Source organism: Pezoporus flaviventris, unplaced genomic scaffold (assembly GCF_033815535.1).
Source record: "Pezoporus flaviventris isolate CSIRO_AGI_PZ_B2104156 unplaced genomic scaffold, CSIRO_AGI_Pfla_v1 ptg000035l, whole genome shotgun sequence".
NCBI classification, from domain to species: domain Eukaryota; kingdom Metazoa; phylum Chordata; class Aves; order Psittaciformes; family Psittacidae; genus Pezoporus; species Pezoporus flaviventris.
The window spans coordinates 12,270,870-12,414,082 of NW_026892583.1; the positions used below are offsets into that span (position 1 = coordinate 12,270,870).

A 143,213-nucleotide genomic window follows, 5' to 3' on the forward strand; every position below is an offset into this window, starting at 1 on the left:
AGTAGGAATGAAAACAGTGAAAAAATATCTGCCTGGCTATGATAAAACAAAAAAAAAAAGAGGGTCTACATGTCCTTCTAGTGTTGGTCAGACCCCTGGGTCATGCCTGGGGAAGAAGGGGGAGTCAAATCTCATGAATTAATAGATTTCTGCTTACAGAGAAAAATGTAAATGCACTCTCTAAAGCATTTGTACCGACATAAAGTGTGTCTGTAATCCTGGCCTTTGAAACCGGTGGTAGTTATTCAGTAATATAAAGGCTGTTGTGAGCCTGCCCTACCATATTACAGAAAAGTACTTTGTCACTGGCACCCTAAAAGTTTCAGTTTCTGCATGACAAAGATATAAAACGACTTGCAGGACAATTAAAGAACAGTTTGTCCTGAACATATTATTACCAGACATTCTTCCACATTTCGATATTTGCCTTTAAATTGCTACCTCCCCCATCAATATAATTGTAATTAGTCATGGTTAACATTTGTCTTTGGATGCTTTTTCCAAGTTAAATACAAAGAAAGAAAAATACTGCAAAGAAGAAAGCCACAAGTCGGACAAAGAGCCTTGCCCCCAGCCTGCTTTCACACACAGACTGTGCACTTTGCTGCTAAAATTACATTTTACCATCCCCAACGGGTGCGGAGAACAATGACCCCTCTCATTACCATAGTGGCAATGGCTGGTGGAGGATTGTGACATATCTTTTTCTTCTCCCCAGTGAACATTAGCCAATAACAGCAGAAACCTGCCAATGAGTTGAGTTTTTTGAAGCTCACTTGGTCACCGCAGAGCCAAGTGGTTGCCTTCTGGATAGAAGGCAGCCACGTGCACCCAGCTGGTATTCAGCCAGTGTTTATACCCTCAAACACCAGTTCCTTCAAGCAACCCAATTAACTTCTGAGCGGGTTGCAACTTCAGCTTCTTTTACCAACCCTGTACATACTGGCTGGAGCATGTGAAAAGACCTTCCCTAAATTCCCTTAATATCTTTCTTGGGTTTGGCTCATGCCCTTTCGGGATTTTTTTGCCAGCTGTTTCAAAATGTTCCTTCAGCACCAGCTTCTCCAGTCCCCAGAATATGATGTACGCTTTTTCAGTCGTGTCAACCCCTAATTGTGCTCTTTTTTTAATAAATGCAAACCTAATTTTCTAACTTCTCCACTTAGATCTAATCCATAAGGCTGTTTATTATCCTAGTTACCCTTTTCTATACCTTTTTCATTTGTATTCAAAAGCCTTTCTATAATCTGTCTCAATTCTCCAGGTATGGCCTCTCCGCTCTTTTGTACAATCCCATAATGATTTCCACGGATGTGTTTTAGTCTTCTATCGATAGGTCTCAGGATGCTATTTGCCTTCCTTAACTACTCCCACAGCGGGAATCGCTGCTTTTAATATTCTAAACACTGACAACTTCAATCCTTTTCCTCCCCAGCATCTCGTGTAACCCCATTCAGGGCATTAAACTGTATTATCTGTGTACTGCCACGCCTGAACATGGACCTGTGAGGCAGCCAGAGCATGGCGAGGTGGCTGTAGCCTGTGCCCATGGGTGGGCCTTGCACCCCACACAGCACCCACCCTGCTGGCACTGGCTCCAGCAGCTGAAAAGGAGCTGCTCACCTGGCCGAGAGCAGGCAAAAGGCACTGAGCCCAGCTGGGAGCATCGTGGTTAAAATATATTTCACCACATTGCGTGGGCTGGGGCAATGCCAGGCACAGCTACAGGTTGGGCAGAGAAGAGATTCAGAGCAGCCCTGTGGAGAAGGACTTGGGGGTGTTGGTCGATGAGAAAATGAACATGAGCCGGCTTCAGAATGTGCTTGCAACCCAGAAAGCCAACCGTATCCTGGGCTGCATCAAAAGGAGCGTGACCAGCAGGTCGAAGGAGGTGATCCTGCCCCTCTACTCTGCTCTTGGGATACCTCACTTGGTGTATTGTGTGCAGTTCTGGTGTCCTCAGCATAAAAAGGACATGGAACTGCTGGAACAAGTCCAGAGGAGGGCCACGAGGATGATCAGGGGACTGGAGCACCTCCTGTATGAAGACAGGCTGAGAAAGTTGGGGCTGTTCAGCCTGGAGAAGAGAAGGCTGCCTGGAGACCTCATAGCAGCCTTCCAGTATCTGAATGGGGGCCTATAGGGATGCTGGAGAGGGACTCTTCGTCAGGCACTGCAATGATAGGACAAGGGGTAACGGGTTCAAACTTAAACAGGGGAAGATTACATTGGTTATAAGGAAGAAGTTCTTTACTGTAAGGGTGGTGAGGCACTGGAATGGATTGCCCAGGGAAGTTGTGAATGCTCCATCCCTGGCAGTGTTCAAGCCCAGGTTGGACAGAGCCTTGGGTGACATGGCTTAGTGTGCAGTGTCCCTGCCCATGGCAGGGGGTGGAACTAGATGATCTTAAGGTCCTTTCCAACCTTAACTATTCTACGCTTCTATGATTCTATATCTTCATAAGTGATCTGGATGATGGGATCAAATGATGAACCCTGGATGAAGTTTGCAGATGATACCGACCTCAGTGGGAAATGGATGCTTTGGAAGGGAGAGTCACCCCGCAAGACAACCTAGGCAGGCTGGAAGAGTGGGCTAACAAGAACCTTATGAAGTTCAACAAGGACAAGTGTAAGTCTTGCACCCGGGTAAACACAATCCAAGACTGCAGCACTGGCTGGGATCTACCCAGCTGGGGAGCAGCTCTGTGGAAAGGTAACTGGGCGTCCGCTGGACAACAAACTCAGTAGGCAGGCACAGTGTGCAGCTGTGGCAAAGAAATCTAGGAGGATGCTGGGTTACATCAACAAGGACATCACCAGCAGAGATAAAGATGTCATTGTCCCATCTACTCAGTGCTTGTCAGGCCACACCTGGAATACTGTGTTCAGTTTTGGTCCCCACTATATAAAAAAGTGAGGACTGGCTGGAGAAAGTCCAGAGGACCACACAGATGATCCAAGGACTGGGAAGCCGTGTGAGAGGGCTGGGTTTGTTCAGCCTGGAGAAAAGAAGGCTCACAGGAGACCTCATCCCCAGGTCCCGCTGGGGAGACTACCTCGGACAGGCGGGGAAACCCGCTCCCCGCTCCCCCGCCGCTCCGCGGTGGTTTCGCCCCGCCCCACCCCACCCCGCGCAGTGGTCCCGCCCGGACGCGGTACCGAGGGGTGCACTCCTCCGTCCCGCCCTCTTCGGCTGTACCAACTACTCACAGCGGAGGGAGTGGAGGGACGGGGGGGGTCGTGCTGAATCGCCCCATCGAGCCCACGGCCTCACGTGTTCCCTATCCGAGCGCCGTTGTGGCGGGTGCTCCCGGGAAGCAGCCCGGGGGGCGCGGGAAGGCGAGCGGGGCGGGGCTGCTCCCCCCGCGGGTGGGTGGAATGGCACGGCCCGCCAGTCCCGCGCGGCCGAACCCGGAAGGCTCTGCGGCGCACATGGGCGCGGGGGCCGGTGTTGGGGCGGGCGGTGCAGCCGCCGGTGCGCTGGGCGCTGCCGTGGCGGCTCTCTACATGGCCACGCTGCCGCCTGCCCTGCCCGGCGGGGATGCGGGTAACGTACCCAGCGGGGAGGTGGCGCCAGGGGGACCCTCACCCCCGTAGGGGCTGGTGCATCGCGGTCACGCTTCGTATGTATGGGAGGGCTGAGCTCTTAGGGGCTAGCGCATCGCTGTTAACACATAGGGTTGGGGTCATCCCGTAGGGTTTTTCCCCATGGGGGCTGCTGTGTCGTTGTCACCCCGTAGGATTGCTCATCCCATAAGGTTGCACGTCCTGATAGGCACTGGTCAGTTGCAGTCACTCTGTGGGGTGCTCACCTCGTGAGGGCTGGTGCATTATGGGCACCCTATAGCGGAGGGCGAAGCCCTAGGGGCTGGGGCATTGCTACTTCCCTCATGGAGTGCGCCTCCCACCGAGACTGGTGCATCGCAGTCACACTTCGGGGGACACATCGTGGGAGACTGGTGCCCTCTGGCCACCCTATGTGGCCTCTCCCCCGCCGTTTGCTTTGCAGCAAATAGTTTGATGAATTTGAGCTTTACAGCAAATGGGTTAGAGTCAGGGCCCTGGCCACAGCTGGTGGTGTCAGAAGGCATGTGTGGCATCCTGCCAGATGTGTATCACTGCTCAGGCTGCAGCTTTCTCTTTTTAATGGAGTAGGTACCTGGTACACTTTTGTTTCGTATCCCAGAAGAGCACTGAGTGGGTCTGGTTTAACTCTTGCTTCTCAGCCAGCGCTGATTTCAGACCCAAGCTGCACATAAAATTCCATATAAATAAGTGGGCTTTTAATGGCTGCATGTATTTTACAGCTCTGGCACGTGTGGAGAGAGATCCCATATTTTAAAAGCAACTCTTTAAAATCTGCTGTTAGTTTTTGTTTAGAGCTACATGAAAGATACTACTACTTGGTAAGCATAGAGTGGTTTTGTCTACCTGGGTTTAAGGCAGTGTGTATTCAGCGTAGCTCTTTAAACACATGTAAAGTTGAGCAGTGATTCAATTGGGGGTTATTTGATTTAAAAGTAACAGGACAGAGCTGTGTTTGCATTACACCAAGCTTGTCCTGGTTAGTTGGCTCTTGAAGATGCAGCCTTGTCCATTTTCCCGGTTCCCGTGTTTGGATCAGAGGGACCCTGTTGTCAGAGCTGTGTTAAAAGAATTTATTTTTAAAGCTTTTCTCCACAGAGCTTGTGTCCCCTGTTCCACATGAGGTGTGCAAGCACAATTGCTTAGGCTGGCTAGTATGCACCCCAATGGCTTTTATTTCAGCTCCTGAGTTTGTAAAAGGGCTGGCTTTCCTCCTGCTTTTATGGGTTAATTTGCAGTGATGAATATATTTACAGTTAGTCCCATTTTATTTTTTAAAGTACTCTGATGGGAAAGAGAATGAATGTACAGGGTGTGAGTGCTCTGAACTGTTTGTGCTGTGTGAAACCTGGTTTTTAATTGTCCTTGAGCTTGGGTTTTGCCTCCAGGATGCAAATAACCGTTAGCACCCTTTACAAAGTGAGATGTGGGTTCTCCTTATGAAGTGATGAATCAATGCAGGGTTTGTTCCTTGCTTGATGTGAGTTGTACTGGTAGATACAGTGAGCAGCCAAGCAGGGCAGGCATGGGTTCACCCTGCTTTCCCTAGTTTATTGTGGTTATTTTATCTCATTTTGGAGGCAGGACAAGGATGCTCTTTCCCTAATTTCCAAAGGCATCCTGATTCTTCCTCACACAGCAGCAGTGTGTATAGAAAGCAATGTGCAGCTTGCTTCACCCCTCTGTTAATAACTTTTGTCAGAGGTATCAAGGACACAAACTAGATGTGTGCTGCAAATGGGCACAGCAGAGAGATGCCGTGGGAGTGCCCAGACTGGGGACTGGATGCTTTAGCAGGCTTCCAGAAACTCATGTTATTGGGAATTACATTAAAGGAAATTTATCAGGACGGTGTCCCCCACTTAGCCCCATGAGCTCACTGTCTCTCCTTATTTGTGTTTGGTTTTTTTTGGCTCCACATTTTCTCCTAATTCAGCTGCCTGAGTTGTATGTCTTTACTGGAGCTGAACAGACAGGCTCGTCCCCACTGTCCTCTTGTGCTTGTCCCAGCCAGCAGCCACCCTGTTGCATTGTGTTTAGGCTTTTTTGGTTTATTCCCCTGGTTTCTCATGGTCCATGGGATGCTCCAGCGCTGCTGCCTGGCTGGAGTCCCCTGGAAGTTGTCTGCACAGCCCTGCTCAAGGCGATTAACTTGCCTGTGCCTGAGCACAGAGCTCAGACTTTCACCTTCAAAAGCACTGAAGCTACTTGTGTGAGTAAAGAGGTGCTTAAGGATTTGGTCTATCAGCTTTCAGGCAGGGAGCCTATTATTTTGTTTTATTTTTAAGCTATCTGTATACTTTTTAATTGTTCCTGAAGTTTGCAGTAATCCAAAAGTGTAAAGGCAATAGGTATTTTCATTGGCAGCTTTCTCATCTTACTTAGTGTTGTAACAAAGAAATGAGAGAATGAATTCTAGTTCAGAAACATCTGCAGGTGTTTAAACAGCTTATAAAGGGATCAAATAAAAAAAAAAACCTAAATTTTCTCTCTGATGTTTTAGACATCAGCTGCCAAACTTGATGGGGTTAAATCAGTTTTCAGGCAGTGTTGGGCCTGTTGAACACCTTTATTGTGGAATCAAGCTGCACAGTCTGAAACATATTTACACCAAGATTATGCAGGAATAAACTCTTCAATTTGAGCCAGCATGTAGAGATGCTGACAGTCATTTTCTGTTGCAAGAAATACACTGAAATCAAATTTGTGGATGCTGTAGTCTTCCTCTGTGTGTTTTGTTGTAGAATCACAGAATGGTTTGGGTTGGACGGGACTGTAAAGACCATCCAGTTCCTGCCATGGGCAAAGACACCTTCCACTAGACCAGGTTGCTCCAAGCTCCATCCAGCCTGGCCTTGAACACTGCCAGGGATGGGGCAGCCACAGCTTCTCTTGGGCAATTTAATAATTTAATTTATTTTTGTCATTTAATAATAGCACTATGTACTTACATAGCCTGTGGAGGCTGTAAGTGATACCCAGGTATGTGGGTGGGATATAGAGAATTAACCTTATCTGAAGTGGTGGGTGTTGAGTTCCTCTTGGTTTTCCCAGTGGAATTCAGCAGGCTTACAGTCTGGGAGCTTATTTTTGCAGGCTTTCTTACTTTTTTCCCCTTAATTCTTGGGAGGCAAAATTGTGCTGTTGGCTTTCAAAACCTGGCAATGGCATCCACCGGTATTCCTTTTTTCCTGCAGCTTTCTGGTTGGTGCGTGTCTATGTTGCTTTGGAGTTGTTCTTGCCTGTGATATGAACCAATATCATAGCAACATGCATGAACCTGAACTTACTCTTTAGCCATTTTAGGTGTATATGCAGCTATATTTCAGGAGGACTTAAATGAAGGTGAAGCCATGCCTGGCTTGGGAACAGCATCCCCACAATGCAGTGACATTCACCATGAGGTGCTCACAGAGCAGTGCATGCTGGCATGCCAGGAAATCCCAACAATGCCGAGTTTAGGGTTTCCTTTACTAGCGTCATCTTTTGCTGTGTGCAGGGGGATTGATGGCTTCCCAACCTCACCGTGCCCTAGGAACATTGGAGCTACTGAACACTAAAAGGGTCAGTTAGGGAGGGATGTTTTTCCCGTTGCATCCACTTTTTCAGGGCCATCTTGCAGGAGGTTGAAAGTTTCCACAAATAAAGTAGCAATAAAAATAGGTGTCATTTGGAAGTGTGGTAAAATCCACATCTGAAAGGCTTTTGTGCAGAAGGCTGCAGGGCATTGTGCGGGGCACTAGCTGTAATTTGCCAACAGCAGTAGTAGGTTGACTTGCATCTTCTTTCTAAAATATACTGTTTGCTGTAATGCCAAGATTTAAAGCTGCCATTTGTACAGTCCTCCTTTTCATTCGATGGTAATGACATAATAATGTGTAGAAATGTAAAGTATTTTTAATTTAGCATTTAAAGCCAAGGCACCCTTCACTTTGTATATTTACCATCTAACAATGGGACAGAGCTACCACAACCTTGGCACTTACAAAATTGGCAGGACCAGTGAGGGCAGGCTCTGCAAAATAGTATGATGAAATGTGAGGGAAGAAGCAAAACCAGCAGTAATTTTTAACTTTTTTTCCTTTTGGCTCATCCCTGAATGTGTTGTGCTTATTGAATATATTTTGTATATGCTGTTCAGGAGTGTTGCAAAATGCTTCAGTGTCAAGTGCTCTAAAAATGCCAAGTATTATTAACTGTTATGCTATCATAGGTCTTTTTGTAGGAATTATCTGGCCTGCTATAAAATACAAACAAAATGCAGAACCTCAGTGGTGTTTCTAATGGGAGCAGCTGCTGGATGCAGCAGCTACTGACAGGTAAAAGAGTAACTTGTGAAGCAGAAGCTGCAAGAATTGCTTTTAGCATCAAGGGAGAGCAGCGTTCCCAAATACACAGATGCAGATTTGCGCAATCAATGATGACATTTTCCCTCTTTGAAACTATAAGCTGTGGGGGTTTTCTTAAGCATTGCAAACCGTAGTGCTTGAAAGTTACTGAGTCAATTGGTTTTAAATTAAAAATACGCACAAATGTCTGCCTTTTGAGTATCTCAGGCCATTCTTTACCCAAGCTTACCTATACATTCACTTATCTGTTCATGAAAGTCTCGCGAAAACATACAAAAGATATTTTGTGCAATGACATCAGAGGGAGAAAATATTCTTAGAAAATTTCATGCTGTTAAATCTCTACAGATTTACAGTTTTATCCAGTCAAATTAATGCAAAACCCCAATGCAAGCATTTGGATTTTGAAAACTTTGGAGGAGTGTCATTTCCTAATAGTAATTATTGGTTTTACATTATTTTTTCACAGGGGAGCTGATCACAGCCGCATATGAGCTTGGAGTAAGTATTAGTTTTATTGTTTAATCAATGCTCTCATTAACAGTTTTAGGAATTAAGGAAGTTTAATTAAGCATGGAGTAAAGTAGATTAATTTATTTTCAAACCACAGTTTTTACTAACTTATAAGTACAGCACGCGACAATTTACTGCAAGTTTTAAATCCAATTAAACTAAATTATAAAGCAAAGGCTTTACTGTATATACAGTAGCTGGCTTATTATCAACCCAAATTTTGTATAAGCTGGGGAGAATAAAATAAATCGGGTTAACAATTTTAATAAGTTTTATTATTTAATAAACTTTATTATGGTGCATGATCCCTTTAGGCAAGACCTTAGGACTGTCAGCGCGGTGGTAATCCGATAGCAGTGTGGTCTTTCAACTTGCTAACCAATAAAATAGTTGAGAAGCTGCTTTTTTTTCTAAAAAAAAAAAAGAAAAAAACAGAAAAAAAAAAAGAAGAAAAAAAACAGCTGCCTTTTGAATGACCCTAATATACTGTGAACCCAAACAAGGAGCCCTTTAAGGCATGCTAATGAAACGTGGCACCTCCTTTTCTCGCTTCCTCATTATTATGGGTGAGGCGTGGAGCCAAATCCACTAAGGAAAAATACTTGTGGAGTAAAATTGGTACAAGAGGATGGGTCAGGGAGAGACAACACTTGGAGATCCCTGGCTCCTGCCGCTGGACCCCAGTGTGCTGCTCTCCTTTTGATTTTGTGGCATTTCACCCCTTTTCAACCCTTTATCTATCTGTCCATAGGTCGCCCACCCTCCCGGCTACCCCCTGTTCACGCTGCTAGCCAAGCTGGCAATGGGGCTGCTGCCTGTCGGCTCCTCTGCCTTCCGAGTCAATCTCCTCTGCAGCTTGTTGGGAGCAGCTGCCGCTTCTTTGCTTTTTTACACGGTTTTCAGGTAAAGTCATTGAGGATGTTTATTCGTTGGTGTGATGCTGGCAGGGTGCTTCCCAGTTGGCTCGGGATGTTTCCAAAGGCTCCCTGTGTTCCCCTCTGGCCTTTGGACTAGCATTTCCCCTCCTCCCTTTCCAGCTGCAATTGGTTCCTCTGATCAACCGAACGGCAGTTTAATCTGAATCTGACCTTCTTTCCTGCACAAAAGGTCCCTCTTTCTTTTCTTTCTGTTAAATAATAATAATAGAAATAATAAAAAGTGCGCCTTTTCCCTTACACAGACATGACAGGTTGTTCAGGCTCATTATCACAAATCACCACTCGGTTTAACTAACCAGAACTAATGAAGTTTGTCGTTCTCGAAAGATGCAGATGGTCTGTTTAAATTAACAGGATGAGCTTCACCTATCGGGATACCATGAACTTGGTTTAATTGCAGCTCCTGGCGGAGGTGGATGGGCAGTTGCCTGCCAGTGGTACCCAAGGACCAGGGAGACCATCAGTGCCAGCCGCTTTCCTCCGGCGTAGGTGCAGTGTAGTAGGGGACTGGCCAGAGCCCATCTGTATTCTCTGGACCTCTAACCTTGGGAGGAAAGGGAACAATCGGGATGTGCACGTGGTTGGGGGTTTTGTTAACCCTGCTCGTCTTTGATGTGCAAGTTCTGGCTGCTCTTAACCTCAGCCTGACCCATATTTGAGAGGATTATTGCAACCCGCACAAACAATTTCTGATGTTCTTTTGCAGGGAAAATAGTGCACATTTTGAAGCAGCAAACGGTGAAATCTCATGTTGTCAGGGTGCTTTGGGATGAGACGGGACGCTTCCTTACTGAGATTATTTTGACAAGCCCTTTTCTCCCCCCGTTTCCAGAGCTGCATCACCCCTTGGGGAAACCTCCCCAGAGAGTGAGAGCAACCTGGAAATAAAAGCAGGAACAAATTGGGGGGGCAGATCCTGCACAGCCGAAGAACCCTGAGCTCACTCAGTCTTTCGTTTGCAGTGTGCATTTGTCTGGGTGCATCTTTCTCTACTGAAGAGAAGTTGCTTTTTGCACATCTCCTTTCATGTAGCACTGCATCAGCTCCAAAGCACACCTATTGGAATTACTTAATTCCTTGGTATTCCTATAGGCATTTAAAGTGGTTGCTTTTACTGTTGGGTAATACATGTAATTAAGTCAGTGTTATTTAATTTAATATCCTGTATTTTACAGTGTATTTGGGGGGCAGGAAGTGGCGCTGCCCTCCCATGCACAGTGCCAGGCGCAGCTTTGGATCACGACTCCTTTTGATTATATTAAAAACTCCCGCAAGGAGTTGCTAAAGGTTTTGAATATTTGGTTCTGATTATTTATTTTTTTAATGACAGTTATTCATGTTATTACAGTTACTGTGAAGATCTGCCCTGCTCTTTAGTTTTAGCTGCAGTGTGTTCCTTATGTGCTCATTTTGTGCCTGTGAAATTAAGCAGTCGTCGCGTTAGAGAAACAAGAATACAGGAGAGAAATGGTGGGCTAAATTGGGGAATTATTTTTACACTTCCAGAGGTTCAGGGTTTTTTTTTTTGTTATTTTTTAATTGGATTTGAAAGATGTGGCTTCCGTCAAATTTGAAACGTGCACGAAAGAGCGGAAAACTGGGAGCTGAGAGATGATAGAAACTATTATGACTTACAGAAAATTATAGATAGAAGGTACTGACAGGATCAGTCTAGCAGCGATTTATTTTTTTTTTTAATTAATTGTAAGGTATTGGGGGCCAGTTTTATTTCTAAATTACAATGTTACATTTTTTCTTTTATGTGCTTAAAATTGATATATTTTTTATGACACTTCATGCAGAAAAAAAATATTTTCTTTCTATTACCATCTACTTGAAAAAAAAATCTCTCCGAAAGTCCTTACTGGCACCATCTGTGCGAAAGCTGCAACTATCTGAAAACGACATGTTTCGGTTTTAACCGGGCTTGTGCGTACTCGCAAAGGATCTAAACTGGTCTGTGAAATCTCCCCCACATTTTTGTGTTTTAATTAAAATTTAGCTGATGGGATGACTCTTGTGAGGTACCAAAGGAAAAATGGAAAAATAAGCACCTGCTCCTCTTGCCATATGGAATGTGGATGCTAATATGAAAATATGTAGATGTTAGGAATACAAATAATTGATGAAGTACACATCCTTTGGGAGCAACACGGTTCAAGTGGCAAATCTTTCTCTTCAAACAATAGCCACCCTTCAGCCGGGAGGAAGCCATCTCTATGGTAATGGGGCTGACGCTGCCCTATTGATCTAGTGGAAGAAGACATTGTACAATGTCAGTTAGGTTGTTACAATTTCATTTGTCGTCTGACCTGAACTTAACCTCTAAAACCTTTCTTTTCTCCCCACCAGCCAGGCAGGGTTGCTGTTTACCCTGGGCATCCCAGCATCCCCGTACAGTAAATCTCTCCCCTTTTTTTTCCCCCTGTTGACTCTTTTTGTTTAAGAGGCATTTCCTGAGTTTATTCCTTGGGAGGACAGAACAATTTCTTTGCTGCGTAAGGAAAGTCGCAGTTTCCTCCAAGGCTGGGTGGTGTTTGGGATGTTATGGCGTGTGTGAGATTAGGATCAAGTTTATTCCTTAAACAGATTTCTTCTCTGCCAGGTGATGGCTGGTGGGATGCTCTGTATAGGCACTGCTGGAATTGATAGGAAGCAACCCCAGCATCTTGTTTGTTTATTAATTTTATTATATTATTAATTTCATTATATTATTTTTTTAAGCCTGGATTGTGCTTCTTAAAACAAAGTTATGTCTAATGGCATTGATGCAAAAAGCCCTTTTATCAGTAATCCAGACTGTCGCTGAACGAGCAGTTTACTCCTTTGAATTAGTTCTCAAATATGGGGTTTTTCCACCCCCTCCGCACAGTCTTAATAAATTGCTTGTAATTATCATAAAATGGCATTTACAAAGAGTTTTCTTGGACTGCTTGTAACTGAGGCAAATAATTCATCTTTGCTTTGAAAGAGGGGAAAGCTGCTTTTATGTTTTTAGGACACAGCAAGTGCAGCTATAGGATTGTTTCTTTAAACAACTATTTATTTGTTTTACTGTGGGAGGCAAAGCATAGCAAGTTTACAAAGTAAACCAATTATCTTCTTGTAATATGATTGCCAAGGTGTCATTTTCTGCACAGATGATGCATTCTTTGCATTCTCTGTTGCAAAGAGAACTAGGATGCTTTCCCCAGCTTTAATGTGTTGTTTTTTTTTCTGAATGTATACCTTTCGTAGCTTGGCTGTTCTGCTGTATCTAAATACACAAAGCTAATTTATTGCAGGGGCAGTAGTGGAATAGGTGGTGTCGTTGCCCATACTTGTAGTAAGTTTTTGCCAGCTTTATTCTGGCTGAGTTGCACATGGGGTTTTGAGAGGGAGGAAATTGTTGCATTAAATTAAGCTGTTCACACCCCTTCGGTTGCTGTTCTGGGTATCCTGTGGAGTTTTGGACTAATATATGTATATTTATATATGTATATACTCCCTGTCCCCCCAGACCTTCCAAACAACACTCTGTGGATGTATGTGAAAACTGGAGCCAACTCTTCTCCCAGTGCCAACAAAAGCAAGTGTTAAGTGCGTTGTATAACGAAATCATTAAAATGACTTCATCATTTTGAAGTCATCGGAATGTTTTGGAAACGGCAATTGACCATTCTGATGGCTCTGAAGTTTCTTGCTCCAGTGATGTGTGTCCTGGAGTTCTCATGGGAAGGTCCCTGGGAAGGACCAGGCATGTTGGGGCACCGGGAGTATGTGTCACCTTCATGGCCATCCCCAGAGGGTCTGATGCCTGCAGCAGGTGGGGGAGTATTCCGTATCCTGTGTGGTTCGTGGGTTTGTTGGAACAGGAGCCATCCCCAAACAGTTTGGCTCCTTTTTTTGGGTGGCGGTTTGGGGAAGATGGAGGGATGAGAGAGGAGCGCTCCTGCCTGGCATGATGGTGCCCACTCGACTGTAGCGGGAAATTCAAAATCAGGCTTTGGGGAAGGAGGAATATCCTTACAGGGCATATTTGGATTTTTCCAGATTACAGGTTATCACCTCTGTAGCAATGTGAAGATCTTGTCTGTTTCAGAAGCAGCTGTGCTTAGTAACAAGTAGTTACGAAGTTTTAGGAGGAAGAGAAGAAAGGAAGGTACTCAAGTGTTAATGTCCTTTTAGAAGAATATCTACCATCTCTGGCTAATTGATCATATGGAGTTTATATTTTTTTCCCCTTGTCCCCATAATAAACTGACACTGAGTTCAGTCTGTTTGAAGACATTACCAAATCTGTTAATTTGCATTTTGCTCTAAAGGAGGCACATTAGGCTGCAGTAACTCTTCGTTTTGAAGGGGGGGAAAGCAGGGCAAAAAAACTCCCTTTTTTTTTTTTTTAAAGACTGAAGAGTCTTTTCTGACAGCTAGTCAGAGTTAGAATTAGTTCAAGGAAATGTTAATAATGCACTGCCTGGCTTAATCCCTTTGATATCACCAGGTATCCTCCTGTTCATGGGTTAATTGCTTTAAAAGCGGAGGCAATATTCTGAGCGGTGGGCCGCTTCACCTTTTCACAGCTGTTACCATTGAGTGACAACTAAATCCCATGTGTAAGATGAGGAAGAGCTCAATCTCCAATTGGGAGAAAATTTATGTAAACCGCAATCCCTTCAGAATGTGCGGAAGTCACAGACTTTCTTGATTTACTCTGCTTTTCCCAGAAAGCTCCATTGTTCCCTTCCCTAAGTCCCATCAACCCTTTGTAGCAGAATATCACAGCGGCGGCAGATAGCTTGAAATATATAAATGCTATCATAGCTCTGATTAATAGTGGCGCTTATGAGTCAAGTCTGATAACGGAGCAGCTCTCCACTCAATTTCAGATACCGCTAATGGAATCTGTCTCCTGCAATTGTAATGTGAGAAGGGCTAATTTGCCATGGAGCTTGGAGCTGTCACCAGCCGGGGATTGGGGGGTCAGATGGGAGCTGCCAGGTTTTTGCCCTGCAGCTTGTATCTCTCGCTTTGAATAGCGCAGCCCCCTGCCTGCCAGGGAGCTGATAGGCCGCCGGGGGGTTTATGCCACTCTGTACAATAGCGAAGGGCTGCATGGGCTGACTTGGTAATTGTGAAGCCAGCTCATTTTTATTTTATTTTATATTTTATTCTATTTTTTCTTTTTTTTTTTTTTTTTTCTCCTGCAGCTGCATAATTTCTAATAAGGGGTTTTAACAAATGTCAGATTAGGAAAAGTTTCTGCAATTACAAAAAAAAAAAAAAACTTATAAAACATTTAAATAGCTAAAGTCAGTTCCTACTGAGGGTTGGGGTTTTTTGGCTGCTGGAAGTAGGCACTGGTTATTACAGGCACCCGGGATAAAGGCGTACCTATTTTCTAAGGATTGTGAATCGAATAATGGGTCTAACTAATATATCCTTTCTGCTTGCAATGACACAGGGAGAGAAGTTCTCATTTTTTAATGGCTGGAAGCACAGTTTTTACAACTCACCATTTAGAAAGGTGTGAGTACGCAGTGATACCTATTACAGCAGCACAGCAGTTTATGCATTTTATCAATCTGTCATGAGTTGTTCCTCTCGTTGAACTGCTTTGGAATAGCTTGACAGGGAGGCATTGAACTTAATTACCAGACTTTATTGGGAAGAGGCTGTGGCAGGCAGGCTCCGCTCTGATGTGGCGGTGGTGGGAATCCAGGAGCGTGCAAGGTTTGAGGTTGGGAAGGCCTGTTCCTCATCCTCCTGCTGAGCCCTCACAAGGGGGCTCTTCCCATCTCTGGTGTCCAGACCTGCTAAGGTCCCCAGTGCCATCCCAGGGCACCTTGCTGCAGGTGCAGCTTGATTCTCGCAGCAAGAGGACACAAGAGGTGGCATGCAGGTTGCCTTCTGCACATCTTGGTGACATTCACAGGCCCGTATTTACCAGTGGGACAGGCAGGGACTCAATAGTGTCCTACAGAGGTGGTGTTCTTACTGGACATGTCCATTCCAGCAGGACATATGCAAGTGGGTGCAACCAGCTCCCCTTAGCCAAAATCCTCACTAGTTCATGACTTCTTAACTAGGCTGAACCATCCCCTCTTGAAGTAACGGTGTTTTATTAAAATAACTAAAAGGTGAAAAAGGTGAATAAGTCGTGTCAGTCCCTAGTTGGATGTGAGAGTGTATCAAGCAGAAACGACATTTGGTGCATGTGGTGAGCGGTGAGGATGCTGCCTGCTCACTCCCACCCCAAGGCATTGCGGGTCCATGGGAATGCTGAAGTTGTGTGATACTGAAGTCCTCTTTGACATGAAGGTCCTGCCCATTTGCTTGGTTTCTATTCTTTCCTTACAGCCTTGAAGACTCAACTGGGACCAGTGAGCCAAGCTATGCTCTCCTACCTCCTCCTCCAGCTCTGGGAGCGGAGGCTGCATGCAGGGCTTCAGTGGCTATTCAGCTGTAGGTCCTTGAGAAAGAATAAAATCTTGTTTGCTGGTCCTCATAGTACCTGTACCGTGTCAGGCTCTTCAGCACTGACAGTAAGAGAACCCCCCTTTTGTCTATTGAGTATGAATAAGAGGCAGGCAAACCTAGAGGAATGGAGGTTTTGGGGGATAATTGTTATTACTTAGGTCCTAAACTCATGTTTGGATTTTTGTGTTTTATTTTTTAAATAGTTACTCTATTTTGCCATCAATCCACATACACATACACTTAAAATTTATCTGTAGAAAGCTGTTCAGTCTTCTGAGTCCCATTCTTTTTAAGTGTACATCAAAAATCTGGTGTTTTTTATAGATCAAGTAAGTGAAACCTCTTAAGCTAAATTCAAAGTGTTGTATCTTTAATGCACTAGTCTGTTACACCATGAAATAAAAATACATTGAAGGAATATATCTTTGCTACTGCAAAGTGAAGTCCCAGCATGGCAGAAGCAGAAGTTGTTGGTTATGTCCCTGGAGCCTGTGCACGTGTACAGGGAACTGCCAACATCAGGGTCATTATCTGCAGGTGCAGGGAGAGACTTAAATTGAAAGACTCCATTAGTTAGTATATTAGAGGAGATTTTAAATAGCAGGAGAGTTTTTTCTTATTCCACTGACGAAAAATAAAAGATGTGAGTCTGAGATCAGCTACCGGTAAAGTTTTTGAGAGAACAGAAGGCGGAAATAACCAGCTTATTTCACTAGGTACAGATAGGTTTTCCAGTGTTTAATACATCAGCTTCAAATATAAAACGTTCCAGTTATCTTACTACTTTATGAATCCAGTGTGTCAAATATTGCGTTTAATGAAAACATCCTAACTAAATTCCTATTTCAAGCCATTTTTAGCTTTATACCAAGAATTTAATAAGTTTTTGCAAATTATTAAATATAAAAAGCCTGCCATGATTTTCTAAATGAAAAGTAAAATTGCTGATCAAGTTATTTGTTAAATACATATAGAGATAACCTGTGCTCTGGGTAACAGATAGTTTTACCAGACTTAAGGAGAAGATAAATTCTAGATCGCAAACTGATGTGTTTTAGTGATTTAGTGTGGTTTAGTGTCCCTGCCATTGGCAGGGGGGTTGGAACTAGATGATCTTAAGGTCCTTTCCAACCCTAACTATTCTATGATTGCCAGCAATGATAAGCTAAAAACTGTAATTGCAAAACCGGATTAAAATACCTAATTTCAGTTTTCCTGATTATTCCTGTAAACTCTTAATGAAAACCTGCAGCTAAAATATTTCTGATTAAGGCAAGTTTCAACTGCTTGTGTCTTTGGAGCTCAGGCCCAGCCACACATTTTTCTACTTGGGCGTCTGAAAAGGAAAACAAAATAATATTATTTTATATTTTTTCTAGTCTTTTCCTGTTATGTTTAGGGATGCCATGGGAAAATATTCCTCACACAGGACTGTGTGGCCTCTCCTTTGCTGACTGTTTCTATCCCTTCTGAGTGCGTTTTAAGATGATGGGAATTTCTGCTTGTGAACATAGGTTGGCTGACCGATAATAAGGGATCTTCTTTCCACTTGTTTTGTCTTGATAAGGCTTCCACATGCTTTGAGCAGATCTTGTCCCAAACTAATGATTTTGCAAACAAGCTGTTCCCTTGGTTTGTATTTTAAGATAAACAAGCCTGCAAGGCAGCTTTTATTCAAGCTCAGTGCTTCAGTCCTTCTCGAAGTGGGCCTGCTGGTGGTAACTGTAATACCCTGGGAGAAGTTAGGAAGACTTTCCCATTGTTGCATTGGCTGCAATTATTTTGTTCTTTCATGGGCTGATTTCTGCATCCTGAAGCTGTTCCGAGGGCAGGGTACTACTTTGAATGCTTTCTTCTAGGTGACCCTATTTTCCCAGGATCCTCCCTCCACCAGACAAAGCCTTACAGCAGGGTTTTGCCAACCTTTTGGTCTTTGTAAAGCCTCTGTTTTTGAGGAAGTCACTGCAGGGTAACTTTGTGCCTACACTGTATAGACAGATGAACACTGGATGGTTATTACCACGGCCATGGCTTCATTGTTGGCAACCCCTTGATCCTCTTGTTCCAGTCATCTGCTGTTTCTCATACCAGTTCCAAGACTGAAGGGAGCATGCTATCCTTCCTGCTCCCCAGAAGCAATGGAATAAAGCCCTCCTAGATGTTGTAGTGTAGATGAAGTGTTGTAGGAGGCTAACCTCTGTTGTCCATGCCTGAGTTGCTTTGTCATCTCCTTGGACTGTGTATGTTTGGGGCCATCTTGATGCTAAGGCAAGAGAGTTGCAGCACAGTGTGACTGCTGGAGAAGTCCAAGAGGCTGCCAGATACCAGAGTTCAGTAGTGCATGGAGATCCTCATGTCAATCAAAATGAGCAGTATAACTATGTTAGCACAGCTGCAAGGCAGGGTTGATTTAATTTAGCCACAGCATGACACTGACGTAGTTGCATAGGTTTCATTTCTTCTTGTCCTACCAGTGTTACTTTGCACTGTGAGTTGTTGCATTGGATGAACCTGATGGATGTGGGTGGTTTTTTTGCCAGCTGATCTTCATCCTTATCTGGATATACCTTCTCTGATCACTTCAAAGAGTGTTTCTTTCTGAACCAGCAAACTCATAAACTCATCATTTCCATTGCTGGTAGCAGAATCTGCAAAAATCTCTTGGTCTCCGGCTTGTATTTCCCAAAGCTACTGTCTTGATATTCTTCAAGAATGCAACACATTTCCATGTGTTTTTTTAACATCTAGGATACTTGTTGGAGCTTTATGCCGCAGCATGCTTTAACAAAGTAAGCTTAGCAGCCTGGCTTTCCCTCAAGTTTCACAGGAAACTAAAGGCAATGCCAGCTCTGTTGACAAACAGATCTGTGGACTGTTCTTAGTGCTGGATCCTGACCCTGCACTGCTTGGTGAGTGGAGGTGTCCTCTGTCGCACATAGCTGGGATAAGGCTTTAAGCTTTGGGTTTAGTAGCTTTTGCTTAAGCCTTATTTCATAGAACTTGAATCGCAGGTTTGAGACATTTTTGTTGAGGGGATGGGATTTCTTTCATCTTACTTGAACCTTAATGATATGCTGCGGTCTTTTCTGGGAAAGACAAGGAGAACTGGTAAATGATTGGGATGTTTGCCTAAAACACTGATTTTCATCTGAAGGTTTTAGGGAAGGTTGTTTTACCTTTTTTTACCTTATTTCCTTGCAAGAATTTCAAAGGGATTTACAAAGTTGTTTCTTTATAACTAAAAGTTCATGCTGTCTAAAAGGGTTTAGTCAAAACTTGGGGATGTTGTGTAGTGGGGTTTGTGTGTCAGGGGATCCCTTGGTTTTTAAATACACATGGCCGTGCTGCCCTTTCCTGCTTTTTTTCGTTTAGGAGCAGAAACCACTTCTGACTTAATTCCTGCAAACTCCATTGCATCTTTCCTTTTTCCTGTTCAGGTGCCACATCTTTCTCATAACAGAGAGAAGGAGAGCACAACCAGAGCCCTTGAGGCCGAGAACCTTGCCAGACAGGTCATACGTGTCCCATCTCTCCCTTGGAGGATACGGACTCCCGGCTGGCTTGGTGGCAAAAGCAGTGGAGCAGTATTCATGCCTGCAAATGCCTTTTCTATAGGCAATTATGTGGGTTTTGAAACATTATATTAATGCAGTGAGGGTCAGGTCTTACCGTGGAGAATTTTGTGCCAAATATCTGGACCTATGTTGAACCACAGTGAAGTTTAGAAGTTGGAAGAGTCCCCCATGGTGCCATGCATCAGTGAGCACAATGGTAGATTCTAGTGGTTTGCCTGATTTCCTACAGAAGAGGTTCCACATCACCTTTCTTCAAAAGCTTATAGGGTACTTTGCAGACACAGATTCGGTCTGAAACAGTTCCACCTTCTGTCAGTTGGGAATTTTCAGACTTATTTTCTCCTTCCACTGATTTTTCAAGACACCTTCCTACCATCTAGATGCTGAAGCTCTGTGTCATTCCGTGCTTGTCTCACTCTGGCCTTGGACACCTGAGGGTTTTCTTTTTTTCCAGTGTTAACTGAACAGCATTACTTCTTGCCCTCTAGCTACCTTCTCCTCCAACTGCACATCTCAAAATTCTTTACAAAGAAGATGAAAATCCTTAGTCCCATTTTGCAGATGCCTGGGGCAGCAGCAGTGGTGTGGCTTGCCCCAGACTGTCTGATATCAGTGGCAGAAGGATGAATAGAGACATAGTCTTCCTGAGTCCTTATGCCAGTCCCCTTCTCCCCATGGACCCTGCGTCCCATTTTTAATGGATTAAAAATTCCAGTTCTGACTGTGCAAGTCCTTTTTTTGACATCTACAGAAATAGTTTGGTTGTACTGAGGTCATTTTAGGAAGGTGGAAAGAAAGTATAACCAGTGAGAGGAGCCCTTGCTGGAGAGTGCTCTGCAAGCAGCTCCCTCATCTCTGTAGGGCCTAAAGGTTTTGTTTCTTTGGTTGCTGTTTATCTCAGAGTTACGTAAGGAATCCAATAAGTACGTCCTATGTGAACATCCACTCTCTGATCCCTAATGGGCAGAACAATGCACCTGGGGACTTTGTCTGTGCTAGAGGATATGGCCAGTATTTAGAAGCAAATGACACATGTAGCTTGATGAAGTTGGCTGGTTTATAATTTTCAGTTTAAACCTGCTGGAAATGTTAGGTCTGAATGGAAGTGTGTGCCTGAATACTAGAACTAGAAAAAAATATCCAATTTGCAGTAGAGCCCAGCTTAGTCTTAGAGTTGGATAGTGAATTTCTGGAGAGGAGCTTTGACCATAGCCACAGCTATTTCTGTCTTCGGATAACGCTTAATTGAGCTGGTTTTGGTGCCCTACGAGGCATCTTTTCAGGGTGACTTCCTGAAGGGGAGACCTTCCAAACAGGCAGAGCCAGTATTCAGAATGGGCATAATAGGTTTCCTGAGCTAAGTCCCACCTTGTGGGCTCCCTGCGCCAGCTGCAGCATCCAGCCAAGTTTGGCAAGTGGCTCTGGGGGGTGTGTGTGCCATAATCCCATCCAGGGGTCACAGAGGTGCCCAGCTTTCATATCCGTCCCAATGGCAGAAGCTTCACCTGTTCCTCTGCTCCCTCCTGCTTGCTGGAGCTGACACCCATTTTCCCTGTGCATGACCCCGGCAGGCACCTCTCCCTGCTGGGACTGTAGGTATCACAATCCTCACCCACCCCTGAGACACTAAATACCCCCGTAGGACAGCTCTGCTAATGCTGTCCATCATGAATAGCTCTAATCCATTCTTTATTCATCGCCTTGATGAATTTAAGGCTGCACCCTTGCTGGCATTTCCTCCAGCAGAGAGTATCCCATTATAGGCGTGACTCCCTGGCTCGGCATACCATGACCCTCTGGGCCATCTCTCATCGAGGTTTCTGAACCAAATTCAAAGTTTTCGTGGCATTTGTGGAGGAAGCTGACTCTTTAGTGTTGGGTAGCTTACAAATAGAGAGGTTGGCTAATGCCCCCTCTTCCTAATTGCAATTCTTTGCAAAGAAATTATTAGGAAGATATTAACCATATAATGTTTTGGCAGGGTGCTGGGTGACAGTCATCATTTCTGCTTCTATGGTATGTTTTAAAAAAAGAAATGTAAAAAAAGGACAATAAAGTAGGCTTTTTTGTTGGAAAAGAAGATTTCATGTTATCTGTGTTTGCAGGCTTTCTGGCTCATATGCTGGAGGAATCCTTGCTGCGGGGGTGTTTTCATTTTCTCGTCTAACATGGCAGTGGTCCATCACAGCAGAGGTTTTTAGCTTAAACAATCTGTTTGTGGGGCTGCTGATGGCTCTCACCGCTCATTTTGAGGAGGCATCCACCGCAAGAGAGAGATCAAAGGTAAAACATCTCAAGCAAAGGGAATAATTATTTTTTTTTTCTTTAATTAGTTGTCACATGTTTGTTTAACTTCCTATTTATTTAATGCTCAGTTTTGTTTAAACAAAAAGGGCCAAATTTTGGGACTTGTTTGAGCACCTGTGCTGGCTGGTGTCTATGCTTGACCTACCTAGCTGTTCAGAAGTGCCAAATATTGCAAAACCTATCCACTTGGCTTAAGAGTTGAGCTGGGACCTGTTGAGTGGGTTTGGGATTGATTCATGTAATACACACCGGTTGGAAACAGGAAAATCAAAATTGCTTTCATCTAAACGTTTTAATGCAAAGTTTGATTTCCTGCATCCACGACTCAAACTAGGCTGTGGGAGTGCAAATGTTTGTTTTCAGAACTGTTTTTTTAGGGGGGGGGATAAACAGATATATTTTACAGAAAACTTCATGAAGTCAGAAACCCAGGTTTCTACTGAAAAACAGAAATGACCGATTTTTCAATGAGTTCTTCTTTTGAAATTAAATGTGCCCCTAAAATAATGGCATTATTAAATACAGAGACTTTAAATTTCATGCTGTATTCTCTATTTTACAAACAGGCTACGCAACCAAATGACATTTTTACTCAGCAATCTTGTTCTTTCGACTTTTCTTTGCCTGAGCATCTGATCTCTTCTCCTTCGACAGGCTTGCCCGCTGTGACTCCTGTAAATTGTATGAATGAAAGGATTTTTGTTGGGCTAGGCTAGAATTTCAGGACTCCACAGTGATATTTTACTCAGCTTTGTGAGTTCTCAAAGAACATGTTTAGTTGGTGGTTGTAGGGACCTTGTTTCACCACTGGATGTTTTTTATTTTTTGGTGAGTACTGTCCCAAGATCCCTGTACCTGAACTCCATGGAGATGGAATTGGGCATTTTCCAGCCTGCTCCCATGTTTCACATGCCCAGTTTCCAATGGGATTTTCAGATGAGATTTTCAGAATCTGTTAAGGAGCTTGTAGAAATGTTTTTAGGTGTCTGGCATCCCACGCCTTGAAGAATCCAGGCTGCCAACATCAAGCTTACAGTGCTTTTCAAAAATCAGATGGTCATGCAGACATCTTCAAGAGTGTGCTTGGAGTCTGTCACTAGACTTGAAAAATTGCTGAGGTTGTTCTGAGTCCTGCTGGGCAGCTCTGAAGCTCACTAATGTTTTTATGAAGTTATGGCAGGTGTTTCCTCAGCAAGGCAGCATCAGACATTGAAGGCTGTGCAGCTGTTAGAAAATTACAAGGTGATCTCATCAACATGCTAAGGCAAGTGTTTGCATCTCACACACCATCCTCACCAGTGAGTGAAATAAGCAGGGGCGATGCTCTGATGATAGATGGAAGTGCCATCCTTCTTGGGGATGGCTGGGGAGATGAGGATGTGTTGTCAGCTCTGGTCCAATAATGTCTGTGGGACTCTGGTGGCTTTTTCCCCACCAAGGAGCTGCCCTGGGCATGAATTCGGGTTGTAACATGGACCAAGTGGCCAGTGACTGTGGAGGAGGAGGCAAATTCAGAGGAGGAGCAGTGGCCAGAGGTGTATGTGGCACTGACCCAAGATTTCTATATGGAGTTGCTCTTGTAGCTTTGTCTTTCTGCTGTGAATGAAGAGGACTCAGCACTGGTCTTGTGGTGCTACAGAGCAGAGCATATGGCAGAATGGGGCAGAGAGAGGCTTTCCTTAGCATCAGCCAGGGATGGCCATGGTACCAATAATGAACCTGTGAATAATCCTCAATGAGTATCAGAAATACCCTGCACTGTGTTGCACAATTTGGATATAATAACTGTTTTATCAGAAAACCCTTTCAGAGGTGCTTGAAAATCATAGAATGGCTTGCATTGGAAGGGACCTTAATGATCATCTTGTTCCAACCCTCCTGCCATGGGCCGCGACACCTTCTAATAGACCAGGTTGCTCCAAGCCCCATCCAACCTTGGAGACTGCCAGAGATGGGGCAGCCACAGCTTCTCTGGGCAACCTGTGCCAGAGCCTCAGCACCCTCACAGGGAAGAATTTTTTCCTAATATCTAATCTTAATCTTCCCTCTGTCAGGTTAAAGTCATTCCCCCTTGTCCCTTCCCTACAGGCCCTTGTCAAAAGTCCCTCTCCAGGCCTCCTCTAGCCGCTTTAGTGCTAGAAGCTGTTCTAAGGTTTCCCTGGAGCCTTTTCTTCTCCAGGCTGAACAAGCCCAGCCTGTCTCCGTAGGAGAGGTACTCCAGCCCTCTGAGCATCTTCATGCTCTTCTCTGGTCTCGCTCTAATAGGAGCTTTTAGACAATGAGGTTTATCACATTTAATTGTTTGCTAAGAAAGTTTGTGTAGACCTGACTTTAGCCATCTATGCCTGAAGAAGGGGAAAAAGTCATTCATATTTCATTAAATGACGTCTCTGTACATAATGGCATTATTTTAGTGTATGGCTTCTGAAAATTTGCATCATTCAGAGTTAACTGCTGTGCAGCAGGGGGTCAGGAATCAGACCCCATTGCATTTTTATGATGTGAGGGTGCTGTATAGGGTCTCTATGTACGTGGAGACGTAACTGTTCAGTTGGACAATTCGTAAAGAATGTTTTCTCTTAAACACATGAAATTTCCCTGCAAATAGCAAAAAATAGCCTGTACTGTCTGTGTTATGATTGACAACTGCTCACTGATACACTAGCTTTTCTTCTGTGAGGGTGCTGTGGGCTGTACTGAAGCTGTTTTGGTCTCTGAATATTTTTGCAAACTGTGAAGAGTAATTGTGAATGGGATGGGTTGTTGTCTTTTTTTCTTTCAGATCTCTAAATTTGGTGCCTTTTGCTGTGGGCTCAGTTTGTGCAATCAGCACACGATAGTGCTTTATATTGCTTGTATTGTGCCTTGGGTTCTCTCACAGCTTTTCAGAAAAATGGTATGTATTTTGGTGACCTATACCTCTATTTTTGTAAGGGAGTGAGTAGTTCTTCTTTCCAAGCAGTTGTGTTAGTTCTATGTTGATGTGCAAACAGGGACAGTCGTGGGTCTGTCTAAACTAGTCAGTCAAGACCTACTGAAGTTACAGTCCCTCTGTCTGATACCAGGGCCACTGATCGTAATTTAGGAGACCACCAGCAATCTGTGACCTGATTATGTCTCCTGTCACAGGAGTGCTCTGCCCCAAGTGCTTGTAAACACCCAGTGAGCAACTACAAGACCAGTTCTTGGAGCTAAGAACTGCTCAGCATGTCGGAAATAAGAGCATGTCCAAACAGGAAAGCAGACAAATATCTGTCGGTGAGAAGTCACAGGCACGTGCAGTCTGTGTGTGCTGCTGCTTCTAGCTGCTGGCTTTCTCATGCCACCAACTCATCTGGAGATGAGTTTCTGTATGTTGGTTCCCTGCTGGTAACAAACAAAAGCCATGTCCACTTCTTGCAGAGCATCTTGCAACTGCTGTTGATAACTGAAGATGCAGCCAGAGTAAGCAACACAGCAAGAAGGGTGCAGAGGCTTTGTCTCTACGGGAGCTCCTCTTCAGCATGTTGTTGGGATGTGCCAGACTTGGTGGCCTCCAGCTCTAATGCAGCCAAGACTTGAGAGTCCTAGAAGAGATCAGCTCTCAGGTGAAGAGTGCCTGGCTCATGCCAGCTGGAGAAGACCAAAGGAAAACTGATCCTTGGCGAAACAGTGAGCCTGTGATGTGGTCAAATACATGCCTTTCATCTCCTACCAGAGGTCCTGCTCTCAAGTTACACAGGGTGTAACTATGTCTGGAGTGAATCATGCAAGCTGTAGGAGAAAAGATGCAGCTCAGACAAGCTTGATCAAAAATCTCTTCAGTGTCTCCAGCAGAACTTGTTCTGACTGTGTATTTCCTCTAACAGTGGAGACTCACTTCTGCAATATATTTGTGTTCTTTAAACAGAGCTTCCTTTTTGTTCTTGGGGGTTTTTTTGAACAATGGAGGTCTAGAGAGACCTCTGTGATTTCCAGCAAGGACAGTCCTGTGCCAGTGTAACATTCCTGGGAAATACTTTAGGCAGCCCAGTGCCTGCTGCGGAAAACCACCTAATAAGATGGATAGAAAACAGTGACTTTTTAAGTAAAAAAAGAGCCAGCTTTTTTCTGAAGGCACTCTGACCACCACCATTATGAAGCTACTTTCTCTACTCTGTAGATCATCACTCTTGAATGGTGCCTCTTCCCCATAACCCCAACTGCTGAAGAAGTGCTTTGATTGACAAGGCAGTGGCTAATGATAAAGCAAGCGTGCAATATTCTAGGGTGGGATTTTCCAAAGCACTTAAAGGAGTTAGGCACAGAAGTCCCTTTGAAAGTCTTGTCTTCCTGACCCCTTAGGCAGTCTTGAAAATCGTACCCCAAAAGTTGGCCTATCCAATTTAGCCAGTGTAATCGTGATGAAGTAAATGGCAAAACTGACTCCTGATGATGGTGATGATGTATGTAGTTGAACTAGAGCAACATTTTTTTTTTGCCAGATGGAATACCAGCCAACTCTTAATCGCTGCAAAGTGGGTTATCTCAGCCTTGCAGTGCTTCAGCCATCTATGCATGTCATGCCATGATTTAAATGTGAAAGATGCAATGAGTATGATACTCATGAGTCCTAGCTAATATTATTTGCTTCACTTAAATTTCACCCTGCCATGCAAAGGAGATCAGTTTGATGCAGTTTCCTAGTAATCCACAAAATCGTAAGGTTTAACATAGCATTTTGTAGGGACTTACTACAAATTGAGAGATCAGCTCTGTGTAAATATATTTGATGTTTTTTCTTTATCTGTTCTTGAAGTTCCAGCGTGATTAAACTAAAATAAACATTGTTATGCAATATGACATATTTTGGTGCAGGAATTGTCCCTAGGCCATTTGCTGAAGTTGGGTTTATGCTTCTTGGCTGGTTTGCTGCCTTATCTCTATCTGCCGGCTTCGTCCTACCTCAATCGAGCCCGCTGGACATGGGGAGACCAGACGACTTTTCAAGGATTTTTGACCCACTTTCTCAGGGAAGAATATGGGACATTCAATCTGGTAAATAAGGGTCATTTTCTAAATTACTTGCTTTTAGGTTAGGCAATAGCAGAACCTTTATATTTATGATGATTAATGACTTGCAGGGTAAAAAATGGAAAATGTTTTCTTTTTAAAAATTTAGTTCTGATTTTTGACCTTCTGATATGTCAGGTTTTCTGGGAATTGATGGAAAAGCCATTCCCAGGTGGAATGAGAATTCCCATTCCCAAATGGATGGAAAAAAAATCTGTGAATATGGGAAAATAATTGTCTTTGCCTTCATGGGGTGAGCTGTATTATTTACTGTGAGCTTTAGAGGAGTCTCATATTTTTAGGCCCTCAAAGAGCAGACCGTGCTAGAGGAAGATGGTGACATCAGTTTTATGTTTTTCTTGTTTTAAGACAAATAATTGTCCTTTTTTATTATTTTATTTGAAACTCAGATATTTTAACAAGCAGTTTTCATTGCTGTACTTTAAAAAAAAAAAAAATTCCTCTTACTAATACTGAATTTGAATGAATGGTAGGATTGAGGGGTCTCGGAAATCTCTGATTTGAGTTATTGACAGGTCTGTGCCCTTGCCAAAGGAGGGATATATTGCATGGTTGCTTGCAGAGCACAGAGTCAGTATCTACCTCCTCCAGCCCTGCCTTAGATGTTTGGCTCTGGCTATCCAGGGAAAGCAAGTGCCCAGCACCCGTTCTGTCCTTCCTGTATCAGAAATGTCAGTGCAGAGGGCTGGGAGAAAAAAAGAGAAAAAAATATACTGTTTTCATACCATGTCACACCTTGGGGTCCTGAAGCCCCGCATCCTCAGAAATTAAGCCCCTGCATTAAGCCAATGTGAAACATCCAGTACCATTGCTGTTCCATTACAGCCTTCTTGGAGAGCTGGGTGGCTGTAGGTTGTGAGGCAAAAGACTTGATAATTCCCACTGCTGCTTCCTTAATCTTTCCAAAACTCCTGCAGAGATAAAATCCACCCTCTGAAGGACTTCCGAGTTTTCCTCTGTTGTCCTGTTCCCAGCTATCTCCTGAGAATGGGACTCCTTTGGGCAGAGCAATACCAAGGCATGCAAATCCCTTAACTCCTTTCTCCATCAAATGTGATGAATTCAAGTTGATGTTCAGGAGGCTTAGGGATGATGGACTGCGTGTAATCCTATACCACAAATCACATTTACGATGAACTGTCTGAAGCAGGAGCAGCAAGTGCAGCAAAATCCAAGCTTTTGGTCCCAGTGCCGGTTGGGCTGATGCCAGAGCCCTGTCTGGGTGGACAGACAGCCCTTGTGTCTCATGGCTCCATTTTAAGGGCAAGCAGGGTCAAAAAAAAAAACCCAAACCAGAGAGGTCTTGGGAGAGGGCTCTACGTATGAGCCAAGGATCAGAAATGTCGCCTCCTGTAAGGTATGTGTCTGAGGCCAGAAGCCATCGGCCTCCAACAGGGTGAGGCTTTGCAAGAAACAGAGAGGTGCTTCAGGAGCTGTGGGCTGGCTCTCCATTCTCTTTCATTTTTATTTTTAAATTAAATTTTAAATGCAGTTAAGTGTTGCATTTTCATTTGGATTAAATATTCCCTCCAGACCTCCTGTATCCATTTACCTTATATTTTACCTGGTAGCCACCACTTTTCCAACAAGCACCTAGGAAGGTAATTCCTCACCTCCACTGAACATGTCTTTTTTCCCAGACCTGTGCCATGGATTGCAGGTGTCTGCAATGAGAATTCTCATATATCTCATGCAAATCTCACTCTGCTCTGCCTCTGTCAGGGCAGAGGAGACATGGACAAGTCTGGTAAGCAAGCAGAAGTTGCAGCCCACATGCTTGTCTCAGGCTGTGGGGAGATGTCCCAGAAAATAATTGCACCATGCAGATAAAGGATGAGAATAAATGGCCTCAGGTTGCACCAGGGGGTCTTTAGATCAGATATCAGGAAAAATATCTTCACCGAGAGGGTTGTCAAGCATTGGAAGAGGTTGTCCAGGGAAGCGGTGGAGTTACCGTCCATGGAGGTATTCAAAAGACGTGTAGATGTGGCACTTAGGGACATGGTTTAGTGGATTTGGCAGTATTAGGTCAACAGTTGGACTCAATGATCTTAAAGGTCTTTTCCAACCTAAATGATTTTATGATATAGTGGAGACCGTATGATGTGCTCGAGTCACAAGCTAATGGGCTGGTAGTGCCTTGAAAAAATGCTTATCCAGGTGGTAAACCTGCACAGTGACATAAAGTAAAACAAGGACGTGGGAGGAAAATCTTGCAATGAAGGTTTGAGTAGAGTTTGCTGTCTTTTTGTTGTTTAAACAGTTCCCTTTCCCTGTGACCACCTTAGGGTACAACCTGAGAGGGTTTTGAGGAGCCCTGTGTGCTCAGCATACAGAAAATGAAGAGGCTTTCCGTTCCCCCAGTGATTCAGCAGGCAGCATGTGTGATTCTCATTGGTTTTTTCTCTTTTTAATCTAGGCCAAGTCTGAGACAGGATCCAGTATGAGAGAGATGCTGGCGTGAGTAAAATCTTGATTATGCCTTTTAGTGGAGAGAAGCCTGTTGTCACTGCTGTGATTTTGGCCTAAGTAGCTCCTGTCCTGCCTTCCCTCTGTTTGGTGCAGAGCTGGGGCCATGTGTGTCTGGCGCAAGGACAGTGTGCATGTCCGTCTGTCTTCCCTATTGAAGGAAGATAGTTGGATCCCCCTTCCTGGTGGTGTTTCATTCAAAATCCTGACATGTAAACTAAACTTGTTCCCATTTCTGGTAGACTTATTCATATGCAAAATGGGAATATGTTTTTGTGCTTATTCCCTGCTTTTGACACTTTAATTGAGTGCAAGGGGCAATTTGGGGATGATGCATCTATGCACTAATTTCTCTTCAGTTTTCAGGTGGCACAGATGAAGTCAGAGCTCTCCCTTCCCGTCCTTGCCCTGGCACTCGTGGCCTGTGTGAACACAGCACTGCCGTAAGTTGGAGGAGAATACATGCTCTGATGTGCACTTTCTTACTGGCTCCACTGGCAGCTTTCTTTGGCTTTTTGCTGGTGCAAAATTTTCAGTGATTGGCTGTGGTCGTGTGTTCATTAAGATCAAAATATCTCTGCTCCTGGTAGCCCTGTGGCTTTGTAGGTGGCAGGCTTAAAAACCTTGAAATCCTGGTGGTTTTCTGCTCTGGAAACAGAAGTTTCGCAAATTGCAAAGGTAAAGAAAGGCTCATCAGCTTCTTGTATTAAATGCATTTAGGTATGCGGAGAGAGTGGTTTTCAAGCACATACAACTTTAGTCTCCTTTTTTTATCATGCCATTACAGTGCTATTTGTTTATTATTTTTGTTTAATAGGACAAAGCAGCAGAAATCACCCGTGATCTGGCTCTTTGCTGGAATGCTCTGTCTTTATTCCTTCTTCTTCTCTTGGAGAGCAAACCTGGATATTACGAAACCTCTGTTCCTGGGTGTGGTAAGTTGCACTCCAAAAACTGCTCTGGTGTGTTAATTTTTGGAAGAAGCCTTAAAACCACTTAACTGGGACATTGTCTTGAAGCTGCCTAAAGTGTAGAAATACAGCTGCTTATTCTGTTTCCTTACAGCTGAGGAAACAGAAAGTTTCTCTGGGATTTTGTGTCCTAGGTGGAGCGATTCTGGCTGCAGAGCAGTGCTGTGGTGGCTGTGCTGGCAGGGCTGGGGCTGGCCACACTTGCCTCAGTTGGAAGCACCATGCTGGAGAGCAGCCGTGTGCTGCCATGGCTGGAGTGGCTTTCCACTCTCACTCTTGTCGCTTCCCAAGTCTGGGCAAATTACAGGTAACAGATCCCCTGGGCACGTGTCTTGGTGCAGCCTTGTAGTGCTGTGGGGTGCCGAGTGCTTGGGGTGCTGCTGTAAACCCCCTACTCCTGCTCCTGGGGTTTTTGTCCTTGTCTTGAAGTGGGAAAAGCACTTTTCATATCGTGTCTAAGCTTGCATGGTCGTAGCCTACAGGACTCCCTTGTTTGATTTCCCTCAAAATCACCAAGCACCAGTTGCAGGCTGTATATGGGGTGTCATGTAGGTTGAAGGAAGAAAACTGTAGATACATAATCTTCTAATGAAAAAACCTCATAAGTCTGTTCTTTATTTCCTAGGGAGATTTGCAGAATTTATTTGACCTGAGCAACACCTTCTCCTTCCTTTGCTTTGCTTCAGGTTTCCTTGCACCCTGGGCTTTTTCTTATGTTTTTTCCTTTTTGAAGAGTTTGATCTGTAGTGTAGATAAGGGCTTCCTTATCCCATAACCATGCTGAAGACTGCAGTGATTTGGGAGCCAAGGAGGAGGACTGAAGTAGGGGTTAACCAACTGTCGTGATTTAAGTCCAGTCAGCCACACAGCTCACTCGCTCACTTCCTCCCCCCGCTCCGGGAGGGATGGGGAGGAGAATTGAAAGAATGTAACTCCCATGGGTTGAGATAAGAACAGCGCAGTAACTAAGGTATAACACAAACCACTGCTGCTGCCACCAATAATAATAATGATAAAGGAAATAACAAGGGAAGAGAATGCAACCACTAACCACCTGCCGACCGATACCCAGCCCGACCCGAGCAATAATCTCACCCTTCTGGATAACTGCCCCCAGTTTATATAGTGGGCATGACGTGCTGTGGTATGGAATACCTCTTTGGTTAGTTTTGGTCAGGTGTCCTGTCTCTGCTTCCTCTCAACTTCCCCTCCTCCCTGGTAGAGCATGAGACTCAGAAAGTCCTTGGTCAGACTAAACATTACTAAGCAGCAACTAAAACCATTGGTGTTATCAGTGCTGTTCCCAGGCTGAAAGTCAAAAACACAGCACTGAACCAGCTACTAAGAAGGAGAAAAAAATGACTGCTACTGCTGAACCCAGGACACCAACAAAGCGTAGACTTCGTACCTAGGACTCCTTCCTTTGCACAAATCTTTTCCCAAAGGCTGGTCTGTAGGTGAGACAGTCATAGTTCATGTCCTGAGTGGAGTCATGGAGTGTCCTTTTCTTGGTCCTGTACCTGGAGTGTGTACATTCACAAAACTGTGTAGCAAAAAAGGATCTAATCTCAGGTAATCTAAATCTACTTCTGCCTGATGCTACAAAACCTTAGTTTTTTAATGCTAAATTAGAAGCATTAAAGGGGTGGGTATCAGCTTCTAGCATCATCTAGTAAGTCTAGGTTTAGCCCAAGGAAAAAGATCGTAATTAAGGTGAAAGCGTGCAGTGAGTGTATTTTTATAAAACTCTAGTGGCTCATTTATCTGGTGCTAGTTTATGGGCAACTGTTATTTAAATGCTTCATTTCTATATTTCAGTTTCTCTGCAAAGAGAGATGATGCTTTTCAGGTAGATCTGACCAGGGTGGATTTCCCCTGTGGGTGCCTAGTGCATAAAATTGAGGGTAATGTAAAGCCATGCAAATAGCTGTTTTTTAAGATACTATTTTTTTTATCTGTTCTCTTAAGCACTTGTGATCAGAGCAACAACTACGTTGTTGATAAGTTTGCAAGGAATGTGCTGTCCTCAATGCCAACGGGTGCAGTGATCTTGCTAAGAGGAGACTTACCTGGGAATGCTCTTCGTTATATTCACTATTGCGAAGGGATGAGGCCAGATATCACTCTAGTGGACCAAGAGGTAGGTACAGAAAGGAATATTAAAAAAGGCAAAAGACAGATGTAAAAATAGGAAGCAAAAGTTCTTAGCTTTTCTCCTTTCTCAACTTGAGGGTGTCTCTTTGTTCAGATAAAACTCATGATACAGAAGTAAGTAAAATGGCTTTTTTTAAAGGTTTGTGGGTAGCTCTGGGATGGAGTGTGGTGTGCAAGTCCCATTCAAGCCCAAAAAAGCTAACAAGGAAGCAATAGCAAGTAGGGAAAGGGGAAGCCCAAGTCCTTCACCACAGCAGATATGCAGATGTGGCACAGGGTTTATGTTTGCCTTGGTGAGGAAGCATTGTCCTGGCTGTTTTCTGCAGTGGGCCTGAAATACAGATGTTAGGGCAACAGAAGGCTTCTGGGAGCAGCCTGGAGGGCAGCAGTTGCCTCATGGGCAGTGCAGCTTTGGGAATTCTTTCAGGGGCTTTACCGTGCTGAGGCTCATTCGCCGTGTCCCCTGTTATCTTGGTTCCCCAAAGGTGGTTTTGCATATTTCTGCCTCTGTTTCCTATATTAAAACATAGGTGCTGTGTGCCCTGGGTGGTGTTTGTCTTTTTTTTCCTGAGAAACAGGAGAAGAAAAACCCCACTCACAGAAGACCCCTGCACTTCCACTGCCACATCAGTTCTTGCACTTGGCTTTTCAACAAGTTTTGCAACTTGTTAGAAAACCCAGAACTCAGTGCCTCATATTTAACCAGCCAAAGCCCTCTTGTCTGTCTTACCAGCAGTAGCTATTTCATGTTTTCTCATAGTTTTGCCTATGGCGAGGACCACGTGCTTATGATCAGAAACCACTGGTGACCTAGTCTGGTGGTGTGGTGGTGTGGTCCCAGGCCATTGCTGAAGTGACAGGTGACTTTACTGAGCAAATAGAGTCACAGAATCATAGAATACCAGCTTGGAAGGGACCTCAAGAGTCATCTCACCCAACCTTTCTAGGCAAAACGTGACCTAGACTACATGCCCCAGCACCGTGGCCAGCTGAATCTTAACAGTCTCCGTTACTGGGGAATCTACTGCTTGCCTGGGGAGATTATTCCAGTGCCTGATTGTTCTCATCAAGAAAAATTTTCCTCTTGTGTCCAACCAGAGTATCCCCAGGAGTAACTTGTACCCTCGTCTTTTCCCTGTGACTCCTTGTGAAAAGGAGTTTCCGTCTTCTTATAAGCCACCCTTTAAATACTGGAACATGGTGATCAGGTCTCCTTGAGCCTTCTTTTCTCTAGGCTGAACAAGCCCAGTTCTCTCAGCCTTTCCTCACATGGCTTCACAGTTCTTGGATCATCTTTGTGGCCCTTCTCTGGACCCTCTCCAGCCTGTCCACATCTTTTTTTGTGTAGTGGGAACCAAAATGAACACAGTATTCCAGGTGTGGCCTGACAAGCACTGAGTAGATGGGACGACATCTTTATCTCTGCTGGTGATGCCCTTGTTGATGTAACCCAGCATCCTCCTAGATTTCTTTGCTGCAGCTGCACACTGTTCACTCCTATCGAGCTTGGTCCACCAGGACCCCCAGGTCCCTTTTTCCGTAGAGGTGCTTCCTAGCCAGGTAAATTCTGGCTTGTCATTACTTCTGCAGAAACCATTTCTTCTGGATGTAAAAATTGATGAAAACTTTGGTACTTGTTTTAATTACAATATTTTTGCTGATAGATGATGACTTATGAATGGTATTTACCCAAGCTGGCAAAGCATTTACCTGGCATTTATTTTCCTGGGAACCAGTGGAATCCTGTGGAAGGAGTATTACCTGATGGGACACTTGCTTTTAATCTCCATCGTTTCCTCAAAGTAAATAAGCAGTAAGCATTTCTTTCATATGTAACAGCTTGCCTAAAATCTTCAGCCTTTTTTTTCTTGAAATGGTTTATAGAACAGCTTGTTATTGCATCCAAAAGACCAATTTTCTCCACTGACTTCCTCGCTGGTGCTGAGATTATATTTGCAATTAAAGCAAATATCTATGTAGAAGTAACTCCATCCGGATATAATGTTGCATGTTTTTTTGAGGTTGGTTTGGGGTTTAGGAAGGAAAAATAAGAAGGTGATCAGAAGAGAGTATTTACTGATTATTTTTGTTGTTGTTGTTGATACAATTCATCACAAAAAACGGAACTTCCCTGTCTACTCAAAATGATGGTGGTTGGAAAGCAAATTGCTGCTGCTTCTCCTTTGTGAACGTTGTGGCCAGCTGATTAGTATAGAATGAATGTATTCCAGGAATAAACGTCATATAAAAATAGCTTAGTAAGAGTGGAGAAAGGATTAGTACTCCCATGAATAAGAATAGCATCTGCATTTAGACAAGCCAGGGTGAGCCTTGCAAGTGTGGGTAGGCAGAAGAGCATTGCCAGGTGCTGTCAGGAAGAAACAGGCTTCTCCTATGGCTTCTGGTTGTTTGTGAGGTCGAGCATAGGGAAGGGGATGTGTCATAGGGAAGGTGTGCAATGCCAGGCGGGGTATTTGCTTGCTATTTTGGAGACTGACACAAAGACATTCCCTTTTTTGATGTGGTATTGTGTGGTGTGCTAAAGCGTGTGCGGTGGCCCGTGGTCTCTGACATGGCTTCACGATTGCTCTCTCTGTTGTTTTTTTGGCAGTAAAGAAGTGTTTGTCTGCATAGGTCTTCATGAAGGTGACTCAACCTGGAGAAGGAGCTATTCTCTTTGGCCATGGGGTACGTGTGAGAAGTTGGTTCCTTCCAATATTGTGTTTGACCCAGGAGCGTGGATTCATCTTACAAGAAATCTCTATAACTGGACCGAAGACTATGGCAGGTACGAAGCAGAGGCAACTCTGCTCCTTCCTGTTCATCATTCTTCTGCCAGCAGCATAGCCACATCCATTGCAATGTTACAAAAATTAAACATGAGTAATAACCATAATGTTGTGTGTTCTGGAACATACAACAAATCTGCATGTGGTATTTTTGTTAGTGTTAAAAATAGAGAGGACATTTCTAGTCAAGTATTAGGGCCAATTCCAATCTTAAAACTTGATTAGGAGCCAAAAAAAAAAATTGAGGACTTGGGACATTCAGTGTTTTAAATCTCATAGGTTGAACAGGGATGGATGGTAAAAAGTATTTCTCACTTTGAGGATAGCTAGGATGCTGTGAAACACCTGGTATATCAGGCTTCTTCTATGGAAATGAAGGAATAAAGTTTTATGAGTGACAGGATCATCTGAATTCCCTGCCGTCAGAGCCAGGGGCTTCATGACAAGTCATTTTCTGCCTGGGAGGTCTGTAGCTGCCAAGTTGATTGTGTGGTGGATGAAACACAGTGGCTTAGATCTGATGGCTGAATTTTATTCTCATTCCCATTTAGTTTCAAGCCTTCTTCCTGGGAAGCTGTTGCCAATGAGGAGATGTGGCAAGCCAGGTAATTCTCCTTTGCTCCCTTCCAACAGCTGGTGGGCAATGCCAACACAGTGGGATGTAAATACATGCCAAAGTGGGTGGCTTGATAGTGCATGGCCTTTTTGGATCTAAACGTGCCAAGCTTTAGAAGTAAAAGGTTGACAGAATGAGAAGAAGCAAGCATGGCCTCCAGCAAGTCCTTCAGGAAAGTGGTGGTTTTGTTCACTGAAAGGTTCTGCTTGAAGTATCTTGAGGGAGCAAAGGGTAGTTGGGACATAGGGTGAAGAAATACATTATGGAGAGAAATTTGTATCACTGCCAACTTAAACAGAAATGCTGGTGTACTGTCCCATGTGCAGGCATGTTGAAGATGTGTATAACCATGTAATGCGAGCTAGTTATGTTAAGCAGTTATTATATGAAAGTTTTGCTTCTTTTCTTAGGATGAAAACAGCTTTCTTTATATTTGAACTTGCTGAAACTGCCAGTGTCACTGCAGAAATTAAATCACAACTTTACACATTTGCGTACGCTGTAAGTTGTATATTCTGGCTATGAATGCTCCTTGCAGTCTCCATCCTTTTTTTCCCCTCCCCTTTTTTTTAATTTCTGAGCTGCATAGAAATAGTGTGTTTCCACATAGGTCCTGTAATCTGCCTTCTCCTTGTGCATCCAAACTGGGAGCATAACAGATTCAAAGAGATTTCTTCAGGGATTTTATCCATTCCTACTTGCCCCCTCAGTCACAGAGGATGCCCAAAGCTAACCAGGCAACACCCTGCTTTTGCTATAAATACGTTGTCTGTGCTGGGCTTCAAACCCATGCCAAGTGATTGCTTGTCCTGAAGTCCCCTCTTTGCACTTATCCCCTCTGTCATTACACAGTCACACATGTGAGCCAGCAAGTGTAAAATCTGACAGTCTTCTTGCTGCAAATTAATTCTGCTGCATTTCACACCAAAGAATAGCACCCATGAGCTGGTGAAGGTATCTCTGGAAATGCTGGACTGCCCGAGATGCCAGCAGATACACAAAACGATCAGTGTGGGTTAGCAGAGAGGAGGAGTGTTTCATACTCCAGCAAAGAGTCAACAAATAGTTTCCTTTCAACTCTTGCCCATTTTGCTGTGATTTTTGCTGTTCTGAAAAGTCGTTGGGCATGTGCCTGCTGTTGAGTTTATGAATATTCCCACTCAAGTGAACAGACTGCTTACGTTCTGTGGAAGACATCCTGATCTCCTGAAATACTGAGTAAATGTCTTTGCAGGCGCAGCAATTAGATCTCTCTTTTTCCCCAGCCTGGTGTAATGCCTCTCGGGGAAGTGCATAATGTGCGGTGGGGTTATCATGATCATCTGTAATGTTTCAAAACAAACAGCTGCCATAGGAAGGGAAACATTTCAGCCCCCCCTTGGATTTCTGATTCACGCTATCGCACATTGCATAGCAAACAGAGTGAGTTACAGAAGCACTCTGGACTTGGATGTATAAATAGCATCTGTTCCTTTACAGGCAGTTTTAAAGCACTGTTAAGAGCTGTTGGTCCCCTTCGTTCAATTAATTTGTCCCCCCCTGGGCTTTTTTTTTTGTCCCTTTAACAGTCGTACAAAGAAATTGTCAACTCTCATCCAAATCACCCAGTGAACTGGCACAAGAACTACGCCATCGCCTGTGAGAGGATGTTGCGTCTCCATCAGGTGGATGTGGATCCTGAAGTGTTGCTCTCTGAAACTGTGAAACATTTCCTTCTGTACACTGAGAAAGCGGAGGATGATCCCCAGCGGCAGGATATTCTGCAGGCTGTGAAGCACCTGAAGAAAGAGCTGCAGGGGCTGAGGAAAATGAAAGAAGATGTGAGGCGGGGAGCTGGGTAGCACCCAGTCCTCCACCTGGGTGCTGAAGTGCCGAAATTTTGAAGTCAGGACTTAAAATCTGAATTAGGCCTTGACAACGTGAGAATGGTTCTAAAAAGTGCCAGAGGTGTCAGTGAAGAGGAAATCAAGTGTGGTTGCTTCTGCAGGAACTGTTGTTTGGTCTTTTGATTGCTGTTGCCAAATGAACTGTTTGTGTTGTTCTGTGTGTGTGGAAAACAGCTCATCACTAAATAAATTACTCTGTTTCAAAAAGGAGAGTTTTCTTCTTAAAAGAAACCTGTAAATCTGATGTACTGTGAAGCTTTTTTAATTTTTTAATTAATGTGGCATCTTTTGTAGATACAAAACATGTAGCCTTTAAGTGTTACTGAGCCATTTTTCTTTAGCTGTGCTATGTAGGTGCTCATGGGGCAGTTTGGTTAGGTAGGTTTCCATCAGGACAAGTATGTGGGATGGTGCCCTTCATGGGAGCCTGATGGCTTGCTGTTTCAGATGTGCTTTGTCCCCTGGCTGTGCCTGTTGCCCAGGAGTGCTGCAGACATGATGCATCCCTCCTGGCATGGGATGGTGTGTAGATACCAACTCAGCTCATTCTGCCTCCCTTGCTTTGCAGGAATGGTTATTTTTGTTGCACTGGGATTTTATGTTGTGATAGACTTTACTGCTCTAGTTTTCCATTAGTGAGAAATCAACTTGGGTATTTTCCCTTGCAGAGCACCGTGACCCTAGATAGCAGTGGGGCATCTCCGGCACCTGCCTCCACCTGGGGCAGAGAGAGACTGTGATGCTGCCACCCTGCATGGGGACACAAGAGCGGCTCCCTTGGGATGCTGCACTCCCCAGAGCTCATGGCGTTTGTGCTGTAGCCTCTTCCTCTGCAAGCATGTACTACATTTGCTCTGCCACATCCTCACAGGTACTAGGGATGCCAGAACAATTTTAGAGATGTCAGGGGCTTTAACCAGAAGAATGGAGCGTGAATCCATCCTGCTTTTTAATCTGCCACAAAAGTCAAGCAACTTGGTTAACAAGAGCTCAGCTACTTATTTTCAACAACAAAAAGCATAAAATAGCATGTTTTCCAAAATGTTGTCAATTAACATATACTTCAAATGCATAAAATAGATCCAAAACTTTAGTATTGTTATTGGAAAGTTGTGTTTATCTAAATTTTCATCCTTTGTTCTGTGGTTATGTGAAATCTCAGCCCAGTGTTTTATAGCAGACAAATTGCTGCCAGGCTGGGATTTCATTTTAGGATTCATAGTAAAATTTTAGGAGAAGGAAGAAGTGCTTCTGTACATGTCATGTTATCAAGTAGTACCTCTGGAAAGCTTCCCAGAGGCTTGGAGAAACAGATTAGGATGTGTGCAGCAGCAAGGGGTGTTGCATGTGGATGCTCTATTGATCTGTAATTTGAGGTTCATGTAGTTGCAGATTTAGGCTCGTGTGGATACTAACCCTAATAGATCCTTTTAAAAGTAGGCTACTTCTGTTGTCTCCAAGTGCTGATTTTCCCAGACTGGTTTTCAAGGAATGCTGCCTGTATAAAACTGAAGCTGCCGTCTAGGAGTCTTACTCCGGTTGCAAAACAACATCCTTTATTTTTCTCCCTCTCATTCTGATTTGTTTTCTTAGTTTCATTCCATAGGTATTCCCCCTTTACTTCTATAAATGATTCCTGTACAAACAGCAGATAAGAAATGAGCAATAAGAAGAAACAGAACTACAGCTTCTGGGTTGCAAAGCTACAAAGCAGAGGGGAAAGAAGGAAGAAGAGCAGTTCAGGGGTGTCATTTTAACTCTTTGTGTTGTAATTGACTACATTTCAGGTTGACCATGCCTCACTTAAATCTCTTCCTTTTTCTCAATCCCCACATAAGTGTTTGTACAGAGCAGAGGAATATCATACATTCCTCAGGGCAACTTTCTCAGGGCTGGCTTTCTTTTCCTTTCTCAGAGTCAGTCCTTCAGCCTAGCAGAAAAGCATTAGGAATCCAATTTTTGAATGCTTTTGTTACCTGCATTATTGAAAATCCATTCAAGCAAATATACTGAGCTGAGGGTTTTCTTTATCTTGATTAGATGCTCCTCCTTAGCTGCATAGTCTTGAAATAATTGGAAGCTTTTGTGGATTCCACTATCTACTTGGGAGAAAAGAGGGGCTGGACAAAGGTATTCCAGCCTGCAGCCTGCGTCAAGTAATGTATCGTCATGTATTGTAATAACCAGTGATGCAAACTATGAGAACTTTCCCATGAGCAAAAGCATTCCCAGCTGTGAAGAGCAGTGAGAATGGGATGCTTTTTTAGGGAGCAAAACAGAAGTGGTTGCAACGTGTGCCATGTCTGTATGAATTGTGTACATGTGTGATATGGGTGTCTGTGCTACATGTTCAGCTTGAAGATACCCGTGACAGCCGCTCACGAAGGGTTTAATATTTAACAGCGATGGAAGTTACAGAATTCCTCCTGTGAATCTGCTCACATGAGATTGCTGGTGCTTGCAGACGAAACGGTTGTGTAGTCGTTTCTGAGCCGATTCACTAAAAGGTGATGCTGAGGGATGCTGGCAGAAGTTTAATTTTTATCAGCTCCTCTTAGGTGGCACCCTGAAGTTTATCAAACAAGTAAAGCTGATTTGCTCTTTGTTAGTCTCAGTTGCATGAATAGGTTGCCAAGTAAACAGGATTTTACGTTTTCCTAATTACTTTCATATTTGTGTTTTACCTCTGTGTTCTCTTGCAAAACTGGTCCTAATAATTAGTCAGGCTCCTGCTGCCTAGACCTTAAGAAAAAATAAATAAATAAAGGAGAATTGGGAAGGGTGAAGGGGGGGGAAGAGACTTCTGAGGGTTTTTTCTCCCTTATAAATTCATTTTTGTTACAAGCATCTTTTATACATATTACTAAAGGGAGCACACTAAGAAATGCAAATAATAGTTCTTTATTTTATTATGACAGTTAATTAATAGCAACCTGTTTTAATGAATAAAGTCACTCAGAGTCCTTCAGCACTTCCTAAGTAGAGGCCAGAATCTGTAGGGATTCTTCCCCCCCCCCCCACACATTGTATAGCTCCAAGACTCCACGTACTATATAGGGCCTGTATAGAAATGCTCACTAATGAAGAGGGAGGGCAAGGAACTTGTCTGCATTCAAAGATCACTGGTGAGTCATTCAGCAAGAAAAGGCCCCTTGCTAGGAATAGTCACAGTTCCGCGGCATTGTGCTAGCAAAAGGGTTTGATCAAAGGTCTCCTGCCGAGCTTGCATGGTTTCCTTTCATACGACGACCATAATTAAAACCACTAATTCTCTTTTAAAATGCTGCAGGATGCCATGTAGGCATCTGTCTGGAGTGTCCTTTGTGCTGTCGGGAGCTGTTAAGGACCAGCGCCGAGGGCTTTTCAGCTACATGCCAGTCAGGAAGGTGATTCGACATAAGGGTGCCTCTGAAGGCTTGACAGGGCCTTGACTACACAATTCCAGCTGAATTTGCCCCTTGTCAGCTGCCAGTAAATAAATCTCAAAGAAGGGAGGGGTGGGGGGAAGCTGAAGTTTCATTACCTGATCCCCGGGGCTTTGTTGGTTTTGGCATCGCCCAGGGGGAAGCCCTCACCCCTCGGGGCTAGGGAGCTGGAGATGGCCATTGGAGACCCCAGCGCCCAAGCCTTTGAAGACCATCAATACTTGTAACAGTTCAGCTGTTAGGAAGACAAATAAATGGAAGAGCCCATTAATCCCCTTTGGGTACTCGGTGCCTTTTGCCCTTTTATCGCAGCCTTATTAGGTTCCTACTCATCTTGAACCAGGAGGGATGAATTGAAGTTGTTGAGCGCTAATTGGCAAAGACTTTTCATCACGGGCCAAGAACTTTCACTGACTTGAAAGTAACTTCGCCTCGGGGAGGATCAGCAAATTTTTGCCTTGCCATTAAAACAAAACCCAAAAATCCGGTTGGTTTTCAATGCAGTGTTTAAAAAAATTAAGAAAATATTAAAAGATGCAACTGCTAAATTGCTAGGCTTGTCTTTCATGAGGATGTTGGCAACTTTTATTTGCTCTTTAAAAGAGAGTCAGGGAGCCAGACAAGGCTCAGGCCATCCATCCTGGAATGCAGTTGAAATGCATGTCTTTATGTGTGTACATGTGCATTACCAAAACCTGCTCATGGGCTAGGCTTCCCAAAAGCAGCCTGGGAGATGATCTGTAAGGTGGCATCATTGTTCTTGACAGTTTGCAACTGCTCAAGGTTCAAGCAGAGTGGTGCTGAGGTTTCCATGTGCCTGTGGACAATTCTGGTTGCCCTCTAGTCATCCCTGGGTTTGCTGGTGGTATTAATGGGAAATATTTCAGTGTAGAGACACTTAGATGTTCTCTTATGAATTGTTTTTAATGTTGATTTTGGTAAATGTTGCATTAATTTGAACGTACTTACTGCCCTCTCTTCTCTCCCTGTCTCTCATTGCATATTTTAAATAAAGAAGAAAACTTTTGTCAGTTTGCAAATCCATCTTGTACATGGTGACAGTGTCATGGGCCACCTCAGCCGGGAAGACGTCAAGCTGGGGATTTTAGAGCACAAAATCCTACTGATCTGTTCTTCAGCATCTGCATGTGGGGGACTCATGATACAAGGTGCCTACATTAAGGATAGCATCTCCCACTGGGATGCCAATGTATGTACCCTGGCAAAGTCCACCCATGCCAGAGCTCTCACCATCTCTCCAGGGACTTCCAGGACCAGGAGCTTGGCACAGTGCTACTTGAACAAACAGGCAGCTAAAGCTCCTGCACCGCTAGCAGTAGGGAATGAAGACATCATTGTCAGTACCCTCTGAAAGGCTGTTTGGTTTGGATCTGCCCCTGACAGGTGGCTGTGAGATGCTGCCTGGCTCCATGGCTATGAAGGGCTACGCAGTGAGGATGGAGGACACCACTGGCACCACGTCCATGTGTAGTCCCTTCTATGGGAGTGTTTGAGTGCTCCTGGGTATTTTAGAGTTGTAGCATAATGCTGCTGGTTAGATACAGCAGCTTGCTGGGCTTTGGGGAAAAACACCTAAGAGGAGCATGGTTTTGGATGGTTTGTATGACCTGTTTTTGTCATGTCCTGAGCTTTAGCAGCAAAGCCACTTTAAAAAATGGCATTTCAAGAACAGCCCTGCTCATAAAGCCTCCCCTGGGAGGATTCGCTGCCTATTTCAGGCCAGAAGAAGGACTTGTGTGCCCAAATTGTTGCCATTTTTTCCCTAAAATTTATTATGTCTCCCTTGCTGCCTCTTGACACTCCTGTTATATTCAAACTTGACTTTTCAATAAAGGCTTTTTCAAAACAGAGTGAAAGCAAGGAATGAGTATAAATTGAAATAACTTTATTCAGATGAGTGGAGGTGGGGGAATTTGTGCCGGCGGAGGGCTGGTTGGAGATGGTACGCTGTGATTGACAGTCTCCAGCAATCCTTCACAGCCTGCTTCTAACAAACCTGAGATTTTGCCTTTTGTCATGTTGTACAAACCCAAAACAAACATACTGGTTATCAGTTAATTTTATCAGTAAATCCTTGTTCATCAAACTGCAACAAAAGTGGGTTTTGCTGGTGGAGGAGGAAGAGACACTGTGGTCTCAAGGAAGATGAAGGTCATCTTGGATCCTGGCTATACACAAGCATTGCTATTGCTGATTCAAAACTGAGGGTGATAAGGTACTTCTCAAGGGAAGTTCTCTGTAAGTGATTATTTCCTGCCAACATTTGGAAAAGGAAAATCAAGAAATCACTACCTGATTGCAAGCTGTGGTTTGGCATCTGGAAAACTGTGGCTTTGGTTTTTTTTAGATCCACAATCATAATTTTGATCTTTAACCTTAATTGAACGAATTCAATTAGACCACGCCAGTCTTGCATATGATTGAAGACTTTGGTCTGGTTTGCTAGAAGGTAACAGTGAACCATGAATAATTCTGACTAGATAAGAATGAAGTTTTTTCTCTCCTCTGGGAGTCTCCTTTTGCAGGGTGTGTCACACAACCCTCAAGTGCTAAGGTATTTTTTGCACAACTTATCCTGATACTTGGGCAATGCACCCTACTCATCCATCACATTGGCTCTCTTACAAACCTGCTGAGTCCCATTTTCCATCACATAAAAATTAGGGTTGATGACATGAGGAAGATTCAGCTGCTTCACTTGCCATTTTATTTAAAACTGGTTTGGTAACTGTCATCTTCAAATAAATTTAATTGCAGAAACCATGAGAAACACAGGCAATACGGACCAGGTGTTTTGACCTCTATTTCTGAAGGCAGTGTCCTATCAAGGTCCCCAGTACATGGGTGACCTTGAATATCATTGAAAATATTGGAGTTTATGGTGATTTTAAATTCAGTGACATCATTTATAACATTTTAATTCTTCTTGTGGTTCCTGGTGTTAAAAGTGACTAGTTTTAAGAAACCCTGGGGACCCCTAAATACCTTTTTTTCTCCTAACTAGGATCTAGCTTTTTACCATTTCCTTAATGTTTGCAGCTAGAAATACAGCTTAAGTGGCATTATGCTAAGTAATTATTCTTACAGGATGTGAAATGAAACAAATTTTGCACAGCATGAAATTATTCCTGCCATGTATGGCATTCGGTGGCAGATTTTTTCGTTTGGACCGTAAACAAGGCTCAGTGGCAATGAAACAACACGGAGCGGAGGAGGAGGGAAGCGGGGAGGAAAACACTACCAAAGGTAAGTCCTTGTAGCAAAAATATTTTTGGCTAGATCAAATATTAAACCTGCTACTACAAATTTCACGCTTTGCATTCCTAAAGCAGATGCCAAGTGATGATGCCAAAAATTAATTGGAAATAACATTGCTTGCCTTGTGTGCTCTTTCCAGCAGAGGGCACAACAGATAAAAGATGTGTGCGGGCCGAATTCGCAGGCGCTGGTAAGGCTGTTCGTAATTATTTCTGTAAAAATATGTAGCAACATGATTGTGTGCTTATTTACATCTGGGGATGTGATCTAGAATGGAGAGCTTAGACTTATAACTGTTCCTCCCTGCACCATCAATACATAGGAGACTTTGATGTTTTGCCTGCTTGATGTTTTGTTAAATTGCTGGGTTTGCTCTTTAAAGTACAGTGAACTGGTTCAGTATTTGGAGGATATCTTGAACTAAAAATTCAAACCTTGATTGCTAATAGGGAGGTGATGCATGTTGTAGCATTGTGGTCTTCCAGCAATATTTTCACATGGGTTTCTGTGGGTAAATAAAAGCGTCATTACAGAATTAAAAAGAAAAAAAAAAAGAAAAAGGTTAAAGTTAATAATAAGGAGAGGAATATTGTCTCTTATTTATGGTAAAATGTGAGCTGCTTCTTTATATATAACAAAATAGTAACCGGAAAGTTTCCAATTAGTTTCACATTTTGTAGCATAAAGAATCTCTCAGGAGAGAGATGGGGAAAAGATGTAAAAGAAGTCTAAACCAAGGAATTTTTTTTCTGAAATCTGCTATTATAGCATTCAGTTATTTATGCAATTAGGAAAACAGAGTAGGACATTACTTTCACTAGTACTAAATGGTAGATACTCTTCTTAGATATATTTGTTTGTATTCACCAAACACATCAACCAGGAACAAGCATAACCCTTAAATCATCTGTCTGATTAGGGAAGAATTTTTTTCCTTAGACATACAGATCAGAAAAAAATGTTAACGTGCTTCCCACCCAAACCTCCTTTGGAAAGCCCAATAATTCAGATTATTCCCACTGCTTCCAGCTCCCTTTGCACAAGTACGGATGAATTGGGGAGGAAGGGAAGGAGAGGGAAACGTGTGCTAGAACAAATTGAACAGTGCAGTCTTTCTCAAATGACTGAAAAAATATATTTTACACTGCTTCCTTCCAGTTTCACAACATATAAATAGATGCTGCCTTGGAACAAGTCAAGATTTGATGCAAAAAACCTCAGAGCTCAATCTGTGCAAGAAAAAAAAAAAAAAGAAAGAAGTCTGTGTTCATGTTCTGGTCTCTCCCTATCTTGTTTCAGGGTATTGTTTAAATCAACACTTTCCAACTGTGTAGGTTTTAGCTGGAGGGTTTTTGCTTCGTTGTTTGTTTTGGAGAGGAGGGGGTTGTAATTTCCCAACGTATGGGAGATAAATGAGATGTTTAAAGTGCCTCAATGGAGTGGCATAAAAGCTGGGAAATCAGAAAGATTGTAAATCTATGTTTGTTTTAGAAATAAAATAAATCAAGCAAAAGCAGGTTAGAGTTGCTAACACTGAGCTGATTAAGAGCAGCGGTTACATAAAAAGCAGTTAGAGTCCATATTGTAAGTAAGTATTATTGCAGCCATGAGAAATGCAGCTCCAAAGCTTTTAAGGGATGGTATAGCACTTTTTCTTTTTTTTTTTTTTTTTTTTTTTGTGAATTAAGTGGTGATGAAAGGTATGGGATTGGCAGCTTTGTAAACTCAATGCTGCCCATGGTAATGCCTACAAGACCTGCAGGAGCAAGTTGTCCTGGACATCTGCTGACTCTGTTCTTAGGGAAAGACATCACTTAGTCCACTGATCCAGGCTGGTAGGGTCCAAGATCTACTTGTAGATCTCCACAAGAAGAAACCAGGCAAGAACTCTCACAATCCCAAGCCATTGTGCAATCATTGCTGGGTAGGCAAGGTTGTCCCTCAGACCCCAGATGCCTCCTACGCCTTCTACCAAGCTTGAGACTGGCGAGAGGTGGGAACCCGCAACTCTAAGGAGAGCAATGGGTGCTGCTCTTGGGTGAGTGACCCAAGACCCCCAGAACTGGAGGTGCAGGGTCTGAGGAGGAGGGAAGGCCTTTCCCTTTCAATGGAGCTTCATCCGATATGTTGGAAACTTACAGCAGTGGCTTCCCTATCCCACTAGCAGGTAGTTCCTTTTCCCCTTTGTCCTGGGTTCAGCAGTAGCAGTCATTTTTCTCCTTCTTAGTAGCTGGTTCAGTGCTGTGGTTTTGACTTTCGGCCTGGAAACAGCGCTGATAACACCAATGTTTTTAGTTACTGCTCAAATATTTAGTCTGAACAAGGACTTTGTGAGTCTCATGCTCCGCCAGGGAGGAAGGGAAGCTGAGAGGAAGCGGAGACAGGACACCTGACCCAAACTAGCCAAAGAGGTATTCCATACCACAGCACGTCATGCCCGGGGTGTAATTGGGAGTTACCCGGAAGGGCACTCACTGCTTGGTCGGTGCTTGGTCGGGCTCAGTCAGAGGGTGGTATCGTATTCTCTTCCCTTGTTATTTCCCTTATCATTATTATTATTGGTGGTAGCAGCAGTGATTTGTGATATACCTTAGTTACTGCACTGTTCTTATCTCAGCCTGTGAGAGTTACATTCTTTTGATTCTCCTTCTCATTCCTCCAGGAGCGGGGGGGAGGGAAGAAGGGGCTGGGGAAGGAGTGAGCGGGCAAGACTGCATGGCTGACTGGGTTTTAAACAGTCCCATGACAGTTCTTTTTGGTCAATGCCCATCCTGTGGAGCGATGCCTGGCCACAGACACATACGTAAGCCAGAGAAGTTTCATGATCAATGATTCTATTGTATTACAAGTCATTAACATAAAGTACAATGAGACAAGAACCTTAGCCCAAGCCCTACTCTTGGTAAACACTAAGGCAGCAAATACTGGCTGTAAGTAAGGTACGACATGCTGAAACTGTGAGATCAAGAGAAACAACTTTGAGAGCCGATAAATCAGCATTGTGAATAGTGACTATTAATCCAAAACAATGAATGCTTATCACAAACATGATTAGACACACTCCGGAAAGATCTGTTGTTATCTCAACCTCTCGTGCCCCACATTGGGCACCAAAAAGAACTGTAGTGGTTTAAAACCCAGTCAGCCACGCAGTCTTGCTCACTCACTCCCCCCCAACCCCCACCCTCCCCCCCCACCCCCCCCCGTTCCCAGAGGAATGGGGAAGAGAATTGAAAGAATGTAACTCCCATGGGTTGAGATAAGTAACTGAGTTACAACACAGTAACTAAGTTATAAGTCCAGTAACTACGGTATAGCACAAATCACTACTGCTTCCACCAGTAATAATAGTGATAACGGAAATAACAAGGGAAGAGAATACGATACCACCCTCTGACTGAGCCTGACCAAGCAGTGAGTGCCCTTCCGAGTAACTCCCAATTACATCCCGGGCATGACGTGCTGTGGTATGGAATACCTCTTTGGCTAGTTTGGGTCAGGTGTCCTGTCTCCGCTTCCTCTCAGCTTCCCTTCCTCCCTGGCGGAGCATGAGACTCACAAAGTCCTTGCTCAGACTAAATATTTGAGCAGTAACTAAAAACATTGGTGTTATCAGCGCTATTTCCAGGCCGAAAGTCAAAACCACAACACTGCACCAGCTACTAAAAAAGAGAAAAAATGACTGCTACTGCTGAACCCAGAACACCCTTAGAGGGAGTAAAAGCCGTGGAGATTGACTAAACCCATTACAAGAGGTTTTGTGTCCCCTTCACTTGGTAAGAAGAGGCTGTTTGCTATCCACAAGCTCATGGAACTGGAAACGTTTCTCTGGCAAAGCACTCTCGTTAGCCTATCTGTATCCTTCATTGGAGACCTCTCTGCAGCTCTTCCTCCAGCATTAGCCAAGGTGAATGTGAGAGTGTCTTGGGCTGTCCATCTCCCACTGAGGTATTCAGGTCATGTTGATAATAGTGGGTATTTCTACCACTCTCATGGCACTGGCAAGGAGAAATTCCCACTAGGTATTCTGGAAATTATTTGGTTTGGAGGGCAGTTGGTTTAGATTAGACTAGGTCATTTTTTCTGCTCTTGAAACATTTACTTGTGATGCTCAACTCAGCCAGCAATGAAATGTTTTGCCTCATTTGGAGGATTATTTGAGCCTTTCTGTTTCACAGCCTTCTTCCTTATAGGTCCATTTTAAAATGGAAACTATCCCTATTCAAAATGAGATATCATATATTTTATTTTTAAAAATACCCACCCCTGAATTTTCAGACCTAAATTCCGAAAATATAAAATCATACTAATTATAGGAAGAACAAAAATTAGTTACTCGCCTTATGGTCTCCTCCAAGGTCACGAGCATCATGCTGGGAGATGGTGGAGAAGATGAGGATTTTGCTAACACAGCTTGTCTCTGAGCTGTCATTGCTAGCCCACACTCCCCCAGACTGCCTTACAGCTCCCATCTGTTGGGAAGGCCCCATGTCACTGCTCTCCCACTCCTTCCCTGATCCTGAGGCACATCATGGAAACCCTTCCATGGTTTCCAGTCATGTCCAGCTCAGGTTGGAAGTTGATTCTGGAAGGTCAGCACACCCCTGCAGTAGTAACTTAACATCTCTGCAAGTTCCCCTTGAATTTCCTACAGCTGTCTCTACTTTCTCAGCTTTACTAATGTCTTACAGAAAATGGAACATATCCTGACCTGCTTCCTACTGTATCTCTAGGGTGGGAGCAGCAGAGCATGAGAAAGCTCTCCAAATCTCCCTTTGCGGGATCCCCTTTGCAGGTCAACCTTCTTTCTTCCCAGCAGCCCAGGAAGGGGACCAGACTGCATCCCAGTTGGCACAGCAGTGGGTGGTTCATCCCATCCCAAGGCAGAGATCCCAGGGAGATCTGGATTATTGCATGGCTGGGGGTCCCCTTCTCTTGATCAGCACTGGAGGGAGCCCAGTTTGCCTACTCAGGAGCGGGTATCTGCAGTGTAGGAAATCCCACACAAGGTGGCAAACCCTTCTGTAGCTGGAATTTGCATTTTCTGACCAGAAGCAAATCACACTGTTTAGCTCTCTTGATGTATACAAGGTTGTGAAAAAACTAGCCTAATACAGATGTGCGTATAAGCTAAATATGACTAAAAAAACATGTTAGACCTCAGGCCTGCTGGTATATTCCACTCAAAACAAATGTGCAGCATCAATTGGCACCTGCCTAGAAGAAAAGATATGAATAGAGACAGCAGGAATAAGTTGCAATAGACCAATTGAGCTGTTTTTAAGAGGAGAAAATAAGCGCAATTGCTGCTTTCTTTGGCCTTACTCTCAACTGCTCTGTGCCAGGGCAAAGGTTTGTACTAACTTTAGCTGCTACACAAGGCAATAAACAAATCTTCCTCTGTTATTTTGCTTTAGTGGTGCCAAGAAGCTACCTCCTCCTGTTCAAGATGGTGCCTAAGAGTAGAAGGAAGAGGTGTGAGCCTGCCCTGAGCACTGTGACAAGCCACCAGAGCAGAGACCAAGCAGAAGGAAGCAAAGCACAGAGGCCAGGGGGTGAAAGTCTTAGCTAATGCATAAGGAAGGTAAGTGATCCGCAGCTAGTCATGAGGCAAAGGCAATTTTCGTGAGTCCCTCCTGTGCCACATGACTGTTTTCTGGTCCCTCTGAGGAAGGCTTGGTGTGCCAAGAGCTGCCCAGGGTTACAGTGAAGGTGTGTGCTGAGCAGGCAGCCACACAACCCAGCACAGAATAAGTGGGAGAAGTGAGTGGCATGTTCTGATTCATCCTGGTGGACAATGAGGAGAAACTTGGAAGTGGGTGCATGAATCTCCTCTGAAGCTCGGGTTTCACCAGGTGACAGGAAACATTTTCCAAAATCCCATCTTTCCCCTAAGTAGACAAAGGGACGGTGAGGTTGTGTCTCCCATGAGGGCCAACTACTGCATCCTTTTTCCCTTCAGCTTCAAACAGAACCAGACCAGTTTGGAAGAGTTGTCCAGGTCTCAAACCTTTTTGACCAAATCCAAGCCAACTTGGCCACATACCCTGGAAACCCTTGAGAGGGGACACCATTATCTTTAATCATGGCCAACATTCTGACGGATGAGAGGAAGGGCTAGAAATGGGCAGAAAGCATTGTGCACTGTTCTTACGCTCCTGCCTTTAAGTCCCTGACGCATAATCTTGGTCCTGATTTGGTCTCCACCTCATCTGGCTTGTGTAATCTGCTTCCCGTGACCTTTCCTCAGCAAAAGGAAGAAGGGGGAGGGATGGGGGGCATGTTAATAGAGCTAGACCCTCCTGCCAGCGGGCAGAGGGTGCTCTTGCCTAGCATATCCCACTCCCTCTGGGTAGCTGAGGCTGTTCCCCTATAAACCAGCCCTTCCCACATGCTTGGGCCCAGAGATGCCTGAGCATCCCTGCTGGCCCAGCATGCTGGAGATGGATCTGCATTAATATTCCTGCTCTGGTGGGTGGGTGGAGGGAGCACCACGTCTAACCTACTTTATTCAAATACAATATGGAGTGAGAGAGCGATACAGGCTCTTCCATAATTCCAGATTTAATTGGAAATTTAGTAAATCTGCTAAAATGTTTAGTGGTTTCAATTTTTTTCCCCTTTTCTGTAAGAAACAAAGGATCCTGGTTTATCATATGTCTTTCAACAACTTTAATTTCATTTGTAGATTAAGGATGGAAGTAGCATTTCCACTCGATTGCATACCGGGCATTAAGAAGACAAAAACGTTCATTGTTTGCCCGAAGTCAGAGGGGTTTTTGCAGACATTAAGCTGTAGGTGGCATTCTTTATACCTGACATCAGGATGCTTTTGTCAGACATTCAGTTGACAGGATTTTCTGCTGACCCGTCAGAGGTGTGTGAAGCAGTGAAAAACCACCAAACCATTTCTGCCAGGTGATGGGGAGTAAGGAAGAAGTGGGACAGTCTCATCCCAACCCACTGAGCAGCAGCTGCTCACAAAATAGGTAATTAGCATGTTTTTTTTGAGAGAGCATCTGAGGGAATTAAAGAGTAAAGATTTAGTGGCCTTTCCTATAACACGCTATCATATAATTATGGTTTGGGTTGGAAGGTACCTTAAAGCTCATCCAGTTTCAACCCTCTACCGTGGGTAGGGACACCTTCCACTAGACCAGGTTGCTCCAAGCCCCATCCAACCTGGCCTTGAACACTGCCAGGGATGGGACAGCCTCAGCTTCTCTGGGCACCCTGTACCAGGGCCTCACCATCCTCACAGGGAAGAAATTCTTCTATATCTAAATCTACCCTCTTTTATCTTAAAGCCATTCTCCATTGTCCTGTCACTGCATGTCCTTGTCAAAAGTCCCTCTCCAGCTTTCATGTAGACCCCCTTTAGCTACTGGAAAGAACCCTTGCCCAAGAAATGTTCAATGGGACAAGCTGTTTTCCCAGTCCACGAACATCTCATGAGGTTTTGGATGCTGAAGGGCTTCATGCTCACTTCTTCCCCCTTTGTTGGTGGTGTTAGGGCCAGCAGTGAGGCTGGAGGATGAGATTCTGGGCTCAGATGCTAGGGGCAGCCTTAGAGGACCATCGGGTTGTGGTTAAAACTGGCATCAGGCCCATACCAGCATGATACACCCATGTGGAACAGGAAGTGACTATGCAGATAAGAGACTTTGCACTTCCATGTGTAATTACACAAATAAGCTCCTGGTTTGGTCTTAAATGTCTGTCTTGGCCACATGTGGAAGCAGTCTCCCACCTGACAGCCCAGAGAAGTTTCTGGGACTCTCTTGCAAGTTTTGATGGGTTTTTTTGACCCAACACTGGCCGAATTGCTTCCATGAATGTTAGTGGGATCTTGGCCCTTGGCTCAGATCGGAGCAGGGCTGGACAGGGTGCCTGTGTGAAGCCCATCTCCTCAGTTTCATTATTATTTTTTTAAATAATCCTTTGTGTATATTTTCTCTCAGAAACTCAGCCCAGCCTCTTCTGGAGCCATCATTCTGTAATTCTCTTTACTACTGTAAAGCAAACTCACCACAAAAGCTCCTTGAGAAATCAAGGCTTTTGTGAACATCAGGCGAAGGGAAGAAAATTGTCGCCTAACCTTTCAGCCATCCTCATTTTCAGGGGAGCAAAGGACAATCTCTGGAGATCCAGGGTTTTTTATCTGTGGCAGTTAAATCAGATCCATTAACATGCCATGTTATGAAGTAGGGAAGTAACATTTGTTTTCCTAGGTCTTTAGGGAATTTATCCTGCCATCATTAAATTGAATTTTAAACCACCATTTAATGTTTTGTTATTTTTTGAGGGTGTTTTTTTAGCATCCAGTGTTAATCCTGCAATTGGAAACCACAGTGGATAGAAGTACTGTGTAACTTGCTTCCAGAACAAATAAGGTACAGCAGCTAATTTTAGTTTTAGGTTTCAAGGAGGGGGAGAAGAAGGAGGTAAGGCAGCACCTTCCCTTTATACTGAGAAACAGCCTTCAAGTGTGAAAGCAAAAATTCCCAAGCTGAGATCTAGTGAATGTAGAAAAGGTTCATTTTCAAATTGCAACAGCCTGTACTTAGGTGATATTAGAAGAAACCATGACAGTAAAGTAGTTTTATGCATAGCGGCTTAGCTAACATTTTGAGAACTAGTTTAGTGAAGCTGTCAGGTTTAAAAATACCAAGCCACAAAGTTTTAATGAAACTATGCTTGGATCAAAGTACCATAAAGAGCATCCAAGAACTGCTTAAAAGATCCTTGAGTGGAAATTAGAATGGATCTTCAGGATTTACTCTGTAAAGCCTGTCTATTTTGACCTTTTTTCAGTCTCATATTAAGGCTGCTGAAAGTGTGTTTTGTTTGGCTAATGCTTGGGACTTGCTGTAGCTATTAGGTCTGTTAAACTGAGACTGCCACTAAAGTTTTAGTATGCATTAATTGGCTGATAAGGACTTGGGAATCAAATGGTTGAAGGAAGGGGCTATCATAGATTTGGTTTTTTTTTTCTCCTTTGCTTTATTTCTCTTTGCAGTTCATTTACATCCTGAGCCCTATTGGTGATCCAGATTTGAATAAAGCCACAGCTTAAGGAGCGATTAGATCTCAATAGCTTGGATTTTCAATGAAATTGTGGCATCATTTTTTACCATGCTTATTTAGTAAGAGGTGTGAAAATTGACACCTGGTGCAACTTTATCTTTTAAAACACTGCTTCATTTTATGCATATACATACACACGTGCACAAAACATTTGCAGATGCGCATAGATATATGTATATATAAAATCCTCCTGAAATTAGGGTATTAGTTGATAGGCCTTTGGCTCTGTTGATGTCAGGGGTTACTGGGAAACAAAGATGGTTCTAAGCAAAGCTTTGCAAGAATGAAAAGAGATAAGAAGACACCCGCTTTCTTCAGGTTAATTTTTTAAGCATGTCATCCAAATGCTCAAGGCAATGATCCTGTAAACACTGTTAGAAGAAAGCCATCAAGAACATACAATGCAGTAAGTTGGTTGGGGGTTTGTTGTTTTTTTTTCATTCTGATGTTATTATCGTTACTGTTACTATTATTTGGAAGCAATATGTAAAGTTCACCTGATAATCCTTAAGCTGTTGATACGACAATGTCAAAAAATGATGGGATTTGGTGCTTTTCATTATTGTTATGTATTGTTCTTCAGTAGCGTTCCATATTAATATTTATAAATGCAAGGAAAAGTAGTCTTTTTATAGACATGAGAGCTCCCAAACTCCAGTTTTATTTTATTTCTCACAAATAAATGTCATGTCCAATATAGATTATTACATTTTGGAATGAAAATTGTTTTACAAGCAATCCACTCGATGCTGATTATAGTTCTTTTAAACTTATTTTTCTGTGAACAAGATGACAACCTGTAGATGTGATCTTTCCTCACAACAATCCTTGTTCAAAGTCAAATAAATACTGCAATGAGCATGATCAAACTGACACAAATATTGAAATTGGTTTGAAATTCCACTAAAAGGTACTTAAAGAAGCAGTAAAAAACAGCTAATGGCTAGGAAGGAATTTGGTGATTCTTAGTCACCTTAATTTAAAGCCCTGTAGGGTTCCTGTTTTTCTCCTGTTTGAGTAGTCCCAAGGATGAAGCCCTGAGGACCAGCTCCCTCCTGCTGGTTGGTTTGGTCAATTGCCCAGTGCCACATCTGTCACAGAGCAGGATAGTATTTAGGGTAGCATTCTAGGCCTTGGAAAGACAACCTTGATTTCTACACTTGATCCCAAATTCCTCTCCAGCCTTGGGAGTTCACTGGAGGGCTCATGGTGTTCAGCAGGGTTAGCTTCTACCTAAGGAAGCTAATTATCCCATGACTCCTGTTAGTCAAAAGATAGTGAGGAATGGGATTGTTGAGTGGGAGAGGCATGAGTCCTGATGGCGGGTTTCCCCCTCAAGTCCTGTAGTCCCAGGGGTGCCTCACTCCTGAGCCACTGTGGGTGCACAGCACTGCTCTGCCTGCCTACATGCTGCCCTGACTACACCCAGGGTGCCATGGAACACCGCAGGTGAGCAGGCTGATCCCAAATTGCTTGTAGCCTTGGTGAACACTTCTGGATAGAGCATGCTAGAGGCTTTGTCTGGAAGTGCTGAGTGAGGGACATTCACTTCCCACAGTAGGTTAACGTAGTTATTTTTAACCAGTGCTTCCAATGCTACAACAAAAGAGGAGGAGAAAAATAAAAAGAAAAATAAAAAGAAGAAACACAAATTCCTGCTGACCTGCACAGCTGGCTTCTCTGGGGCTTTGTATCAAGCATCAAAAAAACTTGTGCCTCAATTATCAGGCAAGCAACACAGATCCAGACTGCTTGTGGGTGAAACACATTTCCAAAACATTTGCAATGAGAACAGCAATCTCCTGGTCCAGCTTAAGAGAGTTTCACAAAATTACCAGTACTGTGTGTAGCAGAAACATTCTGCAAAGGGTGAACATATTCAAGGCTGCATTTGGCTGGTAAAACCATCCCAACATCTGGAGGCTTCGTGGACATCTATCCGTCCCCAACTTCATCCCTGCAGTGAAAGACACAATCTCCTTTTTGCAATGCTTTCTGCTTTTTGAGATCAACCTTTGCATGATCTCCTTTGGTGCGCTGTCTGGGTCTGAAACTGGGAACATCAGATGGGAACAGAAGCAGGGGCTCTTTTGAACCTGGGACAGGAATGAAGCAAGGCGACAGGCACAGCCAGAATGATTTATTCTGGCTTGATGCATGCTGAAGGCTTCTGGTTGCGTGTAGACTGTGAGAGGGGTGAGGCCGCCTAGCTTTAATGGACTGCGCTGCTGCAAATACAGACATGAACTGGTGACGAATATATTCAGGCTGGATATCAGAAGAGAGTTTGAGACTGTCAGACAACAGAGATTTGGGAATGGCCCAGGGGCAAATGCTCTAGCTTATTTGAAGCTGATGCTTGTGCAGCCTGTGAAATGGGATTGTATGACTTGGTTGCCGGGGAATGTGACGGGAAGGACTTGATGATTAAAGGGGACCCTTCTTGTCCTTAAATGGGTTTTAGGCTGTTTTAGTTTCCTGTTTGGTGCTGGAGGTGCTTCCCAGAAAGTCCTGGAGCTGCTGTCATGTTTTGATGACCATGGCAATTTACACTGTTTTTCAGGCTTTTGGCATATTCTGGCAAACATGGATGAAGTGTATGCCCCAGTTGTGGCATGTTTTGGAAGTGAGATGAAGGGCTGTGGTTTTGGTATAATGTTCTTGACCTCTTGGTGGTCTGCACTACTTTCTTGTCCTTGATAGACACAAAACTGGCAACCATTCATTCGATTCCCTTCCTTGAGCTGTCATCTCTAATGTAACATCCCATAGATTGCAAAAGACCATTTTCAGCACTTACAGTATTTCAAATTTTGTATTTGACATAGCCAGTCCAATGGATGCCTATTCGACATTCTGTAATACAAGATGGCATCTTGGCACTTGGTTTGATAAGGGAATGTATGATGTGACGGGAAGCAGGAGTTTGGATGTGATAACTCAAAACATTCCCCCCTGCCTGATGCACATTTTCTGCTGCAGGCTTGTAAGAAGATACTCATTCCTTTTTTCCTATGTCTGTTAGCTTCTCAGCTTCTCTGAAGCCATTTATTTGTGGGACCTTGCAGACCTTTTCCTTAGTAAGGTCTCTAGATTTTTCCAGAGGCTTATATCCTATGGTTTATATATAGTATATACAGACACATCTATACCCTGAGCCTGAAAGATTTCTTTCTGAACTGGTTCCCATATTCTTTAGATTGTGTAAAATCAGTGTGTTACACACACAGCCATCAATAAATGAAATAATGCATCAGTCCATGCTTGGCACTTAAATCACACGTTATACTGTTACTACCTGAGCAGACCTTCTGGACCAGTGAGCACGTGTTAACATTTGGTTTCCAGATGCTGCTTTGTTATTAATAGGTTTACTGAAGAGGAGGACTCAGGAAGAACTCCTCTGTACCCATGAGTTTGGTCTGAGCAGTTCTCAGATACCTGTAAAACCAGCAAATGCTTAGGCAGATGCAGTTGCAGCACACTAAAGTCTTGAGAAAAAGTGGAACTAACCATTAAAATGGCACCAATGTCTATGTGCAATGTCTATGTGCAATGTAAAGCTGGGGTTGAGCACACCTCTGAAATGGTGAAACCCTCTCTGAGAACCCATACACCCCTTTCATATCAACAAATAGGTATGATCTTGGGAACAAAAAGGATGCTCCACACCCCAAGCACACAGCTCAGCTAAGGGACAAATTATTGGCAGCCACTGCAGGATCAGACAGCCTCTGCCCCGCTTTGCACTGAGCATCAGCTCCACTCTGTCACCCTGATGCTTTGACTGTCCTTAGGACCATTCTTCCATGTGTTACTGACTGCAAATACAGCAATCCTTACTGAAAACCAGCAGCAGCACCAGGTGACTCACTTCCCAAAGGGAGGGCAGCAATGTCATTTCATTGTAAGAGATGCATTTTGCCATCTCACTGACAGCAAAGTATTTTACTGCCTGCAGCCTGCAACCGGAACTTGCTTTCCAGAACATCCAGCAGCTTTGTGACAGGTACTGCCCTCCTTTTCTTCCCTGCTCTGTTGTTTTGAAAGGGGTGTTTGTAGCACAGAAAACACATCACGACTCACAAGCATTTATCAGAAAAGAATCTGAGGATCTCCTGCTGACGTTTTCTTTCAAGGGATGCTGCTGCCACTGCTCTGCTAATGGAGGAGTTTCGGAAGCCAGCTTGACCTTCTTTGCCATTCATGTCCTGGTATAGCCTGCCATGTGTTGCAAGGCTGCAAGGGTGGACATACATGCAATAGAAGGGGGAAAGAAAATTGACACAAGTGGGGAGATGAAGGGATGTCCTGGTTGCTCATCAAAAAGCTCACTCCCATCCAAGCAGGGCAGAGAGGAAGGGGAGTGCTTGGAAAGCCTCTCCCATGAGGGAAACTGATGGCCCGTTTGGACAACTTTTCTTCTTGCTTTCTGTGCTTACCTTTTGTTCCACCTATTCACAGGAGAGACTCAAGCAAAACACAGGGCTTTGTGTTCCTCCTAGCCTGCTTTAATGAGGGGGGAGTTTCAAGGCTGGTAGTGGGGAGCGTGTGCTCACACACTGTGGAGAGGAGACATGCACCACCAGGCTGCAGCATCAAGGCCCAGCTACCCCCCGTGTGGCTTGGCTGGAAAACTGAGGGCAAGAAAAAGAGGTGAATTTTGTGGCCAATCTGCATCCTCTAAAATAAGAGAGTTTTTTAGGATGATATTGGGAAATACCTTCTGCTTGTGAAGGTGTTGAATCCAGCCCCAAAGGTTGTTGGATTCCCCTTTTATCAGAGGTCCTGTGCAGCATCTCCCACTCACAGGGGGTCAGTCCCCTTCAATTGTTGTTGTTTATGGCCAGTATCTCCATAAATCCCAAAGGCAAAGATTGCCAGAGGCTGGAGAACTATTCTCAGGAAGCACAACCACATATTATTCTTATCTTGTTCTAAATAGTGTGCAAAGTCACTGATCTCACTGGCAGTTGCCTGACCAGAAAGGTTGCTGTTAAATAGTTCAGGCCACCAATCCTAGCACATAAATGTGTTTGAAATCAGAATTACCCTAGGTGTAGGTAGACCTGACAATTCAGCAGGGCATCTTTAATGTGTCCTCCTAGAAGACTGATGTTTCTTTTCTTCCAGCGGTTCAGGCTAGTGTGGGTTGGATGGTTGCCTCACACTCATTTTGCTCCTGATGCTGACAATGGACATTTCAAAGAAAACAATGGTGAGTCTTGGAACAAAATTTGCTTGCAAAAAGAGAAAAAAAAATCTCAGAGCCATTTGCTGAGCTTTTATCTTCACACTTGGGAGTAGAAGGGAAATTGGCTGTATGCTGCCTGTGAACAAAGTGTTTTTCATGCCCTTCTTGAAATACACCCATGTTTGGCCAAATTATCAGTAGTGTGCATGTTCTTTAGAGGTTTCTTGAAATTTGGCTGCTTCATTTCTCTGAAGTCACGGTTTGCACAGTGCCTGCTCTGGCCCAAGGCCGTTTTTCCCCAGAACATGCCCAGCTTAGCTCCCTCACATTGGCTGAGCACATCTGAAGTTTACCAGTGAGTGAGCCACTGAGGGACCCAAATACCTTGTTCCATATGAACAAACTGCCCTTCATTTTTCCCTCCCAAGTTCCTTTCTTTTGGCAATATACAGAAAAACAGTATCTTGGATAAAATCTAGCTGATTACAAATCTAGGTTCTGAACAAACTTAAAATGAAACTTAAAATTGCAATATTGAACGCTCAGAACTCATGTTGCCTTTGCAGGCTTAATTTGCCTTCCTGATGCCTATGGCTTATGATAATTTTTAATTACTCAATCACACGATATCTTTTCCCACAGGATCCTTGCTCCTTTGCCACAGAGGATGGACAAAGACTTCTTAACAGGTACCCAGCTAGTTTTTCTTTTCAGGCTTATCCATCACATTATCCAAAGCCAGAAGTGGATCTATCAATTAAAATATAGATTTTAAATGGTGAAAGAATTTCATGTCTGATTTATACTGTATTGTAAGTAGGACCCACTGTGGGAGCAGGGGAGAGAGAAGGCAGCTGTAAAATCTGACTTTGACCAGAGTCTTAGCAACTGTTTATGCTGTAGATGGCCTTGACACTGTTTGCCTTTAATCATTTAAGTTTATATAAAACTGGAATGACAATATACCGCTATCTGTCTGGAAAAAGTCAACCTCTTTATTGCTTGAGAAGTGTAGCAATACAGAGGTGATGGGGTCCTGTATAAACCAAGATAGGCAGCAAACCTCTGTATTTAATACATGCCCAGCACACAAATAAAATGTGAAAAATGTTTCATTTTGGTCTTTAAGTAATAGAAGGAGTTGAGGAGGAGGTAGCAGGAAGCTTAGAATGGAAAAGTGATAGCTTTGGCAGTGCAGTGCAATGATTGAAAATGACATCTTCCATACACCCAATTAAAATTCATATCTTTTAACCTTTGCAGCCATGTGAGATCTGTATCATTAAGTCTGATTCAAAAGATGCCTTGATATTCTAAATTATTTGTATGCCTGGTATTCCAAATAAACATTTGTGAAATTCATTTCAAAAGATGTTAACACTCGTGAAACCCATGTGCCCCAGAGGGATTATATAAATTTCCATGTCAAATATTTGAAGCAAAGCACTTGTACAGAAACAGTGTTTTTTGTGTTTTGATGCCTTTCATTTCCATAAACTAGATTACTTTCTGAAATTACTTTCACACAGAGAACAGTTTCTATTGAATTCCAGTCAGTGAGCTCCTTGGAGTGTGATGTGAATAAAATATTACTGGGTTATGTAGCTTCCAGGATGCATATGCATCTGTGCTGTATGAGCAGGGCAAACCAAGTTTGGATTTTATCTTGAAGTGAGTTCACACACAGAGATTTACTATCTTAGAGTTATTGCTAAACAACTATTTAATTTATAGACTAACGAGGGAGCTCTCTAGATTTCTGTCTCCAGCCACTCTACCTGGCTAACAATGACATGATCTCCCTCGGTAAGTAGAGATTTGCTAGCAGGCAGCAATTCCTGGCTGTCAGTGATTCTTGAACGCGAAAGTTTTATCTGCTTCTTGCAAACACTGATTCTGCCAAAAAGTCATGCACACACATACACACACTCAAAAACAGATCCGAGCAAACATTATTTCCATTGTGCTTGTTCTGCCAACCCTGTGAAATGATCAAAAAACAGGTATTTAAATGGGAGAGGGAAGGAAAATTTTGCTAAGGGTGTAGGGGAGGGAAGCAGCTGTGATGTTAAGTGTTTTTACATAAACTACACAGACTCCATTGTTATATAATATCCCCCCGGCGGGTGTCTTAGGTCAGCTTCTGGACTCACTTCTAGAAAAGAGGATGAATGCTAACTTCAGTGAAAGATTCGGGGTTCAGCCCTGGATCCTATAGCAAGCCCTCTGAGTATTCTTTGTGAGAACATAGCTAAAGCTGCATGGGCCCTTTGAACACCTAGGAGAAAAACCTTACTGCTCAGATTTGTACTGTTTGGTTTATGGAGCTCCCTCATTTACATCAGTAGAAATTTAACATGTGGAAATTCAGGAGCCAGGTCCCTGCAGCCAAGGCTGAATGCTGGGTCTGAGCAGTTCTCTCCTGCTGTGGCAGCTGTCCCTCTGCCCAAAAAGCAGATGCAAAGATTCATTTGCAGGCCAGTTAGCATTTAGTTTGTTTGTGTGAGGTCATACCCTCTAACCAGCAGCAAGCAACAGATTCCCTTAGTTAGCCTGGAGGTGCAGAATTGTTTTGAGTGGCTATTACAGGTGCAGAAAAGTTAGGTTGTGCATACAGGGCTGCAAATGCCACAGCTGAAATAAACCTGCATCTTTGAGCTCGGATGGACGTGTGCTCCTGAGAAAGAAAATATGCTTTCAGCTGGTGAGAGAGGCATGGGGTTTTCACGTTTTTCAAACCAGTACATTCCAGAGTGGCAAGAGAAGGAGGAGAGTGACCTACAGGCTAGGCAGAGATGTGATGATACAGGAGCCACTGACTGAACCGGTCAGAGCTCTGATGAAGGTATGGCTCTTTTCTATGAAAAGGCTGACTGTTAGGTGTTTTTTCTATTTTCAGTTTATAACAAAACAGGAATCTCCTGGTGTCCTTGACAAAGTCAAAACTAGTGGGAAAAGGTCTTTTTCTTTCCTTTAACGACTTACCCTTCTTTCTGCTGCCTCACTGTTCAGGGACAACGACTCCAGACCAGCACTGGCTCAAGGACAGCAGCATCTTATTTCCCCCCTTGTCACCTGCTGCCTTCTGTTCTGGTGTTGGCTGTGCTCAGACAGATTCTTGATAAGGAGAATGGAGGTGAGTGAATGCTGGTGCATCTCACAGCTGAGGCCATCAGAAATGCAGCTTTCCTGGTTTTAGGATGTTTTACACTTTTTTTTTTTTAAATATGACTTCTGTGTAGTGGAAAAAACCTGTAAATGTTGAAGGAAAAGGGAAAGGCTGAAACCAGTGACACAAAAAAGCAGAGCCTCATAGAAATGTCCCAGAAGGCTTCAGGCTTGATTCCCCTCTGAAGTGACTGTATATAGGTTCAAAGCAGTGCTGAGAATGCACAAGGCCTGCTCCAAGCACAAGCCAAGTGGCTGGTTGCACCCACAGAGGGGAACAAGATGCCCGTGGCTCTGCTGTCTGGCTTGGGCAGAGGCTGCTAAGGGAGGGTGAGAAGAGGGAAGAGCAGGAAATCCAGCTCTCAGGTGCCTCCTGGCTCTGCTCCTCCTTCTTCTCCTCCCCGTGGCTGCAGTCCTTTGGCTCTGGTAGCAAAACCTGTTTTGCCTGAGTGGCAGCAAAGCCCGTATTGCACTGAAGAAACATCTGCCAGAATGTCACTGCTGGCTCCCTTGCACGTAACTGGGTGAGAGCGGGTGGAGGGATGCACCAGTGCACCACCTTACCCCTGAGGAGACCAGTAGAAAGACCCCCGTTTCACATGTAGCCCCCAGGGTTCTGTCTTTTTCAGGCTGCAAGACTTTCTTAACCTCCTCATCCTTTTCCAGAAGGGACATCTTACATGATCAGGACAAAATACAGCTCTGCTGTCAGTCAGTCCATAGATTCCCCACTAATCATTCCTCGTTACACAAGGCTGACAATTCAGGGACCAGAGCACAGGAATAGGGGGACCAGAGTTTTGGAGTAAAGAATACATTAAATATAGCCTCCTTACTCTTTCAGAGATTCACCAGTTCCCATTGACACAGATCACCTGAAGGAGCTGCAGAGAGAGAATTTTTTTTCCCTGGTTAGTGAAAGATAAAAAGATGATTCCCAGCAATTGCCAAAGAACACCAAGTTAAGAACTAAATAGGGTAAAAAGGAATGGGCTGCAATATATGCTCAGTCTTTAGTAGATTTCTTTAATGCCAGTCTTTAGGGGCAGACTTTGCAAAAAATCCCTAATTATTTTAGCTGCTTAATCTGGTCCAAAGTAGGCTGTTGGCCAGCCTGTATGCTCTACGTATGATCTGGCTTAGCTAATCTGATAAATTCCAGTTTATTCTCTGGGTAGGTCCTGCAAATCCAGGACTATTTTAATTAGAGAAGCTGGGCAGCAACAGTTTATTGGGTAGTGGAGGTAAATTCGCAAGTCCTTGGGTCAGTGCTCACCAGAGATGCAGGTCATTTGGGTTAATGAGTTGCCACTGCCCTAAATGATGGCTTTTCCTTCATCTCACTGCTGTTAGGCTGTTTTTAGCCTCTTTTTACAGATGAACAGGCCTGAGAATATTACTGACTTCAGTCTTGGTCTGTGGTCCTAGCACAAAGCACTTTTTGCTCAGTCCTTTCTATTTTCCAGCCCTGGTTATGCTGGCTCCTGAACCTCTGTGAACCTAAATACAAAACGAGCATTGATTTCTAAGAGAGAGGATTTGGATCTTCAGTTTTCCTCATGTTATTTCTTTTGCAGTGGAGCCTGCTGATGTAAAGCTTCCAGGCGGCAGGTACTGTATCCGTCTTGCAGATGACGGTTTGGTCCAGGAATATCTGAGGTCAGGGGGAGCATGACAGACAAAAGAAACTGTGGTCCATGGTTGCTTGAAGAGAAAGGCGGCTTGAGAGCCACTGAGTGTCTGAAACAAGGCAGTAGAGCTGAGGTGCTCTGCCTTCAGCCACCCTATCTTCCTCATCACAGAGCAGGCAGCTTCTGTTGCACATGGTATAGCTCCATTTTCATTGGCAAGAGGCAACCATGCAGAGTAAGTTCTCTTCAACCCCATTTGTCATTCTTTCTATCTGATGAACTTCATGCCACCAAACTGAGGATGAGGTGCACAGAGCTTGCCAATTTCCAATGCAGATTATTTGACAGAAAGCAAAAGCTTCTGTTCTTTTTCTTCAGAAGGATAAGTGAAAAGTGCCTATACTGGGACAAGAGACCATAAATAAAGCTGAAATAATGGGAGATCACTCAAAAATTCTCCACGCTTTGAAAATATTTCCACTCACATTTGTAACGCTGAAGAAAGTAGAGTTTTATGTAAGAAACAGGCTGCAGAATAAGGACATCCATGTCCTAGCCCTATCTCTGCCCTAAACTTTCTGCAAATAAAATCTTTTCTGGCTGGTCTCTGTTTTGTCTCCTGTGCAACGAAATTCCTTGTCCTCCTTTCCAGCAGAGCCACTTGTGAAAGGTTTTGATCTGTATTTGCAAGGTGCTGCTGCAGGAGTGAAAGAGCTGACAGGGAAAAGATGGAACAGGCGTCCCAAAGAAAATGAACCAAAATGCAGCCCATAACTCTCAGACTTGTGGGTACAGGATAATGTCCTTGTGTGAAGGATGTGGGGGAGAGATTTTAGGCCCGTTGCCACCCCAAGCTGGGAGCATGGAGCCAGGCAAGCTCCTCAGCACGTCTCAAACTGCATTTTAAGGACAGTGGAGAGGGAGCCCTGCTGGGATTTGTTTTTCCCTCCTGACTTTATCCCAGTGCTGGGGTATTTTGCTGATGTGGTGGAAGACACTAACACCTTCATGTGCCCCATCTGTTCCAGTGAGGAGAGTACAGCTGAATGCTTCAAGGGTGCCCAAGTGCAGCTTGGGAACGCTCCTTGCTTTATCCATGGTGAAGCAGTTGGCATCAGCCTAGCTCCCTGGCACCCGGAGGGGGGAAATCCTGAGGTAAATTCAAGTAGACATGATGTTAGAAAAGAACTAACCATTAGGGCAGGTCGGGGTCGCCAGGTCTCCCAGCAGGGACAGGTGCCTGCCACTCTGCACATGGCCGTCAGCCAAGGACTTAGCGGTGGGACTCATGCCAGTCACGCATGAAAAGCAGACACAGGACTGGATCCGCTGCGACTCCACCCCACCGGAGACAATAAGTAGTTTCCTTTGCTCTCACTGCCTTTCTCGTGCATGCCTGTTTGCAGACACAGGGTGTCTGGTGCCCAGGTTGCTATGTGGCATCTCCAAGGCAAGCAATGTGGTTGGTGAGGATGCTGGAAGATGCTGTGAAGTCGGTGGTGACCCTTCATGATGCTGTTGTTGCAGCCTGGAGAATATTCTGCGTGTGCCCATCTGGTGAAGGGGGTGGGGGCAGCAGGAGGAGGCTGAAATGGGCCTCCAAGTCAGAACTGATTTCTGGGCTGCACGCAGCTATCTGTACATACAAACCAGTATTTGCATATGCAAGTATCCAGCTGTGCATGCAGCCACTTGCTATGCCAAGGCAGAGGCAGATGTGTGCATGTTCAGTGGATCCTACTCAGAGCTGGCTCACTGAAATCATGGTTGCTGTTTCTACTTAACTCTGAGTCCAATTATCACGGGAAGCATCTGAAAATCTAGCAAACACATTGTATGATAACTGTAAACGTTTTCTCTAGCCCTGTATTTTTGAGGTTGTTTGATTTGCATCCCCACATCTTCAGAATGTACTTCTTAGTACATTCTTTTTAGTACAAAACATTGAATATTTTCTTGCCTTATAAGATAGAGTATGTCTGTGAGCTCTTTGAATGCTATGCCCTATGTATTTCAGAAGAGCACAGGCAAAAAGAAAAAGGGAATTTGTTCCAGTTACAACAAAAAATGCATTTTTTTCTTCTCTTCATGCCACCTCTTTCTCCCTTCTCTACCTTCTCTTCTCTCATCTGCTAAATGAGATGTTTCCAGTTTCATTCAACACAGGATGGCAGTGGTAGAGCTTGGCAGCTATGGGAGCAAATGACTTGCAACCAAAGGACAGCTTGAAAGGCAAACATGCAATTCACTGAATGTCTTGGCAATCCACAGTCTGCCAGAGGCCTTTTCCAACTTGTGGCTAAAGGGCATTGGACAGTCCCCTAAATAAAATGCATTTTGCTGTAGCATAGCAGCTGACCATGCTGACTTCTCTCATCTCTTACATTTTCTCCTATTTTCTTTTGCATTTTCCATGTGTGTTGTTCTGCTGATCCCAGTTCTCAGAAGTGTAGCAATACAGCTGCTGTGTATTTTTTTGTTGTTGCCTTTCCTGCCTTGGCACCTGTAGCCACTGTAACTAAGCACTTTACAGTAATCTTAAAAGCCTTCCAAAAATACTGTGACTCATTAAAACTGACTCAATAATAAAATCAATGGCAGCCTTCTATCCCTTCTGGAAAACTCATCTGCCCTGCAGTTCCAGACAAAAATAAACTAGATAGTTTTTAGGCATTTTTTTTTTTTCTTCACAAAGCTTAACTGAAGAAACAAATAAAGTCTCATGTGATGTTAGGACCATCAGACTTCGAAATTTTAGGAGTTATCCCTGTGAACACATACACTCTTTCTGTGCTTCTTCTCTATTGTCAGTCCTAAATCCAAGATTGTGGAGTTTAAGAAAAGCACTGAGCTAGTGTTGTAGCAAATATTTAACAAAAGAGAGTGATAGGGAACAGTTTTGTCACAGCAGCATTTGCTAGACAAAGAGCTGCAGTCTCTGCAGGTGGAATGTGCACAAACACACGCATCATCATCCATACGTGTGCTTGCTCCAGGCAAAGATACCTCACTGGAAAGCATCAGGACAACCAGATGATGTCTTTAGCTCTGCTTCTGCTTCACCCTGTGACCTGTGGGGTGAACATAAACCAGTTGCTAGTTGTATGTCTACACAGCATGGCGAGGAAGAGGACTGAGAGTAAATTACTATATTTTGTGACCCGCTCATGACTCTCGCCCATGTTGCCAAGCAGTCAGTGAGGCACAAAGCGTCTTCAGTGTGCTAAGAAAGAACTGGTCTTATGGTGTCTGCTGATGGACTTAGACATGGCAAGCTTAGCTCTGCTGGGGCCCAGCTGGTATGCCCACACAGATGCACAGGCTGGAGGTGTCGTGCTCTCCATTCGCAAGAAGGTGTGAGCACAGCCTAGACCTGCCTCGGAACAGACAAAGCAGCTCCCATCTCCGCTAACCTGGTAGCATGGCCACAACTCAGATCTGCACACCTGTCTGCATCAGCAAAACAGGATCACACTGCTGACCTCCTTAGCAAAGATCTTCCAGATCAACAGAGAAAGCATTCTGTCTAAGAGCTGGAGATTATCTGGTTTAGAGTGTCTCTTTCTGCAGACCAGAGGGGATGGAGTTATTTTAAATCTTTTTTGTGCAAAGAAGAAACCAGAAGATTATTTTCTTTCTTCAGTGTCCTAAAACTCCTCAGGGCTGCTTATCTCAAATTGTGCTTGTCAAATGCACCCTTCTGCTATGCACTCTTCAGGGGAATGCATTTAAGAACTTAGAAGATCCAGCCAGGAGAGGGAACTGGTGCCCCTTTGACTTACATGACAAATGCACCCAGACTGAAACAATGGTGGGCTGAGAAAGATCTGTGGTACTCATAAAACCAAAGAATAAGGCTCAAAAGGCTTTTAGGAAGCTATTTAGGCAACCTCCCAGACCCAGTACCCAACAAAACTAAAATTACTTCTGCTAGCTATTTCCCTAACCATTCTTAAGGATCTTCAGTTTAGAAGAAACTATACCACCACCAGCCTAGCTCACTGCTTCACAATTCTCACTCTGCAGAGATTTTGCCTAATGGCTAATTCATATTTTCCTTTGGCTCCTAATCCCATTCCTTCTTGTCCTTTCCACCTTGGAAGTGCACAGCATATCTGTCCCTTCTACTAGCTGCACAAAAATGTCTTGCATGGGACCAAGTAACATTCACAGACGCGAATTCTGAAAGTTTTGTAGATTATCGCTCTAACACTGACATGTTATTCTGAGAAAAAGAGCTCAATACCTCCTCTCTAAATTTTTAGCAGCTATGGAATTTGGTCTTTAACTTCCCACCCTCCTCCCAGGTTACTAGTTGATTTGACACGTCAGCCAGCAGGCTGTAAGTTCCCGTCTTTGACTTCAGTGCAGCTGACCCAGACAAAGTACTGGCTGAGACTTCTTCAGAGGCAAAGTCCTCCTGGAAAGCTGAGCAGCAAGTAGCTCCTTGATTCAACAGGAAAGTCAGGTGCTGTGGCTGCCAATGGTTTCTATTACTGCTCCAGGCTGTAAGCAATTAGAAAACGCCTACAATCAAAATGAGCATTTTTAGTAGCAAGCTTTGTGACATGAAGACAAATGTGGAAATCACAAGACCTAATTACATCTAATTGCCAATCCATGGGAACTGGCACTCTGCAAAGGGAGGAGACAAGCAGCATTGTTTTAAAACACAAATTTATCAAACATATAATTAGCTAAATACCCACACACTCTTCCAGCCACTTGTTTTATTCTGAATCAGAGCTCCTCTGAGTGCTGAATGTGTGGAAGGCATCCTCAAAGACTAGCTTTAACAAAGCTTCTTTGTTAAAAGGGGTTTAAAGGACAATGTTCACAGGTAAAGATCAAATCTAAACATATTTTGTGATTTTCTCAAAGATTGTCTTGAGTCATTGGCTTGTTGCAGGCGTTCCCAGGCTCTACCAATTTGCTGTCATTAGCAGGAAAGCTCAGCAAGAGCCATCCTGGCAATTTTCAAGGAGCAGCTTGTTTCCAAGTGATGGAGCATCTCCTTCCTGTTGGTGGAGCATTCAGGGACATGTGTGCATGTTATTTACCTTGACTCTCCACATGGTTTACAGGCTTTGAAACATTTGCTGTTTCAAACGGCGCTTGCCTGAAGTGGAATTTATCTACCTGTTAAGGTAGCCAGCACCACACTCTTGTTTTGTCATCACTGGGGCAGACCATACTGTACAAGAAGCCATGGAGACAGGGAGGTGAGGACTGGACTGTGGCTGTGAGAACAGGCTTGTGTCCCCCATCCATGTGGCCATATCTCCAGTGTCGTCCATGTAAGAAGAACTGTGGTGCCTCAGTTTCTCCATCTGTGAGGGAAATGATGAATTTGCCACATATTTAGAGGTTTGCTGGTGACAAATGCAGCCCAAAAAGCTCCACAGTGAGCAATGTATTGGTTGTCTCCACATCTCTCTTCACGTTTTTGTTCCTCTGCTCAGTTCAGCCACAGCAAACCTGTGGTGACACCCCCCTGGACAAGCTACCACTCAGTGCAGGTGAAAGGACTGAAACTGGGACTGAATGCCCTGTTTTTTCCTTTTAAATCTTAGCATCCCCTTCTCTGAATGGCATAGTTACATCTGGCTGGTTGTGCTCATTTTCAGGTTTAATGTAAATAGCAGCCCTGGAAGTCATTTGGGAAGCTTGCATATGCTAATAATTTGTAGCTGAATTATTTTTTTATATATTAAACAATAATATTGATATTTTCAAACTTTGCATGCCAAACACTGAAATTAAATTAAGTATTGTTTAAAATAACAACAATATAAATTTGTTTTAAATGAATTTAGTGTCATTTCATTGTTTGAAATGTAATGTGGGAAAATATTACTGCAGGGGCAAGAGTAAATATCTAAGTCTGTTAATTTTATTGAAGTAGTGGATAGATCCACATGAACTATTACTGTGTGTGTTTGGTTAATATTTTATTGAAAACTGGTGTTAGCTCTAACTAATGAAAATCCAAACTCTCTTCACGTATGAAGGTGTAAAATGCATCCAACAACTTAATAACCCTTTAACGTCAATGGAATTTTTAATGCTAAAATAAAATATGTAAAAAGGTGCTTCTAGAAGGTGTATAAGAAGTGGAAATCAGCCAATATAGTAATTACTGTTCTGAATTAATAGGGAAGGATAAGGAGGATGTGCAACTGAGATTCTTCATTGTTCAGCAGTTGCCAGCACCAGTTGTTTGAAAGGACAGTGCAAGAATGCCCTGAGTATACTGATATGAATGCGTGCTTAAATGTAATGCTTTTCATGCATCAACATTGGAGCATTTTGCAGTTAGCTCTATTTTACAGGTGATAAAACTGACGCACGGGGATTTTTGCCTGGGCTCACCCTGTCAGTGGCTGGGGTAGAGACAAGAACAAATTCCTGTCTCTTGACAGCTAATCCAGTGCCTAAGACAAGATGGTCTCCTGCTTCAGGAAAATGCTTCCTTTGTAGGTAGCACTTGAGCACATGCTAAAGTCAAGGGGACTTAAACGTCTGCTCGAAGTTAAGCCTATACTTAAGTACTTTCCAAACAGAGGGTAAACTTAAACCCATGTTAAAGCGCTTTCCTGAATCCAGGCAAAGTCTGTCCAAAGCGCTTGATTCTTCTAACTGCCATAATTAATGGTGTGGAGAAGCTGTATTCTTGAGATTTCTCTCTCTTTCCATCTCTTCTTTGTGGTTTCTCAGAAAGAAGAGGAGGTAAGGATACTGGTTTTAGTTTTTTAACAGTCCTAATTCTAGCTCTGCATGTCCTTATCTTAATGAAATTTCAGTCATTTATTACTTTTTTATTGTGGATGCTGCTATGCTTGAGACTTGCATGCTTTACCTTATTATCAAATTTCAAATCTGTGTAACATGAATAAATGTGTTTATTAGGAAAGGACCAAACAAACAGCCTTAACACCACAGTGAAAAATAACACGAAGCCTAAAACAGTATCATGTTGGGTTTGTTGACTTCGGCAAAAACATGTCCTTGCTGCTATGTGGCGGTGTATTACTGAAGTTATGAAATTGCAGTCATGGCAGATCAGAGCACATATCTTGTTTGACAGAAGTGAGGGTGAATATCAAAGTGGTATTCTTCCTTCCAGCAAATTAAAACTGCAGGGTTTATGCAGTGCTTCACTCAAGAATCCCATCAGAAGGCAACTTATTTCTGTGTAACACTGATAACAGCTCAGTTGTGCCAGTGCAGTCTTGAAGAGAGACAATTGTAGCCTCAATCACAGAGGCACACAATTTGATCTACGGGATGATCATGGTGCAGAAGAGTTGTTACCCATTAGCCTGATTCAGAATCTGAGCTAGTGCAAGGGTTGTTGTCTATGCTTCAACCAGGGACTATAAAAAGCAGCAGGTTCTATCTGAGCCCAGACAAATATTCACGCATTCCCTGTTATTGCAAAGTTGTCTAGACCTGGAAAGACAGCTTGCCTGTACAATCATTCACGATTCATTTTGCCCTTAACTGAGTAGCTAGTTAACAAATGTTAGCACTATTAATGGTTTCAATCCTCCTGTAAGAAAGGCGAAGAAAGGGTCTCCAAATTGTACACTTTCATGGCGAGCAATAACTTTAGACTAAAGCAGGTATCTAAAGCAGGTGAAATTAGTAGGGCAGGGCAGCTCAAGAGTTTGGACATGTAAAACAATGGAGATTTGCTTAAAAATGGTGTAGAAGTTATTTGGAATTCGCGTTGCTCACCAGTGAGGAAAACCTGTCAGGAAGGGATTTAGATCTGAGCAGGTAAATAATAGATTTGAAATGGGTATATGGAATGAAATGCAATGTGTTAGCAATGGAAGAAGGGGTAGATCAGGTAAAGAAGCCATGTCTTCAAGATTAGCAGATGAAGGTCTAAATTTAGCATATGCAACTGGGAGGATCTTGTACAGTAAGGAAAAGAAACAATAAAAGGTTTTATATAGCCATATAAATGAAAAGAAAAAGAATGAATGGATCTACCACACAATAAGCATGGGTTAGGTATTAGAATGAGTCACCCAGACATTGAAGGGACATTACCTTGGCTTTCCCTAGGGATGAAGGTGGCTAATGGGAATGAGTGAGGAGAACTGGAGGGGGTCTTGTGCAATATGTAGAACTCCAAGCACTTTGTATGTTCAAGTCTGTAAGGATCAGGTCAGCACCAAGAAAGAAGGAACTGACACATGCAATCACCATCCCTACAGCAAAGATTCTCAACAAACTCTTCAAAGCCTGAGTACTCTGCCCTGAGCACTTGACTGCAAAGTAGCAAACACAGTACCTGTAATAAAGCATGGAACAGCTGTTGAAAAGTGATTAGGGAAACTCCTGGCTGTACCTCAATACTATGCAATGCTTTAGAGCAGCTTTTTAAATAACTGAACTCATGAAGGCACATGAAAAATGGGATAAGTGCAAGATGGGTTTGAGATTGTGCTGGATTCCTTGGAGGACTTTCACTGATCAGAACTCAAAACCAGTGTGATGCCCCAGTCTAGGTGGGTTCCTTTGAAAACTTGAATATATTGTGCTGTACAGAGAATTTGTGATGGCAATGGAGAAGTTGAGGATTAAAGTCAGTGTTGTGTCATGGGCCAAAAAGTGGTCGAAGAGGCAAGGATGGAAGGTAACTTGGGATGAAGTTTATGGAAAGTGGTTATGGAGTTGCTTGAGCTAATGAAACACACTGCTGATAGAAAATTTGGGAGCTCTGTTGGTTCGGATCAACCTAGAGAATTTGTGTATAGTGAAGTACAAAGTCAATGCACATTGGGACCAATAACAGAAGTTGCTGCCTTAAGCCATGGAGTCTTCAGCTTGAAAGACAGGCATAGCGAAAGAATGTGTTAAATGAAGATGGGCCACTACACAACCTCACTGTGAACAGAGCAACCCCAATCCTAGAATATATCCATTTTATTGAAGAACTGTAGTGGTGTTAATATTACTGTAGAAGACATGAAGGCAAACCTGAGAGGGACAGTTGTGGTTACTCATATTTAAGATTCAGACTGACAGGGTTACTGGGGTGACTGGGGAAATGGAGAACCTATTTTATGAAAGAAGGCTGAAAGAGCAGGACTTGTTCAGCCTAATAACATGAAGGCTGGGAAAAGATAGGCCTGCTCTCCAGAAACACATCGGGGGGATAAACACTAGGGAGGGATAAGAGCTATATAATCTGAAATGCTGGCACAAGAACAAATAGGCAGGAACTGGCTCTGAATAAATCAAGGCTGGAATTTAGAGGGAAGCTTTTTAACTGACAGAGGAAAGAGGCTCTACAACACATCCGATCAGTATGAGCAGGACAAAAATATTCAATAGTTTTAAGGTGGTGTTTGATAAACTAATGAAATCTGTGCTGTATTATTCCCCATGGTGTGGAGAACCAGACTCGATGACTTAGAACAGCACTTCAAATTCTGTAGTGAATTTAACATCCTAAAATGCATATGACAGATTATGCATGTTGGAGTAATTATTTTAGGCCCTCTGCATCCTCTGTCAAGCTCTAATTACCTGACAGTAGTAACACAGTGGGAAGGTGGAGCAGGGCAGGAATCAGTTCCTGTTCACTGCTACAAGCAAAATAAATGCACACTTAGTTGCTGAGAGCGTTGGTGCTTCTGCATTTTGGAGTCCATTATTTTATTACATTCAACAATAAAGGCTTCCTGCATCATCCATAATGCCTGTCCTTAGAACTGTGAGTGTTCCCATGACTAGATAGTAGGAACTGCATCCCACCAGTCAGCAGAGCATCTGGAAATTGTGACTTGAAATTGTGCATTCTGCAATACATTCTCAGCTCTGGTGAGTCTGGCAGATAGTCAAGGCAGGTTAGAAAAGGATGTTAACATGAAAGGCTGCAGCCAAACTGTGACATATTTAACTCCAAGTTTCCCTGTATCCTACAAATGTTCCCACATGCCCTGTGGATGTTTTTACACTCTCAGAGTGTTTCGCAAAGAAAACCCTTCTGAGACTGCATGAGTTCTGCAATCTGCTGTATTCTAAAATGATCAATTAAAACACCAAGTTTGCATAAGGTAAAGATTATCTGACGCAAACCACCTGAAGGTCACAGAGCCTGAATATAAGGTCACCAAGGGATCTCCAGATTCATGTCATCAGGTGGAAGAATAATGATGGATGTGTTTTGACAATGTTTATGTTTAATTTAGCAATTAACACTGGCCTCACCTATTGATCTTTAAGCAAACATTCGTTATGGTGCACAATGGCATTGTAGTTAGCAACTTCAGATTGTATTAGTGGCAGTTTCAACTGAGCTGTATTAAGAAATGCTAATTCCAAAATTCTTGAGAAAGGAAAGCTGAAATAAAAGGATAGCCACACATCTTTGATGAATGTCCCTGCTCTGGGCAGAGATGCCATTAACAGAGGCCTTAGAGGAGACACAGCTGTTTTCTTTTCCCAGTTGGATAATATATAGTTAAGTCATATTTCATTGCCAGAGTGAGGGTGATCATTTTTTTAATTTACCAAATGTGATTTAACCCACTTCCAGATCGATGTGAATATTGCTAGTCTTTAGCTTTCATTATTCCAGTGCAGGACAGTAAAAGTTTGTTGGCAGAGGTCACCCTGAACAGGCAAGCACTGCAGGAAATTTACAGTGTCAGGCATGCCTATGGACAGAGCAGTACTATATACAAGGCCTTGCTCTCTTATTGTCAGTACTGTCCATACTGCAGGAGAGCTCAGAAGTGGAGTCCACTTGTTGCCTCCATCTCCAAATATGCCTGTTCACCTCTTCCCTTGTGCGCATTTCAGAGTTCTTCTGGCTCTGCACTGAATTGTACCCTGGAGATAATTAAAATTTCAGCATATCAACCAATACAAAGGAAGAAGAAGAAAAATGCAGCCTTGTCCTTTATTGGCAGCCATGCTGTTGTTGACTGTCTTAAACCAGTCCTGAAACAAAACCTGAGAGGCTGTGCTGCATGTGCTCCACACCACCAGAGCAAGAGATGCTCCCTGGGGAAATTTCAGGTGAAGTAGTTTGGAGGCTTGGCAAAAGGCAGAGAGAATTAAACTGCAGAACTGAAGTGATGCCCCTGATCATTCATGAAGTCAGCGGTGCAGGCAAGAGACATTATGTTGTCTGCAACTGCAAGTGCCAGCAGATGTTGGCGCTCTTAGCAACTATCCTAAAAGTCTTGACCATTTTAAAAAGTTAGGTGTGTTGTTTGTATCTGCTGTGGACCCATAATGGCAAGTGATTGAGTTAACATTTCTTAGCAAGCTCCCGCTCATCAGCTGAACCCTAGTGATGGCTCCTGTGAAATAAATGGAGCTTGGTAAGATTACATGGTGGGCTGGGAGGTAATGTAGTGGTTGAAGAGCAAGACGATGTGTGTGGTAAATAAAGGAAAGGATTTGGACAGGCTGGAGAAGAAGGAGAGAAACTAGGAAGAGTCAGACACATGACAGGAAAGGTGACCGGAACAGAATAGATATTTTAGCAAGGGAGCATGTGAGAAAAGGGCTGACTTGAAAGCCTTCTCTGGAAAGTTCCTAATCTACTATTTTTATAACCTTCCCCTGACCCTCTTTTCCTTGTGTCCTCAATTATTTGGGGTAAGCATTGTCCCTATCTTTGTTAGCTCGTCTATATGTGCATGCAACCTAATGACATGAGTGAGCTACTTAATCCTAGTCTGTCAGTGTCATCCTGGATTAATTTACTCCCTGTTTAGCACTGACTGTCACTTGGATGAGTGTCTCCTGCATCTTTTCTTCCCTTCTGCTCTTTTCTTCCCCTTTGGTCATGCCTTTGGCAATAGGCCCCTTAGCTGAAATGCCCCCATGACATTCCACCAGATTCCCCCATCCACACTAAACGCTGCAGACATGCCCGCTTTGTCTGCTATCTCCATCTTAATTCTTTATCTGCTTACATGGTTAGTGTCTCCCCCCCTCCCCACTACTGACCTTGCGGATTAATGTATAGTATGGGACTGTAAGCTTTCTTGAAGGCTGGATGAATTGTGTCCTCAGCTCCCATCTGTCGACATCGTCTCTTATTGCCTTCTGCACAGTGACACAGACACAGCTGAGTCTTCATAGGAAGCAGATGAAAGAGCTGAGGTTTTTTCCTCCCTTTTTCTTTTATAATTTTTGACAGGGAGTTTCCAGTTTGGCAACTGGTCTCTAGTAGTGTCTTCCTTGTGGGTGTCTTATTTAATCAAGGGATTGCAAAATCAGAATATTAATCAGCTCTATTTAAAGAAGTTGGAGACGGGAGATGTGTAATTGCTTTGATAATGTGGAACCCAGGTTTAGTCAACAGTGTCTAGTTTGTGTGGCTGAAACATGAAGGCCAAATATTTTGGGACAGATGAGAGAACAGAAGATAAGACTATAGGTTGAATAACTTGGAAAGAGCTTTATGTTCTGGGGATTTTAGGGTCTCTTCCAGAGCTAGATTGGGGAAAGCCTTTCTATAGGTATCTGGAGAGCAAAGCCCTCTTTGGCCAGTTGTAACCCCCCAATAACAAGGCATGGAAAACAGGGAATGACCAAAAATACTGGGGAGCTCATTCTCTGGCAGGAAAGGTGGAGCATCCTATGGAAACAAAATATTAATGGCCAGGAGCAGGTATCCCCATGCAGGGTATCTCTTTTGTGAGGGATGGTTTGTGTGTTGGAGAAAAGCAGTTGATGCCCAGACTCCTAATCAGGGCCTCAGTGAAGGCAGTCACATGTACTGGTGGTTATTCACCTTGGATGTGTGGGGTACTTGCTGCTGGCTTGTGGTTTGAGATTGTTTTTCCTGATGTCGCTGTTTCTCCACAGAGCACTGGCTGGAGGTGTGGGAAGAGCTGGCTTCCCTTTTTTGTTCACAGCTCTTACCTGGCATTCTAAGACGATGAAAAGCTGCTTGAAAATACACTTAGCATTTTCCTTGCAGTCAGCTTTGTAGGATGACTACTGTGTCCTTTGGTGCAAAGAATTACATATTGCTCTTCCTGAATGTTTACTTTTCTATTTCTCTTTGCTCATATGCTGGGATCTGCCATCCCACCCACGAGACACACACAATCTGCAGCTCCACATGCTATTGTCCGTTTATTAATTCTGTAAGTGGGTTGCTCTCCCAAGGAACATTTGTTGTGTCATTGGGTATTTTGCTGTTTGAAATAGGAAGGTGGATGATTTGCAATCATAACTTCTTCTGTCTGAATAGGAATGGTAACAGAGCTGTTCAGGAGTCAGCTAGACTCATCCAAACCAGGTATAAATCAGCCTGGCTCCATTTTGAAGCCCACAGAGTTGACAGTAGCCAGGAGTGCTGTCACTCTCTGCTAAGAGAAAATGCCATTGAAACTATCAGGCAGACTGTGCTGCTAAGAAAGGAAATGCAAGAAGCAATTTCAAACATCAGACCTCTTGTCACCTGTGCCACTCATTGATTGACCATGCACAGCTGCGTACAGTTCGGAGCTTCTGATACAAGACACTGACCAGCAGCAGAAGCCACTGAGGTGATCAGGAGCTAAGTGTGCAGAGACAGGCAGGCAGACGGACGGACGGACGGACGGACAGGCAGGCAGGCAGACAGACAGGCAGGAAGGTGGACAGGCAGGCAGACGGACAGGCAGACAGACAGGCAGGCGGACAGGCAGGCAGGCAGACAGACAGCAGGCAGGCAGGCAGACGGACAGACAGGCAGGCAGACAGATGGACGGACAGACAGGCAGGCAGACAGGCAGGCAGGCAGACAGACAGGCAGACAGACAGGCAGGCAGACGGACAGGCAGGCAGACGGACAGGCAGGCAGGCGGACAGGCAGGCAGGCAGACGGACAGGCAGGCAGGCGGACAGGCAGGCAGACAGACAGACAGGCAGGCAGACAGACAGACAGGCAGGCAGGCAGACAGACAAACAAACAAATAAACAAAGAGTCCTGGGTTTGTTCAGCCAGGGGAAGGAAGGTAGCTGAGAGGGGATCTACAAGCTGGCTTCTGTGAGTTAATGGTCACACAGGAGGCAGAGCCAGACTGTTTTGGAAGATACTCTGCAGAAGGACAAACGGTAGCAGCCACAGATTGCATCACAGGAAATCCCAGATAGGTATTAAGAAAAAAATCTGCACAAGATGGTACACCAGACCAGGGGATCTGGAAGCTGTGGTATCTCCATGTGCACTGTGGAAGCCAGTTGGCCATCTATCTTTGAGATAGGAGTCTGGTCCCTGACTGTCCTTTATTTAGGACTTTATTTATGTCTAAGTTTAGACATAGCTGTAGAAAACAGTGGCTTTGTAGTAGGGAAATGACCTCTCAATAGAGATAGCTCCTACTGTTTATTGAAAAATAGTATTTCTGTCCCATGGGAAATTCTGGTATTTTCATATTCGTTTTCGTCTCAAATTGGAACACATAGTGCCCCGAAAAGAGTTGATTTGCAAATGTCAGTGTTTCATGTTGACATTTTGAGCTAAAATGAAATATTTTGGCTTGAATCAGGTCATCATTTGCTTCTGCTTTAACAGATTTTTGCTTACAGGAGCTGTAGCTCTACACCTCTTGTGACCCCAGGAAAGCCCCCCACTGGCTGAACGGTATACACCATAATATGCCCTTATTTCTTTCAGCAGTTGACTTGGGGGAATCAGAAGTCTTCCAGCAGATGTAGAACAAAACAAGAAACATCAGGTTTCTGACTGTAACATTTTTGGGAAACATCTTTTTCCCCATGTGAAGAATCTTGGTTTGTGTGAAATCTCGCTTTCTGAAGGGAAAGTAGTCTGTTTTCTCCTTTTTCTAAGGCAAAACGTTCAATCAATCCAACATGCAACAAATATGTTCACATATGTATGTGAGTGTGTGTGTGATGGTTCTTCTTTTCTACTTTAACAAATACTGCAGCCATATTCTGTTCACATTTCCCACACATTAGTTTCACTGGGGCTAATTCAGTCACAGTGACATAGCCAGAACTACATTTGGCACAAAGAGGAGATTTATTGTCTTTAATAATAACACAGAGATAGAGCCACAGCTGGTATGAACCAAGGAAATCAGTGGAATTTGGATGACACACCTGCCAAGGATCAGCCCCAGAAATATTAATATCTAACTACCTGTAGTGCTTACAAATGTATTTACAGTCCATTTCCAGTACTGTTTTCTGCAGAAGACAGCACATTTGCAGGCTTGCTTACTCAGTCTGGGAGGAAGAGTTTTTCACACTTTGCTCTGTTAGTAGCAATCACTGTAGATCTCCTCTCCCTATCCTTTTCTCCCAGCCAAGGCTGTTTGTCTAAAGCCTCTGCATTATCTACCTGCCAATCTTCCGTTGTTTCTGTCCTATAAACCATGTGTTCTACAAAGACAGTGTGAGCTGAACACAGGCATCTGAAGACATAATTTGGACTTAAAATTTGTAGCACATTAGGAGCATGCTAATTGCCTAGGGTGACATCCAGCTGACAGCTGATTTGATGGTAACTATGTTCTCATTCCTGTTTAAAATTCTATCTCCTAAATAAATGAGTGATGGGATCGATAGCCTCACTCTGTTAACAGGAAGGCTGTGGTGCACCACTGTGATTTTGACTTCACTGTTTTCTTTGCCAACTAATTAAGACAAAAATGACATACCAGGTGATCTTCCCTTGTCCCTGAAACACTTTTAACACCATCTCTTAGGCACTTTTCTTGGAAACAATGGCTTTTGTCATTTACCTCTCTGGTTCATTACATTTGTTGACAAGTGCTCAGATGAATTCATCTAAGTCTGATCCTTGCTGTTTCTTTGCCTGGCTGGGATGTTTCCTTCTGCATGCCAGGGTGGGCATTTAAAAATATAGCTCACTTGATTGCTTGCACAAATGTTTGCCGATTAAGGTATCTACACAGTGAGACAATGTCAATCAACTTAATTGCATGTGCAAATTCCACTCTGCATGTACAAATACAGGATCTGTATGAATCTGAAGTATCTGTACTGGGAAATCGGGCTTTGCTACCTTTTAAATACTTCTGTTAAGAATTCCCTTTAAGTCCTGCAAGGTGTCTGAAATAGATTTTTTTTATTTGTCTTGTGATGTTCAGGGCTCAGAGATTTGGAACTCATGGAAGGGGACCTGGTGGACTCTGCTGTGGGTTGAGATTGCTGCACAGATGCTCCCTCTGATGGAGATGGCAGAAGGAAACACACTGTCACCCTGACTGGCTTTGACTCTCAGTCCATTATTTTAGCAATGTAAGTTGATCAGTATCTTAAATCCAAAGCTTGTTGGGCTTTGCCCTGGCAAGCAGGGGTGCATATTTCTTTCTGTCAGCACTGTGATGAATGAAGAAACTGGCAGCAAAAATGTTAAGTTTAATTAAGGCAGCAGTGATGTCTTCCAACAGTGCAGCAAGGGCAGGCAAAGCTGGGTGTCAGATCCCTCACCCAGCCTTGGGCTGTGAGCACCAGGTGAATAGTTAGAATGGGTTAATGTCACATTTACATGACTGAGAAGAAATAACTACGGGAAATGCCCAGTTTACTCAGTAAAAAGTAAAAAGATGTGGATTGGGAAGCTCAGGAGAACAAAAGATTCACAGATAACTTGAAGTTGTACATCCAGAACAGAGAGCTCTATTTTAGTGGCCTGCTAAATATCAGAGACCTTATATCTATATGGTCAAATCTCTGCGTAGTTGGTTAACCTAGTCATTATAAAAGAAGTTCAGTGAATTTCTCTCTCCACAGTCTTCAGATGAGATTTCTTACTTTGCCAAAGCACTTTCCATGGGAACTTCTCTATTAAATCAAAGCAGACATCCCTCTAGCCCTCTATCTGATAGTAGCCAGCACCACTTGCTTGAGACTAAGGTGAAGAAAATCCTGCAATGGGAAGCTAAGGAATAATTTGCTGTAGATAAAGTTACTTTGCTCAGAGGTTATCTTCAGCCACAAAGCAGAAGGCTTGCTATCTGATCCTAAGCAGCATGAATCTTTACTTGCCACTCTGCAGGAGAGTAAGATCTCCCCATTGTTCCTGGTCATGCTTTCCAAAATCCGTCTTTTCTGCAGGATGGAGGTACCTTGTCCCTAGATGGAGCTGTTTTTCACCGGTGTGTCAGGTATAGGACTAACAATGGCAGACCCTGTGTTTCACAGTTTATTATCAGGAATATTGCTATTTGCTGCCTGTTGTTCTCCCTGATGCTCAGTTCTGCCTCTGCTTTTGCTTTTTCTAAGGATGTTTGTGCTTAAAAAAAACCCAACAAAATAAAACAGAAAAATAAAATTATTATGTAACCTCTTGTACAGGGATCTGATTAGGAACAGGCACAGCATTTCAAAGAGCCCAGGGAGAGGTAGGGCAAATTGTCTGTATGAGTTACTTTGAAAATTGTCATGCATTATATCCCCATAAAATAACGATCAGGAGCTGGAAGAACAAGGATTATTCCCATGAAAAGCCACTTCTCCCAAACGGCAGCACTGCATTAAACCAGTTGTGTACATAATATTTCATTAGAAATAATATTGTTAGTAACAGATGTCCATTTTCAGCAGAGCAAATGTAGATGGGATTTTATTGTTTCTCACTTTTCCATAAATGGATCTGGTATGGTGGTACCCCTGATTATGAGAAGCTGCAATTAAATGTTAAAGTAATAAAGCTCAGGTTAGCCATCGTCCCCAGAAACTTGTTCTTCTTCCAAAGAACAGGCAAACAGAAATGCCAGCTTTTAAAGCACTAACCTGCTGCAGTTTTGGAGTTGTTTTCTAGGTTGTGTTTGCCTCCTTTTCAGATCCATCCAAACAAACCCGCAGATTAGCATGTGTGTTTGTGTGTGTGTGTGTGTGTGTGTGTGTGTGCAGGCGCGAGTAACCCAATTTCTGCCTTTCATACTTTGCCCAGATTAGAGGCCAAGCCCTGCAATGTGGTGGTGAAACATCCAAACTGGAGTGGGGGCTTACTTTTTTCTGTGTTTGATGTTAACAGGTAGACAGAAATGTTCCCTCATGGGAACAGGTTTATTTGGTGCAGCTCTATCATTTTATTTATTTGCTCATAGTCACAGTCTTATTTTGATGCAAAACTCTGCCTGCCTCCACCATCCCCCTTCCCCTCCCGCCTTCCCTAGAAGTGACATGATCAAAAGCTATTTCTTCTTCAGAGTGATTTCCAGTAACCTCCAGAGCAGTTTTTTTAATTAAATAAACCTCATCTTGTCTAGCTTTCTGGTCAGCATTTTGAACCCCCTGCAGATGGGTCTGAAGGATTAACAGCAAATCCTCCTCGACCCAGCTCAAGCAGATGGGCGGCATGTGTCTGATAAATACTAGGACAAGGTCTGCTTCCTCGTGTTTCCAACAGATAGACGGTATACCCTGTAAATTAAATTTAAAATGGTGGCCCTTTCAACCCTTAGAATAGCAGAGGAAAAGGAATACAAATGATATGAATTTCCTATTTCTAGCACATTGTCACACCACTGAGTCAAACATCACCTGTTGGGTAAGTGGTACCTCCAGGGAAGGCTGGGTCAGTAAAATGCTGAACTTACTGAGAGCACAATGTGTGTGAGCCCCTATGTGTATCTGCTGCATCTCCTTGCTGATGGCTTTTATTTGCATACCAGTTTGCAGAGTATCCTCTTTCCAAATGAATGTCTCTTTCACCGACTGTTGCAATAGGAGGCAGACACCAAGTTCCTGGGTGTGCAAAGTGCAACGGGGTTGTGCTCAGTTCCAGAGCAGAGAAAGGGCAATTTTCCCCAGCTTGCAAGTGTCAGGAGTGGTGAACCTTGCTTCTGCAAGGACAAGCCATAGAATTGGAGGGAGGTCTCCATCCTACTTTTGATTGCTCTGGTAGATGTCCTCCAGGCCCATGGATTTGCCAGTTCCTTAGCAGGCAAATTTCATAGAAAATTAATCAAACCCTTTCTCCTTTCTTTGTGCCATTTTTCTTTTCTCTATTTTTCTTTTTTTTTTTTTTTTTCTTTTGAGGAGGAAAAATACAGGCATTTTTAAGTATTTTGCTTTACCTGTCACTCTTCTTGCTATTTCTTGCCCCTAAGGTGGTGGTCCCTCAGGAACTGCCCATGGACAGAAAGATTTGTCTACAATTGCACTGTGCATGGCTACTGCCTGACAGCATTAGTGGAAACTGCATTTCCCCGCTGACCTTGCTGCTAAGCTGGAGACTGCCAGTGACTGTCACCTCCAATGACACTGCTTAGAGGGTCCTTGTCAGAACAATTACCACTGATATGTCACTATATCCTCTTGCAGAGCCTTTGGCTCCTGAGTCAGGATACCTGTGATATTTGGAGTATTGTGTTTAATGGCCAGATTTCAGGGATGTGGGATGCTTGTGAAGTCAGTGACTGCATCTCTGCAAACCAGGCGAGGAAGTGGTGGGAGCAATGCAGAGGAAGCAAGCGAGGATGTCATTTGAAGACCCATTTAAAACGGAAGATGAAGAGACTGGGTCTGAAGATACCTCTTATTAGAGACATCAGTACATAATGGAGAGTGGGTTTTATTTTTCTAAAGCATTGGGTTTTGCACTTAGATAGTTTAGGCTATGATTTAAAGAAGAAAAAACAGTTTGACAGTGCCAAGCAAGTCAGCCAGCCTTTCCTCCCAGGACATTCAAGAAGCTGCAGGGTCATATCTTCTGCAGAACCCTTTGTAGATAAGGTGTTGTGGGATGAATGCTCATTTGAAAGGGTGATAGGAAAGGAAAAAAGGGAGAACTAAAAGGAGTTTAGAATGTCATAAAGCTGGTGGACTAAACGTTCAGCTGTTCCAAACCAGCTTGCTCTTGACTGTGGGTGCACGTGCATCATGTAACACAGCTAAAAATCTGATTCACAAAATCAGAAACAGTGAAACAGACAGGAAGCATCCAGCCCATCTAGTTTTTCCTGGTCAAGTTTTGATTGTTTCTGGACTCTGTTTCTGCTAGTACTTATTTTTAATTATCTAGATTACACTTTCCTCATTGTTTCCTACAGCAAGATCACTGTGGGCCTAAAACCCCACATTTCATTATGCATCACTCATCCCTTGGGATTGTAAAGTACCAATGTAGAAACAATTTCTTTTATTATATATACCATGACAGCTCACCTTTAATCCTCATGATAAGAAACATTTAAACTTCTTAATAATAACTTGGAAGTTTGAGTGAGTAAGTGAGAAACAAAATCATTCACTGACTTATTTTTCCAAACAATCACAACAGTTTAGAACATGAGTCAGCAGTTTTCTTGGCTTGCCAAAATTATTTTCATTTTCATCACTTTTGCTGTCTTTTCCATAGTGTCTGCTTACACAGCTGTGATACTGGAGTTAGCTAACTTTATATGGCCTAAAAAAAGGAAGCTAAAAGATAATAATAAAGTGGAAATGCAAAGTTACGTTGTCAGATAATGTAGTGTTCCTGACAGCACACACCTGTGTACTCACTGAATATTTCATTTGCCTGTGTGACGTAAGCATATACTTTAAGCCAGAGGCTGCATTTAACTGCTCTGTCACAGAGCAAAGTAGGGCTCAGTTGCCAATTTTAAAAGCGCAGATCTGTTCTGTTGGAGAACTGCTCAAAGAAAACTTCTTTTTTATGGTAAGTGGAAAACCTGATGTTTAAAGGAACGAGCGCAGGATTTTTTTTTTGTAGCTGAGAATGTAGCAGCTGAGCAATTTGTACTGAATTAGTATATTTCTCCTTTTTTATTTTTTTCTTTTCCCATCAGGATTGCAGTTTTAAATGTTTTCCAGATGGATTTTTCTGGGGTTTGTTAAAAATACTGAATAACAAAAATGTACAGTTTTTTTGCTTTCAAGACTGAAAACTGGTTTTCTTTTTCATGTAAAACTTTTCTATCAACATATTTATAGTGGGTTTAAAGAAGGTTTAAAATTATAGTGCAGTTAAAAGTAGAGAAAATTTCACCCAAACTGTTTTATTTTCCTTAACAATAGCAAAACACAGCTATCTGTCTTTTGTCTTTTCAAACAAGTTTCTGTGAGAGCTGTTGAGAGCTCCTCCTCTCTACCTTTCCTACAGCACTTCTCCAGTGCCTGCTCAGGTTTCCTGGCTGTGGTGCTAAGGGTGAAAAGACAACAGACCTACTCCTCATCCTACCAAAGCATACCGAGGGAGAAAGAAATGGCCCTCCTTTTTCCTCCCTGCTGTGGCCTGTGGCTGAAGAGCAGGGAAACCCCTTAGCAACCCCTGGCAACAGGTAAGCTGGACAAGGTACAGGAGGCTGCACCTCCAGCCTGGCCACGCATCTCATAGAATCACAGGATGGTTTGGATTGGAAGGGACTCTAAAGCTCATCCAGTTCCAACCGCCCTGCCATGGCAGAGACACCTTCCACCACACCAGATTGCTCCAAGCCCCGTCCAACCTGACCTTGACCACTGCCAGTGATGGGGCAGCCACAGCTTCTCTGCGCACACTGTGCCAGCACCTCAGCACCCTCACAGGGAAGAACTTCTGCCTAATATTTAACCTAATCTGCCCTCTGTCAGTTTAAAGCCATTCCCCCTTGTCTGATCCTTACATGCTCTTGTAAAATGCCCCTCTCCAGCTTTCTTGCTGACCCCTTTAGGTACCCTTCTCCAGGCTGATCAAGCCCAGCTCTCTCAGCCTGTCTCCATAAGACAGGTGCTCCAACCCTCTGACCATATTCATGGCCTCCTTTGGACTTGCTCCAACATGTCCATGTCCTTCTTATGCTGGGCACCACAGAGCTGAACACAGTATCTCTTCCCACGGAAAGACCCCACAGAATGGATAAGCCTTAGGAACAATTATCAAGAATGGTGATTTATTCTCCACTTTCAAGTGATACTGTGAACCTTTTGAAGCAAAATGAGGTGGTTATTTTTCTGTTGTTTCTTTTTTTACCAGGGATTCCCCAAGTGGATGACTGTCAAAGATTTTAATATACTGCAGGCACAGCAGCTAATTCTCAAATCTCTTGCAGAAGGATCTTACAGAGGGAAGCTAGGATGCAAATCCTTTTGAAGGCTTTTTCCATTTTGAAACCTATAAATAGGAAAGTAGGGCAAAATGACTTTGACAAGTTTAGACCTCACCTTCTTTAATTACTCTCTTTGGATCAACAACCTGACTGCAAATGCTTATCTTCTCCACCATTCTGCACAGGTTTGGAGTTTATTTTTTAAGAGCAGTGCATGACAATTCTGCATATTTTTAATACCCCTAGCCTCCAAAGATTTCCATATTCCAGCCAATCTTTAAATTTATAATTGATATAAATGGGGAACAGGGTTTATTGCCTGAATTGTCCTTTCCATGTAAAATGTCTGTCCATTTTTTCTTCTTTAAGGATGGTAAATTTCCTGCTAATGCTGTTTTTGCATTTCTTCTCCCTTTTTTAATAAATGTGAAAATTTAAATTCATTGTGTGTTGATATTGATTAGCAATAACAGTATCTACTTTAAACTACTAATACAATAAATTAATAAATTAGTTGCAAAAATGTTGGTTTTATAGATGTTTAAAACAAAACATGTCTTGTTGCTCCTCTATACTGTATAATGTTCCTTTAATATGTAAGTATTGCATGTACACAGTGTAAAGAGCAAGCTAGTTTCTATTACTTTACATGGGGCACACATGAAAAATGGCACAAGTATGATACATCTGTCTGAAGACCTGAGTCTTGGATATGGTAAGGTGCTCTACACCTCTCCGCAATATGAAAGGCTGTAAAACATATTAATTTATTATACCATTTTGTTTACCATAGCAATATCCAGTCTTGATGGATTGTTGTGGTTTAACTCCAGTCAGCAACTCAGCCATGCAGCCGCTCGCTCACTCCCTCCACTTCCTCCCTCCCTCTCGGGGAGGGATGGGAAGGAGAATTGAAAGAATGTAACTCTCATGGGTTGAGATAAGAACAGCGCAGTAACTAAGGTATAACACAAACCACTGCTGCTGCCACCAATGATAATAATGATAAGGGAAATAACAAAGGAAGAGAATACAAGTGCTCACCACCTGCCAACTGGTACCCAGCCCGACCCAAGCAGTGATCTCATCCTTCTGTGTAACTGTCCCCAGTTTATATAGTGGGCATGACGTGCTGTGGTATGGAATACCTCTTTGGTTAGTTTGGGTCAGGTGCCCTGTCAATGCTTCCTCCTGGCTTCCCCTCCTCCCTGGTAGAGCACAAGACTCACAAAGTCCTTGGTCAGAGTAAACATTACTGAGCAACAACTAAAACCATTGGTGTTATCAGTGCTGTTCCCAGGCTGAAAGTCAAAAACACAGCACTGCACCAGCTACTAAGAAGGAGAAAAAATGACTGCTACTTCTGAACCCGGGACACTGATATAGGAGAAACACTGAGTGCAGGGGGAAGGATTTGAGGAGCTGTGTGGAAGTTAGTTTGTGTGACTGGGCTGAATGCGTGAGCCACCACCATCACACAAACTTGCTGTGAATTGTTGTCTCTGTGGATGACAGGTTTCGTTATCCATTTATGGAATCCCATGCTGTTATCAACCTGGCATGCAGTACCTGGGGACAGTCATCTGTGAGAGCTGCCACAAGGAAGAGCGTGTATTTGACAGGCAAGCAAACCAGGACCTAGGGGCAGCTCAACCCAGAGACCTATGGGCTCAGCCCAGAGGCAACCAAGCTGAAGTGACTAGGATAGACATCAGAAGAACCAGATACTAAAGCACCTATCTCACTCCAATTATTAACAGGACCCACAGATGGATGGCTCTGAGAGAGACATCTCCAGACTGGTCAAGGATGCTTTACTAGATGTGTTGGGGGAGGGGGGCATTGTTCCTTCCCAAAACACCCAGTCAGTTGCCAGCACCTCTAGTAAATGCTCGAGGCAATGTAGAAATGTTCCAGCCACTCCAGCCAATGAGCTGGCTTTATTTGGAGCTCGGCTTAGATGCCCCTATACAAATGCCCATAGCATGGGGAACAAACAAGAGGAATTAGAGATGTGTGCACGTCTACAGAAGTATGATATAACAGGCATCACAGAAACATGGTGGGATGGCTCCTATGACTGGAGTATTAAAATGGAAGGTTACAGGCTCTTTAGAAAAGACAGGCCTGGCAGGCGTGGAGGGGGGGTTGCCCTTTATGTTAGGGATAGGCTGGGGAGTATGGAACTCTGTCTGGGGACAGGTGAGCAGTCAACAGAGAGTTTGTGGGTCAGGGTTAAAGGGAATATAGCTATGGGAGACATTACTGTGGGGATCTGTTACAGACCGCCTGATCAAAGAAAACCTGCAGATGAATCATTCTACGGAGAGATAGGAACAGCCTCACGCCTCTTGCCTCACTTCAACCACCCTGACATCTGTTGGAAGGACAGTGCGGCCTGGCACAAGCAATCCAGGAGGTTCCTCAATTGCGTGGAAGACAACTTCCTTCTGCAAGTAACAGAGGAGCCGACAAGGAGAGGTGCTATGCTTGATCTTGTGCTCAGCAACAGGGGAAGGGCTCATTGGAAAAGTGACGCTCCAGGGCAGCCTTGGTTGCAGCAATCATGAGATGGTTGAATTTGAGATCCTCAGGACAGTGAGAAGAGCATGCAGCAAGCTCACTGCCCTGGACTTCAAGGGAGCAGACTTTGGCCTCTTCAGGAACCTCCTTCGTAAGGTTCCATGGGATAGAGCCCTAGAGGGCAGGGGGGCCCAAGACTGTTGGTTGATATTCAAGGATCACCTGCTACAAGCTCAGGAGTGTTGCATGCCAACTAGAAGGAAGTGCAGCAGGAGGGCCAGGAGACCTCCTTGGATGGATAAGGAGCTGCTGAGGAAAATTCAAATGAAAAAAGAGGCTTATAAAAGGTGGAAGCAAGGACAGGCGGCCTGGGAAGAGTGCACGTGAAAAGCAGCAAGGTGCTTGGTGACAGCCAGCATGGCTTCACTAAGGGGAAATTCTGCCTGACCAATGTGGTGGCCTTCTATGATGGGCCTACAGAACTGATGGACAGGGGTAGAGCAGTTGATGTCATCTACCTGGACTTCTGCAAAGCATTCGACACTGTCCCACACAACATCCTTGTCTCTAAATTGGAGAGACATCAATTTGATGGATGGACCACTCGGTGGATAAAGAACTGGCTGGATGGCCACATGCAAAGAGTGGTGGTCAATGGCTCAATGTCCGTCTGGAGACCAGTAACGAGTGGTGTCCCTCAGGGATCGGTGTTGGGACCGGTCTTGTTCAACATCTTCATTGCTGACATGGACAGTGGGATTGAGTGCGCCCTCAGCAAGTTTGCCGATGACACCAAGCTGTGTGGTTCAGTTGATACCCTGGAGGGAAGGAATGCCATCCAGAGGGACCTTGACACACTTGTGAGGTGGGTAGATTCCAACCTCATGAAGTTTAACCATGCCAAGTGCAAGGTCCTACACCTGGATCAGGGCAATCCCAGGCACAGCTACAGGTTGGGCAGAGAAGAGATTCAGAGCAGCCCTGTGGAGAAGGACTTGGGGGTGTTGGTTGATGAGAAAATGAACATGAGCCAGCTTCAGTGTGCGCTTGCAGCCCAGAAGGCCAACCGTATCCTGGGCTGCATCAAAAGGAGCGTGACCAGCAGGTCAAAGGAGGTAATCCTGCCCCTCTACTCTGCTCTTGTGAGACCTCACCTGGAGTATTGTGTGCAGTTCTGGTGTCCTCAACATAAAAAGGACATGGAACTGTTGGAACAAGTGCAGAGAAGGGCCACGAGGATGATCAGGGGACTGGAGCACCTCCAGTATGAAGACAGGCTGAGGAAGTTGGGGCTGTTCAGCCTGGAGAAGAGAAGGCTGCGTGGAGACCTCATAGCAGCCTTCCAGTATCTGAAGGGGGCCTATAGGGATGCTGGGGAGGGATTCTTCATTAGGGACTGTAGTGACAGGACAAGGGTTAACGGGTTCAAACTTAAACAGGGGAAGTTTAGATTGGATATAAGGAAGAAATTCTTTACTGTAAGGGTGGTGAGGCACTGGAATGGGTTGCCCAGGGAGGTTGTGAATGCTCCATCCCTGGCAGTGTTCAAGGCCAGGTTGGACAGAGCCTTGGGTGACATCGTTTAGTGTGAGGTGTCCCCGCCCATGGCAGGGGGGATTGGAACTAGGTGATCTTACAGTCCTTTCCAACCCTAACTATTCTGTGATTCTATGATTCTATGATTTTGAACATCGTTTTGCTTATGAGTCCCACTGTGACATGCAGTAACTCCATCCGTCTGTCCATCCAGCCAAGAACTGCAGGGCTGGAGGATTATTCCCTATCTCCTACACAGGCAGGACAAGCTTTGCAGTAGGTGCCCAGTGATAATGGTTTACTCTGGTTTTCAGGTACCTTTCAGCTGGTTGTGTGGCCATCTCTCATGCCTTGTGGTCCCTTTGTTTTTGTAGTTATGCATTTTAAGAGTCTACCCCTTACACTTCTTATTGCATCTCTCCTTGTTCCTGTTAGATCAACACATTAATATGGGCTGGGAACTTCTTCTAGAAACAACTTTATCTGACTCAACAAGTTTTCAGTTCACACATTTACGCATTCTGCAGTGATTTACATCTAAACCTCTGCAGGTACTGGAGAAGGACAATGAGGTAAATGGTAAACAAGCTTGCACCATAAACTGTGAATCAAAATACGTTCCTGTAATGTATGGTCTTTGGCTACAGCGATTTTAACTGTGAGCACACAAAGGCTTTACATGTTGCCAGGAGAAGTGAGAGGAGAGAACTCACAAATCTAAGAAGAGCATGCAATACCAGCTGTAATTCTATGCTGTCCCATGCCATTATTGCATATAGTTTGAAAGCTTAACTGCTAATGTTACATTATTTTGAATTCTTTGCTTATTGCTCACATTTGGACAGATCACACTGAATTTGTGTAGTTATGTGAATGATATTACAATTCATCTTCAGTTCTTTAGAGGGTTGTAGTGTCAGCTACCACAGTCAAGGTCTTAGAGTTCAAGTTCTGTCCCTATGTATTAGTACGCACGTTCACTATTATATGTTGGCTGCAAAACTGTTCTTTTTTAAGCTTTTGATACTATCTCCAATCACAAAATATTAAAGCAGCTAGCTGTTTTTTAATCTGATTATTTTAAAGGAAATACAGAAATACAGTTGCTGCAGTTTCATTGTTGTTCTGCTTTTATTTCTTCAAAAATTATGATCTTTAAAGCAAGTATTTTAGTTTATTATTTACAACAGGGCTCTGTAGAACAGGAGTAAGTTCTGGTGGTCCATTGTAAACTAATTGAGGATCTGGCTCAACTGCAGTAGCATCACATCATTGGTGCCTCCAGTCTGGTGGCCCCAAAACCACCAGGCAAAACCACTGGTTCAGATGAATTAGCCTGGTTTTGAACAGCATTCTCTGGTTCTTCACCACTGCCTTTTTATATTATGTTGCATTGCACAGAGCCTCATGTGTTGAATGTGTGGCAGTCAGCAGCTCCTCTTTGCCTTGGGGACCCTGAGCTTTCTCCTCTAGGCAAGCAAGTGTGAAGCAAAACATGGGGACTGAGGGTTCATCTTGGAGCTTCATCCAGAGTGTCTCACTATTACTGTGTGCCTATCTCCTCTGTAATTATGCTGCATGTTGCAGCCTTGCCCTCAAAACAAAAAGTCAGCAAAGTAATATCTGACCTGATCCCATCAACAAATGGGAACATTGTCTGGACTCATTTGTTTATTTAGCCAAGAAACCTCAGAAAGATGCAAGCGAAAAGAGAGGTTCATGGTAATTAATCTCTTTGGAAACAATCAGGAAGCTTTTTTTTTTTTTTTTTTGAATAGAGGAAAATCTTGCTGTCTGATGTCTGTAAACTGAGAATTGACATCAGGGTTCTCAGGACACTCAGTAACTTTTTATATGTTCCCACTGTATATACCTGTGTAGAAAGACATTCAGAGACTGCCTACATCAAGCAGTTAGCTCTCACCAGCTGTCCCAGAAGGTGTGTCAAGCTAAGTGCTGAAATCACTGCTAAACTTTGTAAGTCTGTCTTTCTTGCTTTGTCTCCTGTTTAGTGACCATCAAGATGTTTCATGTGTTCTGGAACAAAGCATCTGGGGGTAGAGTTACTGAATAGTTTAATTATACATATATTGTTGTTGCTTTAGTAAAATAGTGATGGGAGACCTTAGCTGGGGCCAGGGAGCTATGTGGCAGAGAACTGGCAAAGGCAGAAAGATACTGGTCCTGCCCTGAAGAGCCTGGAGTTAAACCAACACTGTTAGAACTAAACAACACACAGAGCAAAACATGTGAAGCTAAGGTATGAAACAACACTATAAAGCTGAGATCTAAACAACATTTGTGCAACAAAGAGGGACTTCTGATCCGAATTACCTTTGTAGATCTGTACCTCCTTGTACATCAACAAGACACAGACTTTTGGAGGGGTCAGAAACCTCCTAGAAAGGTGTTGAGTATCCAGGACGTCTGTCTGGATGTGCTGGTTCTCAGTAGTGAGGATGCACATGTATCCAGGAGCTACCATATTTCTAGGGAAGGCGGAAGTGAATGGAAGGCTCTACCTTTTTGTCTTCCTTGTATCTTCTCAGTCAGTGGTTATACATGTCCATGAATGTGCAAGGAGTGCAGAGCCTTAAACACTAACATTTAGCCTCTGTCTCCTTTTTGGGTGGTTATTCTGTGAATCCCTTAGAATACATATCCTGCGGACTGGAAGTTAAAGGTAAAAGCTCTCTGTCACCCCCTTCCTCATCAAGTTTTGTGAGCAGTGTGTTCAGCAGTTATCTCTCTCTTCTTGTTATTACAGTACTAGACATCTCTGATCTTTTTTGGGTAATCTCAGCTGAGGCAGATGTGTAAAATGCATGGAAGAAAGCCCTTCACAGTTCCTGCAATGAGATACTGAGGCATAGAAAGAGGCATTTATCTGCTAGTGGGAAGATAACAGATTTAAATGTAAATAGCATATAACAGGGAGAAGGGTGTGCACTCTATACAGATATATTGAACAGCTATAATAATTCAGTGGTGTCTTCCACAAAGCTGGCACAGAAAACTCTTTCATGGCATGCATGGCCCATTCTTCTTTCAAGAGTTCGCAAATATTCCTGGGAAGAACATAAGCTGTCCTCTGCTCCTCTGGGTTGCATTTGATGCAAATACTGGAAATACAAAGTGACTGCTTCTGGTTAACTGACCAAGGCAGAGTATCTTTCTATATATTTTGAGGTAAATGTATGCTTATACTCCCTTTTATTTTATATAGCCAAAAGCTGTGGCTACAGTTTTGTTTTCCTAATCGTGCATCCTGCTTTCTCTGGTTTTAGTAGCTCTTGATTATGGTGCCCCTGAGTAATCGTTCAAGGTAGGTTGTTAGTGTAAGCTGCATTGCAAGGTCTGTGTCTACTCAATGTGTTGCTGGCTGCAACAGAGGCCCCAGACTAAGGTCAAAATTATTATGTGGAGATTAAACTGTAGAATTTAATTATGTATTCTGTTGCTCCTAGTACATTTATTAATTTAGCAGTACAAACTGACTGGAGCTAAACAAGCAGGGCTGATTAATTTGCAAAGACATCTAGGTAACAGATTGTGATCAAAGTGGAGACCTGATCCTGTTAGATTGAAATGTGTTGTTTTGTGCTACATGAAGGACATAGAGCAGCATGGTTTATCTTTATCAATGCTTTACTCTGAAGGAAAGGAACAAGCTTGCAGATATAATCAGCGCTGAGGCAATGCCACTCAATAATTACCCACTGTCTCATCATAATCCCGGAACTAAGCCCCTACCCAATCCATCTGGGACACTTTTCCATCTATTGCACAGCTCAAGAATATGTGTGTAAGCTATTACCTCTGGTTGTGCTATCTGTCCCCAGAGTAAAGATTCATAGCAGTGACCAATTATCTTGCAGGGGGCTTCTCTTTCTTTCTGTATTTTTTTCTCTTTGCTACTGAATCGTCCTGTATTTCTTAATTATAGTAATGGCACATCAGAGCAGTGCTACCTTGGTGTTCAAAAACCTATGCAACTACAAAGGTGACTTTCCTTGTCACTTGTAAAACAAATGCTAAAGCAATAAGGATGTAAGAAAAGCCTGTATTTATGTGATCAGACATCTGAATGCAGGTTGTATGCTACAGGTAGAAGTTACTGTTCTTGGGAGGATGATAATGACCAAGTTTGCATGGCAGCTAAGATTGTGGAAGATCACAACCTGAAACACTTATTTGTAAAAAAAATATGGCAGGGGAACCAGTGGCCAAAGCATGGGTTTGAGGTGTCATCACCTTAAAAAGGATGGAGAATAGACCAGATTCCCATTCTTGCAGGCACAAGGTGCAAAACTGCATCAGTATGCCAGCAGTTTCTCAAGTGTATACAGCATGCCCCCATTGCCAAGAACAAAGACATCTCTTCAGCCTGAGCCCCAGTGGTCTCAAAATTCAAGTCAGTGTATAAAAAGGGGAGCAGAGGAGCTTCATGGAGCTCTTTGCCTTAGACTAAGCAGGATCAACAAGGACAGCTGCATGGTCTTGAAAGTCAGGACACTTATCATGGATTTAAAAGGGTCTGTTGTGGTGCTCTGTATTGATAATATGGTGATTCTCTTGTACTAGGCAAAGATGAAAAGTGGAAGGAGAAAAGAGATGTCAATGACTTGTAAAGGATGAAATCCCAAAGAACAGCTTTATGTGATTGCTAGAGAAAATGTGCAGATGTGAATCAGGTTTCCTCCCTAAGACCTCCCATCACGAGAAATTGCTGTGAAGTCTACTCCATGTCTGTAAAGTGAAAACAAAACGCTCTGAATCACAGCTCTGCCCGGCACTAGTATCACAAGGGCTAGAATCAAGAGATGACTCTAAATGTCTTTTCACCTGTTTCCTCATGCACAGCCATGGAAGGGTATATATACCTTTCCCTTCCTATTCTTTCTCTCCTCTACCTCCCCTAGGAGCTAGCACGCATACTGATACTGAGCTGTGCAGTCACTGTTTACCTCATGAACAGCGGCTTTTGGCCGCAGTGAAGCCTGGGGCATAGAGATCCTCAAGGACTATGTGTTCTCTACAAGCAAGTATGAGAAAGTATAGGGAATTAAATAGAAAGCCTGAGAAATGAAATGTCCCAGCTAACAGAGCAGACCAGTGATAAAAACAGGGAGGCAATTCTAGCCTCCCTGTGTAGCATCCTTTACATTCTTAGAATTTAATAACAGAGACATTCATACCATGGGAATGTCATGAGTTGAGCAGAGGAATCATATTAATGTAAGTGGGACTCTTTCTAGATGTGTCAGTTTACATATAGAGCAGAGTTAAGTGCAAAGACGTACAACATTGAACTGATCTCTGAAGAGAGAAATGAGTGGGTTTTTTTTCCAAAGACCAAGACATAAATCCATATTGTGGTGCTCTAACAGGTGGCCTTTCTTTGAAGGAGAAAGTTGAATGAGGGTGCTGGATGTTAAAAAATGTTAAAAATATTTTAAGCGTTCTTTCATCTAGATATGTCTTCTCAGGATACAACTGTACATGCTGCAGAACAAACACTCAGCATTTCCAATGGACTCATCTTCTAGAGAATGAGATCTTTAGAGATCTGCAGTTTTATTATTATTTCTAGAATGACTCACTAATAGAAATACGTTTCGGGGGGGTAATTTTTCCTTTTGTGATAAATAACCCTGAAAATGACAAGCACAGTCATCACTAGCCATGGTCATGGAGACTGGCTAGACCTGCTCCAGATGGTAACCATGCTGGCTAACTTCCTGTCAATACTCTTAACAGCTTACAGACAGGTTTATCAGGAACGTGAAATAACTCAGTCTAGACAACAGAGTCTATCAGGCATCTAAACTAACAGAAGGAAGATAGAGGATATTCCTGATTTTCTTTTATCAGTTTGGCTGCCAGCTTCAGACCTGATATGACCTCTTCTCTGTGAGACAGAAATTGCTTATACTAGACTATGCTGAGCAGTACCCTCTCTATAGAGACTATGTTTCCTCCTACTTCCGAGCCAAAATTGCTGAGATTTATTCCTGCAGAAATAAAATTGCAATGCTCAAGCCTTTCTTCTTTCCCCATCAGTGTCCCCAGTCCCAAATTTGTCCTTGTTGAGTAAAATAACCTCCCCAAACAGGCCAGGTTACGAGTTGTCTTTGATCAGAAAACAACCTTCTTTAACCCTCCAAATATTCTAGTTCCCTGAATTCTTGCTTTTTGTATGATCCATGCTCCTGGGGTTCAAAGTAGACCACAGCTCATTTCTGCTTGTGTGGATCCCCCTTGTTTGTAGGAATATGAAGAGCTGAGTAGGTTGCTGGGGGCTAGAGGCTTGTTTCTAATCTGGCTTTTGGTTTTTGATATTCACAATATACCCAACGTCCAAACACGTCAGTGACTGCTGTTGTCCACCTCATGGCCAATGTAAAACAGCAGTCCGCTTGGAAAGAGGGTTAATGATGATGCTGCCTTCTAGTAGTCTTTTCAGCAGACTGAGGGGTGGTCAGAGAGTACTGTGTCATAGTAACTGCCTTAGGTGAAATATTTTGCATGAATCTTGTAGTCACGGTGCTTTCGATAGGCTGATGTCTTTGTCTAAGATTATTGTATCTTCTTCCCATTCACATTCAATCAGTGCTGGGTTTCCTGTTTTACTAGTTAGCAAAAAATGAAAAACATTGTAATAAAATATGCACTACTGCCACATATTTTCAGCTTTATTTCTTTCAAACCTCCCAGTTCATGCCAGCTTCTCTCATGACTGATACTCCTCTTCAGGATGGAATCAAAGATGACTTCTATCCTCAGTAGTAGTATACCTTCTATTTGGTCTTATGGGACCGCCTGCAGAAGCCTAGGATCAGTTTGGATAACAACGCAGGGCCCTTGTTCCAGAGTATACCTCCATCTCTACCATTTGATAGAGCTGGGCTGAGAGTTCCGTTTTTTTAATTTTATTTTATTATTAGGCTTCATGGTTGAGGGATATTCATAAATGGTTTATGATAATTTATCAGCCCACTTGGGTGAATATTGAATTCTGTATTTCACATCGCATGCCAATTTCCCATCTGTTGTATTTGAATAATATGCAAGTTAGACACTACCACTCAAGTAATCCGTTTACTACCAAATCAATATATAGTACATATGGTGCTGTTCGGCCCACAGATATTTATTGTAGGTCTCTTTGGATAATTATCTTATAACTCCCCCTGTGTCCTGGTTCTGTAAGCCCTGATCCTGCAAATGCGTATGTACATGGCCAGCCTCACATGTGAGCACTTCAGCCATGTTAACTGAAGCTTTATTTGTAAAATCTTAAAAATCTTTTGTTCATGGCAGGTTTCATTTTTCATAGAGGAGCACCTGTATTGTGATGGCTATTTGTTGCAGATGATGCTGATCTTTTCTGTTCTTTGCCAGTACTTTCTGTTGATGTAGATTTGCATACTGTCTTCCACTGGAAAACAGTTTCGGGAACCTTACTTTATTGAAGGCTGATGTTATTGTTTTGAAGAGAAGACAGTCAAATATCTTTACCAAAAAAACCAAACCCTTGGTAAATTTTCTTCAGAGAGGCATTTTGACACTTTTTGGTGGAGGGGTCATTTTTAAAATGTTGGTTATTTGTGATCATTGTAAAAGAAACTTGCATTTTAGCAGTCGTAAATTGGGACTGAATTCTAACAAATACCTCTAGAAAGTGCTCAGCTACAATGCTGATATGAGAAGATGCTTTTAGCCCTATGGTGACATTATACTTCCTTCACCAGGCCACTTTGGTGTCTCAGAAAAAGTGTTTCAGGGCTGCATTTCCCAGAAGAAAATATGAAATATTTTAGAATATGTTTGAAGGAGTTTTAAAATATTTTCTGTTACCCTTGGTACCAGAAAGCTCTCTCTACGTGGCTGCACCACATGGAACTGAGATTTAAAGAACAAACAACTCAATCTGGACTCCTTCCTGCCCGAGGGAATTCTGTGAGAGGTAAAAGTCACAGAGTCTTTCCCTGATTCACCAGGGCTTGAGGCTGCTCAGCAGTGTAAGGAAGATCGATTTTATTTGCCCTCCTCCTTAAGACATTAATATGCAATTTTACAAGAGCAAAACAGGGGCTGGGCGTGAGCTTGGAAGGAGGTAGGGGAGACATGGCAAGGCTTAAAGGGTCAATGGGTATGGCTGGAAGCAGGAGATCTGGTTTGAAATTAATGTGATTTAGTTTATCAGTAATACTAATGCTGGTTTAAAAGGCATTGTCCAAACCTTTCTTGTCTGCATCCTAGCTGACTGTCTTTGTGCTGCTTTCTAAAGTCAGCAGGTTTCAGGGGCTGTGGGAAACTTTGTGGGGATGTGAAGAAGGATAGAAACATTAGAATTTGATTGTGTTTGGGCAGGGCCAATGGAGTCTATCGCTTGCAAGGTCCCAGGCTGACAGATGCTTCAGGTAGTGGGTTCAGGACTCCATTTTCCTAATTTTCTTGCTCACTCTAATCCTAGCAATGCTTGTCTCTGCTTTTGGTATTTTGAGGTGAAACTAGGTAGAGACTCTACCATTAGATCCTTTAGGCACAGAAGTATTTGTAAGAACTCCTGCTCTAACCAGAAGTTTATAGGCTGGCAGAGGCTTGGGCACAGCTGGCGATAGAGCTTGAGAACAGAATAAGACCTCCCTAGTGCTGGAGGTTTGAGAGAAATCTATCTTCCATCCCGTTGCTAGAGGTGGGCTTAGCAGATGCTAGAACTGAGTAGGAGAAGTAGAACTGGGAAATAGGCTAGAACTGGGTGGGAATTGTTAATGGGTTGTTTTGGGGAGTGGTGCTGTAGAAAGACAAAGCACCACATTTCAACCCTAGTAACTCCACGTAACTGCTGCAGTCACTATGTTTTCTGCATTAGAAAAGCATAGGAACCAAGCCTATGCTGTTATCATCTAGGGAAAAAATTCTTTTACACATCAGCAGCATTTCTTTAAATGCCTATATTATATAGGTAAGTTTTGAAAATAAGAAACAAATAAATACTAATGAATCAATCTGACAGCTCTCATATATGTAATAGGGCAAAGGTGCCCTAGCTCCAGGTAAGCAGAGATGAGTAATTAAAGGAAATAATTATTATGTGTTTGTTTAATTGAAAATTCCCGGAGGGAAAATGAAACAATTTTAAATAAACGCTTTCACCAGTGCATTAAAAATACATTTGTGATCAAGTCTGGATTCTCAGAGGCAGATGGGCTGGCTTGCAGGGGAACAAAGAGCTTCTGCAGCGACCCACTGCAAGAGTGTATTGGAATGGGATTTAGTTGTAAGGGGGAAAAGATAAAAATAAGGGAGTGATTTTTTTTAAAGCCTGAGCAGATGTTTGCAGAATTTCTCCGTGGTGGTTGGTAGGAATCACTCATTGGATTTTCTCATCTTCTGTGCAGAGCAGGAGAAAGAGTTTTGGACTTGCTAGGAAAATATTTTATACCTTCAAAATCTATATACACCAAAGTAGGTGTGTTTATGCACGGAAAATATACTCATGTGCTCTCCGTAGTTGTATCAAGATACATCTACCTATGAACAGGATTTTTTCAATGTTTCCTTGACTTTGCCAGGTTCAAAATAAGGTTTACTAGAAGTCCTTTTGCAAATCTCACCTAACGTTATGGAATGTGCTGATTATCTTGAAAGTAAAGTCAGAAGCAAGTCAGTTTTGGCTGATGGTTAGTGGGAAACTGGTTTTATATGTATCTAAACATTGCATTCAGCATGTTCTCATCTTAATCTGTTCTGTCAGCGTAACAGGGTGTGAGAATCCCTAGAATATAAATATGTAATTCTCTGATCTGTGCCTTTCAGTCTTGAAGTTCAAAGACTTTAAAACGTTACTGGCTCACAACCAACTGTTGACTACAGGCTAAGGATGCAATGATATGTCTAAAATCAAAACCTGATCTCTTCATTCTCCTGGGCCTACAGTGGAATACATACTAATGTTTTTAGTATGCTACCAAGCAATTATTATGATAAGTCCTGAGATAAAGCAGGCATGGTAGATGTTAAACAAGAATTTCATTCCTTAATGGCCCATTTCCTTATTACCCTGCAGTTATGCCATATTGCCCAGATCTAGAACTTTATATTTGTAAGTAGTTTCTTTGTCTTTAGAAAAGTGACTTGCAGGGTCAGATATTACTGCAGGCATTTCTAAAGGATTTTTCTCCCTCCTGCACACACACATTCTTCAGTCTTGTGTATTACATCCCCTCTATTTGGTTGACAACATAGTAAACAGTGAGATTTTTACTACGCAGAAGGTGCCTTCTTAGCAGCTCTGAGTCTGTGGGTGGGCTGAATTATGTTACTTTCTATGTTTTAATACTTTTTCATTCACACCTGTGAATATTGTCTGTGATCCTAGGCAATTAGATCCAGTCAAGCTGCAACTCTGCAAGTAACCTTGGACAAGACAAGACCTTGTCAAGTGCCTAACCTTCATCTCAACCCTCTTCTCAACAATGATGTGATTTCAGCTACAAGAGCTGTGACTTTTTGGTGACTGGAGTGATTTGGCAGAGCAGAAGTCAGATAGGAGCTGTTACACAATTGTTATATGAAAGTTTTGAGGGGAGGCTTATTCCTGAAACAGAAAAAGGGAAAAAGCAAGGTAGTCCGGGCATCAATTCTTGCAGCAATCCACGACATAACTCTGCCAATCTCTTAAAGTAGGTAGGTCTTTTTTTTTTTTTTAATATATATGCATCTATTTTCCACTTTCATGCAAGTCTACAGAAAATTTACAACATGTTGCATTTTTTAAGGGTTCTCTTTCCATTTGAAAATAACCTTAAACACTGGAGAAAAATGTGAATGACTGGAAATTGTCTGGGCTGATAGACCCTCTCCTCCCTCTGCTGGCCCTCACAACATATGCACAAAATATCCTTCAAAAAATGCTATTTTTTTTCCCTTTTATTGAAAGTTGAATTTCTTCTGTGAAATAATTTCAGAAAAGTTCAGGCAGATTAAAAATACGAAAAATACAGAAATTTTCAACCAGCTTCAATCCTTTGTTTTTTAAACTATTGAAATCTCTTCACTCATTAATTGAATTTCATGGAGATTTTTATCTCAGTGTCAGTGTATACATAGACATCTGGAGCAGTGCTCCTGAGGCCTCAACTAAACCTCTCCATTCTGTCAGAAGCTAGACCAGAACCTCCTCCATTTCCAGCTTGTCCCAACCCACCAGACTTGCTCTTACAACTTACATTCCTCAAAAGATGTGTGAATTCCCTGAAAAGGTGCCTCAGTTACCCCTGCCTGACTGTGTCATTTCCCTCCTTTTCCAAAGTCTGGCTGAGGCATAGCTGTGGATCGGTGCCATCTGGCTGAAGGTCAATCCAGATAAGGCAGAAGCCATGCTGCTTGGCAGAGACAGTCCTGAAGAATTGAAAGGCAGTGCCTACTCCGTCTATTAAAAGGCTTCATCCTTTTCTCTCCAAGTCATTTGTGAGCTGATGTAGCCCCAGTCCTGAACACTTCAATAGCAGCAATGTCTGGAAATGCTCTCTTTCTTTTTGGTCTACCCAGGTGATCACCTCTTTTCTCTGGGACTTTCACTTGGTTATCTTTGCCATTTCAAGGCTAATCTAAGGATGCAGGCCCTACCTTGGGCTACCCTGGAAGGCTGCTTGGAAGCGTCATCTAGCACAGAGCACAGCTGCCCATCTTATGAGCAAGGGAAACTGGCAGGAGCATATCACACCTGTGCTCCATGCTCTGAACTGGCTGCCAAGTCACTGCTGGGTAGCATCCAAGACTGGTTAAATATCGATAAAGCCGGAAATGAACTAAACTCTGACTGATCCAAGTCTGCTTTTCTGCCTTGCCTAGTCACAACACCTGAAATACCATCTGAGCCCAGATCTGTAGTCTTACGGCTGATGCCCTGCTTGATTAAGAATTTCCATTAACAGCCCACTGTTTTGTGAGGCCTGAACTCAAAGCCCGTGAAATCAAGGGGAATTTTCCCGTAAGCAAAGTGGGAGTGTTAGCTACAAGAACACTGTCAAAAGAGAGGGAAACAGGAGCAGAAATGCAAAGAAAAGGATGAATGCTTATTTTTGAGCTAGGCTTCCTCATCAAAGGAAGAAGGAGATAGATTTGAGAGGCTGTGAAAATGGAAGATGAGGAGATGGCTTCTTCTCCTGTTATGCTGACACAGGACAGGTATATTCCTTACTTATTTAGAAAGCACTTGCAATAGAGGACGCCTGAGAAATGTGTCTTACTATATTTGGTCTTTATGCTGATGCGCAGCATTGTCTGTGATAAAACCATGCACGTTAACTAGTTCATTCCTCAGGTTTCCCCAGGATCCTCACGTTTTAACAGTCCATGAGTAGACATGTCAGGCAGCAAGCAATGTGATTTCTTTGTAGTGATACAAAAAGGGGTTTGGGATTTCTCTTACTGTGTTTTGGCTTTTTAAGATCTCCATTCTGGGAAACACTAAGAAAACATCCCTTAGGTGAAGGAACTTCCAGCCCACACATGACTACCTGCAAATCATTGTGCTGGACATTTTATCACTGGGCAGAGACAAGTCTTGGTGATTCCAGCTGCCTGCCTTAGAGAGATGCAGACAGCCTAAAACTGCCGTAAGTGTGGTTCACTCCCTGGCCGTATTTCAGAGACTAAAGCAAAATCTCCATAATTCACTGACCTGATGAGATTTGTCTTCTCACTCTCCGCTATGCACAGATAGTGCAAAGCTCCTTCCAGTCTCCCTGGGTGGCTATGACACCATCATGGGCAAACTCTTTATAGTCCACTCACTGAAGAAGCCCCTTAAGGCTGCACAAACTGCAGCCTTGGAGTGAACCAAAAAACATTTTAGGCCTGGTACCTTGTTACTGGTAATGGCTATATACTATAACAGCAGGGCAGACATACAGTGAAAATTCTTCTGTATGTTGTTCCAATTTCTAGGTATCTACAGCATAAAGACTTCCCAAGACAGAGACAGTGTCTTTATGGCTTTTTAGATTGGGGTGAATTTTTCTTCCATTAATTTATTTGGAAGATTTTTAATTTGTAGTTTTAGCATCCAGAACTTCCTTTGGCAATGAATTCAGCAGCTTAACAGTGAAAAAGTTATTCCGTTCGTTTGTTTTGAAGCTATCAGATGATCAATTTTGGTTGATATTCCCATGAGACAGTGCATAGTCATTTCGGGTCACCTTCTCCATTCCTCTTTTCATATTATAGACTCTAATGATATCCAACTTCATTATTTTCTTTTTCAACCTGTCAGTTTAGGATTCCTTCTATAGAAGCCATTCCTTCAGCAAACATTATCACCCACCTCTTCATCCTTTTTTATATCTAAATCTTGGCCTGGCACGGTGAGATGAGCATTGTATGTGATGTTTAGGACATTAGGCACACCTTCAACAGGAGTTTCTACATGCAAAATATTGTTCAGCTCCCTTACCAAAGGCACCTGTGATGTGTACAAGTAAGCCAACATCACAAATGGGACATCGGAGAACTATTCTGAGTTCCCTGCCTGAGGACTGTCTCTACAGCAGCAGCCTCAACCAGTGTGGCGACTCTGGGATGTGCGTCTGCAGAGTTTGCAGTTATGAAAGGGTAAGAAAAAAAAAAATTGTTAAGAACATAGAGGTACCTGCTATCAGCTATTTGGGTACTCTCAAGGAATCTAGGTATACACTGTAACTCAGTAATGAATATAAAAGTAGCTCATTCCATCACACGGGCTGGAGAGAATTTCATGCATGTGCTGGGAAAAAAAAAGAGTCATGATTACTAAACGCTCCATTTTCTTTTCAAGACGCTGTGCTAGTCTGAAGTGGTGTATGTATACATTTCAAGCAAATGTGTACTTTGTCTTCAAATGAACAGCTTTCAAAATGATCTTTGGTTAAGCTCCCTTTTATTTTTATCTTTTATTCGCCTACAATGCCAGCTGAGGTTACCCATCTCCCGACAGCTACCAAATGGACTCGTAATTGTAAGGCTTGGTGATTTAATTAGACTCATTCTAAACACTCACATTTTTATCAATTAGTTAATGGGCTAAAGAGAGTCTTATTGTTGGAGCCAGGTCATTTGGAAGCTGGAACCTTCGTGAGGGCAAGAAGCTGACGAACAACAGCGTTAATATCTGTAATTAACCTCACGAGTCCTGGTTTGTTCAATTAGGACTGAACCCCCTCTCCATCCATATGCCTTTCGTCAGATGGGCTTTTAATTTGAAATAATTGTTACAGAAAAAAAAAACAAAAAAACAAAAAAACAACAACAAAAAAAACAAATAATGGCTTCTTTTTTTTGTTGTTGATTTGTTTTTTTTTTCCAAATACAGACACATAAAAACAAAAAGCACAATCTTGACATACATGCCTGTGAGCTATTTATTAAAGCCTAGTTAATTCACAGCTTCCCTATAAATAATCATTCTAGGTTTTTAAAGATTAACAAAGCTCTTGGTAACAGATATTGTGAGATCTTTTCAAATTGATCCTCATCTTGTAATATGTATCTGTGTCTTTTTTTAATGCTGTCTTTTCTATGAAAAGAAGTTGGGGTTTTGATTAGCTTTTGCAACGTGTTACATGTGATTTCTGTGCTTTGGAGAATCTAATACATCTGGTACTTGTTTTTTTCCCAAGGACGAGCTGTCTGGGTTAAATACATCTGTTATAAATAGTATAAAACAGTCTATGAGTGTTATTACATAACTGCAGTAGCTTCAGCATGCCTATGTGTGTATATTAAACACACACATACATCTATGATGTCTAATAATTTCTATTGCAAATATTTAAATATATATGTTTCTAAATGAGTATATATTTACATACACACATCAATGTGAAGATCAAGCTTTGCTTGTTGTGTTGCATGTGATCCTTCTACCTTTCAAATTTCAATTATTCAATTGAAATGTTTTGTTTACATAGCTTATATATATGCAAGTATGTGTATACAAATATATGCATATAAACATAAAAGCCCACTTTCATGGCTTGCTGAGACAATAGGCACTCTGCACATCCTTAATCGTGAACATAATGTATACACAGTACACATGCCCTTAACACTTATTCCTACATTTTCATTTTCTTCAACTTACTCATCTTTATTCCAATTGCCATTTACAGATAAATCCCAGAACAGACATAGATGATTTTTTTAAGCTGCCTTTGAATTCATTCAGTCAAAAGAGAATAAAATTAATTAGAAAGATTTAAGGATGGGCGTCATTCTTACAGGGTATTTAGAAGAGGGTCAGAGGTAGGTAAGAGGTATTAAAAATATCTCCTGGATCACACTAGGTTCTCAATCATAGGCATTCATGGCTTACTGCTTCTACAGAGAAGTATCTTTACCCAGCCAAGACCTGCTCAATTCTATAGCCAAGTACCTAATTCCACAGAACTTGCGGGGTTGTGCAGACACATAAGGGGGAGGCTGGGTGTCAGCAGCACCACTGGATTTGGCCGTGGTTGGGATTTCCCTTACGAGGGAGGAATTCACTTCAAAAATGTGGTGCATAGCTTGGGCCAGCCTGATGCCTGCCACTCAGGAGGGCTGAGACCCAAGCCGAGGCAATATATAGGTGCTATTGAGCCTACACAATAATTGGAGACCCCAGCCTCAGCCTCTGTGGAGTCCTGGAGGCCCTTGGGCTGTACAAGGGCCAGAGACCTGGTGCAATCATATAGTATGACCACGGCCATCAACCCAGCCCACTGCCACCCCGGCAAGCCCAGGCTCAAACCCAGGGAGGATCACACTCTCTCCAGCGCAATCATTCCCATCACAAAGCATGGTGTGTTCAATAATAATTGGTCCCAAATTAAGTGGGATTAAATAAAAGAAACAAAATATAGCATAACTGCCAAGAAGCCAGGCCTTATTTTTTACACAGTTATCATTTTTTTAACACCACCAAAGAAAGAGGCAAATTGTTGTGTAAAAATACGTGAAAATAATAATGGTCCTGAAAAGCATGTTTTTCTTCTCTCTGGCTGTTACAAAAACAGTTGACTACTGAGAAGCAAAGAGCAAATTTGCAAGAAAGTGCATAGCACAATAACAGCAGTGACTGTTAGGGGGAACGGTAGGTGCTTTGTTATTTAAGGAACTTCACTGTAATTTTAAAGCGTTATTTATAACAGTAATAATGCCAGCCAACTTGTTTCTCCCGTTTAACTTAATGCACAACCAGCCTAAATAAAAGACTACAAAAGCAGCTGGGAACAGTACAGTTTCCTACTGTAATTGTGTATACGTATCTGAACATCTGATGAGCAGTAGTCTACATTTCCTTATTGTTATAGTCAACAATTATATCTGTGCATGCTTCTCAGATATGGTGCTCTGCTGAGCTTCATAAATGCAGTCTTTGTTTTCTTAATTATTAGGCAGACAGCTCATTCTGTCCCATGTCCAAGTTCCAGACAGGTGGAATAAGGAGGTGGCATCTGTCTTAATATTGAATGCCACGCTTCCCCCATCTGCTGTAATAACAGTGCGGGGCTGCTTGGCTTCAGTTATTCTATTCTGCACACAACTAGGCAGCCATATGCCCTTATGTGCCGCACGTGCCACCAGAGCGAGCCGGCCCTGCCATGCAGCGGCGAGTGGGAAGGAGCCTCGGTGCAGGGGCTGAGGTCAGGCACGTGCTGAAGTCAGCAGGTGACAGTCAATACAGCTACTGAGATCCGCTCAAAGCACCAATAGAAAAGGCCTTCAAAGTCAATTGACAGAATAGAGCACGCTGCCAATCAAATTTTACAGGGCATACCTTCCAGGCTAGGCAAATAAGAAGATTTAGAGCACATGGCAGTTCATCGTTTATAATCCTGTCTTAGCCCAGCATGGCTTAGTGATAGTTCTGTGACAGATGATGAGCACATGACAGCTGGGGGATCTTATACAAACTCATACAGTAAAATTAAAATTAAATTAGTGACACACTTGTACACATTAGTTGTGCAACAGTTATGCAATCTGTTCAAGACAAACCATCTCTGATTTAAATAATTTATACTGATGCAAAGGTGGTGGGTTGTACATTTTTCCTCTCCCAGGAGGAATGCATCATTTGCACATTTTTAGCTTAAAACAGCTCTGTCCTGTTCATTCTGTTTGTCCTGTCATTCCTCCTTCATGGGGACTGGCAGAAAACAAGCAAAGATTTTTTATTTTGTTTTAAAGCTGAAATGTTCAGAAGGGTTGATTTGGTGGTCTGGGAGTATCTTTTTCTTTCTTACTGCACTGTGCAATTCATTATATTATGGTTGGTTTATTTTCCTGCACAGCTATACCAGACTGCCATTAAAAAAAATTAAAGCCAAATACAGACAAACATGTCAATCTCCCCCTACAAGATGTAGAGTGGGAAGGAAACCTATAAGATTTGAATGTTTTAGATGCAAGAGTATAATAAACTGGCTGTTCTTTGGCTCTTTAATCTGATAATCTTGTTACTATTTTATGTTTGTGTGTTGGAAAAAAGAGAAGTAATCACTGAAATGTTGACAGTAGATCTGCAGTTTGAAAAGACTCATAACTTTAAAGCTTAGAGGGCCTGATCCTTTTATCCACATGGGTTTGACACCAGACTACCTCTGTTAGCTTCACTGGAGTTACACTGATTTACGCAGTGTAAACATAGACAGGATTCGACCCTGAAATCCTTTTCGGAAGGCTATTCTATATACCAGCAGTGTGTATTTACTGCTTCTTCACAATCACAAAGCATTTCTCAGTCACTGAAAAACCAGCTAAGTCACATAAAGTGTTCTTACATTCTTGCGTAGCGAGACTGAGATGTGCGAAGACTGTTGTAATGCTGATCTATGCAGCAATAAATCAGGAAATGATATTGATTTATCAGCTGTAATAGTCTGGAAAAAAAAAAAGATAAAATTTTGGGCTTTTTTTTCCATTGAGCAAAATTTTTATTTGTTTGCTTATTTATTTGTATGTATGTGCATTTAAACTTAATCATGACCAGAGGATGATTTTGGGGGCTCCTAGCCATGGAAATTTTCACAGTTAGGAAAGGTAATGTATGTATGTATATATTTATGTATAATTGTGATTACAGGAGAGTTTGGGGGCTTCTGGTCATGGAAATGCTCAGTTAAGAAGGCTAGTTTCAGTTTTATGAACTGTCTCTAGATTAGGCTCCTATTTCATATATAGAAAGGAATAATCCATAATAGCTATCCAAATGTTCATCTAGTCTTTGAAAAAGGTCCAGTCTTTTGAAAAAGGATGGCTACTCTTCTACATTTCCTTATTTTATGTTAATAAGGTCAGTGAGAGGAAATTTGATTTTAAATTTATTTATTTACTTATTAATTTTATCATCCTTCTTTTCCCTGGGGGCTCAAACCATTTCCACCAGCTGTAATGCTCTACAGTTAAACTCAGCTCACCTGATGCTCAGTGAGGATGATTCACCTGAACACTCCTATCAGAAAGATGCAGATGGGGGCTGCATGGCCAGGTGACTCAGCCCAGGTGTGAGTGGAGCTGCAAATGGTCAGTTCTGCGCGTAATATGCCATGGGCTGTATGTTCCTTGTGCTGAGCCAGGAACAGTGCTGGTCCCAGCTACTGTGAGTGGCTCAGCCAGGACCTGCTCTGTGCCCATGGCAGTGCGTAGACTGAGCAAAGGCACCCAACTGGCCTGCCACCTCCAGCGAAAAAAGCTTCAGACCTATGCTGCAGTTCTGAAAACCAGAGAAGCGTCCCACATGCTCCTTACCTGCTGATTCCAGGTATTAATATTACATCTTCTACTGGCCCATCTGTGCCAAACAAATGCAGTGAGGTGCAGAGAGGCCAGAGCTTGTGCCTGTCAGACCAGCTCAGGACCCAAAGGACAGAGGCACATTAATGTGTTCCAGTGCTGGGCCAGTGAATCCCGGTGTGGCTATCATTGTTTGGTTACTCTGTTCTCTGACTCCAGACTCCACGTAGCTCAACCAGACCAGTTTGCTGAAGAAGCATGACTCAAGCTTTGTCTGTGGCTGAAAATGACATCTCTGGGGCACGTCCCTGGCTTGGTTTTGTCTCTTCTGCCATGCCATGCCATTTGACAGCCTCCAGACCAGGAGTCGAACTCTACATGAAGATAAGATTCAGCAAACCCATTCCTGTATTGAGTTTCATTTGCTCCCCAGTTATTTCTGGTCCATTGAGAAGCATTGTGTCCCTCAACTTGGCAGGTTGTGAGGTGCAAAAAGACACCAGTATCCTGGGTATGAAAGGAAGCAGTGGCCTGGGAGGAGAAGAGTGAGCTCATCTCTGCCTGGAAATGGTTACACAGAAGTGCACGTAGACTGCTGTGGTGGCCCCAGTACTGTGTGACAATCACAAGGTCCCTGGTACACACAGCTGCAAGATATTTTATAGAGAAATGTTTTTTTAAAAACTTTCAAGAGCTTTGAAACATGGCTTTCTTCCTGTTCTCTGTTTCTTCTCCCTGGGGCTGGGTAACAGCAGGTTTTTCTGGCAACATGAGTCCAATTGTGCAGGTTTCAGAAGGAGAGAAAAATGGTGTATAATCAATTGTATATAATAAAACTCAGGGGGAAAAAAGCCTTTTCCATGCTGCACAATATCAGAATTCTGCAATTGGACACTGTATTTAACAAGGCTAGAAAGAGAAGATGCCTTCCAAGGAAGAGTTTGGGGCCTTAAAACGCAACTTGCAGGGTGCAAGTTGGGTTACTGGAACACAACACAGAGTATTGGTTGCCCCACACATCTAAATGAAGCTGTCTGAGGGTTGAAAATCTCCATGCAAGTGGCAAAGAAGCAGCTATCAGGAACACCTGCAACAGTATGGGCTCATCTCACCTGAGCAGGAAGCCAATAAAGGGAAATCCCTTGGGGTGCCCAGTCCCAGACACTGCCTGGGTAGATCCTGTTAACAGAGCTGAAAGAATGGAGCTGCCAGGGCAGGATGTGCTGGAGGAACTATGGCCAGCCCTATGGTGCACGTCCATGAGCTGCCCATGGATGCCCATGGTTGCAGGCAGGATGGGACATATTCACCTGCTTCACTCTCCTGGGCCTTCACCAGTTCAAGCACTCCCATGGCTTCAATTTCTTATCTCAGCTTCTTACAGGGCTCCTGTGCAGACCCCAGCATACCCTGGTGAGGGAAATATGTCATCCACTGCTCATTCCAGGTGTGAAGGCGTGATATTGCATCATCACTTGCTCATTCATCTTCTTCATGGGTTTCCCCTCCTCTTGGCAGTTGAGGAGATCCTTGATGACAGTGCAAATCACAGAAACATAGAATGGAAGGAACCCTAAAGCTCAGCCAGTTCCAAACCCCTGCTATGGTCAGGGACACCTTCCACTAGACCAGGTTGCTCCAAACCCCATCCAACCTGGCCTTGAACACTGCCAGAGATGGGGCAGCCACAGCTTCTCTGGGCAACCTGTGCTAGTACCTCACCATCCTCACAGGGAAGAACTTCTTCCTAATATCTCATCTAAATCTGCCCTCTGTCAGTTTAAAGCCATTCCTCCTTGTCCTGTCACACATGCCCTTGTCAGAAATCCCTCTCTAGCTTTCTTGCTGGCACCTTTAGGTACTGGGAGCTGCTCTAAGTTCTCCCTGGAGCATTCTCTTCTCCAAGCTGAAGTCATTCAGGTGTTGTCACTAGTAGGGATGATGGCCACTGTAGGACCAGGGGCTACAAGTGCTGAGCTGGCCAACAATTCCTTGAAGGTCTCATTTTTGAAAGCCTTCCTGCTTTCAGTTGAGATTGATACTCATATGGTGCCACTCTTCTGGGACTCTCTGATGTTAAACATCATTTATTTCCTTCGTGTGCTGGAAGGGACCACCTGGTCTCCTGCTTAGGCATGACTCTGGGACCTCACCTCGTCACCCCACTCAAAGGACATGTAGGTCAGTAGCTTCTTGTCATCACACATCATATCTACCCTCCTGTCTCACCAGCCCTGCTCAATCGGACTTGAGCTGGAAGGGCAGGATTACTGTTGTTTGGAGGAAGGGGAGGCAAGAAGGGTTTTTTGTTCTCTTTCTTTCATAGTACCTAGAATCATAGATGATAAAAGGATAATAAAAAAAAAAAGTAGGATGAAGTTATATCAGTATAATGGAGGAATCATACACAAATTATACCTTTATATACTGCACACAATAGAGGTGCAGGTGTGCAACAGAGTCAAGGCTAGCCAGAAGCTTAGCCAGGTCCTGCACATGGACAGTTTTTTAATTACTTGATGAAGTGACTAGATGTGATTTGCAGAAAAACCTGGGAATGAGACACCTGTCTCCTGCTGAACAAGGGCCATCAGTGGCATTAGGTACCTGCTCTCTTCTAAAAGGACCCCAGCTCTGTAGCAGGGTCATGTCCTAACGTATGTGGTTTATAAGTAAAGCAAGCAGGAGCCAAGCTAGGGTTCAAGTACCACTATTCAGTTTCTACCTCCTATCTCCTTGCTTCATGATGCAGAAATCCATTTAGCTCCTCTGCCTCCTTGTAAATAATGATTCTGATAATCAGGAGTCATGCAGGTGTCGTGTGAGATATCCTGGGCTGTTGCACATATCTCGCCTTGAAATCCTCAGATGAATACTGCTAGCTGGCTTTGCGTCTCTCTGCTGTTGGGCCAGGTCTCAAGGCAGAAAAATATGTCCATAGTCGAAGATTTTAGTTTGAGAATGAGCCCTGGAAGTATTTTGCTGAACATAAATAGGACATTTTGGTCTGATCTCTCTGTTTATATGAGTAAGTATGAGTTTGGGGTGCATGTAATTGAGTGTTGTATTGTGTCCATGTTGTGTGTAAAATACACCCGTATACACTGGCATAGATTACCTGATCACTCTGTGAATGAACTATGTTTCATAAAAATATGTAGCACCACAAGAATTAATAACAAAGGTGCATTGCCACAATGAACATTTTATGCGACCTTATAGGCATAACGTAATGAACAAAGCAAGAGGAGAAACACGGAGAACAATATCTTCACTATCAGCAGTTTACTTCAGTCTACTTACGTATGATGAAAGACTACAAATACAGTTTAACCAGCATGAAATAATCACCAGGTTTGCAATGTGAAATAATTGTAGGGGAAAAAAAAAAAAAAGGCAAAACATACAACAGGCTCAATCTCAACGCCACGATGCAATGGGCGTGTGGGCTCATTTTGTGAGGAATGGCAGCGGTAGGGAAATCAGGCTGGAGGAGCTAACCTCCCTCCTACCTCCTCTTTGAAGAGTTCTACATTCTGGGGAGAGGATAATGAAAATATTTTACCTCCTCTATTACAGAGGTGTCAGTGGACAGAAGAAAAAAAAACAAGGTTAAAAAGAAAACAAACCCAACAATGTAACATAACGCAATTGCAAGGCAGATGTTGAAGGGAGGGCAGGGTTTCTCCCTCAGACTGCAGTGGCGGTGGAAAGCTCAACCAAATGCACATACGGAGTGGCTGAATTATTCACAAAGGATTAAAGGATACCAAAATTCACTTCCTGCAGCCCACAGCAAGAATCTTGTGCTTTTCCTTTCCCACTTGCCTTGCTTGGCATGGCATCTCCTTCCACTTAACAATCCCAGAGATGAGTTTTTCCATGGCCCCTCCATATTCAAACCTACTACAAAGATAGATTGACGTCCCTGCCCATGGAGATAAGCCAAATGCATCCTTCTCCTGCACTTAGCTCTCGATCCACCTGCCCTCCACGCTTTTCACAAAGAGGCCTTTCAGCGCTGGTTGCTAATTCTGCAGCAGTGCTTGGTGGGGGAACCTGAGCAGGCGACCTGCCCTGGGGGTTTGCCAGCAGGTCCCTGCACAGGGATGCAGCCGTGCAAACAGATCGGTGGGAGCAAAAACAACCCTTCTGCCCTCCACAGAACACAACCCTTCTACCCTTCACAGATCAGTCTGGGCTGGCGGACACAGCCTTCTGGAGCTGGGAAATCAGGACTTTGATTACAGCTGGTAGTGAGGAGGATTGACATCCTTCTGTGTTGTTTCAGCCAAACAAGTGACCTCCAGGTCAAAACTGACCACAGTAGAAGCAGAAGGTGTTCATCAGCAGTCACATTTTCACACATGGTGCAAACATCAAGGCAGAAGGGCTCTTGCTCCATCCAGCATCCTCAGCTGCAGGCAATTGCAGTTATATCTGTCATTGTAGGTAGCAATGATTAAAGTTAAGGCTATTTAATTTTTTCCATTTAGTCTCCTGTTTCAGTTGCTGTTGCTTCTCAATAACTAAATGCTCCACTTGAGATCCTCAATGCTTATTCTCTGCCTTAGGGTGAATTCTGCAGTTCTTTCTGGTTTTATTTGTTTGCTTTGGTTTTTTGTTGTGTTTTTGAATTTTTCTCTCAAGGACAACAAAATGCCCCAGTGTTTTGGAGTTTTGAATTAATGTTGCTAATGCTAAAAATTGGCTTCAGCAGCTGTCAGTTTTAACCCTTTCATATTTTATAATTAGTATTTTATCATTTAGGGGTGCTCATGTTTGATTTGGGGCAGAAACATGATATGTGGACAGTACTGGAGGGGGACAGTTACTGCTTTCTGTCCCAGGTAAAATATATTTAGGTGCAGCCACAATGCAGCATTGCTCTCTGCACACTCTCAGGGAAGTGATGCGGATGCCATGCTGCAAAAATCCCAGCCCCAAACATAAACCTGCCAGACACCGCCACCTCTGAATTTCCAAGAAGAGCCAGTGGCCATCCTCTTTTGACCCTGAGTTGGTTTGGAAGCCACAAGATGGCCGGGTGTTTTACTCGCTGCTCTTTCACCAACAGGCATGAATAACTCTGTGAACTTCACAGCCCTTATTACTGAGCAAGGCCTAATAATGTCATCTCAGGAGGCAAGTAATTGTAGTAATTAAGAGGTTGCACAAGGTCACTTGAGGCAGGGCTGGGAATACAAGCTTTTGTCTCTCAAACTGCTGCTGCGCCCTACGAATATGCTCGCTGCAGCCTCATGCTGTCTGCATCCATCGGGCCCAACTCCCTTTCAAAACCACAAATAACAATCTGGAGCAATACCAGCAAAAGTGGCTTTAAACATCCTTTCTCCTTTCCCTGTCCAGAAAGCCTCCTGCTTTATAGAAATGGTTCAAAGGTGGTGCATTTTGTGGGAGGTGGTTTGGAGCTTTATTGAAGAGGAAGAAGGAAGAACATCAGTTTATGGCAGGAGGAGCTGACTGTTCCAGACTGCCATCCTTGCTGTAAGAAATCTGCACTGTTTTACATGAAAAATGTTTTGTACTGCACAAAGTGTGTAAGCCCTTTCCTATTAGGCGCTCAGTACATGCACACGTATGGGAAATAGGCATCACATTCCACAGACTTCATTCATAGGGGCTTTTCCTAATTTTTGATGTCTCAGTTTTGCCCCTTTCAGGCTGTTGGAAACATGTGGCTGCTTGTCTGTCATCTGTGTGTGACTTTATTTATGGGACAGCATGTTCTGAAGAGATGAAGGAACAACAGGGAGAGCAAACTCACCACCTGGCATCACCTCTTCCCACATCTGTCCAGCTGATAGATCAGATAAGAGATGTGGTGAGTTACATAAATACAGGAACCAGAAACTTCATGAAATGGCTCTAAATGTGACAGCATTCATTAAAAGATTAATTACCAGGAGTAAAGGGGGAAGTATGCCAGGAATTGATAGGATTGGTACCAATACCAAAAGCCTGCTGTTTCAGTAGAGCCATAATACGCAGTCCTAATCTGTAGGCCTATTGTTTTTCTTACAGAAACGACAGGCTTCAGCCAATGATACAAAAGGGGCTACATTACAGTTTCTGCAGGAAAAACAACAACAGCCATTAGAAATAATTACCTTAAGACAAATCTGCAAGCGGAGTGTGGCACACACTAATATCCTCCCAAGCATGACTCTTAGAGAAGAGAGGGACTGTTGCTGTATTTATCCCAGTGGTCGCACAAATAAAGGGAGAGAATTAGAAAGAAGAAAGTGGGAGAGAGTGAGAAACAAAATGAGAAAAGGATAGCAAGAGTGAGGGAACGAAATGGCAGGTTTTCACGTCAGCAACTGGTTGGTGCTTTCATCCCTGGTAGGAATACGTCAGAGGACTTGGTCTGATGTCTCCCTGCCTACACTCTCCCTGTGAGATTTCAGCAGAGAAGAGTGAATATGTATTTGGATCTGCTGGTTAGGCCATCAATTTGCCAGGGAGTAATTAGTTATGAGGAAGGGCAGCAAAGAATCAAACCCAGAAACTCCCTTAAATGAGATCTTTATTACTGTTCTCTACAAAGACCTGTCCTCTCTACTTCCCCTGAAGCAGAGGAGTCTATATTTTTAATTTGTTCTTGCCCATCTTCTCTCCTTGGCAGAATTGATGTATCTGACATATGAAATCGCAAGCTAACACATGGCAGGATAAAAATGAAAAAGCTCCATTTTGCAGCGGGATTAGACGAACACATTTGACTAATGGCGATTTCCTGCTACATTTTATGTTGACCATGATTGTGCAAAAACTTTAAACTCAAATTTTAGATGAGTGAGGACACTGAGAACATTATAAAAACCTCCAGTACAATGACTTTTTACAAGATGCTGCCAAACACATCCTTAGACAGCCTTTCCCTCTATATTTGAGTTATTTGTATGTGTAAATATATCATATATTTTCATACATACAAGTTGTTTCTCTTCAACTGGTACATGTACTGGTCAGTATTATATTTTAACTGTAATAACAGCATATAAAATATACATACAAATAAGGATAATTATTATGTACAAATATAAATGGCAATGCAAAGAAGGGCTTCATTTGTATGGATATGTGCATAAACAGATTCTTGTGTAGCAATGTCTGTAAAGACATCTGCTACCATACGTCATGGAGACTATGTAAGAGAAATACAGATAGATAACAAAAAACTTGCCTATTGAAAAGTACTTATCTATAGTTATCTTACTTGAAACAAAAAATGCGCAACATTCTGTAACATCTATAGTGTTAATACATAACATATGGTGTCTGTTTCACATGCTAATAGTGACTTTTTAATTTGAAGTCAGCCCCAAAGAACCTAAATCCATGCTGTCTCCAGGATTAATTATGAGTACTAGACTGTGATACCAAGCTTCTCTTCTTGATAAGCTTTATAAACCAGGTTTGCACACGGATAAAATAGCTCCTGAGAGCTGCTGTATTTAACCTATACATGACCTGCTGGTACATCTTTTGAGGAAAGCAAGCAACTTGATAAGGTGTTTGGTTCTGCCATCAGGGCATGGGCACTACCAGAGTGAGAAATGCGGCATTTATGAATGTTGACACTAATTACTGAGCCCCAGATACCTATTTAGCATAACCTTTGGAAATGTTTTCTTTTACATGCAAACTTTACTTGAAAAGCAGAAAGATGGGTGTAAATGGAGTGCAGCTTCATGAGGTCCGTGGCTCCTGTGTTAACAAATATTCTTATGCACCTGCATTCCTTCTCCCAGACACACAGCCCTATGTGTCTGGGAGCTCATTCTGATGAGGCTTCTCTGGGTGGGGGTGGAGGTGGAATCCTGAGGGACAGGAGAACACAAGTGACCGTGTGTGGGCTGGTCTGAAGGTTATCTAGTAGTCATGATTAGAGAAAAAACATAAAAACAAGGCCAGCCCTCCCCCTTATTGCCTCTATTCCCTGCACCACTGAGCTTCCTCATTCAGAAGCTCTGTTTTGCTAAAATAGCCCTGGCTGGTGCTTACTGCATGGATTTGTCTATAACTTTCTCAACCTGCCTGTGCTTCAATTTCCACAGAAGAGAGGGGAGTACACAGCCAGCCAGTGCTCTCACTGGCCCAAGGTAATTTCATAGCAGTACAAAAGCCCTTGGTGTTGCTTTAAATAGGTTTAGGTGCAAAGATCAGAGTCTACCCTAAGCACAGCTATAATGTTCTTCCTTGGAGAAAACAGCTTCTTGATGTCCATGAGGATCCTGCTGTGGCAAAGACATTAGAGCTGTTTTTTTCTGAAATACATATGCTTGGATGCTCAGGTGGCTGTAAGTTCATCTTCTCTTCCTTGACAAATAGACCCTCTTAAAGAATTGAAACTTTCTTTCCTTTTTTGATTCTTTTAAATTACTGAAAAGTATATTTTAAGTGGTTTTCAAGGTCACTGGAAAGCTACATTTTGAAGTGTCAGTAGAAAATAGCCAACTTTCGAACCACAAAACTGGTGATATTTATTTTTGAACCTGCGAAACCGGTGATAAACCCAAGCTGTTTACATTAGTTTGAAATCTGTTTTCCTGGTTTCAGCCAGCCATGGCCCCGCTGCAGCTACTTTCCCTGCAGATAATTTGCCATTCCCACTGCAGTGTAAATTCTTCTCCATAAAGTAATGCGGTGGCTGCCAGCCCCGCCACCAAAATGGCCCTGTCTCACAAGCTAAGTCGGATCAGCCTGAGACAGGATTTTCCTGACACAAACTGTTTGTCAGGGCTGCAGAACTGGGGAGCAGGGTTTCCGGGGGTGGCATTCACATCTGTGGTTTGGTACTAAGCTATCGCCCCCAACCAGTGCTGGATGCCGTAGTATTGCCTGCAGTCATCTTCCAGAGAGACAAGAACAATCATTTGTAATAATTAACAATCCCATGAGCGTTTTCATGAGATCGGAGGTGTTTATCTGTCGTGCCCTGGCTAAATTCCAGCAAGGACTACGTGACATCCTGCCTCTGTAATTGTATTTCATCCACCTAAATTCTCCTGCAGTTCCGATCAGGAAGGATAGTCTTCATAATTCCTTGTCTAGCAGCATTTGCACTGGGTTGCTGCATTCAGAAACTGCTGCTGAGACAAAAATGTTTCAGTTACAAGCAATCAGTATTGCAAATTCTTCTGATTATGTGATGAGTCTTAGGATTTTTAGTGTTGTTCCTGAAGCCTTTGCTGTTGGAGTCGTTATGAAGCACAAGGATCTCAGTCTTCATGTTTTTAAGTAAGTGGCTAGCCCTTGTAGTTGAAAACATGATGCATGTTTACCCTAGAGGCTGAGAAGCCAGATGGTGGATAAAAAAAATGCAACAATTTGGGGTTTTAATCTCATGATTTTTTAAGCCAATCTCTTAATTTTGGGGAGCTGGACTCACAGTTTGTGAATGTTTGCAGTTGGCAATACTGACTGATCATAATATATCTCTTGTTTATCAAACAGGAGTGCCGCAGAGCTTAATTAATTGCTGATTTAACTCATGTTTGCCAAAAGCTTTGAAATCTTTGGATTTATTGAGTTCTTTATAGGACAAAATACAATTTCCAATGCTAAATCTGCACAGATCTACTACTCTGGGAATCTTTCAGTAGCCAACAGCTCAATTTAACTGATAAAATGCATTCCTGTGGCACTCTTACTCTAGAAACTTTGAAGACCTTATTCCATGGAGGCGGAATGATCATATATGACTGCAAGATGAACAGTATTTTTCCAATGGACTCTTAGGGACAAACTAGACAACCTTGCAAGTCCTATTAACACCCAGTTCGGGGGGAATCACCCACCAGAACGCAAACAGGACAGGAACTCACGCAAGTATCTTCCAGTGCCACTGGAAGCTGGAAGAAGTTGTGTTGTTTTGAGCAGCCAGCTCTAAGACTGCTGAAGGTCTCCACTGACACTTTCACCCTGGCAGTGTTCAATGCCAGGTTGGATGGAGCTTTGAGCAACCTGGTCTAGTTAAAGTGTCCCTGCCTGTGGCAGAGGGGTTAGAACCAGATGGTCTTTAAGGTCCCTTCCAACCCAAACCATTCTGTAATTCTGTGATTCTCTAAAGTCAGCCCATAACTGTTCCAGAAAGAGCTTGACTCCAGGCTTTCACTTATCATCACCAAAGCCACAAACAGCTCAGATTGTCCTTCAGCCTTACCTACCACTGAGCTAAACGTTATGCATTTAGTAGAGCTGGTTCACTTGGTAGGATGACTGTTCTGCAACAAGACACCATCTTCCCACCATCCCATTGCCGTCCAAATACAGGCTTGGCAGCCAGGCAGGTATTTATATGATGCAAAGTGATTACTACATTGAAAATATTTGCATAGAATAAGTAGGTCCTTCTAAACTTTCTCTAGACATCCTAGAAAAAGGCCAGGCTCTGCTCAGAGTGGGTTCATTTCACCCCAGGGTCATTCAGGCAGCTGGGCATGGAAAATAGTGTGTCATGCAGTAAAGGAAGGTGCCTCATGCTAGGGTTAAAGGCTTAAACCTTTATGCTAGGGCTTAAAGACATTGGCGAATGTCTTTAAGCCAAAACAGTGCTGGTTTTTATTTACTTGACAGCTCAGACAGTAATTTAGGACAGGCACAAATGAATCGCCAGCCATGTTACTGTTGCCTTGTTGGAATCCCTCTGCTATAATCTCATAGTTTTTTCACCTAATTAATTTCCCCTTTCCTTGCACCAGTGTTTCATGAGTGTATCTTGTTTGGAGGAGATTAAGAGTCACACACTTCATTAGTAAGGTGTAAATTATCAGAGAGACCCTCTCCATCCACCTGCTTAATTGGGTTAATGAAGCGTCTCTGTGGGCCCTGGTAAGACAGCACTGCTCTCTGCTCCCTGCAGGCATTACCAGGGCTGTTCAGAAAATAGATGGAGACCTTAAAGTTCTCACCTTTGTGCCTTTTGAGAGTTCTAGGCATTTAATTTTGCAAAAAGAAAAAAAAACAAAAACAAAAAACAAAACAAGCTTAAGTTGTCACAAATTGTAGGATAAAACATTTGTCTGTAAAATTATAGTCATAAATATTGCTCAGGTCAGTCTATATCAGAACTTTCTTATGGCTAATTCCTAGTTAATAGTAATTCCTATTTTTTTTGTACCTGAAGCACTCAGATTGCATTAATATAACACACACAGAGATGCCATTAATGTTCAGTTATATGATTTAACTGGTATGGAGGCCACAGCAATACAAAGCATGTTCAGTCTCCAGTGCAATGTGGAGCGCAGGCAGTTCTGGGCAGTGCCCCTCATTCCTGCTACAGCTCATGTCACATGGAAATCAGGGCCCTTTATCTCTGCACATCCTGTCTCACCTCTTTTTGCGTTTTGGAGACTTTTCTTGCAAGGGAAAAGTGATAAAACTCATATCAGGTGCATACATTACAGCACATCCCCTGAACGGGAAATTTTAAGTAGATACTAGAGATTATTTGCACTGCAGCACTCAGCTCAGAAAGCCACACTCTTTCAATCTGGTACAGAAATACAGTGTGATGAGTCATGAGCACTGAGCACATCAGGGCGTGCATTGATGTCACTTGTGGGGTGAGATGGGCTCAGCACTGCTGAAAAACAAAGCTGATGCTGAGCAAGGTCAAAGCATCATGGGCACTGAAGCTCTTTAAATGCACTTGCAGGCTCTTTCTCATGAGCAAGTCATTGAACTCAGACTCGTGAAGCCAGAAACAAACCCATCAGCAGTCGCGAGCCTCAACCGAATTTGTGCACAGAAAATGAGGAGAAAGTCTGTGGGTAAATTATTTGTCACAAATTATTTGCCCAGATCTACCTGACAGAGCAGCATTCTGCGTTTGATCTCTGTGAGCGACTGTCGCAGGAATCAAAGGGAGTTTTGTCAGGGGATTAAGTGCAGAAGTTGTCGTCAAGAACTACATTAAAGATAAGAAATCCAGAGTGTGGCCCAAAGTGCCTAATCCCAGCACAACTAGTGAATTATTAAGTGGTCATTTGACAGAAAGAGGAAAAAATCCAACTGTTTTTGAGACTGCCTAAAAAGAAGTTTCTATTAAAATACAGCAGTTGCATAATGAGAAAGCAACGTGCGGTTCCAGCATGAGAGCTGAGCTCTTGTGCCAGTTGCTGCAGCTATTGAGTGATGGCAGGAAAACAGCAGCTTCCAAGGGCCCCTTCTTCACAGGTATAGGATTTGAACCACCAGCACAAATTGCCAGGGAGAAAACACAGTTTTGAGGTATCACCAGTAGCTTGCCTCCAGAGGCTTGAGATGTGCCTGAGGCTCTTGGCTGCTCCCAAACCAATCCCACAGGATCCTACCCTTATTGCCTCATGCCTCACTGGTAAAACAGGGATGCTAAGATTTCCCTTTCTGCCAGAGGTACATAACTGTTTTGTGACTTCTCTGCTTGCTCCATGATGTCCATGGTGGCTTGGAGATGTAGGAAGGAGTTGTTTGGAAGGAGCTTTGGGAGCAGCCCACTGTGGGATGGCAGCTACTTTAATGAAAAACTGCTCAGGTTCCCAAAATGGGATCTCCTGTCTTGTTGCTATTAGGCATAGTGCAAAGGAAATGTGATGAGTGCCATCGTTCAGCGAGAGTCACAGCAAATACAGGTTAATGACAGGCAGGAGAACATTCAGCAATTGGAGCAGAAAGCAAAGAGGCAGGTCTCAGGCCACTGGAAATGCTGTTTTTTCTGACAAAGGTCATCCTACAAGCATGGGAGCATCTGCATAGGCAGCTGACCATGAGGATGAATATGAGAAAATAAAAATCTTAACAGTCTCATGGAGAAAAGGTAAGAGGAGTGAGTGAAACACCATCTCCAGGAATTCTGCCAGGGATCCTGAAGCAGCTGATAAAGGTATTTGATGAGCTGTGGGAACCCCAGCAGAAAGAGATACTGTTTATTACATAAAATCAAGAGGAGAGGAGGCGAGAGGTATTTGCATCACAGAGGTGGGAACTCTGGCATCGTAAAGTTGTTTTGCAGACACCACCAAGTGCCTAATTAGAAACAGGTTCACCTCTGAGATGTATCCAGGGCACCTAAGTTATCACAGTGAGGCAGGTCACTAAAATGCTTCCACGAAAAAAATGTGCATGTAGAAGAGGCATAACTCTTTAGCGCACAGCAGCTAGAGGAGCATGCATGACTGCTGCTGCTGACTGCCGCTGATGACTGCCAATCTGTGAAAACACACACGGCAGACACTGAAAAGGGGGAGAGACATCACGACCTGTTTGTCAAACCAAAGCGGTGAACAGATCTGCTGAAAGGTGAATCAGCCTGGGTTTGTTTGCTGACACCTCACTGCTTGGATACGCACACCTTGCAATCCTCTGCTACCCTTTGGCAACCGCACAGTCATGTCTGCCTCACATCCCTCTCCTTTATCTTTTTTTTTTGCAATTCAGCTGACAAGCAACTCTTCCAAAACAATGGCGTACTCATGACTGCCCTCACTGAAAGCAAATGGTTTACAAATAAGCTCAACTTCCTATCACATTAGGGTGAAGGTCTGAAAAACATCACTCTGCACATGAAGATTTGTTTTGGTGAAGGTTCTGCTGAAACATGTATCCTGCTTGACTTTAAAATGGGGAGGACTGGATCGCTGTCTTTGCCTCTCTTCAGATTTGTACTGCTTTAAAATCTAACAGCTGCTGTCACCATACTAGTGCTTGGGCCAAGAATATGGGATATTGGAAAAGTCATAGAATCATAGAATCACAGAATGGTTTGAGTTGGAAGGGGCCTTAAAGCTCATTCAGTTACAATCCCCTTGCTATGGGCAGGACCACTTTCAACAAGACCAGTCTGCTCAAAGCCCCGTTCAACCTTGTCTTGAACACCCTCAGGGATGGAGCAGCCACAGCTTCTCTGGGCAACCTTGCCAGGGCCTCACCACTCTGACACAGAAGAATTTCTTCCTAATATCTAATCTAAATCTACCTTCTGCCTTTTTTATGCCATTCCCCCTTATCTTGTCCCTACATGCCCTTGTAAAAAGTCCTTCTTCAGCTTTCTTGTTGGCCCCTTTATGGAACTGCTCTAAGGTCTCCCTGGAGCCTTCTTTTTGCCAAGCTGAGCAAGCCCAACTCTCTCACAAGGAGCTAGAATGGAAAATGACCCCTGAAAGACCTTTAGATCCCTTTCTAGCCCTCAAATTTTTTTCCTTATGAATGAAAAAAAAACATTTTGTATTTATCTCTGCATCCTGTCCTGATGACATCTGGAAGAGGCTTCCAGCCATCTCAGGTAGTGGGGGCAGGCACTGGCCGCAACCACTAGGACGCAATCAGGAAGAAGAGATGTGCTGTAAACAGCAGCAGTCTGCTTGGGGCTTGTGTTTTAAAGGGTTCAAGAATCAGTGTTAGCATATGTTAACCACTCTTTGCAGGGTGATCATTATGCAAATGCCTACAGTAAACAGGTAGGAAATCAGATATAATCAGAACAATCCCCTTCCTCCCTTCTCCTGACACAGGAAAGTTGACTCAATCACATTGCCCTGGGTACAAACCAAAAGAAGGTTGAATTTCAGCCTGAAACCCCAGGTTTTCATTTGTCCTTTTGTTCTCCTGGTTTTGGTCTCTTACATAAGTCACTGGAAACTTAAGGGCAGTCTTGTGATTGCTTTAATTTTAAAGCTCCTAGAACAGGCTGGTATGGCTGGTTCTAGAATTAACGCTGCTTGTGGATTTCTGTGATTGGAAAGCAAATGGAAAATAATGCCTGGTCTCCATGAGTAATTTGACTCTGTATAATATCTAATCTCTGTCTATTAAACTGTGGAATCAGTAAAGAGGCTGTCTGTTAATACTGACGGGGACAGTTACAGTCACAGATTCCCAGTATGAACACTCAAGCATCACTGGATTCTCTGATTATCAGGAGACCTACATATCTTCAGTGCTGCTGGGGAGTCACACAGCTGATTTCTGTCTCACACTCCCCCTCCCCATGGAGCTCACCCCATGTCCTGCATTTGCAACATCTCAGCTTCTCTTCAAGTGCCAGACACAACTGGTTGATTTGCACCATATTCCATCAAGGGGTTGTGTCTGACATAGGAATGCCAACCTGGTTTCTCATCTCATCCAACCCACCCATGTGTAGCATCACCAGGTGGGTTGGGGAAATGTCCCTTGTTTGACCCTTCTGCCTTGTCCCCAGCCCAGCAAACATGATATCCGTGGCTAAAATCTCTCTGGGCTCCCCTTATCATCCTGACACCAACATAGCACAGACAGTGCTAATCCTCAGGCCAATGTAGATTGCAAAGAAAATTGCTTCTGCTCCTGCCAAAAGTGGACCTCCAGGACCTGCCAGCAGCAAGCACTGCCCTTGTCCCTGGGTCATCTCCACTTGTTCCCTTCCCAGATGGGCTAAGGATACCTTCTACAGGGCTCAGCTCCTGGATTTAGAAAATCTTAGCCTCCCAGAAGTCTTAGAAAGGACCACACATTCTCCTGCAGCAAACATTAAGGGCTATGGCCAAGTAATAACAGTTCTGCTGCAGTATCCGGGCAAACACTGAGGCAAATAAGATACTGCAGACAGAAGCATGAAAACCAGGTAGAGGGATCTGCAGCCACAGTGGCCTTCTTGCACCCTATGCAAGCCCTAGGAGAGATGTGTGAAAAATGGGTGCTGAAGAGTCACCCTGGAAGGGAGGAACCTGCATATCCATTGGCATCCAAGGGTGCTACTTGAGGCTCTTTCTGCCTTTGATTATCACATTCTGACTCGATGGTATGGTGGTGAGGGGAGTCTCAATAAGCCCTCACTGGCCAGTGATGCCATGAAGTAAAAACTAAATGTCTAGACTAGGATTTTCCCTGGGAAATAAGACACATAAGGACTATTTTAATGTGATTGCATCAGTACAAGTAATTAAACAGAGGCAGTGAGGCTCTAATTTTGGTCTCAGTTCTACAGGAACCAGTGTAATGCCACAGGGTAACCTCTGCGTCTGCACAGCTGTTACCATCAAATTCCAAATGGCTCCAGCATGCTGTTCATTGAATTTTCAATCAATCCACCACAATACGCAGTAACATCACAGACTTGCAGCAGACCTGGATGATCCAACCATTGGCACAAAAATGCTGAAGGCTCCCCCTGAAACACAGGGAAAGAGACTCAGATGTCCCTTCTATGACTCCCTCTTCAGTCACATCTCTCCCTGTTCATATGGGAGGCCATGACTCAGAAATGAGCTTTGGCAGCCTCTAGCAGTTTGAGTTTCCCCAGCAGTACCTGCCAAAGGAGGCGGATAGTTTGCCACTGTGTCCCGGCCCCTGAGGCAGTGAGGCAGTGGGAGAGGATGGCCAAAAAGGAACAGTAAGAGAAGTGGTGCAGCAGGGCTGACCCAAACTGCTCCGGGAAATTGTTGCCAGACGTTTCTCAGAACTGGGTTACTTTGGGGATCCCAACATTGTTCTAGCAGTGGGAGAGTGCCCTTGTTCCACTGCAGATGGACTCTTCCATGCACATGGGAAAGGCCAGACACCGATAGGACGCCGTGCTTCTGCCACACTTGCCTTGGATGAGCCGTCAGCCTGGAAGCCCTACAGCCTGGAGGTCCTACCACAATACAAACCACAGCAGCACAGGCCACTCATACCACTGTTACCCTCATCTTTGATGCTCAGCTCTCAGATCTCTCCTGGACAACATAATTTTAGTAGAGATCTCCTCTCCCACCTGGTACGTGCATTTCCAGGGTTTCAGTGACAATGTCCCTGTCCTCTTCCCCCCACTGACCCAGTGCTGAAGCCTTTTGGACTCCAACCAGACTCCATCACCCTTCCCACCATCCCACCACCCCCATTCTTGCAACCTCACAGCTGTTGAGAGGCTTAGAACTCACCAGCCCATGAATGGCCCAGCTTTCCAAACACCTTCCTCCCGCAGGGATGCTGAATCACTCTGGTTATCTGTCCAGCTTTGCTTTTTTCCCCCAAGCTTTCTGTACTCTGGATGCTTTTTTCTACCACTTCTCTCCCTTCACCAGCTCTGGTGATTCAGTGATTAACAATTTTGACTGTATGCTCTTTCACATTGCTAATAAAAATGCTAAATAAAGCCAAGCCAGTGCTGCTTCCTCTGTGCAACACCAAACGAACACCCTCACAACTTGCCACCCCCTTTTGCAGCTTTGCAGCCCCTGGGCAATACCCTCACCCAGATCAGCCTCCAGTAACTCCCCAGGTGATCTTCTCTGGGTATTTCCCTAATGGAGAGGAGACTTATTATCCTAAGGGGTCAAACCTGCAGCACCACATCATGTGGAGGAGCTGCTGTACTCCACAGGGTCCCCAGAAATCAGTAAGACACAGCAGAGCACAGTTACCTGTCTTTCCACCACCGTGGCATGAAGGGACCAACTCACATGGATGAAAGGATACGCTGCGTTGAACAGTAACATCAGGAGATAAACTGGTATTACTTCTGCTTTAAACTGCATCTGAAAGCAAAAACAATTTGTCACTTGTGAAGGGAATGAGGATGCAGTAGGACCCTGCCCTGGTGGGAAACACACCATGAACACTGGAGCTGCCTCTCCCCTCTGCGCAGGGGACGGATGAGGAAGGTAACTCAGCATGGACATCCTGAATGTGTTCGAAGGCTGATGCTTGGTAACACAAAGTACCTGGCAAGCCTTAACAGAAAGTCACAAGTGAATCAAAGCAGGTCAGTAGGAAATTTCTTCTTCTTGGCATTAACCTTCTAACCTCACAACTTTCTCTGGGAAAACCAAAAACACTCCAAGTCTTGAAAACTCACCTGTGTCATTACTTCAGCAAAGAGTGTGTGAAATCATCTCCCAGCATCTGAGCTGCTATTAATGGCAAGTGATGGTGAAAGCACTGCTACTAGTCCTGCAGCTGCTGTGTGCTAGCTGCTGTATGCACACAGAATGTGGTTGCTGTTGGAAAGGTAACAGACCAGAAAGGACTTTTCGGATATATTTTCTGAAGCATAAAGGAGGTAAGTTGCCCTTCCCTCTCCCTCATGCTCTCTCCTCCCTCTCCAGTCTGGTTCCAGAGCCTCCGAGGCACAGTGCTCTGTGAGGCATGTTGCTCCTCATGGAAGGTTAGATGATGCAACAGCAGCTCTGGCAGCAATACTGCATCTCTCAATTATCTGCATCCATGTGAGAATAAGTATTAGGGTCCCTACCTGTGAGCATGTAAAAGAAGGCAGGAGAGAACTAGCTCCTCCTTGAAGCCAGAAAACAACAATACTGTCCAGTTTTTCCAGCAATTAGCTCTCTAGGGATCTGTAAGGAGGTATCTGGTCTCACAGAGGCACCTCCTTTCCTCTAGCTCTCCCTATAATGATGCTACCACAGCCTTCCAAATTTAATTACCAAGTAATTATAAATCACGTACAGTGGCTTGATCCTAACAAGGGCTGAGTGTCACCAGGAGGTATTCAAGACTATGGAAAGTGTTTTCTCTGAGCACTGGGAGCCTGAAGGGAAGTCACCACTGGTACCTCAAACTCTGCATCCCTAACAGGGAAACCAGAAACCAGGGTCAAGCCCCATGACAGTGCAGTGTGTGACCACACACATGGGGATGTTGTTGCCACAAGTCACCCTGTGACCACAAGACGCTGTTCCCCAATTGATTTACATGAAGATGGGGAAGGGACCGTGCTGAAGGAAATGCTTACTTTTTGGAACATCCCATGCAAAGAAGTATTTGCTGATAAGCTGATAATCAGGTGCCCTGGCCACCCCTGGTATGTTAGACCTTGCTGCTTAGAGAATATTTGATCATACAGTATATCCATTAGGAGTTTGTAATCCGCTATCACAGCTTTTGAGAGCCGTTTGAGCATAAGGAGATTTTTATTAATGGTTCATGAGCCTAAAAGTCAAAATTGACTCTCAGAGCAGATTGTAACAGTTTGTGTGGCATTTATGTATTTATCTAGCTCTTCACCACCTCTTTCCCCCACCATCACCTCCCTCCACTCTACCCCAGTGCAGAGGTACAGCAGCAATAACAGAGATCTGCCAAATGGCATTTTTCCTTCCCTTATATAATTTTCTGTCTTCCTTTCCTTTCCTTTCCTTTCCTTTCCTTTCCTTTCCTTTCCTTTCCTTTCCTTTCCTTTCCTTTCCTTTCCCTTTCCTCTCCTCTCCTCTCCTCTCCTCTCCTCTCCTCTCCTCCCCTCCCCTCCCCTCCCCTCCCTCCCATTTATACATCTCTCTCTCTGTTGATCCACCTGTCATTCCATCCTTGCTTTCTTCTCCGCTTCCTTTCCTTGTGTTTCTTCTCTTCCTCTACCCCTCCTCTCCCATTCACATTGCCTCACCTTGCATAGCCCTGTGCCAGCCCAGCCCTGACCTCATGCCCTGGCCCCCCTGGCCCTTCAGGACCCTGTCCATTCACCCCAGCACACCCACTGCCACTGGCAGTGCTGGTCACACCTGCAGGCAGTGGTGCTGTAGGCATCAATATGTGCATTTGTGCAATAGATGTTGACAATATGCATCAATATGTGCATTTATGCCGTATGCATTGGTGCCACATGCATTTATAGATATGCACTGTGTGTGCATTTATGCTATAGGCATGCAAATATGCATGCATTTGTATACCAGATACATGTATGCATACGCATGATCTAAGCACTGGTTTAATCTGCATTTCTAGTTCTGCTCTGTGTATATGTGTGGTGGGTGGATATGAGGAGTGTGGCCATGGCTCGCCCCAAATACGGTGAGCTGCTGTCCCAGATTTGGCTCCCCAGCACCCCTGGCCCTGCCTGGTCTCAGGTGCTGGGAGGATCTGTCCTCATCTGCTCTTTGGGAAATGGTGGACAGAGCTTGGGAGCCTTTTTAGTCCCTAAAACTGGATGGGGTTCAGGGCCCAAATAAAGCCCAAACTCAAGTCCAAACTCAAGCCCACCCCCAAACCATATCCATACCCAGCCTTCCCAATGTTCTTTATAACCTTCACAGACACAAACTCAACCCTACCAAACCCAAACTGATACTCAGACCTCCAGCCCTATTCCTGCCACCACCCAAACCCTGAGTAAGGGCAATGCCAGGGGTGTGAGTGTAAGTTTCAGGGGTCCTGTGCCCCCTTAGTACAAGATGGTGAATCTCCACTGTGAGTCTCTAAATGTGTCTTTTTTTTAGTAGCTCTCTCCCGTATCCTTGAAAACTGGCAGTGCTCCCCAGCCCTGGGCTCCTATGGAAACACAGTCACCCCAAAACTTGTCCCTGTTTTGGGGCTCCTTGGGCTGGCTCATCCTTGGATGGGAGCAGAACCACCCTGGGTAAGGGTTTGTTCCTGGGGAGAGACAAAGCTGTGTGGGCTGCTGCTGTCAAGGAGCAGGCAGGGAGTGGGAAGGGGTCAGGCAGGGAGTAGGAAGATATATTGAGCAAGGTGCAGGCAGGGGAGCAGGCAGCGTGCAGGCAGGGTGCAGGCAGGCCAGCAGATAGGGAATCAGACACAGAAACAGACCAGGAGCAAGAGGGGATCAGATAAGAAGTAGGCAGGGTGCAGGCAGAGCATTGGGCCCGGAGCAGGCAGGAAGCAGGTAGAGGAGTTGGAGCTGGTATTTAAAGCAGCTTTGTTGTGGTTGGTTCAAGACTTCCCTCCTGGTTTTCTGGTTTTCTGCTTTTTCACTTCCATTGAGTTTTGTTTGGTTTATTGTTTGTCTGGTTTTTTGTTTCCCCTGGTGGGAAATGTCACCCTGGAGAACAGGAAGAGGATTCATATATCTGTATTTGGGGGGCCGGTGAGACACCTCAAATCAAACACCTTCTTAATGAGCTCTTTGCTCCTAAATTTGGCTTCCCAACACTAAATTGATGTGGTTCCCCTAACTTTTCTCCTGATTTTATTGTATCCAGAATTGCCTCCCACAGCCTGAGTTCAGAGGAAACGAATTCAGCTGTAAGGGAGATCTAAAATATTAGAAATGAAAACGAAGTTAAAACCCTCTTTATATAATATTTTGTGCTTGCCAGCTTAGCTTGGGATTTTGCCCTTTGCCCACGCAAGTGCCCATTTAAATTAAAATCAGAAACAAACAGGTAGAGAAAATGTGGAAAATGCAAAAAGCCAGGGGAAATTCAGAGAAATTCCTGCCGTGAATTGGCTTTTCTGATAAAACTGAGCACTAGCTGGAGGAGCTCATCCCTAACAGACAGGGAAATACTCAGGGAAGAAAAGTAAAAGATGATAAGAGGAGAAAAGCAAAATGGGAAAAGAGGTTTTAAAGAGGCTTAAAAAAAAAAGTCAAAAGCCCACGAAACAAAGAGCTCTTCAGGCAGGTGGGATGCTGTGTCCCAGTTCAACAAGGGCTTTCTTTTTCCAAGCATATATTGTTTGATTAAGGTTTTTTTGGGGGTAAACTTTGTTGGTTTGAATCAAATCAGTGGAGAAATTAAACTTCCCATACTGTTGCCCAGGAGCAGCCGGCGGTGGGGACCCAGCCAAGCCATCCCCGGCAGCCCCAGCCTCCGCGTTGCCTTCTGCTTCTCAAACCTCCGCTGCACATATCCTCCCATTTAAAAAGAATAAATGAGAAAATCACCAACTGACAAAACATGAAGCAACATAAAAACTCGCCTTCAGTCAGAGCCAGCCAATATGTTTATTTTAGAGGCTGATCTTTGCTCTAGTGGCTGGGGCCATAAATGCTGCTGTGGGAAGCAGAGGGTCTGTGGTGCCCGCAGAGGAGGACAGCCCATTTGGGATGCAGGGATACAAAGCCAAGGTATGGCTGGAGAGGCACCATAGCGGTGTTTGTGCTCCCTGGTCCTGGGGACCTTGGTGAGGTGATTGTGGCCACACAACAGTGGCCCCAGGTGACTCACAGGCAGGAGGGCACTGGTGACAATCCATGGGGATGGTTCTGGATGCCTCTTTCCATGTCTCTCTTTCCATGGGTCCATTTATTTGCTGCACTATATCCAAACTGAGTTCAGAGCTCAAGCGACCCTAGCAATGCACATGAGAAGGAGAGAGGAAAAAAGAGGGAGAAGGACAGAGAAAGAGCCACCAAGAGCAGAGGACCTGATCCTGCATCACAGTCACTGTGGCTTCAACTTGTTAAATTGTAGCTTAAACACTTGTCCCCCCTTCCTTCCCCAGCACCTCCACTCTGATGACCCTGCCTGATCACTCCCAGGTCCCAGCTTGTCCTCCTTGGATCAGCCTGGGAAATTTAGGGCTCTCCTCAAGACACAGCCAGGGACTCACACTTCCCGGGAGGCCACAGAGCAAATGCATTGCTCCCCACTAAGAGATCTGGGAAAGCTGGAGGGGAAAGTCATGTTACTCAGGGTCTGTTTGTAATGAATGGGTTTTTCCTTAGAAAAAAAATAAAAATAAAATAATCCCACCCTTAATTTTCCTTCCTTCACCTCGGGGAGCTGCTGGCCAAACCCCCTTTGTCTCAGTCCTGTAGAAGCAGTCGGACCCTCCTGGTCCCAGCCGCAGCTGAGAAATCCCCTCAGTAGATGACATCGCCTCTTTCCGTCACTCGCTGGATGCAATTAAAATAGAAGACAACCATCAAGTGTGCTAGAACCATTTTAATATAATTATACATATCTGCCAAATCCAGGAAAAAAAAAAAAAAGGTTTATGCATATATATCTTTTTTTTTCCAGTCAACATCTGCAAGCATAAACGACAATTAATTTCTTGGTTTAAATTCATCCAGGTCAGAGCAACTGCCCAAAGTCCTGTTGGATTTGATGGTTACTACCAGCATGGCCAGCAGTAAGTGAGCTCCAGAGGAGTTTAATGTCCTCGGGTTGGGTTTTTTGGGTCTTTCCTCTTTCATTCAGTTTGTTGTAAAAAGTTTCAGTGCAGTTCACCTTGGGTGAAAGGCGATCGTGTTTTTGAGGGTTTTTTCTTTTTTTTTTAATATATATTTTGCAATTATTTTTTAAAGATGATAATAGGTAATTCAGTTGCTCTGAATTTCACTTATAATTATAACCTATTTAAATCACAGCAGAACTCCCACTGGTGTGGAGTTCATAGTTGCATACAATACAGGAGATCACAGTTTTGAAGTCTAGCACAGATTAAAAACCACAGATGTACCATTTATATAAGACACACACTGATTGTCTCTTAAAAACTACATATTGACTCCTTATGAACATTATCTTCTTTTTTTTTTAATCTTTAAATAAAGTAGTGCAGCTAGGACAATCAGTCACACAACCCACACAGCCCTGAACCAAGTTCTCCGGGTGCCAACTTGAGCAAGTCGGGTGTGAAACGCTTGGATGAGCTCGAGAACGAAAGAAAGAGGGAGGGAGAAAAAGAGAGATGTTGTCCATTGCAAATACTTTAACCAAGGGTTGGCTAACATATTGGAAACCTCTGGGTGAAGGATCTTTCCACACACACACAAAAAAAAGAAATAAAAACCTAGACTTTTTTTTCTTTTTTTCTTTTTTTTTTTTAACTGGCCTGTAGGTGAGGTGGTCTCCCACCTCTTCCAAACAAAGAAACCCAACAATTGCCTAAAACTAGAAAGAACACAGATGGGTCTGTCTGTTTTCTGCTCACTAGATGATCTGTCCATTTAAGGCCTTCTTCCTCTTTTTTCCTCTTTATTATTCCTTTTCCAGAGCGTCTGAGCAGGAGATAAGTCTGAACAGGGTAACACCAACACAGTCCCCCTCTTGTTGCTGTCGGTTTGTTTGTTCGTTTGTTTGTCCGTGGAGTTATTTTTCTCTTTAATTTAACCAAAACCTGACTAAAACTGGGGCGTTCAGCCCAGCCTGTTCATTCTCATCACGATTTCTCTTGTTATCACAAAGGTTCTTCACAAAACCTGGAACTTCCATGACGATGTCTGGTCCTTATAATCCAAGCAGTCAGCATTGAAGTTTAACTTCCAAGAGGCGGTTTGGTCTTTATAATCCAAGCAATCAGTGGTGGAGTTAAAGCCCAAACTGGAGGCTCCATAGCCCTGGGTGGAGAGGGACGCTGGAGACTGGTTGAGGTGGCTGGTGACTGCATTGGCACCCATGGGACTCAGGGTGGCTCCTGGTCCAGGAAGCTGGTGGTGCATAGGGGTCAAGTAAGATCCACAGTCCATCCCTCCAAAATAGGATGTCGAGCCAGCGTATCCTTGACTGTAGCCTGATGCCTGGGTGTAGGTCATAGGATAAGATCTCTGCATGCAGGAGGAAGACGTGGACAGGGGATCTGAGAGTGGGGAGATGGATGCTGGGCTCCAGATGGATACGGGAGCACTGCTGCTGGAAATGGTGGGGACCGAGGTGCTGGAGGGGGGAGTGAATTGCCCACTGGTCCCGCTTTCCGAACTCACTTCCCGAGCTGGTGAATTTTTCTTTTTAGCTGGCCGTACCTTGTTCTGGCCCCCATTCTGCTGCTGCTGCTGCTGCTGCCGGCACTTGGCTCGGCGGTTTTTAAACCATACCTTGCGATCAAGAGACAGGGAGGGAGAGAGAAAAAGCCTCATATTAGGGATGTTCAGGCAAACTCAAGGTGGGAAAGAGATGACAGAGGGGAGACTTCACGAGGGAGGGGGGAATTAAAAGTACTCCCCAGCAAGCGGAGGGCTGCAGGCTGCTGCAAAGAAAAGCTCTGGGGCTCTCCCTCCCTGAGATCATTAGCAGTAATAACAAGTGGAAATGAGCAAATCAAACTGCTTAATAAGGTCACTTTTTGGGGGAAGCACTCCCTTATTTGCTGTTTGCCAGACGGGGACCCACAGGAATCACAATTTGAGGCCTACTGAAGTCAAGCCCTTAATTATAAACAATAGAGCATCAGAAAGGGAGGGAACAGTTAGGGAAACAGAGGCAGGGATTGGTGGGGGATGTCTCATTGATCCTCTAAATAGGTTTTCTACTCTTACCCCCACAACCAGGGCTGTCCTTCCAGCCCAGCTCACCCTCTTTTAGCAGGAAGCAAGGGGGCTGGACCTGTGGAAGAGAGGTGCTGGGGAGATTTTGTGGGGAGAAGGATGGAGCTTGGTGTGTGGGGATACTGGTCTTGGGCTGCATGCTGGGGCATGGCACAATGCAGCTTCTGGAAGCCTGACAGGGAGACAAGCAGGAGGGATGGCTTTGGAGCTGCCCTGAAACAACTGCAGGGGTGTTCTGGACCTGTGCTGGGGTCAGGATGCTCCTGCCCTTTCAGCAGCACCTCCAAAATGCTATGTGGATTGGGCCCCTGCAGGCTGCTTGCAGAGGAAACGCAGCCCAGCCCCAGGAAAGGAGTCCCTTCCACCAAGGCTTCCCATCAAAGTCCTTTCAAAGGCAGAGGAAGCCCCCAGTCTGTATTGGTGTGAAAGAGGATCACAGTCTGCCCCTACTCCAAGGATGTGGTGATCCATGGGGAAGGAGGGGATCCTACAGCTTCTGCAGGGGTCCCAAGCTCCTGCAGGGCAGGCTGGGATTTGGCATCCGGGTCAAGGAACAGCGTGGGGGTCTGGAGATGCTGGGGAGTCCTCTACAGCTCAGAGGGGCCAGGGGGTTGGGAGGGATGTAGAGGGATGTCTCAGGATCTGGGATCCAGGAGCTGCATGACTTCCCCTTCAACGCACAGGAAAGGAGGGGGGTCAAACTTTAGCCCTGGAGAGGCAAACTGCCACTCTACCCCCCACACTCGCCGCACCCTCATCTATGAGCCTCCTTCACCCCACAGGGGCTTGATTTTGCTCCAGGACTGACCCCATCCCCTACAACAGCCCACTCACCTCCTTGTCAGGCACAGGACAGCCCAAACCCTCCCCACCGGGATGGAGGTGGGGGACAGGTCCGGGGCCACACAGTTTCCTACCTGCACTCTGGACTCGGGCAGGTTGATTTTCAGGGCCACCTCCTCCCGCATGAAGATGTCGGGGTAGCGGGTCTTGGCAAAAAGTGCCTCCAGCACATCCAGCTGTGCCCGGGTGAAGGTCGTGCGCTCCCGTCGCTGCTTTCGGGGGGTGGCTGAGAAAGAAGCCAGAGGCCCTGGCTGTCACTCAGCAGCCCCTCAGCCCTGTGTGAATCCTCCAGCTCCCCCTGTCCCGGGGGTATCCCAACTCCCCCCTCTCCTGCCTCTGGGCTATCCTACCCAGTCCTCAGCCGCCACTGTGCAACAACCCCACCTCCGATGCCTCTTCCCCATCTCCCCAGGATGGGCCTGAAGCATCTGCCCCCCACCTCCAGAAGATAGAACAGGGTCCTCTCTTTGCAGACCTTTTCCTGGCTAAGAAGTTGACGGTGAGGTAGAAGGGGGAAAGGGGAATCCCACGCAACCCACCTACCCCAGCAATCCGATCCCTGGGCATATCGTACTTCCTCCGTGGGGAAAAAAAAAAAATGGGGTGGGGGGAAGAAAAGCGTGGCTTACCAGGATAACCGACGGACGGATGCAACAAATCCATGCCCGAGGTTGTGAGACTCAGGCCATTGACTGCATAAGGTGGTTGCTTAAGATAAGACATCATGCTAAAGTTGTGGCGGGGAGGAGAGTTGGCCGAAATCCGGGCGAGGGGGAGCCGCCCGAGCGAGCGCCCTGCCTGCCCCGGGCGGTGATGTGGGACCGGGGGGGGGCAGTCGGGTCCTGCAGAGACGAGAGAGGAGGGGGGAGGGAAGGAGGGGGTGTCAGGCCAGCTCGCTGCTCCACGGCTTTTGTCCCCGCTGCCTTCCCCCGACAATCCTTCAGCTCGTCGAGCCGGACCCCAGCCGGATTTGGGAGCTGGGAGAGACTGACTAGATAAACGCATATCTCCCCCCCGCCAAAAAAAAAAAAAAAGAGCTAGGAGGGGAGGGAAGGAGGGGGGCACATCCCAGCCAGTAATTATTACCCGAACAAAACCCCCCATGCCTTCAACTGCCCGCATTGTACGGCAGCAGGGGGCATTTGCATAGGATTCCCGGCCGGGCATCGGCTAATTGTCTCAAGCAAAACTTGATTGGGGCCATTGGCAGACACAAAGAACCCCTCGGCTAAATAAATAATGCAGATAACAAAGCCCAAGGGTGAGAAACAAAGAAACAATTCAAGAAACCTATCTCTCCCCTAGTCTCTTGCAAGGACTTTAATTATCCCAGGTTTGGGCAGCAGTCAAACCTCCCCCCTTTTCCCCTTCCCCCCGACGTTGCTGCATTTCAGAGCTCAAATGCCCGCTCTGGAAGAGACAAACTTTTCTGCTCTACCGCCATCAGACCAAGTCCGCAGTAATTTCCACCGGCCATTTGCACCTAATTAGTACTCTGGGTAATTAGATTTGGAGGCAAGTAACAGATTTATTAGGCTTTTAAGAAACTCTTGATGACTGAGCTGAAGCTAAACAAACACCTCGGTGGTGGGGAACGGCCCTGGGGCAGACAGCTTCCCGGGCCCGGCTCCCCCAGTCCCCGCTTGCGGCCCCGGCCTCCCTGCAGTGATAGTGAGGGGCACCCAAACAATCACTCCCCAAAGAAACGGCCGCCAAGGGGACACCCCGGGATTCTTGAAAGGGTTAAGACTGTTCTCCCATGGAAAATATATATTTGTGGGTGTTTTTTTTTTCTTTTGGGGCAAAATTTCGCCCTTTCTGTCGTTCTCGGCAGCCGTCAGAAAAACGAACTCCAGCACAACTTTCTCCCCAAGCAATCCCAAAATTTAGTGTTTCAGTTGATAAGTGCACACGGGAGCGGAGCCGCTGCCCCGGGAGGGCTGCACGCTACTGAGGGGCTCCTGAGGGACCCCCGTTGTCCGCCCGGCCCAGCTGGTGTTGTGTATCTTGCAGAGCGGAGTTTCCACTTTTCCCCTAGGGGAAGCGCTTTGCCGCCTTTAAATGCGCTGAGCGGCTGAGAGGGCGCGCATCGACCGCGGGGAGCGCAGGGTCGGGCCCCGCTTTTAACATCGCTCCCCGAGGGGAAGCTGAAGAGGGGCGGCTTTGCTGGGGGCGAACCCCGCTCCGCACCGAGGTCGGGGCGGCTTCGACAGCCAAATTTTTTTTCTACCGCAAGATGAGCAGGAGAGGAAAGCTGTGTTTGCTGCTCTTTTAAAAAGGAGCAAACAAACAAAAAATTACCGCTAACACCCCCTAAAAAAAAAACAACCAAAACCAAAAGCCAAACAAAAACCAAACAAAAAAAAAAAAAAAAAACCAACAAACAAACGAAAAGCCCAAAACAACAGCAACAAAACCTCCCAACCCTAAACCTGCACTTCGTTTATACCGGCGGCATCACGCCGAGACGCCAGCCCGGAGCGGCCGCCCGCGGAGCCGCTTGCCCGCGGCCGCGCATCCCGTGGCAGTCCCGCAGCCCGCGGAGCAACGGCTCCGCTCCACAATCTGTCACCTTTCTCCCTCCTCCTCCCCCCAGCCCTGCTCCGCAAAGATCCCGGCTACCAGTTGCTTTGCCCTCGCTCAATAATAATTACCCCGTCCGAGAATTAATTATAATAAATGTTTTCTTGATAAACTAACGAGATAATCCGGGCGGCACACGCTCCCTAATTACGGGCCACCGGCCCCGGCTCCACTGATCGCTGGGGCTGATTAATATAAGGCGGCGATCCGCGGCCGAGCGCGCAGGCTGCGCTTCTGCCCTTGGCTGAGGGCTGCACGGGGGGGGCTGCGCCTAGTCGCGGAGCAGAGCGGAGAGGCTCCGCGGACGAGGGAAGGTACCGAGAAAGAAAAGGGTATTTGGTTAGGTTTATTTTGCAAACGAGAGCTCGGTTTCCTGCCCGTTCCTGGCTCTGCCGCCCTTCTTGCATCTTTTTAATTCTTTTTTTTTTTTTTTTTTTCTCTTGGAGGGAGGGTTTGGGTTGGTATTTCCCAACACGGAATTTCCCCCCTGTGCGAAAGCTATGGGGATAGACCCTTTACTGGCTCTGCAGCGCAGCCCCCTGCGCTTAGTCCTCCGAACCTCAGCCCAGCTCCGCGCCCGCCGGCCCCGCTGCGCCGCGGGCAAACGGAGGGGCCGGCCAGGAGCGGTGGAAAGAGGTCGACCTCGGGCGCCTGACCTGCCTCGGCCTCTTCCCAGCCACCTGGCCGCGGATTTAACCACTCTTTAATTTTTATTTTATTTTTTTTTTAACTAGAGTTACATCTTTTCAGAACAAATTAATAATAAAGCTCAACTTCTCAGGGGAGCCGAAATCTAAATAAAACTCTGCAGCGAGGGAGGGTTTTAGCTCACAAGAAACTTGTGCAGGTGCACAAGGACTTTCCCGACTCTCTCTGTGTGCAATTTAGAGAAGAGAGGCCGGGTCGTGGAGCAGTGCACATTATGTGCAGTCGGTGTCTTTCGGACGCGCTTTCCCATGGCTTAAAAATAATAATAATAATAGTAATAATAATAATAATAATAATAATAATAATAATAAGGTAAAGGAGGTGGAAAACAGCTCCAACCCCTTGCAGACCTGGATGCCAATTCTTGCCATTCATTTCACCCACACCGAGACATGAAGCTCTGACCTCAGGTCCTCGGAGTTTTCTCTCCCTGCTATTTCCAGCTCGGTTCTCCCGCAGCCCGCGGGTGCTCAAAAACACCTTCGCAAAATTACTTTGCTGAGTCGTGAGGAGAAGGAGGAAGGGGTGTCTCAGGCAGGAGCCGAGAGAGAGGGGAAATTTATTCCTGTTTATAGCTAATTTTAAAAGTCCCTCTTGGCGCCAGGGAATAACTAAAAGCCAAAAGATCAGGCCGAGAAAAAATAAAAACAAATCATGTACCAAACGAAATCGCTGTGAGGAGCAGCCCAGGGACGGCCGGCGAGGCGGGGTACGCGTCTCCCGCTCCTCTGCTTTGGGTCTTTGCCTTTCACCGGGCAGGTCCCGGTCCCCGCCGAGGCCCGAGGTGTCCCGCCGGCCCCGGCTGCCCCTGGCCCGGGGCCGCCTTCTGCCTCCTCTCAGCCCTGCCAGGCCTCCCTAGGCAGCCGCTCGCTCCCCTCCGTCTCACAGCTACCGACACAGTGATCCCCGCACACAGCCTCTTTTAAAGAATAATAAAATAATACTACTATTAATAACAGTATTAATTTTAATTCCCCTTCCCCCGTGTTTCCGCCCACCCAGCTCCCACAGGAAAAATGGAGAGAGCCGGTCGGACTTACCTGCGAGCCTCGCCGGAACCGCGGGCAGGGTTGGGGCGAGGGGTGGGAGAGCCCCGGCTCCTCTCCAAAATCAGGCCTCTGGCCGAGCTGGGATAGAAAGCACAAAGCGGGAGGTTAGAGAACTGCCGCATGCACAAGCCCACGACTTCGGGGGGGGAGGTAGAGGGGAGGAAAAAATATTTGAAAAAGAAGAATAAATGGGGAGAAAGGGGAGGAAACGGTGCAGGAGAGGGATGCAGGGATGCTCGGGGACTGGGTTCGGTACATACAGAGCTGGCCGGTGCTGAATCTGGTCGAGTGATTTTATTTTTAATAATAGTGGCAGAGTGCGTTGGAGCTGAGGTCTCTACCTCTCTCGGGAAGCTTTGCTGAGAAAGAGCCTCTCTGGCAACTTTTTGACGCAAACTCTCCAACCAATGGCAGGGAGAGAGTGATTGACACATCTAAGCCAAGGGGAAAATAATAAAAACACACAACAGGGGGAGGAAAAAACAGGCCGCTGCTGTACCGGGGGGACAATCAAGCGAGAAATAACAGCCACCGAAATGACACTAGAATATACATTAAAAGAACCTGCTCGGTTTAAAAATATACATTGTGGAGCAGAGAGGATGAAGTCATTGCAGAAATTAGTGTGATGGGCAGCAGCGAGGGCGTTAACGGATTGCCCTAGGAAAGGGGGGTCAGCAAAAAAAAAAGCATAAAAACACCACCAAAAGGTATAAAAATATATAAGTAAATATTTGGGGAGGGGAGGGTGCGGGGCCGGCCAGGAGCCTTGGCAGAGCAACGCAAATCTGGGAGAGAGGAAACCCGCGGAAGCAAACGGGTGTCATCCCCCAGGACAGAGGAGAACGGGGTGCGAGGGTCCCCCCGAACCCCGGAGCCCCTACCTCACTCGCTGAGGGGTCCGAGTCCCCCGTTTCGCCTCCCAGGGGCCAAGCGTCCCCGAAGCAAGGGGAATGGGGTCACCTGGGGGGTATCAATGTATTTTAAATTATTTTTAAAGATACGTGGTGATGATGGTGCAGAATAGGACTTAGGCAGCGGCGCTGCCTCCCATTTTCAAATAGGGACGTGAACATATTTTCATGAAAATAAATTCGATGAAGCAAAGAGGGGGGTGGTGTGAGTGGTTCCCGCCGCCGAGCAGAGCCCGGCGGGGCGCACCGGGGATGGGCACCGCGTCGCTCCTCCGGCATCTCCCGTCCACGCTCAACTTTTCCCGGGTCAAAGAAACCCAAAAATAAAGCTCTGGCAAAAGGCAGGAGGACGGAGACGGCTGAGGTCGGAGGGAGGGAGCGCTCACACACTTTCCTCACTTCTCACAATGGGGGAAAATCCGCGGCGGCTCGATCATTTTAAAGGGGTGACCTATGTTAATGAAGTTATAGCAATTAATTCGCCTCTTTGTGGCTCTCCCTGAGCTGGGCTGGTGCAGTCCGATGAGTTTGTCCTTGGGCTTTGGGGCGATCCCAGCGCTGTGGGTGCAGCCTGGGCTGGCGGCTGGCAGGAGCAGGTTTGGGGTGCTCGGCTGGGTGGGGGCTGGAGTGTCGGCGTTGGGATGGGTGTTGGTGTTGGGATGGGTGTTTTGCTTTCCTCCCGGAGAGGAGGAAGGAGGGGGCAGAAGGGAGGGAAGGAGAGCAGGGGAAATTAAACAAATAAGCAAGCAAACAAACTACCTAACCTCTCGCACAGAAGCAGCGCAGCCCTGTCTGCCGGAGCCGCTCCCACTTTGGCCGCTTTTGGTTTTCTTTTTTTGGCGAGATGACTTCACGGAAAGTTGGTACCCGGGTATTCCCCCTGAAACCCCCTGGGCCCTCTGCTCCTTGGAGTTCTGTTTTCGGTTCTTGTATATATATGTATATGTACATGTGTGTGTATATACATATATTTGTATCAATCTTCTCCCCCCCCCCCCCAAGCCGCCAAGCCGTGAGCCTCTTTGCGGGGACTTCTTGTGGTTTTACTTGTTTAGTTGAGAGGTTTTGTTTTGTTTTGCTTTTTTTTTTGGGGGGGGGGGGGATTAGCGAGGGGCGGCTGCAAACACACACACAGGCACACCCATCCATTTGCAGCATCCCCCATCCTCCCTCTACCCTTGCACAGAGATTCAAGCCGGGTAAATCCTTCCCTCTCACCTCCCCACATGTCGCCGGGCCACGCCGCCCCTCAACCTCCCCTTTTGCAGAGCACCAGTAATAAATATCCCGATTGAACCCTTCCCCCCCACCTTCGCCTTTGCCATCGTCTCCCGCCCCCACATATTATTTAATAACCTTAATCCACCTTGGAAGAATGAGAGAGATAATTCGTTGCCGTGTATCCTGACCAGGAGGGTATTTTAGAAATCGATTAAAAACAAAAGGAAAGAGAAAAAAATAAATGAAGGAAGAAAGGGGTGTTTGGGGGCTGGAGGAAGCTGCGGCAGAGAAATAAAAACCAGTGCCTGAAGAAAGTAGCTGGGAGAACAGGTTTGGAAGCGCAGTCCTTGCCTCCCAGCCGGGCTGGCAACCCTGCCTGCAGCTGCCCGTGCTTCCTGCCCTGCCTGCAGCCTGTCAGGGGCAGCGGGGCCAGACCAGCCTCTGCCCCCCTCCCCGGTCTGAGGAGCTGGGAATAATTCGCCCTGCCAATAAAACAAGTGGCAGAGGTGGACAGTGCTCCTTAAATAAACAAGGGTCTCTTTAAAATTCCCATCCACTTCAGATGTCTAAAGTAAGATTGTGATGATTTTGTCACGGTTTGGTAAATTTACCCCTTTAAGAGGCTTTCATAAATCCCAGAACACACCTTCAGCCAGATTTGAATATAGATTTAGGTTTTAAAACCCAGAAGCTGGGAACACCGCTTTATCAAAGAGAATTTCCCTTTAGCTTAGCGATGTGTCGGAATGGCTCTTGCAAAGATTGGATCTGAGAGGGGGAAAAAGGGGGAACGTTCTCTCCTGGAGCAATCCTGCGCACACTTTGCAGATGCTTCTGCCTTCAGCCTTCTGCAGCTCGGGGAAAGTTGCAAAAAAAAAAAAAAAAAAAGAATTGCTGCAGCTGTAAGAACTTGGTGGGGTTTATAATTATTATAATTTTGAATGATTTTTTTTTTCTTTTTTTTTTAAAAACTTTCCAATCTCTTCTGGTCCATCTGGAAAGCGTTTCAGAGCAGGTACAGTAGCCCCAGAGAGCCAGCCTAGCACGGGGAGTGAGTGGAGATCTGGAATTTTCTGCTCTCTAGGAACTTTGTCCTCAGAAAATCAAAATCTGCTTCTGGGATGAAAAGAAACTGTAACTCCTGCTTCTCAGTAAGTTATCCAAGTTTCCGATGCCAGTCGGGTTACAGAGCCATTTTTTCTCTGCATAGCTGTGTTTCTGCTCTTCTCTTTCTCCCTCTTTACTTCTCCTTCCTCTGGTTTAATATACGACTCTTTACTAATGGGACCGGTTCGCGAGTGGTTTTACCGCCGTGTGTGTCGCTCTCCGGACGGCTGGCGCTGAGCTCTGCCCCGGTGTATCATGACCAAGGGGGAGGCGGGGAAGGGAAAAAATATTATTTATTCAGGTAGGGTGAAAGTTAAGGAAGGAAGGAAAAAACCTCCCAAAATGAACCGATTTATAATTTGCCATCTTTGTAGCCCTGATAGGCTCCAGAAAGAGATGCTTGCTCCGCACTTGTAAGCTTTTCCCTCATCGGATTTGTGTCTAGTTAAAATATTCCAGACTTTCATTGAAGTTTATCTGCAATTCAGTTGAGGGTTGTTAATTTTTTTCTCCTTTTTCTTTTTTCTTTTTGTTTATTTATAAATATGTATAATAAATATATATACTTAGTTTGACACCTTCCCTCACCCCAAAATCTCCCTTTTGGGGGTGCAAAGCCAGGGACACTGCCAAAACTGTGTCACTTCGATAAAAGAGTCGGATTCGTTTTAAAATGCGGGAACGCTGAAAAAAAAAAAAACAACACTAAAATTCCCTCCTTATCCAAGGGTCTGAGGGGGGAATGGCAGAGCCTTCCCCACCTCGGGGGGGGGGGGGGAATATAAATATAAATGCAACATTTTTGCCTAAGTAAAGCCATAAAAGCCGAATTTCATAATTGGCCTGGGGGGGGGTGTGTGTGGGGTGGTGGAGGCATTTAGGGGCGATCTGCAATTTGCTCAGCTCATCTGAGAGCCAAACAAATGCTAAAAAATGCTTCCCCAAGAGCGGAGAAAGTGAGCCCAGGGCTTGCACCTGAGGGAAGGTCTTATGGGCACGGGGGAGCGGGAATGGTAACCCCCCACCCCAAAAAGGAAAAAACCCACAACACCTTAAATAGAGAAATAAATCAACCTCATTAAACAATAATAACAACAAAAAGTCTCTGGGGGAGGCTGTGCGGGGGGTGCACTCATGGGGGAGTCTGGGGAAGGGCTGTGTGTGTCCGTGAGTCTGCGTGTCCGTGGGTGCTGTGGAAAGGCGCTAATGCTTCCAGTTTACATAATTTTTCTCTCCAGGCCATGAAGTTACCTTGATGAGCAGCTTTCTGCAGCAATCAGATTATAGCTCCCAACCCAGATATTAAAATAACGGTTACGGTCCCAGGTCCCGTGTGTTGGCAAACTCGGGAGGAATGAAGGGGTCGGAGGAGGTGTTGGGGGGGGGGGGGGGGGGGAGGCCCAGAAAGAGCCAGAAAAGGGGTTTTGTAAGAAAGAAAATAAGAAAACCGCAGAGAAGCTTTAAATTAGTCTTTCGTTTGTAACCTTTTACAACCTTTATTTCCCGTATATAAAAAGCTCCTTTTATCGACACCCAGAAAGAACTTTTATTTATTCCCCCCCCGCTTTGGATTTTT

At 44.1% G+C, this 143,213-nt stretch overlaps 2 protein-coding genes and 2 long non-coding RNA genes across 6 annotated transcripts; 1 reads left to right on the forward strand and 3 right to left on the reverse strand.

The window, feature by feature from the left end:
* Window positions 1-3,189: 3,189 nt before the first annotated feature.
* TMEM260 (transmembrane protein 260) lies at window positions 3,190-37,897 on the forward strand. Of its 3 annotated transcripts, none has more exons than XR_009744957.1 (16): window positions 3,190-3,550; window positions 8,407-8,438; window positions 9,202-9,353; window positions 21,528-21,705; window positions 24,512-24,625; window positions 26,566-26,745; window positions 29,201-29,241; window positions 29,610-29,693; window positions 30,068-30,185; window positions 30,356-30,528; window positions 32,190-32,361; window positions 34,040-34,177; window positions 35,010-35,163; window positions 35,716-35,769; window positions 36,191-36,281; window positions 37,349-37,397. XR_009744957.1 is itself a non-coding variant. In XM_061462581.1 (16 exons), exons 1-16 carry the CDS (start codon window positions 3,382-3,384, stop codon window positions 37,619-37,621), a joined length of 2,157 nt encoding a protein of 718 aa, XP_061318565.1. In that variant the 5' UTR covers window positions 3,359-3,381; the 3' UTR covers window positions 37,622-37,897. The 3 variants fall into 3 exon arrangements, 2 of the variants coding, with proteins under 2 accessions (XP_061318566.1, XP_061318565.1); XM_061462581.1 differs by having other exon boundaries at window positions 3,359-3,550; window positions 34,040-34,188; window positions 34,987-35,163; window positions 37,349-37,897; XM_061462582.1 differs by lacking the exons at window positions 32,190-32,361; window positions 34,040-34,177 and adding an exon at window positions 32,040-32,125 and having other exon boundaries at window positions 37,349-37,897.
* A 23,360-nt stretch (window positions 37,898-61,257) lies between these two features.
* LOC133273995 (uncharacterized) lies at window positions 61,258-65,426 on the reverse strand. Its single transcript, XR_009744990.1, has 3 exons — window positions 64,644-65,426; window positions 62,656-62,703; window positions 61,258-61,768 (listed from the first exon to the last, which is right to left on the reverse strand). It is a non-coding gene; the product is annotated as an uncharacterized LOC133273995 (long non-coding RNA).
* Window positions 65,427-85,281: 19,855 nt separating this feature from the next.
* On the reverse strand, window positions 85,282-103,289 carry LOC133273996 (uncharacterized). Its single transcript, XR_009744991.1, has 2 exons — window positions 103,174-103,289; window positions 85,282-85,519 (listed from the first exon to the last, which is right to left on the reverse strand). It is a non-coding gene; the product is annotated as an uncharacterized LOC133273996 (long non-coding RNA).
* A 27,584-nt stretch (window positions 103,290-130,873) lies between these two features.
* Window positions 130,874-136,087, reverse strand: OTX2 (orthodenticle homeobox 2). Its single transcript, XM_061462583.1, has 3 exons — window positions 134,685-136,087; window positions 134,130-134,281; window positions 130,874-132,762 (listed from the first exon to the last, which is right to left on the reverse strand). The coding sequence occupies exons 1-3, from the start codon at window positions 135,220-135,222 to the stop codon at window positions 132,142-132,144; spliced, it is 1,311 nt and encodes a 436-aa protein (XP_061318567.1). The 5' UTR covers window positions 135,223-136,087; the 3' UTR covers window positions 130,874-132,141.
* Between the last annotated feature and the right edge of the window lie 7,126 nt (window positions 136,088-143,213).

Bases quoted from the DNA above. Each gene is read 5' to 3' on its own strand.
- TMEM260 (XM_061462581.1), top strand. From the start codon at position 3,382: ATGGCACGGCCCGCCAGTCCCGCGCGGCCGAACCCGGAAGGCTCTGCG. The intron at 32,362-34,039 runs GTAGGTACAGAA...TTTTGCTGATAG, and splicing joins TCACTCTAGTGGACCAAGAG to ATGATGACTTATGAATGGTA. The intron at 35,164-35,715 runs GTACGAAGCAGA...ATTCCCATTTAG, and splicing joins TGGACCGAAGACTATGGCAG to TTTCAAGCCTTCTTCCTGGG.
- OTX2 (XM_061462583.1), bottom strand. From the start codon at position 135,222: ATGCCCGGCCGGGAATCCTATGCAAATGCCCCCTGCTGCCGTACAATG. The intron at 134,282-134,684 runs GTAAGCCACGCT...CTTCTTTCTCAG, and splicing joins TCCGTCCGTCGGTTATCCTG to CCACCCCCCGAAAGCAGCGA. The intron at 132,763-134,129 runs GTAGGAAACTGT...CTTGATCGCAAG, and splicing joins TGCCCGAGTCCAGAGTGCAG to GTATGGTTTAAAAACCGCCG.